This window comes from Cyrtonyx montezumae, unplaced genomic scaffold (assembly GCF_038088225.1).
Source record: "Cyrtonyx montezumae isolate F1298 unplaced genomic scaffold, pur_monq_1.0 scaffold_2, whole genome shotgun sequence".
Lineage (NCBI taxonomy): Eukaryota > Metazoa > Chordata > Aves > Galliformes > Odontophoridae > Cyrtonyx > Cyrtonyx montezumae.
Window position 1 is genome coordinate 5,161,438 of NW_027071936.1, and position 140,809 is coordinate 5,302,246.

At 39.0% G+C, this 140,809-nt stretch overlaps 4 protein-coding genes across 25 annotated transcripts in view; 3 read left to right on the forward strand and 1 right to left on the reverse strand.

Annotated features, from left to right (window-relative positions):
• MFAP3L (microfibril associated protein 3 like) overlaps positions 1 to 3,130 on the forward strand; it is a 4,352-nt gene extending 1,222 nt beyond the window's left edge. The window contains exons 2-3 of one of the 3 annotated variants that reach the window (XM_065736272.1): positions 1,659 to 1,724; positions 1,842 to 3,130. In XM_065736272.1, coding sequence (XP_065592344.1) covers positions 1,659 to 1,724; positions 1,842 to 2,518 — 743 coding nt within the window. In that variant the 3' untranslated portion in view covers positions 2,519 to 3,130. Of the gene's footprint in view, positions 1 to 1,658 lie in introns of all 3 variants that reach the window. The other 2 variants (XM_065736270.1, XM_065736271.1) reach the window with 2 other exon arrangements.
• A 10,815-nt stretch (positions 3,131 to 13,945) lies between these two features.
• On the forward strand, positions 13,946 to 19,481 carry LOC136048596 (histone PARylation factor 1). The gene is made up of 8 exons (XM_065736273.1): positions 13,946 to 14,042; positions 14,484 to 14,643; positions 15,200 to 15,386; positions 15,882 to 15,980; positions 16,947 to 17,097; positions 17,748 to 17,835; positions 18,396 to 18,568; positions 19,229 to 19,481. The coding sequence occupies exons 1-8, from the start codon at positions 13,989 to 13,991 to the stop codon at positions 19,358 to 19,360; spliced, it is 1,044 nt and encodes a 347-aa protein (XP_065592345.1). The 5' UTR covers positions 13,946 to 13,988; the 3' UTR covers positions 19,361 to 19,481.
• A 1,823-nt stretch (positions 19,482 to 21,304) lies between these two features.
• On the reverse strand, positions 21,305 to 74,156 carry CLCN3 (chloride voltage-gated channel 3). 9 transcript variants are annotated; one of them, XM_065736283.1, is made up of 14 exons: positions 74,056 to 74,156; positions 63,356 to 63,531; positions 40,713 to 40,870; positions 39,127 to 39,226; positions 37,283 to 37,470; positions 36,494 to 36,616; positions 34,795 to 35,001; positions 34,319 to 34,399; positions 33,198 to 33,743; positions 30,750 to 30,936; positions 29,420 to 29,518; positions 27,493 to 27,709; positions 25,678 to 25,753; positions 21,305 to 23,951 (listed from the first exon to the last, which is right to left on the reverse strand). In XM_065736283.1, exons 2-14 carry the CDS (start codon positions 63,513 to 63,515, stop codon positions 23,793 to 23,795), a joined length of 2,301 nt encoding a protein of 766 aa, XP_065592355.1. In that variant the 5' UTR covers positions 63,516 to 63,531; positions 74,056 to 74,156; the 3' UTR covers positions 21,305 to 23,792. The 9 variants fall into 9 exon arrangements, with proteins under 9 accessions (XP_065592355.1, XP_065592346.1, XP_065592347.1 ...); XM_065736274.1 differs by having other exon boundaries at positions 29,120 to 29,518; positions 74,056 to 74,154; XM_065736275.1 differs by lacking the exon at positions 74,056 to 74,156 and adding an exon at positions 73,368 to 73,816 and having other exon boundaries at positions 29,120 to 29,518.
• Positions 74,157 to 74,355: 199 nt separating this feature from the next.
• NEK1 (NIMA related kinase 1) lies at positions 74,356 to 119,014 on the forward strand. Of its 12 annotated transcripts, XM_065736291.1 has the most exons (33): positions 74,356 to 74,373; positions 75,537 to 75,685; positions 75,760 to 75,856; positions 77,593 to 77,690; positions 79,237 to 79,320; positions 79,795 to 79,862; positions 79,975 to 80,061; positions 81,073 to 81,127; positions 82,343 to 82,543; positions 85,116 to 85,176; positions 86,334 to 86,491; positions 88,692 to 88,751; positions 88,985 to 89,044; positions 89,329 to 89,403; positions 92,740 to 92,912; positions 92,995 to 93,126; positions 96,681 to 96,783; positions 99,914 to 99,997; positions 100,544 to 100,627; positions 101,498 to 101,575; positions 103,788 to 103,883; positions 104,374 to 104,535; positions 106,181 to 106,246; positions 106,333 to 106,564; positions 107,244 to 107,396; positions 111,366 to 111,480; positions 111,652 to 111,734; positions 112,616 to 112,833; positions 114,318 to 114,472; positions 116,796 to 117,007; positions 117,351 to 117,484; positions 117,803 to 117,935; positions 118,752 to 119,014. In XM_065736291.1, exons 2-33 carry the CDS (start codon positions 75,569 to 75,571, stop codon positions 118,763 to 118,765), a joined length of 3,648 nt encoding a protein of 1,215 aa, XP_065592363.1. In that variant the 5' UTR covers positions 74,356 to 74,373; positions 75,537 to 75,568; the 3' UTR covers positions 118,766 to 119,014. The 12 variants fall into 12 exon arrangements, 11 of the variants coding, with proteins under 11 accessions (XP_065592363.1, XP_065592362.1, XP_065592368.1 ...); XM_065736290.1 differs by lacking the exon at positions 74,356 to 74,373 and having other exon boundaries at positions 75,534 to 75,685; XM_065736296.1 differs by lacking the exon at positions 74,356 to 74,373 and having other exon boundaries at positions 75,534 to 75,685; positions 82,448 to 82,543.
• Positions 119,015 to 140,809: the final 21,795 nt, after the last annotated feature.

The following is a 140,809-nucleotide window of genomic DNA, read 5'->3' on the forward strand; positions in this document are numbered from 1 at the left end:
ATACACAACAGGTTATATTTTACATTTCAATATTTCACTATACTTGAGCTAGTTAAGCAGACTTTCAGATATGATTTTTGTGTGGTCATAGGAACATATAGAGAGTTTTAATAGTTTTCTCACCACCAGAAGTTTTCCTGTTTACCTAGGCATCTAACTTTTGGTCTTAGTGTAGTTGACAGAGAGGTAGCTGCTAACACAAACGTTCAGGAAGGTAAGCAAAAACTTTGACCAAATCAATGAAAATGCAAATGTGAATAAGAAAATGTAACTTTATCTTGGACTTTCAACTCTGCACTTCCTTCTTTAAGAAAATGGTTATTCTCCTGTAAGAAATGTTCCCTAGCACAAGATGTTTATATGTGGTTAGGCTGAAAAAGGTGTTCAGCTGTTATAGAAAAACCCAGCAATTATACCTTTTCTATTTATTGTTTTCACATGTGGCTTATACTGTCTGCCAGGATCCACTGGTACAAAACCAGTACAAAAGAATGCATCATCAAGGCATTTTGTCATTTTACAGTGAATAAGGACCTACTTTGCCAACACTGCAATTCAAAGAAATACAATATTGGCTGCTGAGTATATCTGATCCTAGAACTGGAGAAGGAAGTGTCATCTGTTACAGAAGTTGACATGTCCACTGTAAGACAGTTTTACTCAAAATTTCCCTATCTTTAACTGATTGGAATAATTATTTTATGTGAAGGCCTGGTTTAGACTGAATATTTTATTTTTTCAGTGCATATTTAATTAGGGGAAAAAAAAAAAAAGGACTCTTCTGTCTCAGAATGGCCCAGAGATTTTTCCTGGGAAGAAATAATGTAGAAGAATCTTTTGAACAACAGAAGAACTTCAGTGAATGTAGACAAAAGATATACACTGGACTGCAGCAGGACTGCAACCCTTGCAATGTGAATTTATATCCACTGCATTGGGGTTTTGTGTTAATTTAGTCATTTAATCACAGATTTGCCATCTTTGGTCAGCTACTTCAACAGACTTAAATTGCAGCAAGCTAGATTATATTTAAGGAAAAACAACTTTCTGATAGTAAGGATAGGTATGCACCTGAAATCCTTTGCTGTGGAAGATAATAGCAACTCCATCACTGACTTCAACAGATACCTATCAGGAATGGCTCAGGGTTGTGTTAAGGAGGTGGAGAACAGCTGAGTCCTTATTTCTGGAGTTCTTAGTTTTTAAAGTTTACATTAACAGAACACAATAAATACTGAAAATGCAATCAAATGCACTATCGGGGAACAAAACGAGGCTTTAGTATGTTTTTCTGTCTCTTGTTATAATTGTTCTTTGAGGATGTGTGGAATGTGTTTGTTTGGGAGGCTCTTTGCAATTAGCAGCCATCCCTTTATCTGTCTCTAAGATGTTCATAGTTGTCATACGTATTGACTAATTTTTATGAGACTCTTTTAAGGCACGGAATTATAATATATTTGAAGTCAGTGTCAATGATTTCATAACCTAGCTACCTTCCCAAGGGGAGAAAACACTTTGTGATGGCAAATTCTTTGTTTTCTCATCAACGTTATTTCCCTCTTCCAAAATCTGAAGCCAGTTTGGCAAAGCTGATGTTTAAACTTTGCTGATCATGTGAACGAGGTACTTCTAAGTAAGTCACTCTGTTCTCCTTCCAGCAGGAAAATGGTGGTTTCTTGACAGTGGGCTACTAAACATTACCAGCGTGTCTTTTGAAGACAGAGGTAAATACACATGTGTCGCAACTAATATGTATGGCAGTGTTAACAATACTGTGACTCTGAGGGTTGTCTTTACTTCCGGTGATATGGGAATCTATTACATGATTGTCTGCCTTGTAGCATTCACCATTGTTATGATATTGAACATTACACGATTATGTATGATGAGCAGTCACCTGAAGAAAACAGAGAAAGCAATCAATGAATTCTTCAGAACGGAAGGAGCCGAGAAACTGCAGAAGGCCTTTGAGATTGCAAAACGTATCCCAATTATCACTTCAGCCAAAACGCTTGAGCTTGCCAAAGTAACACAGTTCAAGACCATGGAATTTGCTCGCTATATCGAAGAGCTGGCTCGGAGTGTGCCTTTGCCACCTCTCATCATGAACTGCAGGACTATAATGGAAGAAATTATGGAGGTTGTTGGTTTGGAGGAGCAAGGACAGAATTTTGTACGGCAGACAGCAGAAGGCCAGGAAACCACGGAAACAGATGAGCTCTATACAATCCCCAATGCTCTGAAGCGCAGTGACTCTCCCACAGCTGACTCTGATGCGTCATCACTGCATGAACCACCTCAACAGATTGCAATAAAAGTGTCGGTTCACCCTCTGTCCAAAAAGGACTGCGTGGATGGTCAGTCACAAGAAAGTGTGCAGTTGGACACCAAGGAAGAATACCTTCCTCAAACACCAGCACTACCTGCGAAACCCTCTCCTGAGCCTTCTACCGAACTCAGTTCTGATGACACAGCATTGGCAAATGACACCTGTGTTATATATGAAAGCCATGTATGATAGTTACTCCTGAATCTATGCATAGCAGGAAAATCAGGTGGAGCTCTTTTAAAAATACATATTGTACTTGCCGCTAAGCCTTACCTGGAGACTATCATAGCAAAGCATATATGTGGATTATTGGCACTTTCTTCTGAGTTCGACTTTAAATTTATGATGATGTATGGCAGAGTAATTACTAATACATTAATACTGGTTGCTCTTTTGGATTAGGAGTATTTCCAAGAAACGTTTACCTCAGAGTTTTCTAGGCTGGAGTCACCTGTAGTGGCCACCTGGAAGCCAGTGGTAGTTTTTGATGGAGGACACTTGAACTTACAGAACACAAAGCTGGTTTTCATTTTCCTCTTTCATGTTCATTATTTTCCATTATTTTGAAAATATTGTCTTGTGAATTTGAATTATTGCCCAAGAGGCAGCACTCCAGTAGCCAAATAAAATCCTAATAGATTACTGTTACAAAGCCTGTTTGCTGAGCTGCATTGTGATTGAGAAGGCCATTTGAGAAAGTTAAAATATTTCCATTTCATTTGTGCCTGCTTAGGCACAAGGGAAATAATATTCCCTTTTCCACTGAGCGAAGATGCCAGTGAGTGGGTGTTGGTTTTTTTTTTCTTTATTCTTGTCAAGAAACAACTTTAAGGTGTATTTTCAAGATAGGAAAGCCCTTAAACGTCTTATAAAAATTTGCAGTCAGAGCCCTGCAGTTTTTTTCTTGCATTTCTTTCTCTGACTTTGCCTGAAGTTTGTAAGGAAAACAGTTGCAAATATGCAATATGTCTTTCTTTGTAGTAATTTGGTAGGAATATGTATGTGCAGTGCTACTAGACATGCAGGTACATTAGTAATCCTGCAAATTCCAGTAATCAGCTGATGACAAGCATGAAATGGCAGAAGACTCTTTTACTGAGGTTCTCAATTTTGTGCAGCTTTTTATTCTGAGGATAAGTTTAAATTCATCTGTGAGCGTAAATCGGAGAATGTTTTATCCAAATTAAAAACAAAAAAACCAAAAAACTGTGCTGTAAACTTACAATGATCATCACACAGAATGTTTACTGTGTTATAATTTCTTTAAGATCTTAATATTTTAAGAACTTCCCACATACATAGGATGTTTCCTACTTGAGAACATGTAACTCTACCCCAGTAAAAACTTTTAAGTATTACAGCAGCTGGGACACATTAAGAAAGGATTAACATTTATGCCAGGGGTGGAAGGAAAGTAGTCATTTCTATTGCAGACAGACAATAAAAATGACTATCTTTTGAGTTATTCTGGAAAGAAAACACTTAAAAGGAGGAATTTCTTTAGGGTTAAAAGCATATTACTTCATTATCTGACACATTAATTTGGAACTAAGGAATGTACTATCATCTAGTAGTTTTTAAGGAAGACTGTAGCATATGTATGGATATTCAAATCTGGAATCTGGTATATTGCAAAAAAAAGTAAGCCATTTCCGTCTACAGAGAGGTGATGCATGGATGGCCATCCAGATGTTTTACTGCAATAGTCACATCTACCTAAGGTATCCATTGGAGGTAATCAGCTATGTTAGCTGCACAGGTCATCGAGACTGAGAAAAGTCAACATGGCCACCATCTAAAAAGCCACACTGATAACAGATTGAGGTTATCTTCATATTCAAGTGCAGAGCTTCACTAGCAGTGTAATACAGAAACAGCATGTGAATCACTTTTCTGTGGTTATTTAAAAAAATACTTATTTAATAAATGACTTCAGATTATGCGATTAACTCCTGAAAATGACAGCATTTTGTTGCCTAACATTTGTGCTGTGATAAGCATCTCTATGAAATGCATTTGCACATATCCAAAAAAGAGACATACAAGGGCAAAATCCCTTCAGGATTGTGACTGGAAGCATTTTAAAGAGAAGAAATATAAATCTAGACAGTGGGGTAAGAACACCATAAGGAATCTCACACCTGGCCAGTGTGATTTCAGACACTTGTGATACAAGCTTAATTCCTTGTCTGAGTCCAAAATATGTTTCTGTTCACTGTTCACATCAGTTTTTCTTCAAGTCACTTTGGTTCTAGTTTGAGAAAGAGTGAGGGCAAAAACAAAAGAAGCGTGAACTTGCTCTGAATTATTTTCATTCAGCTTGATCAGCTTGAAAAAGGGCCATCTTGATTTTTCTGCCTGCCCAGTATTTACAAACAATGGTAACACATACGTTAGCTGCTTGGTGCCCATCTAAGATAGCTCAGATGATCAAGGATGTTGTTCAGTAATTTTAAAATTCACTTAAAAAGTTTCAAAATTAAACTACAGTATTTAATTTTAATTGCTTTCTAATTATGAACTTTTTCAGTGGAGACCAGACCCCTTCATGTATGCCTGTGGTGACTGGTACTAGGCTGTTCTGATGCTGACTGCCTGACCCTGTTTAGTGTCTCTCTGTAAATTTCCTTAAATAGACGGTTTACATTTTTTCCATAAATTTCCCACAAAGGTCATGTGTTTATATACAAACATACCTTTGGAACCATTTGTGAGCAACAGTTACTTGGAATTGATGCATGTAATAGGTAAGGTGCTGAATTTTTGCTGTTGTAAGGTCAAAAGAAACTTCTCAACTGACTTTGCTGAAGCTGAAGTGACTGATTGCCAAGTGTTCACAGCCATTCTGCTGTAAAGCCTTTGGACATTTAGCTTGGTGGTATTACTGGAACAAAAAACAGAAGTGCTATATCAAAAGAAAATACAGGTTGTCATGGTTCTGTTTTAGGTATTTGTTCTCTTTTATGTGTCTACTATGTAAAACTCAAAAGCATAAAGCTTTTTCAGTGCTTTCATGTACTTCCTTTGTGGGAGGTATGTGGGCTGCAAGATCCAAACCCATCTTTCCTCTTCCAAGTTTTCTGTCTTTTGTTTTCATAAAGTAAGAAATATATATATATTTTTCAGAATTTCATAGGGAATGGCTATTTTATGTTACAGGAATGCCATTAACAAATATAAAATTCTTCATGGTTCAAATGAAATATTAACATTTGCATTGCTGTGTATTTTTGTTCACATTAAGTACTTCGGGGACATTAAGTGATCTGTTGTTTATATTTGGACTCAGCATACCTTTTGTTACACTGTTTTATTTATTATATCATCAAGCAGCAGTTGTTGAAGTACTCAGCATCTGGAAAATCCTGTCCAAGAATATTTGCGTTTTAAGAATATAAGGAACACCAGTCCTACTCAGAAAGGATGAGATTTGCAGAATATATTTATGGTATTTAAAATGTTTTTGCTAAAACTTCATGAAACATGACTAGATTTTTGCAGCACAATAAATCAGCGTTGGATTTGATTTTTGACACTCGCTGTTCTTTTTGCACTAAATATAAGATTGTATTAATCAGACCACTTGAACACTGTGCTCACTGTTTACTGACTTAGCATTTTCTTTCTGATCAGCACTTCTTTACTATTGAGCCTCTTCTGTTATCTGAATGTGCATGCTTGTGATTAGATCTCTACCCTTCACTCATTTTTAAAGACTTATCATTCAAAAATTTTTAGAAAATGTAGATCAGCATTGTATGCAGGTTTGTTGGCATTAGGTAAGGCATAGCAGATTGCTCCTGTGCTTAAAAATTACTGTGTAAATCATCATCCATCTTGCTAAGTGGCATGTATGGGCAGATACAGTATCAGTTTATCAATTTGCAGTTACCTTTTGACTGAAGTACTGTATTGTGATCAGGGCTTTCAGACCTTCAGTCTGATTCAGATCATCTAATTCTGAAAAGTCTTAAGTGTTAAAATTTAAAAGTTCTCATGGAGTGTCTTGGCAGCATGCTGTTTTAAGATTATACCATACTTTGTGGGACAATTGAAAGCTTCTTAGATGGAAAGGAAATGTTTGCACTAAAGTATCCTGTTATATTTCAATTATTATTAAATCCTTTTTAATTTTATGAGAATTATAAGATGATAATGTTCTTTGGAGAATCAGCTACTGTATTTTGATTTAAATAACTGCTACAGTTTTATAGTTTACAGCTGTAAACCACAGAGATAAGTTCATGCTCCAGTGGCAAAAAGAATTGTGATCCAGCTTGTAAAGTGGTCGTTGTTTCAATAAAGAATTTGCACTGACTATGCTGAGTTTGTACGTACTCAAAAAGTACTCAAAAAGTATGTACTCAATTGCCTCATATGAGTATACCAAATGAAAGTAAACTATGGCTTTCATTGTACATGTCCTAATACATCAGAATTTTGATCAGGAGAAAGTTATTAGTCTAGCCATAAGTTTTAATGAAACTCTGAAAGTAAGCTGTTGTCATTATTCATAATATAGACCCAATTGTGGTATTAATAGCTTAGACTGTTCACATCTGTAGCATTTTTACTCATAGATTCATAGATACATTAGGTTGGAAAGGACCTACAAGATCATCTAGTCCAACCATCCTCCTATCACTATCCCTACCCAACCACTAAATCAAATCCCTTAGCACCTCATCTAAACGCTTCTTGAACAGCGCTAGGGACGGTGCCTCAACCATGAGGTCGAGGAAGCATGACAGCACTTCTGCGCGTTAATCCAAAGGAATTCATGTCAGCAGTCTCCTCTCTGAGCACTGTCATTGGGCCTTGCAAAAAGCCTTGCTGCTCTTTCAGAATTAAGGCTAACAAAGTGTCTCTTTTCCCAGAGGCACAGAGTACCAAAACAAAATAGAAGTATGGATTACCTTCCTCCATTCCTTCACCCACCCCAAAGGACAAGGTGAAATGCTTTTCCTTTCCCACAGCAGCAGACTCCTCCCATGTTCCTGCCTGTTCCTACGAAACCACTCCTAAGTGTCCACCTGTGGAGTGAATGTTCCTCTCTGTAGCTAATTCTGTGAATAGAGGCCCCCCTGTACATGTACCGGGAGAATTCATATCCTGCACCAGTGCCTGGAAAGCCTAGTTGAAAGATTTCAAAATCAATTCCTTAACAGTGTTTATTTCTTCCATGATTTCCTCTCTTCCTGCTCTTTTCTGTGTCCCCACCAGCCCTGTAGTGCTACTTCTTGAACAGTAGGTCTCAGAACTTAGCAAATGCAGTGTGTGGGGCAAGTGTTCCTGCCTTCCAGGAACCTTTGTTCCAAACTGGCTTTTTGTACATCCCAAGATCTGCATTTTTCCCCAGCTCTAATGCAATTGAATCAAGGAGACTTGTATAGAGTTGTTTAAACCAGGACTCACCGCTGGTGGAAACATAACTTTAGGAAGGAAGGTAAGTGAAGACAAGTAGAGCTGCTGTTAGCAACTCAGTCTTGGGGGAGAATGGGGGGGGGGGGGGGGGGAAGGTGATCCCATGAAGAGAAGGACAACACAATGATGGGTAGGGTTGCTGTTTACAACACAGTGGAGTGTTCAGAGAAGATGAGTGGAGTTGCTGTTTGCAACTCAGTGGGGGAGTCCCTGAAGACGAATTACTGTTGAGACACAATGCAACCCCCTAAAGGTTTCACAAGGATATCACCAGGTGGGCCCAGAGACCCTCTCCACATGCTGGGATGCATGCTCAGGAAGGGGAAACATTCAATGCATATGTAAGCGATTTATTGGAAATGTGATGAATATGTATACATCATGCCTATAAATGTGTAGTTGTGGCTTTCCTTGGTGTGCATGTTTGTTGAGCCATCCCCATCTACCCAGTGCTGTAATAAAAGGAATATCTGCTTGACATAACTCATCGGCATGTCAAGTTACTCTGCTGGATTTCTTGTCTTCACATATTTTGTTTCCTCCTAATCCAGTAAGTCAAAAGACCATTTTCCCTTTCTAAAATAAGCTCTGTTTAGTTCCTGTGGAACTAAAAAATACCTGTTTGCTAGATGAGGTATTAGGCCCTGTGCTTGACTGACTAATTAACAACAACTTCTATCTACAAGAGGCAAATATTTTCCCTTGCCCTTATTGATAAATTATTGCATGTTTCAGTTGAAAGCTGAACTATAGAGTCCACAATACATACTTGTAAATTTGTATTAAATATCTTTTGTATTGCTTATTACTAGCAACCACGCTAACAATGTCACCAATTTGGGCTAGCAATTGGTTTGGGATCATTAATCCTCATCTCCCTTCTTCAAACCATCCTGTAAGCTAACAGGCATGCTGTCTTGGGATACAGGAAGGCATTTTTCAGGAGGCTGGATTTAGATTTTGCTTCCCAAACTGCTACACTCTTGCTCGGCTTAATTCACATTGAAAATGGGTAAAGCTAAATATGAGAAAATTGTGCTAACTATGGAATAAAAAGATCTGCTCAGGAATAGCTTTTTGAATGATGTCATATACGCAAGCCTGCAAGATAGTTTTAAGGCTTTCTTTACAATCGTGACTGGTAATATCTTGGAATTATTATTTTAATTAAAACAAAAATTCTGTGGCACAAAGCTTGGCTCAGATAAACTGTTTTGAAAGATCATGAGTATTTGTATCTCTTAGTTCTACCCTAATTTTCTGGTAAAAGTCATCCACTTCAAGGCAGCTAGAAACCCAGAACAATTTTCCACATTTCTAAGAGCATAGGAAGCCATACATGTTAGTGGCAGCACAGGAAGTATCAAGTCAACACAAAACAGAAAAAAGATGCTGATGTGAGCTTGGTGACTCAGGTACCATGGCAGGATTTCCCTCCCTCTAAAAACTTTTTAATTGGAGTGGATGTTTCCTCCCAGTCCGACTCAGTACAACCCCCTATGGAAAGGTACAACTGTTTTTGAGAAACAGATAATCAAAAATCTTTCTGACAGTGTACAAGAGACCAAATCGATTGCTGACATCCCTGGCTAATTTCAGTGGCACTGTGGCCAAGAGTATAGCAGCCTGTACATGATATGCTCCATTGCAAACTAAAAGCATTGGAGTCATTTCACCAGCTTGATTCACAGAATCACTTTGGACATCTGCTTGAGGGTTAATATTTCACTCCTAGGAAAACGTTGCTAACTTCTTTCTTAGGAAGACATTGGTTCTTGAGCCTTCCTCCTCTTCTCTGTCCCTTCCAAAAATCCATGCAAATAGAGCACAGAATTAGATTGCTGCACAAACGACTTGTTGAGCTTATATTTTGCCCAGAGTTCAGAAGTGTTTTGAGGGGTGGCGAGACGTTGCCATTCTCTCAGATTCTGAAGAGACAAGAATTCACACATGCACTTTATGAGGCCACTCAACAGAGACAATGAAGTCATCTTCCTGAGCCGATCAGAGATACTTATATTAAAGACACCTAGTAACTTACTGAACTAAAATATGGAAATGATGATGTCAAATGTGGTCTTTGAAACTTGATGATAAAAAAATATGGGGAGAGTATTTTACAAGACATATTTACAGACTGATTCTAATCTCAAGGAGGAAAGGTTTAGATTGGATGTCAGGGGGAAGTTCTTTACAGAGAGTGGTGAGGTGCTGGAACAGGCTGCCCAGAGAGGCTGTGGATACTCTATCCCTGGAGGTGTTCAAGAGCAGGTTGGATGGAGCCCTGGGCAACCTGGTCTAGTACCAGATCTGGAGGATGGTGACCCTGCCAGTAGCAGGAATTTGGAAGTTGATGATCCTTGGGGTTCCTTCCAACCCAAGCCATTCTATGATTCTATGATTGATGCTCTCCATGTTAGCTTTGTTCTGAGGTTGGCAATACTGTCTGGGAACAGAATTAATAGTACTTTTATTTATATTCTGTAGGAAGTGGCATAATACTTCCCAACTTTAATTGAAGGCTGTTATAAGCACAGAGTGTAGCAGATACATGTGTTATTCTGGGTCCCTAAATCACAATCCTAAGGATAAAGCTTTCTGAAAATTAACAAAGAAGCCTAATTTTTGTCAGTTTTCCAATAAAGAAAGAGATGAAATAAAAGCAAAGTATTAGAAAAAGGAACAGAACCATGTATGTTTTACCACTATTATTACAATTACTTGGAGGTATGGGATTTCAAGCAGGAAAGGATCTTCATAATATTGTCCTCCTCAATATAAAACACGTGAATGTGATTCGAGTCAAAAGACACAAAGATACTGATACAACACCTTTAAATACAATCAGCAGATAAAACTGATTAAAGGAGTAAAATTTCCTTGTAAGGCATGGAAGGATAAACTAACAACAGAAGTCTATCTGCATCTCAAACACTAACCCTGCAAAACGGAGCCCAGAAGGTGCATTCCTCAAACCAAGGGGTGGCAGAGATAAGCATTTCAAAGACAGATCTTGCAAGACCGGCCTGGAGTGCACCGAGGGATGAATCAGAGGGCATTAAGGAAGACAAACAGCCTACATCCCAAAGACCACCTGAAGGAATGTGCGACCCCCTAGCGACTGGCCACACAAGCGTAGAAGGATAAAACGATTGACCATAAAGAGGAGGGGACTTCAGGGAATTTTAAATAAGACACTGTATAAAAGACAAGGGAACCATCTTCTCGGGGTGCGTCGTTGGTGGAGCGGAGACTCCCCGGCACACCCAACTGCTGGGTCGATCAGAAAGGAAAGAGAGTGTCTCGTGACACGCAGACAGTTTCTATCTTTCCCTCTGAGTGGAAAAACATAAAAATACAAGGCAACACAAAGTCCTCTGGGGTACATAGCTCTTCTCTTCTGAGACAGGTATACCCATAACTATGCGTATCTGGAGCATTAACTCTTTAATTCTCAATGCACTACATGATGTTGTGATGTGGAATGCCAATACCAAAAATCATAAAACCACGACACTACACTAAATGTAAATGTAAATGTGACTTCAAGCCCTTCACAACCATTTACTTCTATCTTCATCCAAGTTGTATTATTCTAAGCATTCCCAATACAAAGCAACATGAAGCCTCTAGGATTTCTCAGGAAATAGATGGCTTGCAACGTCCTTATGAGTTTTATTCCAGTGACAAGATTTTTTTTCTCCTCCTCCCACTGTGTTTTCTTCTCTCATTCATCCTGACGTATGCAGCCTACCTCACAGAACTACAAGGAGAGCTGGCAGCAACCTAGGACAACCTACCAGCACAGGCTGCAGTGAGGTGGTGACTCAGCACAGGCACTGTGTCTTTGCAGTCTGCTGCAGCACCGCTCACTCACAACTTTCTCGGAGGCAGATCCCTCATCGTTTACACTGACTGCGTACACCACAGTTCTTGTTCATCCTTATTTTTGATGGAAGGAAGGACATGTCCTTCTCTGAACTTGAAAACATGGAGCTGCCATGTGGAAACTAATAATGCTAGGACCAGTGGCTCTGTGTGATCTAGGTATTATTTAAGGTGTACATGTCCAACCCACTAGTTATATAGACTAGTTTTGTTGCCCTCTTGTTTTTATTAATAAAAATAAATTTTAATAAAAGTTTTGTTACTTACATATATTGGCTATGTTATTTATTTTATATACAACTCAGATAAGCCAAAATGTTAGACAACTATAATTTAACACTGGTAATTCTGTAAAATAAATCATTAAAAACCAGACCTTCACTAAAACTGTAATGTTAAAAACAAATTAAATGTATATAGTTTCACAGTATATCTATACAACCACACTAAACAGCTGACAAGCAAAAATCAAACACACTAAGTACATGTGCTAGGACTGCTTAAAGAAAGATTAAATTATGCAAAGCTAAGAAACAGGCTTTCTCCCGAAGGAGCTGAACACTGAATGGCATACAAGGACACCAGCTCGGCCAGTAATGGGCTTTTTTTTTTTTTTTAATGGCTCCCTCTTGTGGCAAGTGATGTGCAGTAGCATGTTCCTCTGCAAAAGTTTATATTGCATGGTTGAGTCATGAGCGCATTGTGGAGACAAATGAGAAGACCGCACACACCTACTCCTTACTACTAAGGTACCCTGTAAATTACCTTAAAATATAGCCTGAATATATGGCCCCATAAGTTGTATAAAGAGTACAGAAAAATAGATGAACTATATGTATCACGCAACGAAATAGGTAATGTGGAGCAGATTATATCATGCCTTGCAGGGAACTCCACTCTCGCAACTCTGGAGCACCCGAGCACAGACTGTCTGTGCAGAATAGCTTCATTTGCCTCTGTAGCTGAGCAGGGGAACTGAGGTTTTCGGGATTTTCCACTTGTGAAAAGGTTCTCCCTTCCTCCTGACTCAAAATGTAGCTTTCACAATGACTTCCTTCACTTGTTTTGTAGCAGAAGATTAACATGGCAGGAACACACGCCTAAAACTACAGGCTGTCACGAGGCACATTTGAGCCTCTTATGTCACACTCATCTTCAGCTTAGAAGTATTTTATTTGTGGAACTGAGAATGGTTGGAACTTTATTTTAGTAAAAACAGGTAAGAAGGCTTGCAAAGCATCTGTAGAGCTTAATGAGGTGACGTTAATTAAGAAATTAATTCCTTAAGGCTGTGTCCTGAAAAGCTACCCTGTATGGCACAGAACATCAACATGGCTAGTATTATGTAGCTTTGCCTTGGTTCTTCAAAGTTCCTTGCTTTTTTAATATCTGATGAATAACAACTAATTCCTTAATTAACTTCACCTGCAATCAGGAAAAGCCGACCCTGAAACGGCAATGGATGGCAGAACTTAATACTCATTAGATTTAACATTGAAGTGGGAAATACAAGCACCTTTGGTGTCATGCACCATTTCACTGCGTGAGGTTAGAATTTGGTTAAGCTACTACATAATGGATAATCGATAGAAAGCGAGGGGTGATAAACCTTTGTTCCCTTAAGTATTAAGACCCAAGACACCTCCACCAAGCTGCTGGGGAAAATCATTCCTTCAGGTGCCATTTCAGCTAGCTTCCACTACTGGTGAGGTCTGGTATGAGAGAAATTACAGTGACAGCAATTCTACAGTGACAGCAATTCCAGTAACAGAAGAGAAACCTCAGGGCAACATTCCCCATGCTTCTCAGAAGAAAGCTGGGTTCGTGGTTAGTCAGGGAGCTTTCGCATCTTTGTTCCACTTAGCCTCATATTACGAAACACAATCCATCCCTTAACTAAGGTTCTACATTTGGACTTCTACTATTTGGACTACTACTTGTGTGTAGGATTTAACGTGCAAGCATTAAATCAACAAACAACAGCCCTCACAACAGGGGGAGGAGGCCTTGCCCAGCAACTTCTGTGAGGCAGAGCAGCAGAAGCCTGTGTCTAACCGGCTGCTCCCACCTCCCGTGCCATGGCTTTTGCCGCCCAAACTTCCCACGCGAAGCGCGTCAGCAGTACACTCAAGAAAGCACAAAACGGACGGCGATCAACTTCTGAAGAGCGAGGCACGTGACCCGCCTGCAGCCTTCTCATTGGTTGCCCACCGCAGCTCCCCCGCACGGCCTCTCACGGCGGAGCCAGCCCGCGGTCACGGGGTCACGGCGTACGCACGCGCGGAGGCGCCGCGAGTGACCCCGGAAGGGGCGGGGCGAGGCGAGGCGCGATGCGGACGGCGGGAGCATGACAGGTGGCGGGAAGCGGCGGCCGGGCTCCGCGGAGCCGGCGGGAGAGCAGGTGAGCGCTGGGGAGCGCGCGGGCGTTCAGGGCCTGAGGGACGGGCAAGAGGGCGGGCGCGAGCCCCTGGGCCCGACTAGCGACCGTGCTGCAGCCGGCCCTCGGTAAACAGCAGCGCGGCTCCGGCTGGGAGGGCTGGCCGCGTGGCCGTCACACCTCTATGCTTGTCAGACGTGGGGTTTCTTGGAGGCGAGCTGCCGTGTAATTGGAAACGGGCGTTTTGTAATAGTGCGAGGTGAAACAGTAAGATTGCGTAGTCCTTGATCAACCCCTAAGGGCACATCACAACGGTGGTTTTGTGTGTGTGAGTACAGGTCTGAGGAAAGGCACTGGTGAGGAGCTCTGCAGAAGAGACGCTCCCATCCACGTGTATGCTTTGCAGATTTCTTCAGTGAAATCATCAGGACGCAGCTAGGTGTGCTTTTCTTTCCATGTCTGCAGTGCGACAAAAATGGGGACGTCAAGAAGAGACGGTCAGGCCAGGCAGAGGCACCCGGTGCTCTCCAGCAGGAAGCAGAGATGTGCTATCAGCTGAGGCTGCCTGAGGACTTCTACCAGTTTTGGAAGTTTTGTGAGGAGTTAGATCCTGAGAAACCAAGTGGTAGGCTGTGCAATTGTAAATGGTTTCTGCCTTTTACCTTTTCTGACAGCTGGAAGGGAGGTGGATGGGGCTATGGGGGCATCCTCATACTCCTCTGTTTTAGATATAGATGCAAGATAGTTCTGTAAGTATAAACAAGAACGCTGGGGCTGCTCACAAGGATGTCAGTCAGCTTCAAGCTTTCTGAAATAACATTATGTAATACAAAGGGACTAAACATTGCCTAATTCTGCCTTTCTTGCAAGCGCATCTAAAATGTGGGATTAAAGCTTCCTCATATCAACCCAAACTTCAACTTACCAAAATTGATCTTATTGTAAGAGGATATGGTGTCTTTAGGGGCTCCAGAAATGATACTTTGTTTTAGTATGAAAAAAAAAAATCTAGCTCTTGAATTAAATCTGTCCGAACAGGAGATCATCTCAGCTTTCCTCACCTGGTAAACAGCACATCTGACTGGATCTGTGGAGGCCTATGATACCCGAGTGACACAGGAATGTCTCAGTTTACCTCAGCACCTGCAAGATAGTAAAACAGTTCACACTCTGCTTTTCAGATGCACTTGCGTCAAGTGTTGGGCTTACACTGGTCGGACCATATGACATTCTTGCTGGCAAACACAAAAAAGCAAAATCAGCAGATGTGAACTTCAGCCTTCACTGGAGATTCTTCTATGATCCCCCTGAATTCCAAACTATACTTGTTGGGGATAGCAAAACACAGTATCACATGGGATATTTCAGGTATTTAATTGAATATATGCTAATATAATCGCATGTAACTTTTTTTCTCAACTTTGTTTTCCATTAGACAGGATTTGAGAACTGCATTATCATTTGTCTTCTGTAGTAGGGTGTTAACATGCGGGTTGATACTTTATTAAAAGAAGATTGAAGATGTTGAAAACAAGATCTAATATTTATTAAACTTCCCCCCTCCACCAAATCATCCAGAACATCTTCACTCATTGGTCTTTAGTTTTTACCGTAATACTTATTTCATAATGCTTGACTTTTTATTATTATTTTTTTTATAAGGGGAACCTGTATTCTCTGTGTGTAGTGATAAGAGTTCCTTTCAAAGCCATACTCTAAGGTTCTACAGCTATCTAATATTGCTAATGTTATTTTTGTTAGCTTTCTGAAGATGGCAGCAGGGCAAGGAGAGAAATTCATCTCACTTTCGAACAGGAGAAATGGACACAGCTTGAGCATTTGTATGTACTTTTTCATAAACAGGGATGTGCCAGATGAACTTCCAGTGTGGGTTGGTGCAAATGAAGCTAGGAAGAACTGTCTGATTTCTCAAGTTGGTGATAATGTATTCGCTGCAGTCAAGTAAGGTTCATAATTACTTTTTATTTATTAAAAGTTGTATAGCAAACTAACTACTAATAATGTAGCTATCTTACTATGTCTTTTTCTTAATAAAAAACCCCCTCCCTTACTCACTGTTCTGATAGCAAGCTTTAAACTGCTCTGAAAAACTTCCATAGGCATCTTGAAAATGTTTTCCAATGAAATAGAATGCAAAAGTTAGTTGTCTGAATGTTGAAATATATTGGAATGACTACAAGGGATAGTCTCTTAAGAAAAAACTGCCTACTTAATGTGTCAGAATACTTCATAGGTAAAGAATAAAGCATCTCAATGAGTAAGATCTAGCTTTTTTTCTTGCACACTTAAAAAAACACTTTATACTATAGAAAGAGTAACTACAGGAAGCCCTGTTTCTGAGCTGGGGCATGGACATATAATTCAGTATCATTCACAAAGCTTTACCTGGTCACGAACTTAATGCAAATGTGAGTACTCTTGTTTCATGACCTGTCAGTTAAAAGTGGAAAGCTCTCTAAGTACAGATGCATGTCAGTAAGTGAAAGCATACTAAGAAAAACTCCTGTAAAGAAGTTTTACGTAGTGCAGAGTTAATAATTGACATTTGTTTAAGTAGCACTGTGATGAAACTCATAAGTATGTATTTATGTGCATGAACTGGATGACAAAGAGTGTATGAGGCACTGAAGCAGTAAACTAAATTCTTCAGGTAACAGGATGAACAGTTAAGTTCATGAGAATCTTCAGCACCTGTAGACTGCATTAAGTGCATTATAATAGAGATACCAGAGTACGCTCTGTGCCAGACTCTTGCTTTTGTTCTAGCTTTTAAGAAGCCTGCATTGCTAAGTCTGTGTATAAATAAACCCATGACTGCTAACCTTCATTATAAGATTCAGAGGTGCAGTGATTAGAAGGGTATTAGTTTTCTGCTAAGCTCTTTTAAGACGTTTCTTCTGTTTACAGATTTTTTTTGTCAAAAAAACGTAAGGAAGTGACTGATAAAAATAAAAATGCTGTTTTGAAAGACATAGAAGAAAAACTAACAAGAACAGCAAAAGAATTGGGTTATTCTCTGGAACAAAAAACCATGAAGATGAAACAGAGAGATAAGAAAGTACGGTTTTCCTGATATTTTTCCTCCTGTTTACTTGCCTGATTTTCCCTTCTTTCCCTTTCCTTTCTTTGGTCTCCTTCTATTCAGTAAAGAAGCATCACTTACAAATTTTATAGAGATTAAATTTCAGGACAGGGAAGATTAATATAACTTCCACATAATAGGATTAAATTTAAATGCTTTATTCTTCTAAACAATAGCTTGGCAAGTGAGGCATTAAAGGGATAAAAAAAAAATAAAGTCAACCAACAGGGGAAATAATTTAAAAACTGAAACAAATGGGGAACGTAGAGATAACTGCCTCCTATAGAAGATGCTCTACGAACAGTAACGTGAAGGATGATATCTATTAATAACTGGATTTATCATCTATTTTCTGAATACCTATCAGAAATAATTTTGGCAGCGAGTGAATACAAGGATTCCTAGATTTCAAGAACTGCAATGAAGTTTGTTTCAGTGAGTTTCCAGTTACGTTCAACTTCAGTGCTTAGAAGTAGCTGCTGCATAGTTTAAGATGATGTCCTTGAGCCTAGGCTAGGCACTGCATTTGGCTTGACCACCAGAAGTCAGGTGCTAATGTTGCTTTAATGTAGTGAATGGTTTTATGTCCTAGTATTCACTTAAGAGTTTCTTGGCTCTTTATTTAGGTGGTTACCAAAACGTTTCATGGAGCAGGCCTGGTTGTTCCTGTAGACAAAAATGATGTTGGATACAGAGAGCTTCCTGAAACAAATGGTAAGTATCTTGCACTTTCATTAGGCAGCCTCCAGTCATATCTAGTCTGCAAAAAACAAACTGCAGTCGTATTTTCTACCTGAAGAATATGAGCAGCTGGGAGTAAATGGCTGAAGTTTTAATCACTGTAATATACCCTTTTTTGTTTTTAATAAATCCAGTAAGAATCAGTAAAATGTCTACATCTGAAGTAATAACTCCTGAAGTCATTGTCTAGACTGCCCTGCTATGATGACACAGCTGCACAGGAAATATTTCAAAAGAACTGATATGCATTCAGGGATTTTGGGTATTATTTCTCATTCTGCCTCTTCTGGTGTTGTTCTAACTTCAGTCAGTTCCATGGTGCAAGTTCAGTACATGAATACCCATCTCTGAAGGGGAAACAGATTAGATGGGTATGGAATAAGACGGAGCTGTGAAGGGGGAAACTTTTTTACCAGTAGCTCAGGCTGTGTCCAGTTAATCTTTGGTTGTGACCCATGGGGATTTTCACAGAAGCTAAATAGATAATACTGCGTCAAAGTAAACATGAAGTATTTCTGTTTTTATTTTTGTAGCTAATCTTAAAAAAATATGTAAGGCCATTGTTGATGCTCCTACTGATGATGAGAGACTGAAGGCCTTTGCACCCCTTCAAGAAATGCTCACCTATGTTCAGTTTGCTAATGATGAATGTGACTATGGAATGGGATATGAACTGGGTATGGACCTTTTCTGTTATGGGTCACATGTAAGTACTACAGCAGCCATGCTTTTTGCAATTATGCATTATTTTATGTGTAGATCAAGGGGTTACATATCATAGATTTTTATTCCAAACCATTACTACATTCTCAGTGCTAGGAGTTATGGAAGTCTACATGGGTAATCTGTGAGAACTGCCAAGAATTCATATTTGTGACACTATTTCATGTTAAATTTGCAACTGCTTATATGATCCTACAGGTCAAAAGAATTTAAATGGCACTTCTGTGATTTGATGTGCATATGACAATGAGTCATATTAAAAAAAATTGACTCTGGGTCATTTGCCTGTGTCCAAGAGTCTATTTCTGGCTCCCTGGTAATTGGCTTGCTTAGGCTGTTCTGTGTTGAACTCAACTGCACTTAATCACATGTAAAGATTACATGTAACACTTCTTATTATTAACCACTGCCTCCTCAATTAGAAGGGATTACAGCTGCAGGAAGTCTAAGGCTTGGCAGTGGCTACTTTGAATTGCAGGGACCCCACCTTTTGTTCTCTGTTTCTCACTGTGTGGCATCAGCCACTCATAAACTTGCTGTGAAACACTGCAGCCCAAGATAAAGCGACCTCAGCCCTGGGGGAGAGGGGTGTGGGGGGGTTGACGCTTGCCCCTTGGGCTTAGCCTGCTGTTCTCTCCCACAGTACTTCCACAAGACTGTGGCCCAGCTGCTGCCGCTCGCCTACAGCCTGCTGAAGAGGGACCTCTTTGCTGAGGTGATCGAGGCACACCTGGCAGACCGCAGGCAGGAGGGCCTGGACCGCCTGGCAGCCTGAGCCAGGGCAGCACTGGGGCTGCGCTCACACTGCGGGCCTGGGGCTGGTTTCTTTGTTCTGTGCTATTTTTCCATGTGGAAATGTGTTCTGTGCAGTTAATAAAGCTTTCCTAAGGACCAGCCATCTCTTGCCTGCCCTAGCAACTGCTGGTGGTGGCTGTGCACATTCCTCCCCCCCACACATCACGCTGAGACAGCACAGCTTTCCCTTCTGCCATGGGCACTTAGGCACCAGCCTCGCTCTCACTCCTGAGCTAGCTAACAATGCTACATTAGAAAATCCAACGGAATGACATTTTATACCTTATTACATCGATGCTGTTTTCCAATATTTTCTGTATTTTGCATTTATTAAAATAGAACCAAAGTGACTTAGGACAAGATGCACATTAATAAGAAATCATTGCCCTTCTGTGTTGTTGCAGTGGCCGTTGTCACTCTCAGGCTAACGCACTGAGCAGTACAGCCTTCCCTTACTCCTGGGCACAGCTCCTGCTGCAGCACTCTGTCCAGTAGTACACACACACCAAGGAATAGTGCCCTGCTTGTAAGAGCTGCACCAGTGGAGGTGACCCAGGCACTGTCATCACTGCTGAAGCACCACCCACTGCCTGTGTTCACATCTGTTTGTGCTCCATCACTAATGTTAATGGGTGCTGTTTTTTCCCTCATGGAGAAATTCAGCGACATCACTCTGCTCAACAGACACTTCTGTGTCAGATACCAATCTGTCACATAGGCCCTCTGGTGCCATGAGCCAATATCATACATAGAAGGCATTACTTTGCAGTTGAGAGCAGCTCTTGAAGCATACAACACAGTTTAACATACTGCAAAAGCATAGGCCAAGCTTTAAATCATAAAGCTATTCACAAGTTTTCAATCATGCTGCATCTACTTTTCTAAATCTGACAGCTCCGCCCCTTTTGATCAGCATACAGATGTTTTGTTTATTCAAACATAAACACAAGCACACACGAACCTTCTCCTGGGCACCAAATTCTGTTTTATAATTAAAAGAATAAAAGAACATTTGTAGAAATTTGATCCTCCTCCCTCCCCTTTTCAGGTCCCAAACAGAAGAATTCCATATCAGTGCACTATAAATCACACCAGCATTCACCTTGCCAATAATTATTTAAATATGAACGCCTCTGAAAAACTGGGGACCTTACAGTATCATCCTTCGCAATTTGAGGTTAATAACTGTAACACTAACTGAAAAAAAAACCCAAAAAACAAAGTGCTATACATCATTAACATGCATTGGGAACAGACACCTTAACAACCTTACAATACTGCTTTGAAGCAGAAGGATTTAACAAAAACTACCATTTTATACGTTCTGGACAATAAAAGCATCACCTATCTTTGAATCAGGAAGCCAACTACTCTACAATTACATGATGGAAGCAAATCTGAAAAAATCTACTTCAGAAATCCATGATTTTATTACTAGTTTTGTATGTAATAAAGTTTATGGCTGTTTATTTCAGGGAAATTAAATGCAAAAATCAGCATAAATAGTGTTTGAGAAAACATAACAGTCAAAGCAAGAAATGGTCATACAGAAGTTTTTAATGCTTGATTACATCATCACAGTAATCAGAATTTTTTACTGTAATGATACGCAGCTCTACCACACTATTATAAATAAAAACACTGAGATCAATCAATATTAACTACAGCTCTAGGCAACATCACAGATTAACAAAGAATGCATTCTTCATCAACCAGTAACTGAATGGATTTAAAAAACAAACAACAAAAAAGTAATGCTGACACTTTCACCCTCCCATCCACCACTTTATGGTTTTTTTTCCAAGTCAGTAACTTGAGTAAGGCGCTGGAAGCTTGACATTAGAAAAATTTTGTTGAACAGCACAGGCATACATACTTCAGTATATGAATTTCTAATGCGTATTTACGAGAGACATTTTACATGTCAATAGAGAAAGCTTAGCAGGTAAGAACAGTAACCAGAGGTGCACCATTTTATATGCAGCACTTGGGATCCATACTCAAATTATAAAACACAGCAGGGGTGCAAACTGCAGTGTCTTCCAGACAGTGCAGTCTGTAGGTAGGGTCAGAAGCGAATTAATACAGTAGGCATTACCTACACAGCAGTGTGTTAGGATGAGGAAACCATCAGAAATGGCAGAGGCTTCAAAGAAATTTAAAGGAATTTTTTTTTTAACTGTAGTGCATTTATATCCTTCCACTACAGAAAAAAACAAACAAAAAATAAATAGACAAGAGATCAGCCTCACAGTTTCCAGAGCTGTCTTCCGCAGATGGGCCAAACCATGCTCTTTTTAAGGTTTCTGCAAGCTCACGCAACGTAACAGAACAAATCTGGAACCTCTAGCACTGACTTGCTTGGCAGCTGTCACAGTTCCAAGCCTGCTTTCTGCACAGAGGCTGACTGCAACCAGCCCACCAACACATCAGGCTTTCCACTGGTTCCAGTTGGAGTGGTGAGAAAGAGGTGATGGCAGTTTAATATTCTGAAAACACAAAAATTCAGCAGAGCACTTGAAGCACTGGCACTGCTTTGGAGCTAGCCAATACTACCAGAATGTTGTTTGGAGCATGTTACCAGTCTTCAAAATAAAATCATGCTGAGCACTTGACTGAATTAAAGATGTTTGAGGTAACTTTGACGACAGCTTTAGAGATGTTCTCATGAAGATTTTAGCTGTTTAATCATTTAAACTTTTGCAGTCTTATGGGTGAAATTGTTAGTGACAAAAGTTTATTCAACCATATACAGTAGAATATTTTGTCAACCATATTTCTTAGCTTTTTTTTTTTTACTGTAGTCTTACAGCATGCTACCTTTGTCTCCACATGTGTTAGTGATGGTATGAAAAAATGAAGAAAAAGTAATGTGGTGGCTGAAAGAAGAAAGACATTAGGAATGTGTCAGCTCACTTTCTGGCACATGTGGTGCCACTCAGCTCTGAATTCCTGACAAGCTTTCAAGTACTGGCTTCTGTCTGCCCTGCTGCTCATCTTTTGTGGCTATGTATCACATATACCTCCATGTACTCAGAAAAAAAAGTCTAAAGCAACCTAACAACGATAGTTGCTTCCTATTCATTTTAAAACCCTGATTTTTTAAAATAAAATTTTTTACTATTACTGTTCCAGTTACCTGCTCATAAAGGAAAAAGGAAGTCTTAAGGTAACGGCAGTGAAAGTTACATCTGAAAGTCATCTTATATGCATGTTGGACCATAAAGAAACGATTTTGTTTAAACCCTTCATCTAGTTGTAAACATTTTCTAATCCTCCATTACTTGCAGAGGATTATGAATTATTATATAAAATCACATTAAAAAGGTGATTAGTTATGTGAGACATTAACTAATTAGTATTTAATAGATTTTTTTTTAATTCATAAAAATATAAATAATGGTAAAACTTCAAGAAAAATAATATACATTAGTGCAAGTTATGAGTTACGTTTCTTCCTACCATGTCAGCAGTGGAACGTCATTTGTGGAGAAGAAAAAACTAAAAATGAGCAATTTTAAATTTTACAGGGGGGAAATATCTCCAGTGTTATAGCATGCATTTTTCCAGATACATGTATACAGAATTGTTCCAGCTCTTAACTAGTAGAACAGCAGTACTTTTACTGCACAACATCGGTATATACCCTAGTGTCTGACAATACAAAAATTGCATAAGATCAGGTCACATTATTGATGTTTTCTGCAGCAAAACCAGTATTTTTCTCTGAAACTTATTTCCTTTGCTTACTTTTCCTCTTATCACAGCAGATGGTCTGAAAGATGTTTCGCATGGCTCTTGCAAGGTATTACCTGCTCAATCTGCAGTTACAGTGGATCTGTACTACCCCAAGCATTTCTTGATGTTCAACCTTACACATTTAATGGCACAAGAAAAACCTCCCTTCTTGTGATCTAACCTCATTAACTCACAGTACATCTCAATATGAGAAACAACTACTTCAAAAGGGCACACCAATTTAAAGAGGCTTTGTTACAGCTCAGGAGAGAGAGAAATAAAGCTCTTCTGGAATGTAGAAAGGTGATGTAATAATTATACATTTCATGAGTCAACACAACAGTTTTCTACAGTAAAAAGGGCAAGACCTTTCAGTCTCCATAAGATGGCTCAATTCAGAAGGATCCCTCACAAATAGGGACTAGTAACACATCTCTTCGATGCTGAAGTACCAGGCTGGGGCTGGAGAATTGTGCCACCTCGCACGGCTCTCCTACTGCACTATCATGGTAGATTGGACATCTCAGGACACACCCAGTGCAGGACAGCAGCTCCCATGCTCCCAACAGCCTTCCTCCTCTCCACATATTCCCCCAGACCAACTCCTGATTTCCAGCAGCGCTGTTACACTCAAACCCAGCTCTCATTTCTGACTTTTGTAAGTATCTTCCAGTCTAAAGTGTTGTGCTATTCAACAAACGAACCTCCTCTTCAGTTTCCTCTCTCTCCTCAGCTATGGGTTTCAGTTGAACATTATTGAGGCGGGGTCTTGGTTTGCCGTCTGGGCCATATGACGGAGGATATCTTTTTTTGTTATAATGCCAAGGAGGCGCCTGGAAAGGATAAACAAAGACCAGCATTAACCTGAGCAGTGGAAGTAGTCAAACAGACACATCTTCAGCAAAGTGCTTTTTGTTGACAGGAATTAAGCCTGATTTTCTTATTTAGACAAAAACATTTTATTAACCAAAATATTTAGTGGTTACCAGTTTGTTAAGAGACAGCAATGCTGAGACACCATACTGGATGGTCTCTGACAGCTGCAGTCCATTTTAATGAAATATAGGTAATACAAGTGGAGCTCATTACAAGTTTTAACTTTCCACAAAAATGAAATTTTGACTAGCATATGCCAACAAAAAAGTAAATAAATAAGTAAATAAATAAATAAGAAGGACAAAGAAAAAAAGAGGTATGAATAAGAAGTGATACTGATCCCATTTCATAAGGGAAGCGTGTTCCAGCCAAGCCACCAGAAGCGACATACTGCTTGATGGCACAACCATCCTAGCAGCAAATCAACCCCCCCCCCCTCCCTTTTTTCTTAAAATCACAAGGGTCTTTTTTCCCCATCTGACACACTGGCTCAGACTGAATATATTCATAGAAGCACACTGTACTGACAACAGAACTTTTGCAAAATAATGAATAGTTGGGCTAGATTTTAGAGTTCACAGCTTTAGAAAATTAATGATGAATAATAAAATAAGTTTTCATTTTCAAGTTTTGATACTGTGCTTTTACGACAGCAACTAAATTGGTCTGAAAAGCAAAACTTTGTGAAATATCTAAAAAGGTGAGACTGTCCAAAAGGGTAATATCACAGGAGAAGCAAAGAGCAGAATGAATGAGCTGCTGCCCTTGTTATTTTGGTTAGTACACTTTGTTGTTTTTTTTTTAATTTATTAAAGGATGCATGAAATACTTGTGAAATATTAGCATAAAATGAGAACATAATTAGAATGTTTTGCATACAAGCCACTAAACTTGGTAGCTAGGTTTATCAGAGATGCAGCTATTGCAGAACAATCAATGTCCAAATTAAGACCAAGTCTATCTTACAACTAAGGTTAGATCACAACATCACAGTTAGAATGTAGATTCTGAAGTCAACAGTAGATGTATTAGTGCTCCATTTAGTAATTTTGGATTCCACAGGATGTTATAAAAAAGGAATACAAAGAAGTGCACTGGTTGCTGTAGGTAACAGCAGCAGAATCAACGGATTTAATATAAAATTCAAGGATTTCACATGATTTTTTTTTTAATATTCTTTATTTCCCAGTTGATAAACGGGGATTACACACAAGACCTAATGCTGCAATACATTAAGAACATGCTTGGCTTTGCTCCTCAAAAGATATTTAATTAGCAATTTAAAAGCTATTTAAAGCTGTCAAAATTAGCATTAAAAAAAACAAACAACCCAAACAACTAAATTTACATTGTGAGGAAAAAGGTATTCCTAGCTGTGTGCTTTCCCACCAGGGGAAAAAAAAAGATCAACTAGGCAGATGTACACGATCCAAAGAACAAAATATCAAATTCTATTGTTTACCTTCCTTTAATGTTGTGACTAACAGTATGTCCATAGTAACTGCTTAATTTCTTTAAAAGGATTTTGCACATATTGTTTTCTGTTATAGTTTCTTAAATACAAATTTTTAATACAGGATTATTTTTGTTCAGCTGTTGTCACAGAAGTACTGAACAGTTCACAAGTTTCATGCTTCCTGTCTTCTAATGTGTCTAATTATTAGATCTGATATATCTAATCACCAAGGGTTCGACGTGCTGCTTTAGTTGCTCGAGATGCTCTAATATGTTCTTCTTTGTGATGATCCCCAAGACAATCCTGAAACAGATCATGTTATGCTAATAACTGTGTGAAATCAAATAAAAAAAAAGTTCTAGTCACGATGAAAAAGGTTTAGACTAGTGCAAAACTAAAAAAAAAGAAAATGGGTTGCAAGAAAGCTAATGAGATAGTTAAATGAAAAATGATTTAAAACTCAGCATCCTTTCCCAGACTACCTTTATTTTCCTCCAAATGCTTGATCTCCAACAACAGTACATTTCTCCTTTATGTACACACTGGGGTTCACACTTTATCCCTTCTCCCCAAATTATAACTTCTTGAGATTTTACAGGCAATGAAACTAAAATCTACTTTATTTGCTTTATAACAAGCTTTAGTATATGATCAAAGTAATATCTGTATAGTCACAGAAAAAGAGAGATACATGAAGTTGAAGATATATGAGAGATATAAGAAGCTGCTCTGAAGCTTCACAACAGAGCATGGTTACCTGGTCCCTAGGAACAGACAAATTCAAATCAATTTCTCATAATATAAAGAACAACTCCTTACAGTGGACATTCTGGTAAAATAATCAGGCTCAGTCTTTAGATATCTCTGTATCTATCAACAGCACCAATTTCTGCAGTTTCTAATTATAACGGGACTTATGTATATATGTATATTTTCAATGTGCATTACATTTGCCAAAATTTAGATAAAATTCTCTGGGTGGCATATGCCAAGTGGACCTCAGGGATTAACTATCTAACTTCATTGCAATGGACAGCATACACAAGTTCATAAACTGAAATGGGTCAACAAACACAAACATCAGAAAACAACAAATCAAAGTCATCCATATTTGCAGCTACTTAATCAAGTAATTAAAAATTTAAACTACAGTTTTACATATCTTTACAAGATTAATCTCTCTTTAGAGAGAACTTTGATGTCAATGATACTGTTTGAGCACTCAGCCACAACAAACTAAGAAAAAACCCCATCATAACAAATATTTATTATTTACCAATTCAAATTTCTCTGCATAAGATAGGAATAATTTTATGTCTGCACTGACTTTTAAGTGTCCGATCAGGGATGACCTTTCCTTGGCAGAAAAAGCTTTTTAGAGAGCTGTTATGCTTCTAAAAACATCTACTTGCCATTTCACACAAAGATCAATTTAAGAAAAAAACAAAGTCAGAAAACAGCAATGAAAAAAAACAGAAGCACATTTGAAATAACATTTTTTTAGAATAAATCTTAATAAACAAACTTGGAAATTTGTGCACTACTTTAATATTTGCCACTTACAGCAGTGGTCTTTTTGCCCACAGCAAAAATAAATAAATACCATCAATATGTAAGATTTCTTAGCTTTGTCCTATGGACACTGATACTAAATCATGTGGATTAGCAGACAATGCTTCATTTTTCATGTGATTTTAAAAGATGCTAGAGAGAAAGCAAGATATGTGGTAGAAGCTGCAATATCATGTGCCAAGTGCATAACACAAAAGATAAGAGGGAAGCAGAATGTTGAAACAGAACCATGGTCCAAAGAAGATCTTGTAAAAAAAAAAGTTCAAAAAATAGTTCAAATAAGATAATTATTATGAATACTTTTCTGTCCCGCACTGAGGGCTGATTTATTAAATTTAAGAGAGATGCACCTTCTTGACACTGACACAATGCATCAAGTGGATGGGTTCAAATACCACGAAAGCTTGGATCCCAGAAGTGAAAATTACTATACCTATCAAAAGGAACAGCATTGCTACCACATTACTCACCCATTGTGTGTTACAAGGCACTGCCTCAAACCCAACTTTCGGAATATATCCACCACTATTTCCATGGGTGTATGGTCTGTCACGGTGAAAGGGCTCATGTCAAGTATGCTTCTAAGTTTCAAAGGCCGAGGGCTTTCTGCTGGAAGTGATGGGGTATGCTGGGCAAAACAGACCCTGGAACTGCCAACAATCCCTTCCTGCTTCTTCCTAGCACTTTCTTTAAGAGGGAGGGAAAAAAAAAAAGGAAAAAAAAAGAGCAACAAAATTTACATTTTTGGAGTAAGATGATTTAGGATGATTTAGTGCAAAGTTCAATCAACATTAGCAGGCTCTGATGCTGATATCCTGACATTGTGTTTCTATAGTCACTGCTTTATTCCCGAGATGTGTTTGTGCAGAAATCACAAAAGCCATCTATCATTCAGCTTTAGGCATCCTTCAGCTACTGCCTTTCTCAATCCAACAACAAAAATAAAATTTATTTACTATGGAGAGGTGGAAATACTTAAAAGCTAACATTCAGTAAGCATGTAGCAGCTGAAGCAGCTATCAAAAAGAAAGCTAATCTGATAGCTCTCCTGAAACACTGTTCTAATAAAACACTACCACAGGTAAAACTTATTTCAGTTGCAAAGAGTGCATGGTGCAAATCAGAACAATATTCGGCTATTCCTCCATCTAGTCTCAAAAAAATACAAAGTTAAAATCATACAGCATCTGTAATTCTTCTCAAGTTTAGGACACTTACATACATCCTGCGTACTGCAGGTATGTAGTACACACACTAAGACCACAGGCAAAAGTCTGTGTTCCTAAGAACTACTTTTTCCAACTTTCTGAAAGATGGCACTGCTTTCTCAAGCGTCGTCCCTAAAGAGATACTTGTCAATATACAACCTCACAAACAACATGAAGATTTGAAGATATAACTACCCTCTCTGATTTTATGTATTTCTTAAGCACTTGTTTTTCCCTTTGCTGTATAGTAACTTCAAAATCCACTTTTCTTTTGCCAGTGTGCAAAGCACTGCCCCGTTATCAGACAGGTTCTAACAGACATTCAGAGAGAGGGCCAATCAGGGTGTGTGCACCCAGCACATTTCATAGCACACAAACTAAAAAAGGAAACGTAAAATATTTCACTCCTCTCCACAGTACAATTTTAGTTGTTATAAAAATAAACACAACAAAACAGCAACTAAAATATTCCCAAAAGAGAAGCCTGATATTCATTTGCATTTTAAAATGACTTTGACGATAACTATGACTGAATCCTGGTCTCTAAAATGGAATTACTAAATTTTGAAGATTGTTAATGTAACATCACCTTTGAGGAAAAGAACTGCTAGCAAACACTACAAAACAAACAAAAATATTGGACTAGAGGCCAGTTTGGCCTACTTCAGTTTGACAAGTCCTGTTTTTATGACAGGCACAAAGATACTAACATTTTATTTTACTGTCCGCTATTGAATATAATCAATATCCTCCAGTAAGGCAATAGACAATCTGTGCAAGGTATATGAACCTTAAGCCTGAAATAAGTAGAAACAGAGTAAGTTCTATTTTCAGCTTTAAAATAATTTCAATTAGAACACATAATCATAAAATATTGGGAGATAATTACCTATTGCGATAGTTAAATCTCTTCTTAAAGCAAAGCCCACTAGTCTCTGTGATTCTTTTGACATAATAACAGGAAAACCATTATAGCTGGTTTCGTTGATCAAGTTTTCTATGTCTTCAACTGTCATATTATCCTGTGTTAGAACAGCTAAAGGTGGATCACTTCTTCGAGGTCTCATAACATCAGCAGCCAGTGTCGTGTGAGTAAACTCCTCCTTTGCATCCAAAAAGGGATAGCCATTCAGTCGGATGTGTGCCTCATAGATGCCTTCCCTACCAAAGGCATCTCCTACCCACTTACTGGTCATGACTGCAGCCATTAAGGGCACAATATATTCCAGCCCTCCTGTTAGCTCAAAGACAATAACTACCAGGGACACAGTCATCCTTGTAACACCACCTGCAAGAAAAACGGAAGCCAGTAACACTCCAGTGTCAAATGCTGAATTTAGAGTTCCTGCTTTCCTGTTGAGAACTGCAAACATAACTTCACCAGTTATGTCATCTGACAAACATCATTCGGTATTATGAAAACACACTAGAAAAAATGAACAAACTTCAGGAGTAAAAGAGCTCTAAAGAGAAAATACCTGAAGGTCAGAAAGTAAAGGGATTTGAAAAATGTGCTTCTCTTTCATGTAACTTAAGAACATAACTGTACACTTTTCTAATCCATTCCTAAGATACAGATACTGAGAAATTAGGAAATAAACCCAGTAAGATAGTAATTTGGAAAAAGAAGGACACTAATGGAAGAAAGGAACAGTTAGCAAGTCAACAGCTATACTGTCCAAGATATTATGAATATAATGCTGCTGTTGAATTATAAAACCTAAAGAGAATTGTAAGCTGGTGAAAGCTTTCTTAAACAATGAGAGAACGCGGGGCTACGCTTCTCGTCAGTACGCAAAACGTTTGTACTGCAAACATTCCCAATACTGTATCTTCTTTCAAAGAAACCATATGATTCTTCTTTCAATGCATTGTAAGTGATTTTGGCTGAACCTTTTAAAAATAAAAAATCCCCACAAAAACAACAAAACCTCTTTAAGAACTAGATCCATTCCACTACTGCATATGATAGTGCTTAGAAGCTAAGACAAGACAAGACCTTCAAGAAATCTCTCCTAGTTTAGGTGCCTAGTGTTTCAGCAGATTTTCAGCAGTTTGTAAATCAGGCCTCATAAGAGACCTGTAACTAGACTCCCCAGAGCACTTCTGAAGGTTCTGTTTTGGTTAATAGACGTCAAGAACATTTGCTGCTATTTGTGTAGAAGTGGCAACAGATCATGTCACCTCCTTGCAGCAATTTCAACATTCTTAACTCTATTTTATACATTTCAATGTATATGACACCTATAACACGTTATGATACCTACTGATGTCAAAAGGAAAAAGCAAATGCTCCTATTTAAGTTGCTCTCTTTCTCATCATATAGTCAATTTCATATTATTCCTCAGATCATAAGGATCTAATAGTTCACATGAAGATATGTGAGTGTATTCATCTGAAGAAAGATGTTCACATTACAAGTGTTCCAGTGCAGCACATTTATACGTATCCCCACTTCTCATTGTTACTTTGTAACAGCAAAAAGAATAATATATCTGTTTTGTTACAGTTTAGTTACCTAAGCACGCAGCAGCACCAACCATGGCATAAAGACCAGGTGTAATGCAGTCAGCTCCAACTTCACACCACTCCTTGAAAATGAACCAGTCATGATGATAGTAAGCCAGCTGCTCCACTGCAATTCCTACAATCCTTCCTGCTATTGCTCCAATTGCCATACTAGGTATGAACAACCCAGAGGGAACCTACAACAGAAACACAATAACTGCTATCATGCTGATGGAAATGTTTGTCGCATATTTTAAAAAGAAATGCAAATACTCTATCACATTTAAAACATTGCCAGGTTAGTAAAAGTCAATGCAAATTCCTAACACAAAAAAGCAGATTAACACTTCACTGTTAAAAAGCAGCAACAACAAATATGTCTATTGTAATTTTAGTTATTTGTTTTTCTGTTATTAATGTAACCTAAACAGGCTACAGCAGTAAGATGTAACTAAACCATTCTGTTATGACAAGTCTTGTTTATCCCTGTAGCTGCAAAAGGAGTGAGGATTCAGAGACATTGCTGTTGTGCCTCTTCTCCTCCTTTCCAAAAAAAGCAGAAACAAAAAAAAATATAAAAAACCTATCAAAACCATTCTGTATCTAAATGCCTCAAACTGGAAATACCTGTTGCTTCTCATTATAGCAGATGTTACTATCAGAAATATATTCCACTGGGACTGAGGTATGAATCTCAACTACAAGTTATGATTTTTATATTTTTCTAAACAGCTTGTCAAAATAAATTCATTAAAAAAAAATTATACTGTTGGTATCAGAGGAAACGCCATTCAATTTTTGTTTTCCCCTCTGTAGAGTTGTGAAATGTATGCATTATGCAGCTTATCTAGATTTTGCCATGGAATCCAGTAGCTGATGCAGAACTATTTCACACTATTTACATTATTATTATACTGGTAATATTTATGGTTGCAAAGAATTTCTAACATGTAAACCAAGAATGAATCAATACTCCACAATTTACTTCAAAGCCATCTGCATTAATTTTATTGAAAAGGTTTAATAATCCTTCATTCCCATCCTGAATTACCTAATATTTCAGTGTTGACAGCAGTAACTGTTCAATGCCACATTCTGCTTAGAGTAGAACACCCAAACAGTAGTAGTGATGTCAGTGCACAATTTCCTACAATTGTGTGTTTAAAACCCTTTATAATCATTAATCGTTTTTTTTTTTTAACTGAGTGAAAAATCATTCTAGGAAAACACTACAGTAACACTGTGAAAAATGTATATTACAGACATAGAAGTAGTAGAACATGTATCTTTGAAACTGCTGAGTTTCTAGCCTGCTACACTGAGTATGCCACAGTAATTCAGTCTCCAAATATAGGCTACATTCAAATTGTTTCTGGTTCTTTGTTAACAAATGCTTTATGCATTTACCTCTTTCACTTTATCACGTGTTGATAATAGTTACAGGTCTATGAATACAATTTTACAGGTGATTTTTTTAGTATAAGCCTCTGACTCACATGTCACAAAGCAGAAAGGAACCTCAACAAAAAGAGCAATGAAAAGAACAGGTTTTATCTTGTCTCAACTTTCTTTTCCAATGCAAAAAAGCCTAACTTAAACTGCAGCTTAGAGAAAATGATTTGTACTATGGCATATGCATCATATTTAAGACAAACAAGGAACCAGAATATATATGCAAACTTCTTTAGCAATGCAGTTGCACAACAGTCAGGTTTGAGGCAAAGCTGTAATCTCATTCCAAAACATTCATCCTTGGCATTTACAAACAGTAACAAGTTTACTGGAAGTAAAATCCTACATACATACAACCTATTTACTTCTGCAGCATCGTTGTGTCAGGGCCTGAAAAAGAAAAACCTGCCTTATCAGGCTCCTGGCAATCTCTGCTTGTGGTGGTAAATGCAGCTGGAATCACTGTATCTCACAGGCAGCAGAGTTGCTTTGTCAATACCATTTTCAACAAATGGCAAGTGAAGATGCAAGAAAAGAAACCCAAAACAGATCAAGAAGCTCTACCTTCGTGTAACTATGAATTGTAATACACAATGCATGATCCTGGGATCTCACTTCATGAGAAAGCCAGATGCATGTGAAAAGATGAATGGTAGGTGATAGTACAGGTGTTATAACGCTTAAATGGTAAGAGGTATTTCTAATGCTTAGAAGAGCAGAATCCTAGATATAAGTGAAATACTATACAACAGAATTCAAGAGTAATAACTGAAATTATGAATCTTATGGAAGGCTAATTTTTAAAATATACCCAACTGATTTATCTTCCCATCAATCACATCAACCAGTAAAAAGCAGTAAAGTTTTTTCTTAAGACATTTAAAACTATATAGGAAGAAAGAAAGCTGTAAACAAAGGCGCTAGCTTTGAGAGATGGAAAAAGAGAAAGGCAGTAACAAGGAAAAATAGTCACAACAGATAATGAAGCCACTGTATTCACACTTACCTTAATACCAAAGGTGAAGACTGTCATGATTATTTTAAATATGAGTGCTAAACACAACTGCCATATAGCTGAATAGACTCCAGTGCCTGCAGGACGGTCAGGAATATCATCTACTATTTTGCTTGCATTCATATCATTTCTGTAGTCACAGAGGGAGGAGGATTCTAATGGCCCACAGTCTGTGAAGAGCTCTTTAATAAGCTCACTAGTGTTTAGCCTTGTGTATGGATTAGGAAATGCAATGACAGCTGTTATTGCTGCAACAATGATGACTTCCAGGACAGGGTACTTTCCAAATTTTGTAGATTTGCGCCGATGACACCATGCAATGTTTGCTCGGATGAAAAATGCTCCCCAGAGCCCACCAAACACTCCCAAAAGAATAAAAGGTAGCAGTTCAAAAAGGTACCAAGGAGTATGATATTCCACATAAAAAAGAACTAGGCGGCTATTACCAAAAGGATTAATGGACCTTAAAACAAACGCAGCTACTAAAGCAGCAAAAAATGATCTCCATAAAGTTTTCAGTGGGAAATAGTAACTGACCTGCAAAAAAAAAAAAAAAAGTAGATGAGAATTATTAGTAAGTCAATGAAAAAAAAATACTGGAAAGACTTAAAAAATGAAAGTAATAAGAAACATTTCTTGGTGAAAGTTTGATGGCCCTTGTGGTCAGTTTTAATTGACTTACTAATAACTAGTAATTAAAAAAAACTACTAATAACTGACTTACTAATAACTAACACATTCAATTACATTTGGCATCTGAAACACTAAAGAAAATGTTAAAAATTTGTCTCAGAGTCAAATAGATTTCTAAGGTCTCACAAAATGACAAAAGCAGCCCAACAGTTTTTCTTTTAAGAGTGCATTTCTACAGTGAAAAAATCGGTGCATCTCTCAATGTAAACTGTACTGACTCAGCTGAACTACAGCAAAGCTGACATTCATGTCAAGTAAAAATAATAAAAAAAATTCTTCAAGTTTGCTAGCAATAGAACTCAATTTTAAAATGTAAGAAATAAGTTCTCTTTAAGGTAGGAAAGAGCTTAAAGGAGTCTGAGATTTTTGATGCTAAAAGAGATTGAGTATCTTTCCTTTAGTGCCATCTCTTGACATACCTCCTCCAGACTGAAAAGGACTCCACCAATTGGGGCACCAAAAGCTACAGACACTCCTGCTGCTGAAGCAGCTGACAATACCTGGAAAAGAACCAAAGGGAGGGGATTTTTGCACTCCGTGGTGTGTTTTAAAATGAACAGAATCTCAGTACAGTTGTCAACTTTCCCAAGAGAGCTTTGCTCATGATGTCTAAGACGCTCTGCTGCCCTCACAATTGGAAACTATTGTCAAAATACAGTCAAGAAGGGAGAACATAAGGGAAAAAATCAAATGGTGTTGTATGAGGTGAGAGAAAGGCAGAAATGCTCCAACATGGAAACTATTTGCCCTGGAGAACACTAGGGATAATACATTGTTTTTAAAGCAATAAAGAACTGTAAAAACATCCAAATCTAAACGCAGGCTAAGAGAACAAATTTTTTACTAAGCACATGGATAATCAATACATTCTAAAAATAATTTTACAAGAACTTACCTCCCGTTTTTTAGCTTCATTTGTGCTGTACTTTGGAAAGAGGTAGGAAAAAATATTCCCACAGCAACAGGCAACGTGTACCAAGGGACCTTCTTTTCCTAAACTCAAACCTGATGCTACAGCCAAGACTAAAGTGATGGTTTTTATCATCAAAGTCCACTTCCCCAGGTAACCTCTGATGATGAAGCCACTCAAAATAGTTTTTATCTGGAAGAAAACAAAATCGGTACTATATTCTACTTCTTTTGATAATTACTTATTAGTAATTTTAGACGAGTAAGTCCAAAAAAAGCCTTTTCAAACTGATAGCTGTCACATGTTAAAATATCTATTGTCACATAGCCACCTGGCTGCCAGAGGCTTTCCATTTGCAAATAACTGTAACCTGTGCAACCTGGTCTAGGGAGCATGCTTCAGCAGGGTGGACCAGATCATCTCCAGAGATCCCTTCCAACCCCTACAATTTCGTGATACGATACAGCAACATCATCACTTACATTTAGTAAAATTATGAATGCAGTTTTAGAAGCTGATTTAGAAGCTGATGCAGATATTAGTTTATTATGTAAACCGTCAAGTAAAAGCCAGAAAAATCCTGAAAAAAAACCACATATCTGCTAACAATGTACCTCAAGGTTTTCTACTGTTGACTCATCAACCTTGTACCAATTTAATCCCTTGTACCAATTTAATCCCTTTCAATTCCCCCCACCCCCCAGATTTCCTGTTTTTTCTTGACAAACAAAAAATAAGCATTGGCTTAAAGGTAGAAAAATTAACTTTTTACACTAAAAGGTATACATCACTTTCTGAGAACATTACTTTGCCTAAAGCATTATGTCATAGCTTGCAAAATACACCTATATATGACCTGGAAAAGGTTGTCCAGTGAGGTCCCTCCCTAGGCCAGGCTGGATGAGGCTTTGAGCAGCCTGGTCCAAACAGTGTATACCCCTGCCTATAGCAGGAGGGTTGGAACTAAATGATCGTAAAGGCTCCTTCCAACCCAAACCATTCTATGATTCTATATTAAAAAAAAAAACACCAAAACAAAGAACAGTACATGTATAAACAGCATCTACAAAGAACACTGGCCAGCTGCTTCTTGAAACTGAAGGTTAGCTAAATTTGGAGACCAATTTAGGATGAAATCTTATCTAGAATAATTGCACAGAACTACTCCATGCTTATATAGAGGCAAGATTTGTCCCTCGAATTCCACAGTACAAATACATGAAGAAATATATACGGACTGATGGGAAAATCATGACTGTGCAAAATTTTCTTCTGTTCCCCCACCTCTCACTACATTCCACGTATAGCTGCAGAGAGCAAATGTAGAAAGAAAGATTTTCTAATTTTTCTTGTTAGCTGATGGTCTAATTGCGCGTGCTATTTTAAAAGTCTGAAAAGAGTGCAACAGAAGATCAGTTGCTATCTCTTCGGATGCGTACTCTTAAAGAATCACCATTCTCTTTAGTTCTTCAGGGCAAGGACTGGAAGTGGAGGAAAACTTATGACCTCAACACTTGAAGTTTCAGAGCTTCTTTTTCAGCAACAGTTAGCATCCATTTAAATTTTAATACTGGAAGTATTTCACAGGGGCTGCTCTTTTGCCTCCCCTTCTGGCCCTGTAAGGCAGGAGATATTTCCACATTTATAGAAAATGTCTATGAAGTAATTATTATTTAGAGCTCACCTCAGGTATTCCCGAGCCACAGGCGTATGGAGCAAACACCTTCACCAGACAAACTGCTAAGAAGGCAAAGCTCAAAGCCCAGAAAATGTACATTATGTAGTTCATTATGTATGAACCTGGACCCTAAAGACAAACAGACAGACCCAAAAATGTAAGAATACAAATCTGATATAGAAACAAAGTCACCACTTAAAACAACAGAGAAGTACTCTTCTTGTAAGCACACTTCTATGAATGCATTTCAAGGATCAGTAATTATTACCAAGGCACCAAGTTAGTTTTGTCTGGAAAGCACAGTCCTTCTGTCCAGAAAGCACAGCACAGACTAGATTATGAGTTAAAAAGTGTCTTAACACTTCATATTATGAACGGATATAAACATTTTAATGGCTATCAGGTGCTACGATCTACTGAACACCAAGAAAGTCTTCTGTATTAAGAAATGGCATATTTGTAGAGGAAAAAAAAAAGCAATATTCATTGTTATCTAAAGACAAGAAGCTGAATTTGTTTTTTGCTTTGTACAATTGTAATAAAAATTCTCACATTAGCAGCTCTATACTCTCCTTATAACAGCTAGATGCTCTTCCTCACACCCACAACACTCTTTGAGTGTATAAAATACACTTATTAGAGTATAACTAATCAATCAAATAAAACCCTGAAAACTGAGCAGATAGTAGAACTCAATCCACAATTTATTACCCCAGCTATTCTTTTTGTGTATTCAGTTTTGTGTATTCAGTAGAGCTGTTGAGCAATGCTTCCTTAGAACAAGTAAATACTTACTTCCGCTTGCCCAATTATTAGTTCTGCCCAAGTTTTCCACTGTGGACATTTGTCCCTCTCTTCAAACGTGGTCTCATTTGAACCCCAGCAACACTGTTCATGGTTAAACCACAAAGCACTAAGACAAATGCCTTCCTTTAAGTCAGTCATCCAATCAGCAGCAATGTCAATTAATCCTGCAAGAGCCCCTGTTGTAGAAACAGTTGACAATTAAGTCATGTAAACTAAACTACAAAAGACCTAAAGAAAAATATAAAAAATGTCGTTGCTTTCCATGACCACATTATATTAGCAATACAGTACTGTAATACAGATTAGTATTTTCTGAAGAGTCTAGTGTCTTGCATATTTCCCATGTTAATCAAAGAACTGCAGTTACAGGATGGCAGTGGGTCTCTCTGCTCCAACTCCAGCTCCAGCAGGGACATCCAAAGCAGGCTGGGCAGGCCCACATCCAGGCACCTTTTGGAGATCTCCACAGAGAAGATCTCACTGCCTCTATAGAGCAACCTATTATCACTACTCCAAAACTTGTGCAGTAAAAACGTACTTCCTCATTTTCCAATAGGTTATCTTCTGTTCCAGTTTGCACCCATCACCACTCATCCTGCTATCAAGCACAACTGAAAAGGGTAAGGGTCCACCTTTTTTGCACCCTCCCTTCAAGTGTTTATAGGCATTGATGAGATCCCCTATGAACCTCCTCTTCTCCAGGCTGAACAGGCCAGCTCTCTCAGTCTCTCTTCACAGGTGAGGCGTTCCAGTTCCTTCACCACCTCTGTGGCTCTCTGCTAGACTCCTTCCAGCAGAAAAGATACTTTGAACCAATAATTCTTACCATGCCAACAATAGCGCTAGATCATAAGTAAATAGGGTATAAATGTCTCACAGCAAACATGTAAAATTCCTACTGCACGTAACAAGTAGCATAGATACAAAGTAGTTCTCCAGCTCAACCCTTAAGAGGGATTCCATGTGTCAACTATGTGCTGAAAAACTACTAAGAGCTCTCAAATAAAGGTATTAGGTACAAAACTGCTTCTAAAAGTTCTTTAAAAAAGTATTTAAATAAACTTGTTTAAAAGAAAAAAAAAGGATCACTTCAGATGTGGTTTTTCAGTATACTGCTGCCACTTAAAAGTCATCTCTTTTCTGTGAATCTGTACAACTGTTAACTAGTTATAGTTTCCTATTTTAAGGTATTAATCACTACCAGAAACAGCTGTCAAACGTCAGCCCCTGAGGCTTCTCATCTAAAATAACAAGCAATTTCCACTAATTACACGCTCCCAGTTTGTATATTCAGAGGTATATAAACATGCTACACACTTTGCATAAACATTAATCTATATGTGATTTGTGAAAGTGATTATGTATATATGTAAGAAATAATTATACACTTACCATGCCTTCTTAATAGGCATATCCACATCCTGCAACTATAATCAATCAAATCTTCCTATGATTTAATCTAACAATTCTGTTTAAAACACTTGTTTGGAAAAACTGGACAAAAAATTTGCAGCCTCTTACTCCTGCATATTTTGGTCACTCTTAAATCACAATCACGGAAAGCAGCATAACAACACAGTGTGGCCACAAACTATCAAACAATTTTAGCTGTAAAAAACTTATCCCTAAAATAAGTTCGGTGGAAAAAGGTTTTGTTTCCCATTTGGGAATCCTTCCTAAAAAACGCTCATATCTATAAATCAAGTTAGCCACTGTTTTCCTTCCCTCATGAAAATAAAGTATTAGCTCTTGTCCAGGTTGGTAGATAGCACACAAGCGAAGAATAAAATAAATACTTTTATTACAAAAACAAACAAACAACAAAAACCTACCTGATGCCAAGCCAGTTAATGTGACTACGAGCCATCCTGACCACGCATCGTACAAACTTTTTGTCATCTCCCATGCTGATTCTTTCTTCTTGCTGTTAATCTGCAAAGAGAAACTGTTATGCATAACTGTGGTTTTTTTCCAATAATGTGAGAAAACACTACAAATGTTATGCACCTAGCTGAAATTTGTCCTTAGCTTGTTTTTATGATTATCTAACTGTCTCAGGATTTTTTCATACTGTTAAGGAAGAGAAACTATGTGCAGCAAACAAAGGGAGTGAGAAAGAAAAAAAATATATACTGTCCACCTTCATTATTTTGTGTGGGTACTATTCTTTCAGGGTATTCACCCTACACTTGACATGCCTGGGTTAGTACTATCATTCTATCCACTAGCATACCCTCTAGATACTAACATACGCATTTGTAGCATAAACACATTTAGAAATCAAATCATGAAACACAGAAAACACCTTACTTCTCAGAAAAAGCATTCAATCGTAGTACATATTTCACAGATCCACTGCCCAAGGATCTTTCACCAAAAAATATTATGCACAGTGAAACTGTGGATGCTTTGCTTTTTGGTCTGGTGTTAAGATTTCTTAAATCATGTCACAATAAAAACACATCTCTTACATTTGCTTCCAGAAAGTTAAAAATTGGTGTCTTCAAAGAAAGCAGAATAACTGCAGAGTGTTGAATGTGAAACGAATCTCTTTCCTGACTCCTCCATACAGTTATAACTCATTTTTAACTATTCATTTTGATCAGCTAAAAATATTTCAGGAGAAATTTTGTCTCCAAATTTGTATGTAAGCATGCCAAAAATTCTGCTGCCAGGCTCCAAATAGTGTACTTCCTCCCAAAAGATTATTAAACAAGTCTGTTAAGTGACTGATGCTATCTTGTCCAAGAGTAAAGCAACCACAGCCCAGTTCTTTTGAAAGTGCTTGTAGCAGAGAACATGGATGAAGAAGAATGGTCTCAGCTTTGAAGACCTGAATAAAGAAATAAGGTTTTGGGGTGGAAGAATGGAAAGGATACTCCCTATACATACTGGGTCCACCTTTTATTAGCACATATATGTTTCACAGAAAATGTTCTTCGATTTGAGAATTCTCACTTTCCACAGCCAAAACATCCACAGCACTACACAGCAGTAGTGTAGACACACTTATACAGTACAAGTACTGCCATAAGCACTCTACTATAAATTCATCCACAGTGGAAAACAGCCTTATGTATACAACCACTGCAAGCAAAACAGTACTGTAAAACTATAATGGAGAAGGAGACATGGTGACGAGGGAGGCAGAGCATGACCATTCACAGTTAAAATTCCTGCTTCAAGTTATAATGCTGTTGCAAAACTGCTGCTATCAATGAATCAGCGCTTTATTTATAGTATGAGAGTTGTTCTAGTGGATATAAATAATTTAACTAAAATTAACTTTAATTTAATTTAAATTTACTTAAATTTAATTTAAACTTAAAGTCGGCATGTATACCCTTTACTAACCCAGACCTGAACTCTATCACCCAAATAAACATGTCTTCCAAGTACTGTTACTGATCTCATATACCCGTCTATGCCTTTCTCTGTCTTTGCACTTCTCTCGAACCCAGTCGATGGTATGGAAGTCATCGTATGTTCCTACTCCAGGAATTGGTTCATCCAGAAGATCCAGTAAATGTGTTGAACTGTTGATGCTTCCTCCATTTGTCATTGTATAATGCGTTCCTGTGGCAAAGATAAAAATTCTATAATAAACTAGAGTACTCCAACATTCACGACACAGCATAAAAAATTTCTGTGCAAGTAAATTACGACACTTCCTATAATACAAGTGTTATTTCATTTATCTGTTTTTTTTTCCTCTCATTCAACTGTAGGTTAAATTTTCACATTAGCAACTTAATATTCCGTAGAAATTAATGTATCAGTCAAATTATTATTCCATTTTGTCTGCAGATTCCTGAGAAATTCCAGTAGAACCAGGTGAAAAAATGAGTGGCTCTGACATATTTAACTTGAAATTTATTTCTTTTTATGAAGGAAAAAGGAAAAAATGACTAAGAAAACAAAACATAATATATGATACCAGATAATATATGAAGTTCATAGCACCTCAAGTTTCTAGCTATTTCTAAATATTCGTACTGTTGTTCACCACCCTCCTACATGTCTGGATTAAACCTAAAGTGTTATCAAGAGGTCATATGAGTGCAGTTAGAAAATAGTTAGAAAATGAAAGTGAAGCAAGTAGTCTCGTGAGGGTTTTTTTTTCTTATTTCAGGCAACTCATAGAACAGAACTCAGTCATGAAAAGTTGGAAATTCAGTAAGTAGAAAACAGCAGTTTATCATCACTAGCTAATTCCTTTGAAGCCAGCTCACACAGCAAAGCCCCCAGTAATATTTCTTTCGGTGGACAGAATTAAAAAGAGCATGAGGACTCCAGAGAACTTTTCCCTCCTCCGAAGAGGAGTAAAAAGTTGTTGTCTCCTGTTGCATATGTCAGCAATTCTGCAATATCTTGGTATATTTTGTGTTCCTGTGGTATGCTTACAGACTCCAGGTATAATTTTCTTCTGGAAACCTGTCTGATAGCGTGACCATCACTCCCCCACCCTGAATGCATCTGCAGCAGTAAGGAGAACATTAATTCTGAGGTTAAAACAATGATTTAGGGCGGTTACTCCCACTTATTTGACCTCAAACAAAATAATTTGTCCAACACAAACTGTGTATCAGAACAACATCTATTCTTAAAGATGTAATCACAAGTTAGCCAGTGCCATTGTCAGCTAGGACAGGCTCAGCTTCTGGTAGCATTAGTATTTTTCAACCTACCAAAAAAATCTTCAAAGATCCAACCTGGAAACCTTTTCTAAAGGCGATGATTGCCAAGCCTACTAGCCCCCCAGCCCTAACCAACAACAGCCAATGAAGACTCATTTACAGATAAAGCATACATTTTTCCCTTTAAACTTGTGAAGTCTGAACTCTAGCAACAGCAGTGCAACACACAGCATTACCTAGCACACCTAAAGGTGTGCCTCCACCGAGAGCTCTTCCTTATGCCTGCTATATAATACAATGTTTATCTGGACATCTCCTTACTGGTAAAAGGCAAGAAAGTAATAATAAACCTTTTTAAGATCAAATGCAATTTAAAATTTTCAAGATACAAAAAATATGTTTGGTTTTGTATTGTCAGTCCTACGTCATTGTTTATATATAGACAAGCTTAAAGTTCTACAAAAATGTTAGTTTAAATGTAAGTTTAGTAAATGCGAAAGAATGCAAATGCAGAAGATGCCTCCTCAACAAAGCCAACATTTCTCATGCTCGCTCAGCTGACACTTCTCTCAGTTATTTTTCTTTCCTCCAGTCTAAGCCATACTAAATTTTTCATCTCTCCAACACAATCTCAAAGTCTCTTTCCAAAGCTACAGTCAGTGTCTCTTACAGCAGGTATGAGGAAGCATTAACTTTTTATTAACTGAAGCACAGATAACAAGAAAAATATCAGATTCGCAAATGGAGGTGAACATGAAAACCTTGCTCCAGGGTAAGCGATTCAATTCTCTTGCTATTTCTAATTTTGGTAACCAGGAAAGAAGTCTGATATACACACCTAACTCCTCAAAAGGGTAAAAGGATCTAATTGATGAGATCGTAACCAAAGTCACACTGCAACGATTAGTTAAGCCCTCAAACTTTGAAAAATAAATTAAAAAAATAAAAATAAAAACACAAAAAAAACCAAGGCATAATGAAAGCTTTATTTTTGCATTAAATTAACCCTACACAAAGCAAGGGGACATACTTACAATTCAGCCACAGCTTAATTATTAATCTGTAACAATATTTTACTGAAATCAAGCAGTGTCCAGAACCCAGGTGAGCACAGCAGAACAAAAGCTTGCCTTTGCCCCAGAGTGTGGTTCTATATTCTACTGAAACAGAATATAAAATGTGAAACAGTACCAGGCTGTAAGGAGCACAGCCTTGTGCATAAGGCAAAGTACAGCCAAGAGCTGGAAAAACATATCAAATCAGCCACTACTGTTCATGATATCACAAGGTGCTGAACCAGATTCCTTCCACGGAAAGCAGCACCATCTCACATTGCACAGATAGCACTCGAGCAGGAAAACAGTGAATGTTTTCCTGCGGCCTGGACAAATTAAAAATCCCACTGAAACTGTGCCAATTTTCACACTTTGCTAGCACTTGCTAAGTCACAGAATAGGATACACACAGCATGTCAAACACTGGAAGACAAATGATTACTGCATGATAATGAGAAGAAGCAGAATCACAGAATGAAGCAGCCTGGGTTGAAAGAGGACCTCAAAGATCACCTAGTTTCAACCTCCCTGCTGAGGGCAGGGTCACCAACCACTAGACCAGGCTGCCCAGAGCCACTTCTAACCTTGCCCTGAATGCCTCCAAGGTATCCACAACCTCTCTGGGCAACCTGTTCCAGTGCATCACCACCCTCTGAGTAAAAAAACTTTCTCCTAATATCTAACCTAAATCTTTCATCTCAGTTTAAAACCATTCCCCCTGTTCCTATCACTATCAACCCTTGAAAGCAGTTGTTCCCTCACCTGTTTATGTGCTCCCTTCAAGTATTGGAAGGCCATAACAAGATCTCCCCGGAGCCTTCTCTTCTCCAAGATAAACAAGCCCAGTTCCCTCAACCTTTCCTCATAGGAGAGGTGCTCCAACCCTCTGATCATTTTAGTGGCTCTCCTCTGGACACGTTCCAAAAGCTGTGTCTTTCTTGTGCTGGGGGTCCCAGGCCTGAATGCAGTACTCCAGATGGGGTCCCAGAAGTGTTGAGTAGAGGGGCACAACCATCTCCCTCTCCCTGCTGGCCACCCCTTTTTTAATGCAGCCCAGGATATAGTTGGCCCTCTGGGCTGCAAGTGCACACTGCTGACTCATGTCCAGTTTCTCATCCACCAGGAAACTGTGTGAAGCTGAAGAGGCAATTTCCTTCAATACAGAGTTTGAAGGCAGCCCATTAGCAATTCTACTGTGCCAAATGAGAAATGAGAAGCTGACTGCAGTGACACCCTGCACTGGAGTGTGGTAGAAAGGCCACTCTGTAGAAGAACATCAAGAGAACAAGTCTGTAAGGGCTGAAAATCAGTATGCAATATGCAGTCTGACAGTGGTAGGATGGGACATTCTCTAGCTAGTATCATCATATATTCCCTAGAACTATACCAAAGCAGGATTTAGAGAAATGTATCACCACAATATTCAGTACCTTTCAAATGTCTGCATTTGCTTCCTTCCTTCCTTCTCTCACACTCCACTCAATAAGTAGAGTTCCTTCTAGCTATGACTATAATGATTTTCATAAGCACAAACACATGCAAAGTTTCATCATGTCATGCCATCTTCATTGTTTTATTTCCAATTTAAATGTTGTGTTAAGTCCTTGCCATTCGTATGTATTTTTCAACACAACAGTCTAGCCTCCAAACAGGAAATTATTAATTACCACAGAGCGTAGTTAATATCTTGCACAGCCTCTAGCTATAACTACTCCATTTTCCAGATGCACATATGTAAGCTGCTCTTTGGCTATAAAGAAAGTAAAGCCTTTTTTTTTTTCCCTTTTTCTTTTTATGCAAGGCTTTATTATACTGGGAAGCTGATAACAAAAACAACAAGCAGAACTTTTATTATCTTTATTCCAAACTAACTCATGTTACTACAGAAAGGCAAATAACACGCTGTTTCTCTCAGAGCCTAAGTATAACTCCTCTCAGAGGCTCATATAAGAAAAGTTATAAAGCAAAGTTGGCACAATACTTCCACACTTCACAAAACTTTAAAAGTCAACATAGCTGGCTCTCCCTAGTTAAAGTTCTTGTCCGCCAGCACATTCACCAATCCTCTATTCTCAGCTCACAGCTAGTGAGCTTCTTCAATCACACACTGCAAGCTTGCAGACCTTAAAAGCTTCTAGATGATAAAAAGAATGTGCTTCTTCTGAGAAAAGGGATTGCCTTTTTGAGGTGATCCAACTCCTGTTGGTCTGGCCTGAGTTACTCCCAGGAAGGTAACTGACTTCTGTTATCCTTCCATGCAAACAGCTCCGAGCCTTCAGCACAATTCTTACACAGCAATCAGATCTGGCAGTGATCAAGTATTGCTTCAAGTAAAGTGGAGTAACAAAACAAAAGCAACCAATACATGTAAAACTGATTACACAACCATCGTTAGTCACAACTCTCAAACAAGAAATTCAGCTTATTAACTACTGGTATACTATCAATAGCCTGTCCATATTAACCATCAGAATCATGGCCCTAAGTAGTGTTTCACACAGGCTACTGAAGGAAACATTTCGTAGCATCTTCATTGCACCACAAAACACACGACGAACTACCTCCCCAAACCCTCCACAGATCTAACCATCAGCCCAACAAGAAAAAAACCCAACACATGAACATACGAATATGAAGAGGCAAATGTTGAGACTGTCTTTGTTGGATTCCAAGTTCCCATTTCTGGTAGTTTCAATTAAGTATCTTGCAACATATTAGAAGAAAAAATTGTAATAAGCACTATGAAGTTGGACTTGATGATCCACAAGTCCCCTCCAACTTAGGACTGTGATACTGTGAGTAATGTGAACCATAAGATACCACATCTTGATAGGCCTGATCAGAATGACATACTGCAAAACCATGGACAAAACTGGAAAAAGGGAAGTAGATTCCAACAGGATAAAAACACTTACCCATCAATAAACGTTTTGTTTGTAAATGACAATGAAAAAATACCATCCAAAATAGCTTGATCAGATGCTTGATGGAAAAAGCCAGAAAGGAACTGATGTATACCACACTGTTCCTCTTAATTTCCCTCTGAACGTGAATGGATACAGAATGGCTGCTGGATACAAACACCAATCCAACTTAGATTTGTTTGGCTAGTCTCTCCACATACAAGAATAAAGATACTACAAAACTTATATCTGCTAAACTCACACAAGTTGTTTTAGATGTTACAGCTTTCTCCTTGCCTTTTGTTACTTTGAAGCAAGGAATCTCCCTTTATGTACACTCAATATACATGCCTCATACAAGCTGCTCAACCTTGACTGACGTTCAAACTATGACAAAGCATATGACTAGAAGTTAATTTATGTAGATTACGAAGCATTTGTCACATGCTGTGTAAGGCTTGTTCACCTCCTATAGTAGCGATCCCTCATGCTTTGGCAACCCCACAGATTTCTTACTAGAGATTTGAAAGCAACACTTTGCAACATACAGCTGATGAAAATTTTTGTTTGGATTTTGTTTGTTTTTAAAGGAAGGTATCTGTATGCTTTGAGATAATTCGTTTAAGAAGAAAAAGGCAGAGAAATACCTGAAGAACAAGAACAAATAATTACCAACTCATTCACCATGACACAGATTAGAAGTTTTCCAGATAAAGTGTTTCAGAACACTGAATCAAAATGTAAGTGGCTGACAGTCATGTGAAGTTGCATTTCTCATTTCAAAGATCTCTCAAAACAAGTGCTTACTGGAAGAATTCATTAGATCATAAATATCTGTAAGGCGCTCCTATCCTTGTCCCTGATATAAAGAACTGAAGAGCCAATGGATCTAGGTTCTTAACTACTTCAGGTTGTCTCTTCTAGGAAGGCACTGCATTCCAGTTTCTATACTACAATTTAAAAATCCCAGGGAAAGTACGCTCAAAACTTCTAGGAAATAAGGGAACACAGACCGCATGCTTCAGTTATATTTATATACCGTTTCACACAAAAAAGGTGTTTTACAACATACTTGATGCTCCCAATTTCTGCACAGCTGTTCAAGAATCCTTCCTGACTCTTTCCTCATATGCACTATTTCTTGTATCATTAAAAAATGAATGAGATGCAGAAAATCAGTATTTAATAAAAAATACTGTTTCCTGGGTAATCAAACAGCGCATGATAGATTTTTAAGATACCACATGCTTATCTGAACAATTACTCAACATACAGAAGAAATCCATACAGATAGTTTCCGCAGAAAACAGAATTCGAACATGAACAGGCTCAAGAGGGTGGCCAGTAACCAAGAGACCAGAACTTCAGAAATTCTAAGACCCCTTCTATACGCATACAGCATTTCATCTACATCTTCTGAATACATATCACAAAATACTCAGCTTGCACCAGCTTAGTGCATTTTCTGAAATGAAACATCTTCCAGGTACAGCAATGCAGCAAGATGGAGCTAATCTTGCTCGTTCCTTTCTCCCCACCACTCTTGGGCATACACTTCCATTCTCACCCCCTGGATCAGCTCTGCCACATCACGAGTCTCCACAGGAAACTAAACTAACTAAATGCTAACCCAACTAAGCAGGCGAAAGCAGGCTCACTCCTTTCCATAGCAAGAAACCATCAGACTAGTTACACTGAAACACATAAACAGATCCCTGGGGTCTTGTTAAATTTTAATTATGCCTTTCTGCTGGAAACAATTCAGAGTTTCTACATCAATATTAATATCCAGCCAGTATACAGCAATATCTATTTCACAGAGGTCAAAATCCCCATGGGAGAAGACTGTTTAAAAAGGTTTCAGAACTATGAACATAATAAATAAACATTATGTCAGTAGATTTAGGTTAGATATAAGATCTTTTACAGTGAGGGTGGCGAGGCACTGGAAACAGGTTGCCCAGTGATGTGGTTTATGTCCCATCCCTGGGCAACCTGATCTAGCTGTAGTGTCCCTGTTCATCACAAGGGAGTGGGACTAGATGGCCTTCAGAGTCCTTTCAAACTCTAGGAATTCTACTGATTCTACGATCTCAGAATTGTACAGGTTAGAAGGGACCTCTAGAGATCACCCAGTCCAACCCCCCCCCACCAAAGCAGGCTCCCTAGACCAGGTTGCACAGGTAAAGACCAGAGACAGTGGAACCAATGCCAAAGAAAGTACAGGACCCAATTTGTCTATAATCTACTTAATGGTAACCCACACAAAAAGAATTCACTTGTTTGCTGCAGCTCATACATGCCTTTTTCTAGAATATGCACAACTACACGGTACTCAGCCCAGCTTCAGTCCTTCTGTCTGACAGCTGTGCGAAACATTCCATTTGCATTACTTTAAGCAGTGTGAAAGGAAAAAAAAATGCATTGCCCTGAATGAAAATGAAGCTAATCAGTTTACACCAGAGGCTGGAATAAGCCCTCCCTGACATGCCCATACAAACCTGCTGAGTGCTAAAATCAGCAGGGGCTGTATCTTTCCAGAGGCCAGATACTAATTCAAGGCTTTGCTTCACCCGTCTGTCCTTGGGCATTCGGTGGCAAGGAGAACAGAGGCAGGGAAGAATCCTGAGTGCAATGCACACCGTAAGGATCATCTACACTTATAACAAAGATTTGTATACACAAGGTACCTTAGTGCCTGAGTTGCTTTCTACATCCGTATTCAGACGTAAAAATAGAAGGCTTTCAGTGAAAGGAGAAAGAAAAAAAAAAGAAACAATTAAAAAGGAAACAATTGGCCATTTATTTACATTTGTAATCACTCAAGAAAAGGCATTAAGCATTATTGTCTTTTCCAGGCTAGAAATAATTTTTAAATTTCAGAATGAGAAGCTCAGCATGCCATACTGGAGTGTATCATCCACTACCATTGATAATCAATGACTGTTAAGTCTGTGTAATCAAGTAATACTTCTCCCCTTGCGTGCGCAGCCTCTTTAGGTTGATTTCCTAAACTGCAACAAATCAAAAGTTTCACCAGCTACAAAGTGCTCTCTACTTTACAACCAAAATCCAAACAAAATGACATAACAATAGCAGATGAAGAAAAAAATCAGACGGCAAATAAAATGTATGAGGAAAATATTGTTCGGTTGGTATTCCACGTCAAAAAATACCAATAGCTCTGGCTTTTACTTCAGGTGGAAGAATCAGTTCTCCATTTCTTTGATGCAGAAATAAAAAGGCTTTATTATTACAGGTTTCTTTTGTTTTGAATTGCATGGAAAATGGAATAAATTTAGCCACTTCAGGTGTGCAAGTGAAGCATTATAAGGATCCTTATCCTGTTAACTGTTTAAAAATCCTATGAATAATGCAGGGAAGAGGAAAAGAAAAAAGCACACAAGTTACATAAAGCAAACATTACAAAAGGGAAATAATATAGCATCTAAAGCAATAGAGTCAAAACAACTAAAATTTAGATAATCAGATTTCTAAATGCTGCTGCATGTATTAAAGAGCTATTTACGTGTTCTTTTGTAAGGCAAAGACAGGAAGCAATGAAAACAAGAATTCCGCTAATATGATCACTCCAAGACAGACCACGCTCAGGCCCAAGAAGAGCATAATACTGATTCGCTAATTAGCTTTCTAGACGCTAGTGTACATTAAAGATATCCTAGCTGCTAATAGCATATTGTAAGCAGTGGGATATTGTGACCACCATGTTCATGCAGTGGTAATTGGACCTTCAGCGCACAATAAATGAAGCATATTTTGAGTTCTGTCTGACAAAAAAATTACTAAAACTATGTAATTTGATATGCTGCTCTTCACATGCATGTTTTTAATACCTCCTGGCTAGAAACTCAATTGCAAAGTATTAATAGCATAGCATTTCATTCATTTGGATTAAGGACTTCAAAAATTAAAAACGTGGTTACAAGGCTAACAGACCCAGGCTGCTCAGCCTTTCCTCAAACGGGATGTGTTCCACATCCTTCATCATCTTTGCGGCCCTCCGCTGGATTCTTTTGAGGAGATTCCTGACTTCTTTTTGTACTGGGGAGCCCAGAACTAGATACAATACTCCAGGTGAGTTCTCACCAGGGCAGAGCAGAGGGGGAGGATCACCTCCCTTGACCTGCTCGCCACGCTCCTTTTAACGCACCTCAGGATCTCAATGGTCACCAGGGCACAGTGCTGGCTCATGGCCAGCCTGTCCTCCACCAGGATTCTCAGGTCCCTCTCGTCAGAGCTCCTCTTTGGCAGCTCTGGATTTATAAATAAAGAAATTTTAAGAATCCTTTAACAGCTTTTCTGGTTTTATTTGTTGGCATTTTAAGCCTTACTTTGACAGCTATACAACTGTAACAAGGATTACTGCGCTATTATAGATCAGCAGGAAATACGTGCAAATTTTACAGTTTGTGCAACAGATTTCATTAAGGTCTGGAGAATCAATTTTCTTATGAATCCTGTTAACTTGACAAATTAAGATTTGCAAGAAATTATGGCAACAATGACAATCATGGATTTCTGTATGGTTTTCCTCTAAGTTTACTATAGCATGCAGAAGAGCACGAGTAAAACTGGTTTTGAAATACTGTGTTATTTTAGAAGAATATTAGAAGAACAAGCCCTAAAAGAATTCAATTAAACTGCAAAAAGTGATATGCCAACAGGAAATTCTCTTGCTGGTACCTAGCTATGTCACCCAGATGTGAACACTCAGTCTAGCCCCCAGCTGTTTTCATTACAGGATTTGTAGGCTATTTAAAAGCTAGGCACTATTTAGATGCCAGATTGTGTTTCAAAAAATATCTAACTATAATATACAGAGGTTGAAAGTATAATAATGTAATAACACATTTTGCAGTTATCTAGATTCATTTACCTCAAGTGATCAACATAGATAGCCATCCTTTTCCCATCTACGTGAAAAACCAAAACAATCAAAAGAAATCTAATTAACACCTTGCAAACATTTTGGGAGAAGACCATCCTTGACGTCTCATGAGTGATTCTAAAATGAAACACTGAAAAATTATCCAGCATCTGCAAGACAATTATGGCCTGAGCAGAGAGCATTGAGTGATTTTACAAGGTCACTAGTCTCACTAGTCTGAAAATACTGTAAGCTTTCTCAGAACTTGTTGACATTTTGAGCATTTACCAGCAAGCAAGGTAAGAACAGTAACAAAGCAACAACTTTCCATCCAAAGTACTAAAACACAGAAATGCTAGATGGACACTGTCACAGTTCAAGTGTGACCTAATTTACATACAGAAATAAGAGTTTACAAGGAAAGATATAACAATAAACTAAAGTACAGGAAAAAATATTAATATATGTGAAACATGTCTTAGTTTTCAGCTGACCTCCTCTATAACACCACTACCAGCAGACATCAATGTTGATAACTTTCTTATTTTGGATTAGCCAATTTAAACAAAGCTAAAGCGAGAAACATTTTTCTTAAACAGAATGGCTTAGCTGTCAAGTCCAGCTAAAAAAGGAGACAAAAGAATTCAATAGAATTTGAAGACACTGCTGCCTCTCACCATAAGAAAACCAAGTATTTATGAAACGTATTCTGCTTGAAACGTGCTGTAAGAAACAAAAGGCAAGCTCACAAGAGGATTTCTCTCGACACTGCTAACACTGATTTGTTGTTAACCTGCTTCCTGGTTAACAAGCAACAAGAACCGCCACAAGCTCCGGTTCTGTAAGAGCTCAATACCACCACCTCAACTGACATCCTGCTACCCGTGCAAGCTTTCTTTTCACGTTGTCACAGACGCATCCAATGAGCCGAGCCTGAAAGCACGTAGAGCGATTTCAGAGCCAGACACAAGCACCCCATTTCGGTTACAGAGGGCCCGAGACAGATGACTGAATGCGCTCCCGCTGATGCGGGCAGTCGCAGCCACAGCTCCGCTAACCAGCGCGGAGAAGGGCCGGGCTGGGCCGAGCGGTGGACGCTGTGCCTACCGGACCCGACTGCCCCCCCTCGCAGCAGCCGCCGGCCGCGACCGGAACCCGCCGCAATCCCCCTCCCCCCCCCGCACCTCTTTTATGCAGCTCCCGGAGCGGAATGCCGTCTCCTCCGCCATCGTAGGGCAAGTACGGATCGGAAGAGGCATCCATAGAGACTAGGAGCGGCTCCCGCGCGCCGACGGAGGGGCGGCCTCAGCTCTCAGCGCAGCCCGGCTGCCATGTCGGCCGGGCCCAGCCTACTCACCGCCACCTCGGCGCAGCGGTCGGCCCTGTCCCGCCCGTCTGACGTCAGCGGGAGGCGCCGCAGCCGCCGCCGCCCGTTGCCTGGACCCGCAGGTGCCGTGGCCCGGCGGGACGCTTTCCCGCCGCTCGGAAGGAGCACCGAACGGGCAGCGCGCGCCCCGGTCCCTCGAGCCGCGCGGCGCCGAGCCCGGTGTGTCCGGGCCGGCAGCTGGGGGCACGCACGCAGGAGCCGGCACGCGGCTCCTCGGCTCATCCCGTCCGGCTTCCCGCAGCCGCTCCAGCGGGGTCTTCTTTGAACAGTTAAGCAGTTGTCATCATAGGTCATTCTGAAAGGACATAAAAGATCGAAGTCGATGCGTTACCGCTGGGGGAGGGGAAGCCTGTCCCCGTTATTTCTACTGACAGCCTTCATACTTGAGAACGAAGAACCCTGAGGAAACACAGCTTCAGGCTTTATCACAAGAGCAAAACATCAAAGCCAGATCACCCAGCAAGAACTGCCTGGCCTCTGTGAATGCTTTGACGACTGTTCAGGTATTACATCAGAGTAACATCCACGTTCATGTTAAAAAGTTCAAAGGCTAAAGAATCACACACAAAAACCACGAGCATTATAACTAACTAAAGTCCACGTTCAAGCTGTATTATGCTACGCAATGACAAAGTGCTCCAAGTCCCATAAAAATCCCAGGCACTAGACTGGTACCAACCCACGTGTGCTAACCCAGGCATCCATGTGACACCCACAAAACACCATCACTGTCACAGCCTGGCAGAACCCAAGCACTGCAAGCAAAAAAATACGTACCTTAAAGCACAGCATCTTTAATCAACTACACAATGGCTAAGCTATTTTTCATATCACAACAAACACCATTTAATTTTCTTTCATTGTTCATTAAATACATTGCTTCTGTTCCCCTGGTATTCAAAGCAAATATTTAAGGACTTGGTTTCAAAGAGTAACGTGACAAGATCTACAGTGAGGAAGTGATGATCAACTGATAACCACATAAGATGCCCAGATTTTTTCAGAGTAAAAGCACCTCTCAACCCTGAATTATCCACACAACTTTGACTTAAAAGAAGTACAAGCAATCTGCACATTCCCAGTTTCGTATCTCAACTGTAACTAGAAAGATTCAGCAATCCTATTATAAAGCTCTAAAGAAAAAGTTACAGCAGGAAAAATATGGCAACAGTTTTTGTAATCTGAATGAAGAATCCTTACAGATTGAATTGTTAGTGCATTTATGGTAAGTTGATTGCACTAGACAACACTAAAAATTCAACTTCAAATTGGATAAAATATGAAATAAGGGTTACAAAGAGCCTGGAAGATCACTGTTAGTTTAGGAGACTGCTTCTGAAGGCCTCTGAAACGACAACAAGAATGAACTCAGCAGAGCAGTGGCCAGCCTGTTAACCTAAACTTGTTCACTGCCCTGAGACACAGGCAGTATTTCTACAGAAGCCTAAAATCCAGACCGAATTGGAAAAGACAGAGGATGCAACCAGCTAGAAGTTGTGTCTGATAAACTTCAGATGTGAGGGAAAATAATGACAAAGTCTTCAACATAAAACTGATGCAACTTTGTGCTTCATAAATTTTTAGACCCTACTGATTAACTTGCAATAGCTCTTTCAAGGTCACTGCTTGTAGATAGGCTGCCAAACACAGTTCACTGTATAGTGCTAAAGCATAACAGTCATTTTCCCTTCTGTTACCAGAAGCCTGCATTTTCACTGTTTATAACCACTACCAGTGCAGGTGTTATTTCATTCCCTACAACACAGTAACAACGCTTTTCATTATTTTTTTTTTAAACAACAAAGCACAGAAAGAAAAAAGATATTATTCAAATTACCCTGATTTAAGTAAGAGAGTCTTTCCTCCCCCCCACTTCTGTTAAGACTATACCAACTGAATACTTCCAAAATATTCTTTCTCTACCCAGTTTGAAAAAGTGCATCAGTTATTTCTGTAAGTCCAACAAAATCCAGAATTGCAGGTAATTACAGACTCCATTTCAATAACTAAGTATTTTGGAGTACACAACATTAGGAGCACTTATTGCAAAGCTTACATTTAGTTTTACAATAGCCTTATTTTCAGTGTCTGAGACCCCTTCAAAGGGCATATCTGGTACCTAAAGCAGCAGGTTTATACGGTAGCTTTCTTCAAACAGATTTCATCACAATAATTATACACTAAGGTCTCCATCCCAGAAATCCTCCTTGTCCTAATAGCTTCATACATGAGTCATTCTACTGTTCTCAACTGGCACACATTGTTGAACATCACTTGGATGCATCAACCTTTGCAGATAAGAGCTTCAAGTATTCACTGTTCTGTAAATATCACAGCACATTTAGGATGACATGCCTTTAAAATACACCAAGAATAAAGAAAATTGCCTTAATATTCCTCCACACTTTATCTTCTTTCCTCTTAAGAAGACAGAGGAAAATACATATAAGATACAAGACCTGAATATATATATGAACAAGTTAGAGGTTAGCCAGATCAGATTGACCCAAGAAAAGGTATTTTCAGCTGATGGACCAAGACTGACAGAAAGAAGGGAATTATTACGGAGGTGCAAAGGTCTGCTTAGCTAAGGCCGGACAGAGAATCTTAATTGTGAAGTGCTACTCCACCCGATCATATTAAAAATTAAGCTGAGTCAGCCAAACACCTTGCTACATATAAACTAAACATTTTTGTTCCCTCTATTATGTGATTTATTCTGATCAGAGGACATAATTTCATTGCATCAGGTAACGAAAATTAAAATCAGGTCAGTGTAAGACTGATGATGTTGATCTTAAATAACAAGAGGTTCCAAAAATGTGTCAGATAATTACTAATGTCAGTGTGACAGATGAAAAAGATTTTGGTGACTCTGCTGTCATCTTCTTTCCTACTACCCAAAACAAAAGCTTCTCCTTCAGCAGCTAAAAGATAATGTTATCTTGAAAACACTACAAGAGCTATCTTGCAAAACAGCTATGCTTCCAACAATTTTGAAATTAATTTAATCCATATACACCCTCAGTTCATAGCCACGTATGAAAGCATCCACTTATAACCTAAAGACACCGAGTATCCCAAACTACTGTTCCCCATTTCTTTTCTTACCATTCCTTTTCCCCCCTACCTTATTCTCCTGCCTTATTTCTAATTTTCTCTTTCACCCTTTTCTCAATCCATGTGACCAAATCAGCCCAAATCAAATCACTCCACCATCTTGACATCTCCTTTTACTCAACTTGTCTCAGTGTAATGATCCTGGAGCCCCCTGAGTCTGTGTTTATTCTGTACAAAATCATTAAGCTTTCTTATCTGGGTCACACAAGGATAGCAAGAGAAAACCAGGAGGAAAACTAAAGACAATACAAGAAGGACAAGCAGAATTCTCTCAGCTCCCAGACGGGTCCAGGGTAAAATAACTTAAAGGTACAATCACAAGTAATAAAAAAAAAAGGTTCAGTCACATACTTTAAAATCAGACGCAGTATTTTTTGTGTTTTTCAGATTACTGAGACTAAAACTTACTTATATTATAAAACCAGTGCTCAATCACAACAGTATTAACAAAAGGCTCCCCAGCTCTGTATCCAGCCTTAACACACAAGACTGTTACTGTTTCCTTTGCCACCTCATCAAAAGACTCAACGAGACAGACAAAGCAGGACAGGAAATTCAAGACCAAAGGTAAGCCAAATGCAAACAAATTTATAACATATGCTGCTACATTCTTAAAGGCAGATTGGGGCTTCCACAAAACAGGAGTCATGGAAGCCCAGAGGAACATGGTTAATGTTAATACATTCCAGGTTTTATTCTATTTACATTTTAATATACAGAAAGAAAATAGCTCGTCTTAATTTGCCTTTCATTTTTTTATAATTATTTGTCCTACAAATTTGTTAGCTAGTTTTGCTTACAATCTTTTCATCCAGCAGGGAACACTTTATTCCAGGTCAAGTCTAACAAGCTTCTTCATTGGCCAATCACAGATTCCTGAATTATGCTTTTACAACATGGCATTACTTCCAGTGGTGCTTTTTGTCACTGTCCAGACACAAAAGATAATTGAAGTCAAACCCAACTAGCAAGGAATGCAGTAAAACAGGTCATTCAGCCACAAGAACATTGTGTAATGAATTCTGAGACTGACTCTCCTTTTAGGATAGCTGAACTTCACCGTGTGACAGGGAAACATGAGCAAAGGCTCCCTGTTGCCAGGCAAAACGTAAAGGTAGAAGAAAAACAGAATTTAAAAAGGGCAAATAATGAAGACATGGTACAGCATTAACACAGAAGACCAAAAATAAAACATACAAAAAATAAACCTTTGATCCCTGAAGACTACATCTTCACCCAAAATACAAGACTATTCTCTTCAGGTTTCTTCAACAATTCTTCCCAGGTTTGTCCATCACACTGTTCTTGGTCTATGCCACAGTGGCTGTGGAAGAAAAGCCTTCTGACAAGACTATATTGAGCTATCAGCCATGAGACTGTGCTTGTTTGTTGTTGTTTTTAGATTGATATTACATTACCAGTAAAAATTATCTAGTTTTACTGTACTAATCGTGCCAGAAGTATTTTGAAATAAAAGCATGCTGTTTTCTGCATATCTAAGATTAAGTTGCTTCCTTCATGTATTTTAAATGTTCTCCAAACATACATAAGCTGCATGAACACAGATGCAGTATCAACACCAGTTTTGTTTTTTAAAAAAAATACTATACTATGCCAGGCATATTTGAATTTCATGAAATTATGAACTCAACACCCAGCAGTAGTCAGAATAAAAGTGAAGATAATCTACTCTATTTCTACAACATCTCTATCTTCCAAATGCTCCTTGAAGTTCTGATCCCTTCCTTAAAGATATTGGAAAAGGTTCAGAAAAAGGCAATAAAATTGATTCGAAGTTTGAGAAAGCTGCAAGATTTAGCTAAGCAAACCAAAAATACTTAACTTATTAAGAGATAAGAGGGAAGAAAGTAGCATTGGAAAACATTTTCATTCTATTTTTAACCATCTGCTCTAATAAGAACTACAGCATTGGAGGATCATGTGCACTACAAAGAGAAAGCAAGGATGACAAATTTTTCATAACAAGTATACATTGTACATAGAGAGGAAAAACATAAGCTACAATTGGTTTGGATATTTCAGAGGTGATAAATGCACTGCTTTGCTTCAATTATATGACCGCTCTAATGTGGTTCTTTTTGGTGGGAAGCATTAAGGCTTTAATTCATGATTCTCTCCTCTCTTTCCTCTTAAAAGAGAGAGGAGGACAACCACCTATCACAGTGACAGCACTATGCCATCCATGTGCTAATCCCTGCAACAGGTAATAACCCTTAACACAGTGCAAGTATTTAGCAAGACGATCAAAGCATCCCGGTTTCAGGTCACCTTGTTCTAGTTTCATACCAAACTTTTCTTTATATCAACATCAGTTTCACTTCAGTAAGCTTCATAATATCCCTTAAAAACCCTACGTCTCAGTAGAAAGATTTTCCACAGCTGCAACTATCAACAAAAAGAATAGTTTCAGTATTTAGGCTGTCCAAGGGTGAGCAATGAAGTCTGCGTGCCAGCCCATGCTAATGCTTACTCCATTACAGCTGTTCTCAGCAGTAGATTTACATCTAGATTTACACTTACATCTAGATTTACACTCAAAATAAAGAAAAGGTGATGGTTTTCTATATGAGATGTTGGAACTCATCAAAGGATAGTGTGCATGCTGAAGAACTACTTTGCAAAAAAAAAAAAAAAGTCCAGAGGAAGAAAGATCCTAGAAACCACCACTAGGTATAGAAAGGCCTTCAAACAGGACAGCTGTAAAACGTACTCAGAGAGAGGGACAATCACTCACACACTCTGTTCTAGCTCCTCCTCAAGTACTTTGGACCACTGTCAGAGACATGATGCTAAGCTAGGTCAGCCTGTGGTTTGACCCAGTATAGCTGCTCCTGTATATCAGAGATACACAGATATTCCCTTCCAGGAGTGGCACATCTCTGCACTATCCATGCGTATGAAAACCTTTAAGTTATTAAAGGGCTAGTAAGCACAGATATTCTCCTATGTAGGACTGTCTGACACTGACTTGGTTAAAACCATATCTACATCCTTTAACTGATTTGAGAGAACAATGCAATAGTGAAATGAATCAATAAAAGATCATTAAACCAGTAGTAAAACAAAACACGTTCCTTACTTATTTAAGGACTCGTGCTTCTCACAGTGGAAGCACAGACTAACACAAAAACTACTACAGGTTGTTTTTACTAGAAAAGGATGAAGTGAATTCTCATTTTGTACAATAATCATGTTGAAAAAGTAACAGATCACAGTATACACCATATTCCATAATCAAAAACCTTATGGATAACTGCACAGCACAGCATTTGAATTGAGGATAGTCACCATGACAACAAACAGGTAAGATGAAAATATACTTCAAATACCTACAACTCACAGATCCAATAATTATTTCCCCCCTTCCCTTATCCCATTTTCTAATTAACCCAAGAATCTTCCCGTCAACTGTTTTGTTTGGTGACTGCCAAGTAGAAAAAAAGCATACACATTCATGCATTGTTGGAAAAGTAAATGATCTCTAAACGTTTCTTGAACATTTAACCTCTTATGTGACAATTTCTTTTTATACAGAACAAACTGCACTTGCTGAAAATTCTGTTCCTCAAATAATGACTAGGTTAGTTGACTATGCCATATTTTAGTGTGACTGGTTACTGCTCCTTCATGAGGCTAAAAACTGTGTGGCTTGGTCTTTCATCTTACTTTAGGAGAAGGACTCCAGTTCATACGTAAGGACAGTTTAGGGTATCTGCAGATTTTAGCATCATTATCTGCTGGCATATTCTTCTTCGCAGTGACGTTACTATTGCTGCAAGCAGATACCAGCAACCCTAGCAGCGGCTTTTGAATTAGCAGTTTACAGGTTGTCATATTAAGGTTAACTATTGCCAATTTCAAGTTAACACCATATGCTAGACTGTAAACTGTCTTCACACTGAAGTCACATTATAAGCAACTCAGTTCTTTCTTCAACAGAAGCAAGAAGCATCACAGTTACTGAAAAGAGCTCCAAGCTCACCCAGGACACAGACTCTCATGGACAGATTGAAGTACCTAGAGATGTAAATACCAGCAAGATCACTTGTTTGTTAATCATTTTAAGTGCACGTAATCATCTGATTTCAGTCTTGAAAAAACTGTAGTCTGACAACATTACAAAAATCCACCTTCCAGCAGAATTTGCCTTACACTTCAACAATAGTTAAAATTGACAGTCTTCTCTTACATCATATAAATAAATCTCAATTCTGAGTAAAACCATAGAAGCCGCTTAGCTTCACCTCACTGGTTGTTGAAACCAGAGTCATAAAAGGAAAACAAACAAACAAAAAAACCTAATAACAGCCCAGCCTGTGGCCAAGAGTTGAGTTTCTCCCAGATTTTAGAGAAAGGCAAGGGAAACCTATGCTATGAGAAAAAACATTTCATTTCCTAATCTATTGCCCAGTCAAAACTGGTAGAACATTTTTGTTCTGGAAATCTCACTTCTGCTTAGAAACAGTATTTTTCCCCCCACGTAAAAGGATGGAAAATACTGAACTACACCGGTGTAATGTTTTTTAACTAAACATTATATAAACATTCCACTATGCCTCCTTTTTTTTCCTCCATAACATGCTGCTAAATCTGAAATTTATGGAAATGTAACAGGCGTACAATAAACTATGCATATAATTATGATATGATCACTATACACATTGACATGTACAGTAATACTGCACAGAATGGCTTAGGTTCATAGGTTCATAAGGTTGGAAAGGATCATCTAGTCCAACCATCCTCCTATCACTATCCCTACCCAACTACTAAATCAAATCCTTTAGCACCTCATCTAAACGCTTCTTGAACAGCGCTAGGGATGGTGCCTCAACTACCTCCCTAGGCAGGCCATTCCAGTGCCTGACCACTCTTTCAGAAAAAAAATGTTTCCTCAGGTCTAATCTAAATCTTCCCCGGCGCAACTTGTGGCCATTCCCTCTCGTCCTGTCATTATTTATCAGGGAGAAGAGGCCCACCCCCTCCTCACCACAACCCCCCTTCAGGAAGTGGTAGAGTGCAATAAGGTCTCCTCTGAGCCTCCTCTTCTCCAGACTAAACAATCCCAGCTCCCTCAGCCGCTCCTCATAAGACTTGGTTGGCAGGGGCCTTTATGATCATTGAATTCCAAGCCTCCTGCCTTGCCAACTTCTGTATTCTTCTCGGGTGCCACAGCAAAGGACAGTTAACACGCATACCTTCAGATGGTGTGAAGCAAAACAAGATTGTTGTAAAACACCAGCAGTCAATCTCCCACACACAGCTACATAAAACCATTCAAACCGAAAATTAGAAGTGACACTAGTCAGAAAGGCAAATCTGGTCAACTAAATATTAATAAGGACACGTACAAGTTTAAGAGTAAAGCTTTTCTGAAGACTACTTCCAGCTCATGTTCACATGTTTAGGCCTATATAGCATATTAATTTCTCACATGAAACAAGTAGAATACTCATTAGTATTTTTTCCTGATATCATCTCATTTCCACACAAATAAGCCTTCAACAGAAAGCATATTCACCATTGACTAGATAGCCTCAGTGGCTTAGTCCAGTTAAGTGTGACTGTAAATATGAATGGCAGTACTGAGCAGGCTTTATTGAATCACCACCCTGATAGCTGAAGGACCTACCAAGCCTACTGGAGGAGCTCATTTCATTAACTTACTACCCTCTGAACAAGGAAGGAGAAGACTACAATTAATTTACAAAATCCTCATTGTTAGCTTCTCCTCTGTCAAAATGTACTAGGTGAAAAATGAAACTTAGTCCAGCATTTTCCTCTTGTTGCACAAACTTGCTTTTTAAAATCTGTACTTTTGTATTTTATTATATTAACTGTAAAATTATGATAAACACTTCATTGTCCATGATAACTTTTTCAGACGGGATAATTATAAGCCAGTACTCTAAGTTCATCAGCCACTAATTTATCTATATTAATACACAATCATTTTAAGTAGAGAAACATTAATGCCATGTTCTACAAGTTGCAAAGAAACCAGGCACACAAATTCTTTAAGACCTACAGACTTAATGAATAATCAAAATACACATCCAAACAGAGCTGAGGATTTTGGCAGGGTTCTTCAGCTAAAATACAGCACTAGACCCAAGGGCTGTACATGCACATAGCTCTGCGAGGTTTGCAGTGCTGAGAAGCATGGGATGTTCCAGTTACCATAACAAGCTAGTCCCTGCATGGTGAATTAATCTGTACTTAGAGTCAACAGAACAAACGTACATTAATAACAGGAAGATTAAAGGAACTTACAAATAAAAAAAAAAAAAACACAAAAAAACAGTTGCTGTTGAAGTCAGTAATGAAGAACCACAGGGAAAAAAAAAGGGCAGATGGTCCATCACAGAAGTGCTTGTTTGGTCTTGTCAATGTGATTTGCTGAACTAACAACACACAGAGGAAACATCTTACATGTTTAGAAACCTAAGGAATGAGAATCACAAGTATTCATTTCCTGCATTTACTTAATGCTCTTCTTGGAAGTATGTTCTTAAGCCCTCGAAAAGAAAATTTACAACAGATTCTGATATAATGCTACACTGTTTTACTATGTTTTACTCACTAGAAAATATTTTCCATGCACAAATAAAGATAAATCACCATTCATTTAGGTATAGTGCTTATTACTATTAAAACATCTTGTTGAGTGTCAAGCAGATATACCATTAGCAAAAAAAAAAAAATTTCCAGTCATGAAAATACATTAACATTTACATTCCAGTGCACATTTCAGTATCACAATAAGATAGGAACTGCTAGAATACATAACAATTAACATTGCTTTTTTTAATGCAAACGAAACTATTACCTCATCTACCTATCTCAATTTATGGACATAATTTCACAACAAGTAAGGGACAGAACATTGTCTCTGAAACTATTCATTCTACTGCAAACTGCATTTCTTGTTAAAATTTGAAATTATAAAGGATTCATATAAATAATAACCATAGTAGTTTCAGACTTCCTGTATAGAAATATTAAATAAGCAAGGCACTCACACTACTAAGGAAGACATATGCAGTGCACAACTATTCACTTGTAACTATCACTCGACTTCCTAATGCTTGTGTTTTCCAAGTAATTCAGTGGAAGAAATTTTTATGAATACAGAGGGTATCAGGCCTTTAGATACTGCATCAGTATACAAGTTAAATAATTGTACATTCAAGACATTCCTGATTACATATCATATAAAGAGGACAGGTGAGAAAGATGATTGCGACATTATAACAACTATCAAGTATAACGGCAACATCTAAGTGCTAAGTATAGCAAAGAGGGAAGTGCACGCAGAGCAGTGAAGTAACAGTATTTATGGGAGAAGAAAAGGTGATAAAACTCAAGAAGCTGAGCTAGATTTTACATTAAAAAAAAAGGGAATGACAAGAGCATATATTTAACTAAATTTATTTATCAAAGATTATCAGAAATTAACTTCCTTTCCCTCCTTCATATTCTTCCATCATTACTAGGAGAATGTTAAAGCTTTCCCTCCAGTAACTAATTCATTTGAAAGAAAAAAAAATAAAGCTTCCCAGTTCATTCCTCTTCATACAACTTCAATGCTTTTGTCAATACTCTTCTCTCTGGAACTTTTCACCAAGTCAAAGCCTCACTCAGTGTTTTGCACTGCTCCTAACACCTCTGCTTATAGTTTTTTGCTCTGTTTAGCAGATACGAAGGTGAATCAAGCAGAAACAGATTTATCTGTTGATTTCTATGCAAAAAGAAATACTGAAGACAGTAACACTTCAGAATCCTCATCGAGCTAAGTCACCTTTCCCCTACTTGACAAGGAGTTTCTCATTTGCCAGAATATCTGTATTATATGGAATTTCTGATGTAAGACAACTGTCGGGCAAGAACAGGACAATTCTGAACAACTTCCAACTTCAAAGCATCCTTTTGAAGGACAGATCAAAAAGAAATTTTAAGCAGTTATGAAAGAGTTGGTTTTGTTTATGTAAAAACAGAAGTCCACACACAACTAATAACTACCTTTAAGACGAAATTAAGATTAACTTACCAATTGATGCATCACCATCCAAGAGATTGTCATCTTCAGAGGTCTGAAAGTCCATAATTACACCCACTCCATCTAAAAGCTCCTCATCACTGCTTGCACTAGTTATACTGTTGTAACTGTTTCGATAGCAGCCTCTATGAAACAGTTGCTCAGACTCCATTTAGCTGCTTTATAACCTATGTAAAGAAAACACGTTATTTATGCTTGAAAATGCAAAATAAATAAATAAATAAAGGATTACATACTAAGATCACACTATTTAAAGTTACAGAAACATAGCATTATATGAGCATTTTATACAAACTTTTCTGACATTTAACTGGATGATGCTTCTTTATCCCTTTTCTTGGGCTCTCCTTTGTTTAACGATATCACATATTTCACTTTCAGTAAGTGTGGCTGAAACACGCATGCTCCACACAGATGTGCACTACATCACTCCATGGTGCTAGTACAAAATCTATTCAATGCTCAGGTTCAAAATAGATTTCTTTAATCTTTCTGCTATGTCTCCTCAGTCTGCCACCTGTTTCACTCCAAGTACTCCAAGCCCCACAAACAACTGTTCACTTTTTTTTTTCCCACAAGGAAAAGGAAAAATATTAAAAGGAACAGCGATTCATAATCTGCACATCCACATAAAGCTTCTACAACTGATAGGCACATACCTTCGTATACAATGAGATGCCAGCAACTCAATGATTTGCACATTTGGTAATAAGTAATACAGAGGATTAAATGCACTAGGCTTCCACAGGCAGGCTGTAATGCTATTATGGGATGGAAAGCACCGTGATAATAGAGGGGTGGCAAAGTCTTTGACTACGGCAAATGAGAACTTTAGAAGGCAGCAGGTAGGCAGGGATCTCCAGCAAAAGATGCCCTCACCTACACGCCAACCCTTAAATGAAGTCTGGGAAGGGTGGATCTTGGCTCCATCCCTTCTAATCACTAAAGTGCATTGCATACGTTTGAGCTCCACTGGGTTGGCCCTGCCTTACCTAAAGAAATATAAAATAAAAATATACTGTCCATCTTTGTTATATTGTGTGGGTACTGTTCATTCAGGGTATTCATCCTACAAATGCTTCCCTGGAGATCTACTATTGGGCAAGACAAAACCCTTCAGTTTGTCCATTCTAATTCCCTTACATAATAGAATACTTATAATTTAAAACACATTTTTCCTACAAAAACATCTTAATTACTATTCATGTGAAGACTCTTCTTAATATGCTGTTTTACAGACACTGAGAAAAGTTCCTATCTGACAGCCAAGAAAATTTCACACAATCATATGATGAAGCATATCCTATTTAAAAAAATGCAACTACTTAATACCTGGAAGAAATGGAAACATCTCATTTTTTCAATAAATGCATCAAGTCATGATTTATAATTTATTCAGAATCTATACTTGCAACAAAGCAATAGATACAGTTTGTCACACGCAGTAATTCCTACTCCCAGTAATACAGTACCTACAAAGAACATGCCAAAAACAAGTCTCATCACAAGTAGCCCAACTAATCTGCTATTATGCTCACAAAAAGTCCTGTTAACATCACTCTGACTTTTATTAGTTGGGCAGTGTCATGAACGGAAGACATACAGTACAGCTGAAGCAAGTAGATGTGCATCCGCTCACTGCACTGCTCACCGCATTGCTCCACACTGAAAGACCATTGCAAATCTCTCAGAGGAAACAAAAAATATTATGTAATCTTCACAGCTTCAGTTCCTCCTACCACAAACCTGTTACTCACAATAAGACACAACTTTTTAGTAACTTTGCAGAAACATCGAAGTAGCACATTACTGATATTAAATTGCCCAAAAATGGAGGAAACGCTTTCAATCTGATCTAAAGTAAAACAGAACACTTGATCAGCCAGAAAGTGAAAAACTAACCCAACAGGCTCTCACAGCCAGATTCAGCACACTGTTAAGAAGGAATCCCTGCATTACCTCCACACAAATGTCATCCCACATACCAGCACCTCCAGCACGCCCATGCCCTCAGATACATGACATGGCATGATACTAAGGCCTGTCCTTTTTTTGAAGTATTGTACCTGTTGCTGACAGACCTCTCCATCAAGCAAGCATGAACTCTAAAATCATAATTATTCAAGTTGAGTACCCTAAGGAAGATACTTAAGGACTGTTTTGTAGAATCATAGAATGGCCTGGGTAGAAAAGGACCACAATGATCATCTAGTTTCAACCCCCCTGCTATGTGCAGGGTCGCCAGCCACTAGACCAGGCTGCTCTGAGCCACACAGCCCTTAAATGGGGTCTAGGAGAGGTGGAGCCAGACTTCACCCCTTCCAGTCACACAGGTGAACTGCCTTCACCTGTGAACCTGCAGCTGACTTCAGTGCTTGCCTCAGGCGATCCATCAGTGGTTCAGGCCATGATTCAACAGTTCCATCTCTATAGTAGTCAAAGTAGATAAGGCTATTGCCACTTTCTACACCATCCAGCACCTCAGGCTTTTTCCTTTCCTCAAACATCCTGCTCATCTATCAGGACCTACAGATAAAAGGCCAAGCAGAGAATCAAGTCAGCTGAGGAAACCATTTCTGGGGTCATGAAGCATCTCTGGAGAAGATGGAGTTAGAGAAGTAAGAAGTCTGACTTGCAATGTGTACAAACTGTTAATCTTCACTACAGGCTGTGGCCCCAAAAATAAACATAAAAAAACACACTTTTCTGTAATTTAAAGGTCTGGAAACAAAAAGCATCTTAATCTTTTGGGAGGTCTCTTAACTCAGGCAAAGCTTCCCACAAAACCTACATGAGGACAGTATCTACTGAGAAAATTATGCAGACAAAAACAAAAACAGATGAAATAAAAATTCTGAATGTGATCTTCACAAATAAGAACGTGCTCTGAAGTTGAGAAAATGCAATAGCAGCTACAGTGGAGTCATTTGCTGCAATTTTTAGATGAAAAAAAATAGAGAACATTGAAGGGCTTACATGGTAAAAACCTTGAGATGTGATCTTTGATATAAACTGACCAGGATTTTCAAATACAACATTTATATAAATGTAACAGCAGCAGAACCAAAGCAGTGAGAAAGCATTACAAAAAGAAGAATGCTCAGCCATTTCCAAAAATCTAGGCTCTCAGAAAGACTCCACAAAGGAGGGATCTCTGAGCAAAGATCCTTCCCCAGGGGCAGTCAGCCTTTAAGTAAGGTTTAAGAGGTGAATCGCCTTCACTTGTGCTTCCAGGGCTGACTGGGTCTTTTTTCCAGGTGCTCAAATCAGTGGTTCAGGCCATGACACAGCAGTCCCCATACACCATATATACATATACACACAAATACATACACCTCAAGGAAAGAATAATATAATTAAAACCCATTATACAATAAGCCAAATTATTAAGAAATTAATAAATCTCAGGAACAGGACAGCTCCTGTTGCAGCCATGTAGTGAGAAAGGATCCTGGTCAAGTTAGAGGTCGTATTTAAGAAAATAAATCATAAAGTCAGTTGAATGAAATTAAAATTAAGTAAAAAAATATATTGATATAGGCCAGATATTAAAAACTAATTCAATTTATGCAGTAGGCACTCTTGAAGCAGAAATTTCCAAAAATATACATATATAAAAAGCTCACTGTGGTTCCAATCACTCCTACTTCCAATAAAATTCATCTTCATGGCATAAAGAGACACAGTCCCAAGTGTTCTGTACGCAAGAAAGCAAGCAGGAACAAGCGCAGAAACACATAGACAAAACTATTCTTTTATGATACATACCACTACAGAATATCACCACTACTTCTGACCTTCACAAAAGCAGAATCAATACCAAATACCCGTTCTGCAGCACTTTTTATCTTCCCAGCTTAAAAAAAAAAAAAAAGACAACATAGAACTGACAGCTTATATAGTAGATGAATACTGAACACATGCTCCCCATCACATGATTAAAAACATTAAGGGTACTGATTTCATTGCCTCATCTCCACTCCCAAGCATCTTAACCCCTAAGGCAATGGCTACCCAAAGTAGTTGAAGAATTTTTACCAACGGCACAAACACACAAGCCAGCCTGCTGGAAGGGACTGCTTCTTTCACCAAATTGCTGATATGAATACTCTTCAGTTGCTTTCAAACCAAAACGGTTGAACTGTCTGAAAAGTCAGATTTAAACCTCACCTCATTTACTGATCCATTAGAAAAAATCTCCACTTTTAGTATCAAAGATAAGTCTCCCGCATAAGCACAGTAATAAGCAGTGAAATAAGTGGTAAAGTCTTTTAGCATATTGGCTTTATTTAAAAAATAAATAGAATATAATCTCTTTATTCAAACCTAAACTAAATATAAAAAGCAAATGTAACTCAAAAGCTTAAACTTCACAAGCAACTGTTGATCCTTAGCTGAGTCATGATAAAAACAAAACAAAATAAAACATACAACATACTTCATTGTCACTTGAGATGCAAGCCTAAAATACATACAAGATTTAGTATCAGTTTTTAAACTAATGGCTCACTACTTAACAACTATAAATACTCTGTCCAGAAAAGAAAAGGACTCCTCGTGTTCCCCTTGTGATCACATTCAGATTAGAGTAAAACTGATATTTGTTAGGGGAACTGAAAGGCAAAACTCACTCTGTTTTTCAAGGACAGGAGCTATGACTGCAGGTACCATTGCAGACAACACAATTATATCTGTTTAGTCTTCAGCTACCACATCTGTTTGATGAAAAAAGACAGCAACAGCATGCAATTTCCTCTTGATTGTTTTTAGATTTGTTCCTTTTGAACATGAACTTGTGTTGCTGTAATTTGAGAGGCACAGAAAAAAATCAAGCAGAGCTTTTACGCAATAACAGGTCTCCCTGAAGTTCTGTCATTTATACCACCTTTACCTTTCCAGAGAAGTGACCAGACAGCCCTCAGCTATGTGCTCAGACTCACAAGTTCAGGGGCTCATCTGAGCTGTCTGCTTTCCACATAAATTTGCTCCAGTTTAATGCATTTATATCTGAACGACCTGCAAGTAGTGAAGGAAGTAAAAGAAAATTTAATAGAAAGCAATTAAGAGGCCATTGCAGAGAATAGGCTTTTGGAGCCATGACACAAAACAATCAGAGCACTGACCCCAGCAGAAAGATAATCACATGGTAAGTATTCAATATAGAGAGGCAATATTACAAATGAGGGTTATGAGACTGGAATCAGAAAAAGCGAGGTGAGGAAGGACTGAAGAGGTGCCACCAACAGCAGGACCAGCTGATGGCTACTCTTCCTGGCTCTAACTAGACAGAAGCCATCTGACTCCTGTCAACGTAGCATTTCTGCCCATCACTGATTATCACCGTGGTCTTTCTTCAAAGGATAAAAAATAAAATAGATCTGTTAAGTGACACGTGATATTAATCTCTGATATAAAACTATCATATATATAAAAAATCAGAGATTATTGGTGACTTGTTTCTTTTCCTTTTCAAAATAAAAATACACAAGCTAACCACAGGAGATATATCCATCTTAAAAAAAAAAAAAAAGGAAAAAAAAAAAGAAGCAGCAAAGGCACTGACATCACCAGAAGTGAAACATGCATTACATCAAGCAAATTAGCAGTTTCAAAAGCACACTGAGTTCATCTCATTGAATATTTTCTTTTCCAACCTTGGTGATTCTATGCTTCTACGAACTGGAAAAATGAGTGTGAAATGTATGGGAAGCTACACTTTTTCCAACATGTACACAGGAGACAAATTAATAGTGGAAACCTCACAGGAAATGCTGTAGTAGATCAAGAACTACAGACAAATCAGCAATAACAGCCAACAAATTTGGCAGAGAACACTAACTGGAGACAGGAGTAGAAGGAACAGTCATTCAGAAAAAGTTTTAAGTGAATTTCTGAGTTTCTACCTTTTTAAAGCAAAATGTGTTCCATCAAACAGCATTATTTTTACAACCTGTATTTATCTATTAATTGCATCAACTTAAACATGTTGTCTTTTTTTTTCTAATAATTCTCACAAATCACTTTATAAATGTTTCCAATGTTCAGAAACAAGTTGCAACTAAAACAGCTGTGAAAGTTTGAAATGATCAACTTTCTAATATTCTGAGCACCTTTAGTAGAAATTATTCAAACCTGGAATACAAACAAGCACAAAACACTGCATATCTCATATTCACAAACACAGGTGAAAAGCTGGCCTAGCACATAAACAGCTTTAGAAGCTGGCCAACAGAGAACCTGCACTTTCAGGTTGTAAAGAAAAGACTGACGCAGGGAGCTCAGCTAAAGGAAAGTACAGCACACAGGTGTACAGCTAAGGTGTGAGTTTGGGGAAAATAAGCAAGGAAGGTGCATAAGCAGACTTGTGTGTTGCTGCTGACCCCCTGCAGGTATCTACAGCTGCTGCTTAATGAACTAAGCAAGAAATTGAGGAACTTGCAGCCCAGAGTATGAGAGCTATGAAACTCTTCCAACAACTTGAACTGGCACACATTTCTTCGACAGTAGAACTTACATTATCCTTTTTTTCCTTTGAATTATGGCCAGGTCACAAATATTCCTACTGCTGAACAATTATAAGTCTCTACCCTGAAAACTTGATCTGCATAGGAGCACTGTATGGGAACTGCTGAGTCACAGCCTGAACCACTGAATGAGCATCTGAAGGAAAGATCTGGTCAGCCCTGGGAGCACACGTGAGGGCAATTTACCTGTGTGACCAGAAGGCATGGAGCCAGGCTGCACCCGCTTAAACATCATTTAAGGGCTGAATGCAACTGAGGAAGGATCTCTTTTTAGAGATCTCTACTTTTTAGAGTTCCTTCCCTGTGAGTCCAGATCTTTGGAGACAGGTGAGCATTCATTTTCCTTCCGTTTATAACATCTCCTTGTTCACAATGGTCTCTTTGCCTTTACAACCCTCATATTTAGTGAGCTAGCCAGGAGAGTTGCCCCATGGACACCCCAATCAGGCCCTACACAGGTGTCCCAGAAACAAATACTTAATGATCTCATATGCGTTGGGGTAGCCTTTACTGAAATTGATCATTATTCCAATCGTGTCCTCCACCAATTGTGGAAACAACTAAAGGATGATATTGAGAGACCACGCAAAGCATTACCCTATTTGCCTGTTGGAGCTGTGCTGTATTACTAGCACAAAGTGATACGGATTCCCGGGGGGGGGGGGGGGGGGGGGGTTTAGGACTGGGATCATAAGGCCTGCAAGCAGCCGGTATAATTCTCCCATATTGTCAGATGCACATGGAGAATGACAGCAGACTACAGAGAACTAAATACAGTTATGCTACCTACTCATGCAGCCATACCCAATATTGCCTCCCTAATAGACACATTGAGTAGGGAAATAAGAACCTACCATTGTGTCCTAGACTTGGCAAATGCATACTTCAGTATTCCAACGGCTGAAGAATCACAGGACCAGTTTGCATCTACAAGGGGAGGCAGGCAGTGGACCCTTCAGGTTCTGCCTGATAAATAACGACAGAACGAGAGGGAATGGCCACAAGTTGCGCCGGGGAAGATTTAGATTAGACCTGAGGAAACATTTTTTCTCTGAAAGAGTGGTCAGGCACTGGAATGGCCTGCCTAAGGAGGTGGTTGAGGCACCATCCCTAGTGCTGTTCAAGAAGCGTTTAGATGAGGTGCTAAAGGATTTGATTTAGTAGTTGGGTAGGGATAGTGATAGGAGGATGGTTGGACTAGATGATCTTGTAGGTCCTTTCCAACCTTATGAACTTATGCCACAGGAGTATGTGCATTCACCAGCATACTGTCACAACCCAGCAGCACATGACCTGGTAGACTGGAGAAGACCTAATGATATCAACTTGTATCACTATACTGATGGGCAGAAGAAAACAACATTGTGTGGTGATTCCACCTGCCATACAATCTGATAGGGGAAGGCCTTATTGAATGCTGTAATGGTATTTTTAAGGCTGCCCTGAGGACAGACTGTCAGTCCCTGCAGGAGTGGACAAAGAGACTCTACGTAACCCTGTGGGAACCTGAATGAAAGGCCTAGAGAGAGCAGACCCAGTACCCTCAAGATGCTACAGACAACATGGGCCTCCCCTCTTACCATCCAAATTGCTGGCACTGACAATCAAATAAGACCCCAAATTGGTAATGACAATAGCCTTCTGCTCCCTGCCCCTGACAATCTAGAACCCAGTACCCATAGACTAGAATGGCTCTGGAAGGTTCAAGTAGGACTGAAGTGGTGTGGCCTACTTGCACCTTGGGGGAAAATATTGGAGGTGGGAGACTCAGTAGTCCCTTCAGTAATAGGTATGTGGCCTACTGACATTATGGTCAACACTCCAGTCTTCACTGCTAAAGGAACCCTCATCATGTCATTATGGTAGATCAGAACCCCCTCCTGTGGTGCCTGATATAGTTATACAGTTACAGATATCTGGCTGAAGGGTGTGGTACAGACAGCCGTGACATGCCCCAGTACAAGCGAAGACCCAGGAGAGGAATACAGCCTGTATTTTGCCTTGGAGGGCACACCTCCCCCTCTTAGTACCTTTGAAATGTCTGTACTACACCCTGTGAGTTTCTGGAATCTCTAGGATCACCTCGTGAAATGTCATCGAAGTGCTCCAGTGTTACCGTGAGACTGAGAACAACACATGGTTATAGCCTGCGTGGACTGGTGGAATAGGAGATAGACATGCACCTAACAACTGTACGCCTCCAGTAACACTGTTGAACACTGGTTCGTGAGGGAACATGAATATCAACCATGGATCAATCATCTTACATTATGTCAACCTGTATCACAACTGGCAAACTGTACAAACACTGCGATGCGCTGGGTCTCTGTACTAGGCAAGGCTCACATTCTGGTTGGCTCAGTCATTGACACATGCTGTGAAGGAGTGGAGTGTATGGGAACTGCTGAGTCACAGCCTGAACCACTGAACAAGCACCTGAAGGAAAGATATGGTCAGCTGGGGACCACAGGTGAAGGTGATTCACCTGTGTGACTGGACTCTTAGACCTAATTTAAGAGTAGACTGTCACTGAGGAAGGATCTCTTGCTGGATATCCCTCCTTTTTGGAGTTCTTCCCCTGTTAACCTAGACCTTTGGAGATGGGTGAGCACTCATTTTCCTTTTCTAACATCTCCTTGTTTGCACTTGTCTCTTTGCTTTTACAACCTTTACATTAGAAATATTACAATGCACATTACATGCAACATCTACTATTGTTTGGCAAGGAATTCAACGGACCAACAGAAAATAGAAGGAAACAAAACCCAACCTTCATTTTCCTAACCATAATGTAATGCGTTTTCCAAAGCACTGCAAACAGATGGAAAGTCATTTTGTTTCAAGTTGTGAGATCCCGACTAGCCATAGTTTTCTCAAAGCTAGAAATACCCCCCTGACAGCCGAGAATATTTAGCTGCAAGTTTAGGTCTATCTGCTAACAAAGGAATCATCAGATTTAAAGCAGTTCACCAGTCTAAGACTTTTATCTTGGAAATAAATGATAGTGCCAGTTGTTCCATGGGCTTGTTTTACTTCACAGCAAAGTTTCCAATAACGTACAGATTTACACTTTACATTACAGTATACTGAAGTTTCTTAAAATAGAGAAATGGCACTGATAACTATATGCTCTCAAATCTGTCATGCCAACGTGTCTTGCCATTCAAATAACTGTTCTTGCAGTTCTTTGCATTTATGTTGCCAAGGGATACAGAACATAAAATCTATTACAGATCCACCAAGAAGAGAGGACTGAATGCAACAAGCATCAATGCATGTGGTACCTAAAATACACATGAACTTGATTCCTTTCACAAACTCTGCACCATAAACTTCAGAGGTAGCACAGTACAAACAGGAAAGAAATTCCAAACCCATTATATTTTTGGTTCATTTTCCCTACAGTATTTCTAAGGCCCTATCTTAACACAACTGAGCACCAGAGACGTTTTTACCAAGCAGTTATAGCCTTGATTTACCTAGTTTAGTACTTCAAAGTGTGACACAGCAAATTTATTCTTTAACACAGAACACATCCCACCATCAGCACGAGTTTGTCCAAGGACTTTCGCAGCGGTGCATGTTACGTGAGAATGGGAACACACTTCTTTTACCTTCAACTCCGCATATCCGGGTTACCCGGGCAGGGAAGCGAACAGTGAAGCACACAGCAGCCCCAAGCTGTACAGTCTCCCCTACAGCCCAGCTCCTCTCAGCTAACCGCGGGGCCCCCGCGGTGCGCCCGGGCCCTCCCCAGCCGGCCCGGCGCCATCACAGCGCGCAACTCAGGCGCAGCGCTCCTAACCCCGTTCCGTCGGGAGCAGACACTGGGGCGTTTCAAGTCGAACAGCCCTACGTAAACACCACAGTACACACAGCAAAGCCCAAACCGGCTGACAGGAGGCGTCACAGCGTGTAAGCAAGCAGGGGACCCCTCCCTTCCCGCTCCAGAGGTAAACGAGGGAGCCCGCGCCGTCGCCTCGCTCCTAGAGGCACCAACACTCAGCAAGGGCTGAGCCGATCCCTCACGCGGGAAGAGCCGCCATCTCGGCCTCGACGCCAGGGAGCAAGCGGCGGTCTCTCGCGTCGCGTCACGTCGCGCCGCCGAAAGGCGCCACCCCTCGCCGCAGCCCCGCACCGAGCTACTCGGGCCCAGCCCAACCCTACCTGCTGCTCCTCGGGGAGGCGCTGGCGCATCCTCCTGCGGCGGCGGGGCGGGGTGGCGGAAAGGCCACTCACAGCTCCTCGGCCCCCAGCCCAGCGCCCGCTCCGCAGCCAGCAGCCCCACCCCCAGGCTGCGGGGGCGGGGCTTCCTCCCACCCGCGCGCGCGCGCGCGCTGCCACCGTCCGGAGCTGGCTGGGGTCGCGGCCGCAACTTCCGGCTCCCGGCAGCAGCTGGGGGCGGGGTTTTCTGAAGCCGCTGTGGGGAGCAGACATTGGGCCCGGCGGTGGGCGGCCTCGCGCGGCGGCGGCAGCTTTGGGGAGGTGAGCGGGGCGGTCGGCATGGCTTTCCTTTGGCATCGGGTTGTATACTGTGCCGGCGGCCCACAGTAGCCTCCTCCTGCGTGGTGCCAGGACTCTTTGCCCAGCTATTGACCAGCCAACGCCCTGTCAGCGCGGACGGCCCTTCTCGAAGCTCCCAATTCTGCTGCAGGCCGCCTCGCTTCTTGCAGCATCGCTGCCTGTCCTCGAGCTGCAGCCTCCTGCTTGCAGCCCGTGGTGGTACACTGCAGCGTGCTTTAGGAATGCCAGCTCTGCTTCTTGCTGCTGGGTCTGCAGTAGTATGACGTAGCTTGTTTTGTAAACATGGCAGGGTAGGAAGAGAAATTGATGGAATTACTTGATATTAAAATGGTGTCCAATCTCGTATGCATTACAGTTGCCCGTAGGATAGTATTGATATTAATAGTGAGATTTTCTTTTCTTAAATGCCCAGGTTCATGCTGAAATATTTCTCCTGTGCTTAAAGAGAAGTGAAAAAATAACCCCAAAACTTTTCCAAGCCCTAAAGCCTGTCGTTTTACTTGTTTTTCTAGTAACTGTCCTAGTTCTATTTTTCCTCACTTCCAATTTTGCAGTAAAGGTTACTTAAGGTCTCTTGTTTTGTATTTGTGGTTGGCTGGTTTAATTTGTTTTTGTTTTTGCTGTACTAATCAAGCTTTTGCCTTTTAGTGTTTTTCCATGGTATGGGTCCTTCATCTTCCTGAGACTTTAGCGCTCTCTGTGTGTGAGTGGCTTCCAGAATACTGGGTTTAGTTCTTTTTATGAACTGATAAGCATTAATTTCCACCCCACCAAAGTTTTCTGAAGTAGAGGTTAGCTAGATGCTGTAGTGGTGTACAGTCTCCCCTTGCTAGCTCAATCAGATGTTACAGCACTCACTACTTACTTCATTTTAATGATGCTTTTTTAATACTGAGATTAAAGATTGAAGGAGTTCTAGCAATGCAACCCTCTTTCTACAACAGTTAAGCAAACCATATGAAAACAGAGTTGAGATTATGAGAGCATAGCATAAAGAAAAGTTACAAATTTTATAGTGTACAAGTGGACCGATGCCTGCAGGTACAAATAAAATCTAATGATCTGGTATGTTGAAAGACTGACTAATTACAGTAACTAAATCTGTTTTGTGTTTTTTTGCCTAGCACTTGAGTAAGGATGCCTTAAAAAGAGAACTATGGATAAATATATTAAAGTGCAAAAAATTGGAGAAGGATCCTTTGGGAAAGCAATTCTTGTTAAAGATAAAGAAAATAGCCAGCAGTATGTTATTAAAGAAATTAACATCTCTAAGGTGAGTTATATTATTAATTACTGATCTATGTTTTTATATTCCTATTTTCAAAACTCATTATATTCCTTTTGAAGATGTCAAATAAAGAGAGAGAAGAATCAAGGAGAGAAGTTGCAGTACTGGCCAACATGAAACATCCGAATATTGTCCTGTATAGGGAGTCATTTGAAGGTAAGAATAATAAAGTAGAACCAAGTTGATAGTGGCTGTCTGTGTACTGCATATGGTTTGAAAGTCAGTGTTTTCTCTGCAACCATTTTGCCAACCTTTTCATTTTTTTTCTGGTTCTAGTTTCTTGCAATTGCCAGGTTGTGACAATCAAATATTCCTGTCATTTCCTTACTTGATTCTCTTTTAGTTGATGCTTAAATTTGTGCTTCTTTGTTTTTCTTGAGTGTAAATCTTCTTGAATGTTTGTGTGTAGCATAGTCTACTGGATGCTTGTGTATGGTAAAAATGCACATGGTCTGAAGTTGGGTATTGACAAATGTTATCTCACTCTAGTTCTCAGTAGTTATGGTCATTGCATTGCTTTCATTAATAGGAAAATAGCAGTGATTGCTTCATAAGCTGTAAAGGAAGGGGAAATTTAATTCTGCGTTGTTTTCACAGTGACTGTCTTGGGGAATAAGCAGAACAGACAGATAAAAGATTGCAATAGCCTATCATCTAGATTGATAATACTGTTAAAACCAAACCCTGAATATTACTTGAAATGCTGCTGCTTAAGAGTACTGCTCTTCTATCCTCTTGCTCCTTCCAGCTAATTTTAAAAAGCCTTTTCTTTTTTCCCTCTGTTCAGTATGTGAGAATCATGTGTCATAAAGAGCAAAACCATAGTCTTCTGATTATAAATGTTTTTCTTTTTTTCTGTATATCAGAAGTCTACTTTCCAGGGGAAGACCTTTTTGCAAGGTAGATCGTGTAGTGTGCCATTCACTAGATTTCATATTGCTTTTTTCTTGCTGAAGCACTTGACTTGGAATGATATGTTACTTTGATTTATGAAACAGAACTATTCCAATACTAGGTCTGCAAGAAACCTAAGCTCCTAGGATCATCTATTAAAATAATTCTCATCTGATATCTTAAACAAGATATTTATATCTGTAAAAGTAAAAGAAAATTCCCACTTCAGTGTTTTCAAGTTGAGATTTTAGAGGCTTTTGGTGGAAGGGCGATTTATGTGAATCAGAGTTTAAAAGTTAACTTTTAATGAATTTTTTTGAGCAACAAAACCCTCTAATCTGTGAGGAATGTGTGTCTTGTTTTACTGATGTATTTGAGTTTATATTCATGAAATGTTAAGATTATCACTAATATGCTGGTAACTTGCAATTAGGCAGAAACACATCACTTATTCAGTAGTAGCTGGGGAAGATTGCTTTGGGGAACAAAACCTTAGCTTTTTATCAGATGTATTTATTAGTCTTATTGTGACAACTTGCATAGGATTTTTGGAAGTTTCTCCAAATTTCATGCAAAAATGAGGCTTAGATTATTTCCATCCATCATTGCCAGCTGAAGGTTTTATTACCAGTTGTCAGTCTCTGAAATCACACTCAAGTCTGGGATGAGAGCTGGTGATTGCCACATTGTATAAGTAATATCTTGTCCAGGTAAATCTGCAAGAAAGAATTAGAAAGATAGAAGCAATTAACTGAATTAAATTTGAACTTCTCTTTTTTAGGGTAGAGTTTCTTTGGTATGTTTGCATCAGGTTTGAGAATTATCTTTTTGTATTTAAGTTGACATCTGTAATTTCATAGTAAATCATAATGTATCATAAATATGAAAATGTACTTTTAAAAGAGTTGCAGAAAACAGTGAAGGCAAACCTTTAAAGTGTAAGTTGCATTAAAGAGAGGTAAGTTTCTTTTCCTTTTTTTGAAACATTTATTTTGCAGAAAATGGCTGTCTCTACATAGTGATGGATTACTGTGAAGGAGGAGATCTGTTCAGAAAAATAAATGCCCAGAAAGGAGTCTTATTCTCTGAGGATCAGGTAATCAGTAAATTGATGCCATAGTGTCTTGATGCATGGTCTCTTTTTTGCATTAGTTTCAAGTTATTTTGGTTCTGTTTGGTGGGTATCATTTCTTAATCTATTTAAGAAGTTTCCAGGCTGTGGTAGTTGTTGCTGTAAGCCATGACTTTTTTTTTTGTCTTTTAAGCCTACAAGATACTAACACATAAGGTTTATCAGAAGCATAAAGTAATAATATAATTGGGAAAGGGGAATAAAATGGGAAAACAGAATAATATGTCAGTACAAAGGTTGCATAATTCCAAAGTATTTTCTCAGTAGAAAAGAAAAATATTGTAATGAAAGAGCACAAACATCTTTCTTCATTGGACTTGCTAAGAAGTCACTTGTACAGTAACAGAAGGTAAAAAAAAAAAAAAAAGTATGGATTGGTTTCAATTAGGTGAAACTAGATCACGTGGGATTCAGGTTTTTGGTCATGTTTCAAGTTTCCTTGCTTACAGATTTCTGTATTCTTATTCCATATTTTATTGTCTCCAGCCAGTTTGAACACATCACAAACTCAGTTTACCTCTAGTTGAAATGGTTTATAAGTGTTAGATTTAGATCTAGATCTAAATTTAGATGAAATTTAGAACAGGGTAATCATGGAACTTATTAAGCATAAGTTGTAAAACTTCTTATTTGCCAATTTGGACTCAGTTATGAGAAGAATTTAAAATGGAAAAATAGAGAAAAAAGTGTCTTAGATTATACTGAAATTTTGATTGTTTATATACTTGCAAGTTGGTATGTGAAAGTACTATTCATATGATCTAATTTTATATTGGTTGTTGCTTTTCTCACTGAAATCTGACTTTTTTTTTCCTAAGTAAAATACATAAGATATACTTGGCTGCACTGATTAGTGCAAGATATCATCTTTAAGATTGTAGGGAGATGACCCAAATGAATACTACCAAATGGTATAATTAGTCAGGATAGATTTTCAGGTGAGTTATCTAGATGGTAAAGAGACACCCAGTAAATAGGAAGAGATCACCTGTCTCTGAAGATTGAGATTCACCAATGGAACACCATGACTCCATGAGGTCCTTTCCTGGTGGTGGTCAGCCCTTAAATGGTGTTTAGGAGAGGTGGAGCCAGACTCCGTTGAAGCTGAATTGCCTTCAGCTGTGCTCCTGTGGCTGACTCTGTGCTGTTCTCAGGTGATCAGTCAGTGGTTCAGGTTGTGATTCAACAGGTCCCATGCAAAGTTGCAAGTTCCTTGTTTGAAGTGTTTTTGCCAATCTGATTTGTACTGTGTGCATTTTTTTTGCTCTACTATGTAATGAAATAATAATTTGAGGTTTGACATCTAACTTGGGTACCATACTTTATTTAATAATATGTAATACAGTATCAGTACTGCTAAGGCCTTAGTGCTACTATGATATAAATTATGTAGAGGTTTGTGGAAAGAGTAAATATCTTATAGAACTGATTTGATATCTTCAATAATATAACTGCAGAAACTTCTAGATAAATTAAGTTGCTGATGTTATGTTTTCTCTTCCATATGTAGATACTGGATTGGTTTGTACAAATCTGTTTAGCACTAAAACATATACACGACAGAAAAATCTTACATCGTGACATAAAGTCACAGGTACGTAGGTAATTTTTCTTTACAACTGAATTTACTTCCAAAGTAAATCCAATGCCTTAATAGGGGAAGTTGGTGAGTTATTGAAAATAATCTTTTTACATAAATGCTTTCAGTACTGGGAATGTTTTTTTGTTCAGAATTGTACAGAAGTGGTTTAAATGCATTTATTATTTAATATAAATTATTTTAATGGTATTTATACAAACAGACAAGGGAAAAAAGCTATTTCAGTATTAATGCAGTACACTTACCTTCACAAGTAATTGTATTTTATAATGTTCAGCACTGTTTTCTATAATAATGGCAAAGCAAGATGAGGATAAGTCTGGTGTTTCATTGTTGGTAACATTAATGCTAGTGACTTAAGAGTAACTGAATGATAGAAAACATTATTTTTAAAACATGCTGAGAAGAAAAAGTGTGCAATTGTATGAATGTTTTGATTAACAGACTTCTTAAAATTTCTATACCAAGAATATATTTTTAACCAAAGATGGAACAATACAGCTGGGAGATTTTGGAATCGCAAGAGTTCTGAGCAGGTAATTCTTATCTAATGCTGATTTATCTGATATAATCTAAATTGCTTTGATTTAGGAAAACATAAATTATATGCTTCATTTGAGTTAATGTTTGTTCTTACTTTTCTATTAGTACTGTGGAATTGGCTCGCACTTGCATAGGAACACCATACTACTTATCACCTGAAATATGCCAGAACAGGCCTTACAACAATAAAAGGTACTAATAGCCATTTTATTTACTATTTTTGGTGAGGAGCAGGGAGTTCTTTAGAAATACAAGGCTGTTCTAATCGTATGATGGTGATAGTTCATGTCTTACCTAGGAAGGCAGAGCCTCATTGTACAGGCAGGCCCTTAATAGATTTGTGTAATACAAACCAGCATGATGCAGCAATGACTGAACTTAATGCTTTGACTTCTGAATCCAGCTATCATCTTAATTATGGCTCCACTTTTGCCTGTGTACAAATTACTGCCTTAATTTATGAATGTAAAACCACATTAAGGAAGAAATATGAATGCAGTAGTTGAATTACTTTTAAGCACATACATGGGTAGTCATACTTCAGGTAGTTTGCTTATATATTTATTACTCTGACAAGTAGGTTGGTGATAGTATCCTTAATGTAATTTAAGTGTTTGGTAGCTAGTTAGTCTTATTCTGCATGATGCTACTGCAATAGGTCCATTTTTGTGAGTGCATTACTGTTTTCTTAGAAGAAAAGAATGATTATATCACCTTGTCTCTTACTTTCTCTTACATGGGATTTCTTGTCCAGTTGTATTCAGACTAAATTCTGCATTCCTCTAATGAGTGTGGGTAATGTACGTCAATGTCAAACAGAGTAAATGACCTGCTCCATTGAATTTAAGAACTGCACTTGTACTTGTAGTGGACTGTTTTTTCCAAATTTCAAAGTTTTCAAGTAAATGTCTACATTTAGAGAAAATAAATCTTTATTCATTGTTTGCCTGGTTTCTCTGATGAGTGGTGCGAATGAAAAAGTTTAAAATCTGGAGGCTTGTCTTTGTTTTTTTGTTTCTTTCTTTCTTTGGTTGATGTGGTTTTGTGCTTTGCGGAGTAGAAGATGTACATTCAAGGGAGATTGTAATGTACTCAAAATATTACAATTTATTTTCCTTTTCCAAAGATCAAGTATTTGGTAAATAAATTTTTTGGCGATCTTAAACCCTCAACAAACCCTTTGTTGTGTTCTTTTTGTTTTAGTGATATCTGGGCCCTTGGTTGCGTTCTCTATGAAATGTGCACACTTAAACATGCAGTGAGTAGTAACATCTTGTTTCTTAGACTTCCTGCTGTTCTGCAGATTTATTTCTGTTGAGTCAGGGCTTTCATGGTGGCAATTTAAAATTACTTTCAGCTTCTTAATTTTCTTTTCCTATACTGACAAATACCGTGTCTTGATTCACGCCAATCTCTTTGGTTTGTTTGTTTTTCTGCTTTCAAGGTGGCTATTCAATGAGGTTGAGTTGGATAGAAAGTGTTGAGTGTGTTAACAAGAGTGTTCTTTTCCTTCCAAGAGCTTGACATTTTCATTGTAACTGAAAAAGCCTAAATTTAGACTGCCAGCTTTTGTGTAAATGGATTTGTACACTTCTGTTTAGAACAATCATAGTTTTTAGAAAAAAATCTAAAGTGAAGATTTTTTTTTGTTGTTTTTGTTTTTATTTGATTCTTTACCATTCTCTTTCCAGTTAGGACAGGGAAACATTATTTGTCAACTTGGTTTTTTAAAGAAATAACATTTTATTTAAAGAAATAAGATTATAACAACGTGTCAATTAAAAAAAAAAAGTTAGGGCGTAAAGATAATATGAAAACTTTTGCAATTTCTTATTAAATAGTCTTTTCTGAGACAACAGTATTGGCAAAGTTGTTTCTCTGAGGGGTGATGATAATTTGTTTTCTGTAAGCTGTATGACACACACACAGTTTTCTCTTAACTGTTCAAAGGAGTTGAACTGGTGTGTGCTGCCTCCTGAGCTCAAGCTAGTCTGAGCATTCCTTTGGATTTCACAATGAATGACTGTGAATGCTTTACATTCTTTCATTTGAAATGGACTGTTCTATAAAGAGCAGAAAGCATGTAGTGGGAAGTGTTTGGGAAAGCAGAGAAGATAAAGCAGATATTGTTACATAATTCTATTTATACTTAAATGTACATCACTATTCATCTTGCTCTTGGGAAAAATAAATATTTGCTTGCAAAATATAAACATGGCATGAAGTAGCTGTAGTGTAATCTATATGAAAGTAGAATACTTGGCAGCTAATTATTTTAAACAATTGGTGAAAATTGTTGATGACCTTGGAAATAGATTTTGGTATGCCCAGGCAGAAGAAAGTGTGGGCTTTATTTTTTTGTTTGACTATATATATATATATTTTTATTTTTTTCCTCCTCACCTTTTATTCAGTTTTATATGTAGGCAAGCAGTAATGTGTAATAACTGTCTGGTTTTCTTACATTATATAGTTTGAAGCTGGTAACATGAAGAACTTGGTACTGAAGATAATCTCTGGATCTTTTCCTCCTGTTTCTATGCATTATTCCTATGACCTACGTAGTCTCCTGTCACAGTTATTTAAAAGGAATCCTAGGGATAGACCATCAGTAAACTCCATATTGGAGAAAAACTTCATAGCCAAACGGGTTGAAAAATTTCTCACGCCACAGGTATGGAGTTAATTTTAATTTAATTTGGCTAAGACATCTTAGGACTATTCTTTATTCCATTATCAATGTACAGTACGGGAAGCTGGAGTAATGGTATTTGCTAAAGCTTTTATAAAAACCTTTTCAGCTGAGAGAAGGAGTTGTTACTATGAACTGCAAAAAAAAAAAACACAATCTCAACTTACTGAAGTATATGGTAGTTTCACAAATGAACCTAAATTGACATTATCTTAAAAGTATTGTTTTGTATGTCTCTATATACAGGTAGGAATTTCAAGTCAGGTGTTCATTTGCTTACATGCACAGTTATTTTATGAAACAGTATTGTCAATGATTTCAGCATCAAATCTTTACTGTGGTTTCTACTGTCCAGTTTTTGTTTGCAATTTAGAGTTATCTAAAAGCCTGTCATGAAATATTGCTAAGAAAGTGTCATGTCTGAATTTCTTACATAATCTAGAGGATATTATTCAATGTTCTGTTTAGGATCTGTTGATATAATTTGACATCTATTAAAGCTATTTTAATGTAAATCTAATCAAAAGAGATCAAGAACAACGAGCACTAATGTATGAGGTAAGTAAATACAGGAAGAGAAAGAACATGGAGAGAATTAATGCAAAAGATGACCTCAGTAAATATAAAGAGTTCTGATGGACTCTTAATTGTAACTGAAGGAAATTTTGGGAAAACATAAATAATTGAAATTTCATTTGTATGTGAAATAGACTTCCAACTATTGATGATTCATACTGAAGTTCCAGTGAAAGACCAGATTCAGGAGGCTCACAGCAAAATTGTTAAAATAGTAGAAAACCTGTCTTTTAAAAAAAAGTGTAAGTGTGATCCAATTTTACTTCTAGCAGGTACAGTGGAACTTCTGTCTGCCATTAGTCAGACACGGTATAACTGGGTGTAGGCTGCTGTCCAGTAATGTCACTATTTTCTCTTAGATTGAATATAAGTATTTGCACACAATTTTGACAACTAGTTCACTAATGTGTTCAAATTAGAAATCTTAAAAGACAGAGAAATAACCTGGAAACATCTCTTATTTAATCTGTTGGTAACTGGTGCATACATGTACTGTTGTCCTCTGCTTTTTCTGGTCTGAGCTGAAGAGATGCTCCGTGGTTCTGTCATCTTCAAAACATTACAAGTGTTGCTGAAGTGCTGTTATTAACTGACAGAAAATCAGTCTTCCATGTTTATATAAGTTCTTTTTTAATTGTCATAGTCACAAGTCTGTTACGTGTGACAGAACAAGTATGCCTATCACAGGCTGCTTTGGTGTCACTCATTCTAAACCTTCCTCCTCATCTTTTGTTGTATTCGGCACTTTTTGAATTGGAATTAATTTCTGCTTGTTTGTGTTTCTTTACAAAATCCCATCTAGCATCCTAGACCTCTGTTACATTGTATGTCATCTTTTTACAGGCTGAAGAGCTATCTTATTCTTTTTATTGAAGCTTTTGTATGCTGTTAATTATTCTTGCTACTCTTAGAACCTTTTCCATCTCTACTACAGGATTTTTGAGATAAAGGATTCAGAAGTATGTGCAGTATCCAAGATGATGTGTGAGGACAATCTATTAATGTTTTGTCTATAGACAAAACATATTATTTCAATATGACTGTCTTCTAAAGCTTTGTTATATTAACTTGATGTGTGTGACCAAACCACATGTATGTTATTCCTACATATCCAATGTATATATGTATCTCTTCTTGTTTTTGGAAAGCACAGAGAAGCAAAAATCTGCAGAAGTCTCTGAAGGACTGTGCTTCGACACAGGCTGTCTGAGAGACTGAAGTGAAATGTGAGAACTATATATCTAGAGCACAGTGTTCATAAAATACATGGCAGTGAACACTTCAACTTTACCCTAGCTACGACGTAAGAAATTAGAATAATGTGCAACCCAGAAACAGGCTAAGCAGTTAATTAAAATAGTTTGATTATTGTTTCTGTTTTCAATTAATGATTCATTTTGCTTGGAAATGAGAAGAAGACTCTGGGAGACCTGATGTCAGCCTTTCTATATTTAAAAGGATACTAGAAGAAGGAAGGGGACGTGCACTTTAGCAGGATCTGTTGTGATAGGTCAAGGGTAAATGGTTTCAAGCTAAAAGAGGGGAGATTTAGTCTGGATATAAGGAAGAGGCTTTTTTTTATGACATGAGTGGTGAGCCACTGGCACAGTTTGCCCAGAGAGGAGTTGGAAGCCCTATCCCTGGAGACATTCAGTATCAGGCTGGATCTGTTTCTGAGCACCTGATGTAGCTGTAGGCATCCTTGTTCATTGCAGGAGGGGTTGGATCGGATGATGTTTAAGGTTCTCTTCTATCTCAAATATTGAAAATGTTTGAAAACATTGAGTCCAACTTCATTACAATGCTGGTGATTCTGTATTGAATACGTAGTTTAGTACTAAACTTACTGTTCACTTAAGAGTTTTAGTAAATATTAGCAGCTAGAAATTTAACTGAAAGACTTATAGTTTGCTGAAAATGAGTTCTTTCTAGCATTGAACATAAATATTCTTGGTTAACAGTTGAACTCTTTTTCTAGCTTATTGCAGATGAATTCAGTCACAAAATGTTTCACAAATTTGGACCATATGCTGCACCAGGTAAGTGAATGTGTGAAATGCTTTAGCTTTTGAATCTGGCAAGATAATATGCCTTTGTTCTCATCCTGGTTTTGGTGTGTTCTTATAACTGATTCTAGACATTTTGGTGAGATTAAAGAGAAGGAAGCAGGATTTTTGTTCTTTTGTTTTTGTTTTTTGTTTTTTTGTTTTTGCTTTTTGCTTTTTGCTTTTTTGCTTTTTTGTTTTCAGTGGGGAGCTGGGTGTTTACGGAGAACAGATCATGGTGATGCAGTCCTTGGGCTTGTAACATTTTAGGTTTACTTTTTCCTCTTGCAGTATGTTATGCTTCCAAAATTTAAGATGATAGCTGAGACCACAAATAGGAACAAATTATGTTGTTGTCATTAATAAGGCAAAAAAAAAAGTACAAATGGGTAATGAGAAATTCCATTTCTTATTAAAAGTGGGAGGCTTTGAGGTTTTGTTGGAGACTCCAAAATTATACCCTGACTTCAGCACAGAGCCAGAGGATTTTTGCTCTTGGTGGCAAATTAGACTGTGGCTCACCTTCTCACGATAGGCTTATCATTGTTTTCCTGCAACAATTTATACTTTTTTTCTTAGATTTTTAATTTTACTTTTTTGAAATTATTTGCTAGTATATTTTATGTACTTCACTGCTGTTCTGCTATTCTGTAGTGTGAGAACACTACTAGCACGGAATGAAATTCATGAGATGTAATTGGCATATTGTCAGGAAATTCTCATGAGAAAAAAAACAACTGCAGTTTCAATAGCCTCCAGAGATATTAAAACACATCATGTGCTGACCTGAGTTTTGCAGGTTACAGTCCAGTGCCTCTTAATTGTATTGGGAAAACTTTTCCTTGTGTTATAACAACCGGGTAAAAAAAAATCTGTCAACTTGAGTAAGTTTCAGTTCTCTGGTGTAAAATGAGGTGGTGAAAGTGAAAAGCTCAGGGATTGTGTTCTTCTGTTTGTTATTAAACATGATAATTAGAAGAGCTGTTTTGGATACCTGGATAGATTACAGCCATACAACCAGCTTATGTGAATGAAGTGTTAGCAGCTCATCCGTTTTCCTCTGACTCTGCTGTTCTAGTACCTAGGGAAAGGGAAATAACAGTATACTGACTGGCCTGGATATAGGTGTAAAACAGTCTCTTCTTGTTAAGCTAAAAGACCAGCTCAAGGACAAATCTCGGCTTCAGTTGCACCAGCTCAGAAAATTACCAAACCTGCTGCAAAATACGGAGTGCCTTTAGCGATGAAGAAGTGTTATGATGCACCCAAAAAGCTTCATGAGAAAAAGTCATTGATTAAACTTAGGCAGGTAACTAAGTTACTTGAATTGATCTGTTTAATTAATGCTGTATTTAAATGATATGAAAATATTATATGTTCCTTTTCAAAATGTCATGTGAACAAAGTATCTTGAGAGCAAATAGTATTGTAAATGCTTGCCTTGCTCTGCTACTGATGTGTTTATTTTAAGTATAATTTTGAGGCTGCTACCTTAGGCTTGCTTTTTAATTCCACTGATGAATTAGGTGTGCTTTCCATATGTGGTCAGCTTCTCTGTTGATGTTGAGCACTCACAGAAATGTTGAAAGTCTGTCAGATATACCAAGATCATTGGCATGTTTATGGGGACTGCTGAGTCATGGTCTGAACCACTCATTGAGCACCTGAAGGAAAGATCTGGTCAGCCCTGGGAGAGCACAGGTGAAGGCAATACACCTGTGCAACCAGAAGGGGTTCACCTGGCACCACCCCTCTTAGGCCTTATTTAAAGGCTGACTGCTACTGAGAAAGGATCTCTTGTTGGAGATCCTTCCTCTTGGAGTTCTTTCCCTGCAAGTCTAGGTTCTCAGAGATGGGTGAGAGTTCCTTTTTCCTTCCTTCTGTAACATCTCATTTGTGCTGGTCCCTTTGCCTTTACAGCACAGCATAAGAATCATTGCACATCTATTAAGTGTCTCCAGTTTTCAAACTTCAGTAGACTTTTTAGTAACGTTTTAAAGTGCTCTCAGAGAGAGAGATTGTGTTATCAGAAAAAGTGTTTGGCAGACTTAATTCCGTGAGCTAATGAGAAACTGTTCTTCATATGGTATTACTGATATTTTTTCCAGTCATCTTTCTCCATGTTCCCTGTTACATAAAGCTGTCTACATGTATTCCTTAATTACTGAACAGCCAGGAGATATTTCATGGCACAACTAGTTATGCACGTTCTAATCTTCTAGTAACCAAGAAGCTCTGATGTCAGCATTTTCTCCTCTCAGTGTGAAAAATAATTCAGAGTGTCTTCTGAACAAGCACTTTGCTTGATTGTTTCATTTTCTTCATGGTGTTCTGGGAAATGTAACACTGAGATGACTGTCTATGAAGTGTGATGTCCTATTTGATAGGACAGAAAACAAGTCCTGAGATAGGATTAGGAGAACACTCCAGTAACCTCTGAATCTTTTGAACTTGTACCTGTAATGGGCTTCATTTGCTTATGTGCAGCTGGAAAAAGAGAGCAAGAGTAAGCAAACAAAATCCTGTGTGTCCTTACGCGATCGTGATGCTTTTTCCCATTTAAGACTTGGTTGTGTAATCATGTGCTGTTCTGCTGCTGTTTCTAATCACTTTCACCAACCAGTGCTGAAGCAACTTGCACAGAAACTGAAAGCACTTGTTAGGGCAGGGTGAAGGTTGAGGAAAAAATCTTCCACTTCAGCGCTGCAACTTTAAGATAATCTTTTGTACGGAATGTAAGTAGTAGTAAGGGGTAAGATGCGGGCTAGAAATAATGACTATAGTGTAATACAAGTTTTATCTTCCTCGCTGTTGTTTCAGGCCAGCTCTGCAAGTCACATGCAGATTTCTAATGGGACATGAAACATCATCACTTGTTGAGTGTTATTACAAGAATGCACTGCGGTTGAACTGTGTAGAAGCCTTTTAGAGACTTAAGTCTCAGTATTTCAAGATACTTGAAAAGTACTAATCTGACAGGATTTTAGATTGTAGAAAGTAGGTCTTACAAAGCAAACTCTGCTCTTCTTACATCAGGAAAAAAAGGCACCTGCTTTATGAGTAAACATCTCTTTTTGAGAAGATTAGGACAAGCAGCGTATCTTAATATGTGTAACTGCTTCTTTACCAGACATTCAATACTGCCTTCGTTCCTGTCTCCTGTAGGTAATAAGACAAAGCCTAAGAATAACTTAGTCTTATATTTGGAGAACAAATTTATTATCTTAATATCTAAGTACTATCAAAGACCATGAAAAGATGATAATGTGGAGTGATATGGCTAGAGAAGAAAAACTGAGATGCATCAGATCTTAAGTTCTGTTATTTTTAGCCTTCTAGATGGAGCTCTTAGCTGTGGATGAACAAGTACAGTAATATTTACAACCTCCCAACTAAGGAATTATTTTAAACCACATTTTTCACATACCAAGATGTGGGTTTAAGATTTTCTCATTTTTCTCTTGTTCTAGGATTGTGCTATCTAATTTTAAGTTTCACTTTTTATCTAGGCCTTTCCAACACCAAAGAAGAAAATTATTCCAGGAGAAGAAAGGAGGAAAATGTTTGAGGTATCATGAAATTTGATATTAATTTTCAATCTAAGCAAAAGTTAAATTCAAAGCAAGAATGACAAAATAAAGGCTTCAAACCTTTCCTCCTTATGTTTTTCCTAATTGTTATCTAGCAATGATTTTTATCTTCGCGGACATGACCCAGCAAGTGGAATACTAGCCTACCTTGACAGATGCTTCACAGAACAATGGTTAAGTAACAAATATCTAATTACATGCTTATTTTTCAGGAACCTTCAAAAAAGAAAAGGTTAGAATTACCTGAAAAAGAAAAACGTCAGAGAGACCAGGTAGACAAGATACTTTGGGATACCCATTTTCTTTTTTCTTTAAACACCAGTAGTAATTCCACTGAGATGTGTTGCCTAGGAGATGGCAGTAGTTCAGTTTCTCAGTTACTAAATATGTTCAATCCTTATGCATTGTAGGTCAGTTTACTGAAGGTGGAGGAAATAAGAAGATTGGAAAAAGAAAGGGTAAAATATATTTAAAATGTTAATAGTGAATCTTAGTTTTTACTCGAAACATAATTCAAGGAATCACTTTATTTTATTGGTTTTTTTTCTTCCTTCAGATGGAACGAATAAACAGAGCCAGGGAACAAGGATGGAGGAATGTACGTGGTTCAAGTGGAAGTGGAGAAGTTAAGGTTGGCAGCAGATACAGAAATGTGATATAGTGTGTTCCTCCCTCTTTTGGTTATCTTGCATGATCTTTTCAGAAATATCTTGGAACTTGAAGTCAACTCTTGAAGTTGTCTCTATTAAGTTAGTGATAATTTGAGGGTCTGTATAAGAGTTAATTCCCTGGCTTTTTGGAGATTGTGTGCAGTTTTCATTTGTAATATTTAATAATTTCTGAATCGCTTCTTTGTGCCAGTAATGATTTTCATGCATCACTTTCCTTTTTTTCCCACTTCTGCTTTAGCTAATTTTTCTAAATGTATGCATGAATAGCTTCTTTCGTATTCAAGTTCTTGAAATTTTTTGTTGAAATATTTTTCCAGGTTCTCACATTGTTTATTATAATGGATATCTTCCCCAGTATTGAGAACATGCTTTTAAGCTTTTGATTTTAGTTAGCAACTTAATTGACAGCTCCAGTATCTGTATTATGTTGTCTGTGGTAGGTGAGCAAATTTGAGTAAGCATATCTTTTTCTAAAAGCTGTTGACCCTGTAGTCGTTCAATCTGTGGAGTTGATTTAAATAATTTCATGTTATTTTTGTGTCAGTTTCTTTGTCTGTCTGGGAAGTAGTATGACAGTATTTTAAGGTAAAACTCCAGGTCTCTACTTTGATCAGACAAGAGCCAGTACAAAAATTTAAGTATTGCAGGGATGTAAATCTACTTGACAATATGAAGTGGGTTTAAACACAGCTATTTGTTATGGTACTAGTGAATCCTGCAAAAATATTTGGCCTGAAAATGTTTAGCAAAGTTTTCATAAACTGACCAAACACTAGAGTCAAAATGAGAAAGGCTTTTGTATGAGAAAATAGTAAGGAAGTGGAAGTACGTGATCAAGTTTTAGTAGCTGCTTATTGTAACTGTACTTAAAAATTGGCATCCCATTTTGCTGTGTGCCATGTAGTGTATAACTAAGCTTAAATACGAAAGCAAACGTGTCAGTTTCAAAACTACCAGGTTCTGGCTTAATGGGAAATTGGAAAAAGTCATTTGGTTTCCACACTGTCATTCTCTCTATCAGAATTCTCTGGCATCCATGCGATCCTCCATTACAGCAGGATGTATAAGCATCGTGATATTTGGATCAGAGCTTTATATGTTCCATATTCCAGAAAAAAACCTGTGCCTTTTATTAGAGTGAGATGCTTTTTATTAAAGAAGAGTTTTATTGCAAGGGCCTTAAACATTGAAAATATCATAGAATCATAGGGGTTGGAAGGGACCTCGAGATCACTGAGTCCAACCCCCCTGCCAAAGCAGTTCCCTACACCAGGTCGCACAGGTGGGCGTCCAGGCGGGTCTTGAATATCTCCACAGAAGGAGACTCCACCACCCCCCTGTGCAGCTGTGCCACTGCTCCGTCACCCTCGCCGTAAGGAAGTTCTTGTGCACATTCATGCAGAACCTCGTGTGCTGCAGTTTCTGTCCATTTCCCATTGTCCTGTCTCCACACACTGCTGAAAAGAGTCTGGCCTCACCACTTTGTCCCCCACACCTCAGCTGTTTGTGTTTGTAAACCTGGATCAGGTCCCCTCTCAGTCTTTTCTCAAGGCTAAAGAGGCCCAGTTCACTTAGCCACAACACATTCTGTTGTAGCTAAAGTGACATCACTGTCTTCCAGTGTTTTCAGTCACATAGAGAAATTGAGGTTCAGTGGCTGTGTATTCACAAAATGCCGCTCTGAAATATCAGAGCAAACAGGCTTTAAAATTGGTTTAAATGTGTTCTTTAGCTAGGTTAGTTTTACAGTAACAGATCTTACTGGAGGCCACTAAGTTATTGTTGCTCAAGGTTTTCATGTACTGTTAGAGTAGTTTTTGATTTAATTATCTTTTCTCACATACAAACAGTGCAGCCAGTGACTCTCTGATGACGGTAGTTTAAAAATATCATTCCAAGACTGCAACCCACAGAGTCTCTGATGAAGGCAGGACAAGGTCATGTGCTACATTAACTCCTTCTTCTATCTTTTTTGGAGTGATTGTTGGCACCTGTTTCTGAGGGAAAGCAGGGGAAAAGGAATGTCAAGGACTTGGTTTTAGGTTCTAGCAGGGACTGTAACTGTTCTGCAAATGGTTGAACACCTGCTTCTTAGTGTTTGCCCAAACACTGCTCGTAGTATTTCTTCAGATAGTCCTTTTGAAAGAGTATATAGTAATTATAGGTGAAACTTCTAACAGTGTCTAAGGCAAGGCTTTGTATTCTGTTTGTAGAATTGGTTGTCTTGTGTAACAAATTGTTTTTATCCAGAGGAACTGCATACCAGCATACGTACTTGAGTGTCTGGATAAATGTGTATTTTATCGTAAGGATTACAGGGAACTACTGATGTGCATTGAGCAACTGAAACTCAGTGTGAGCAAAATTCCATTATCAATTACAGGCAGTGCATGTCTTCTTGGTGGACAGTCCTAAACCTGTCACATCTGCACTGTTTTGAGATGTGAAATAATTTGGAACATTTATACTATTGCATGTGCCATGGGTTCACTACCATGGGCTGGCTAGTTGACCACTTATCCCAGGTGTAAAAGGAATGCTTTTATGCATGTGCTGACAACCTTAACCTTGTTGGGCTAATTTCACACCTGTATCCATCCTTGACTATTACTATATATGGCTGCTTGAAATATTTTCTTGATTATTTTCACTTAAAAGTTCTCCAGAAATTCCAAATCTTTGAGGATGACAGATACCATTTTCATAAAGCTGTAATCTGTGGTAGATGTTCCCCTGGTGTGAGCTTTACTAGAGAAGCATCTCAGTTCTGGTGATGCAACCAAGTTGCAGACTGGTGAAAATGATGAGTCTTGGATAAAACTGATTTTACTGTTATTCAGCAGCTTTAGAGGCATGCTTAACCATTTCTGGTGTTAGTAAGAAATGGATGTTTGAATAGTAATCATTCATTAGTACTCCAGCTGGTACTGTATCACTTCTGGCTTTTTGTGCTGAAACTTTTTTTTTTTTGCTGTGTAGAGCATCTGCAATTTCCAATTATGCTTCAGCAGATTCTTCACTGGTAACCTGTGAAATATGTAGTAAATGTCTCATGTATAATTAATAGTTTAAAGAGAGAGAAAATACCATGTTGTTTTGGAGTACTAGCTGAAAAGTAAGTTTTAAATTTTTCAATCTTTTAGTGTATTAAAATAAGTGAATGCCAAGATTAAACTAGGTCCAATTCAGAATGGTTGCAAAACACATTAATGCTTCTATTCTGTTGGAGAGGTGAAAATTGAAAGGGGTTGTTAAAAACAGTATTTGAGGTTTTCAGCCTACTTCTGATTTTTCAGGCACCATATTATGGCGGTGGAGGTGGTGTTGGTCCTTTTCCTGCCTCTTTTAGAGGACAGTATGAGCACTATCATGCTATTTTTGACCATATGCAAGAGGAAACCTTCAAAGTAACTAAAGAGAGGCAAGCTAAATGGATTGCAGAAGTACAAGGCCAAGAAGCTGTTGAGAGGTATGGATACCTTCCATGTGAAATTGCATGTAGTCTGCTTCGGATGAAAGTAATGAAAGTTACTGTACATATTTATCTACAGAGGAATTTCACCTGGAATACGTCCAGGAGTTCCTAAGGGGCCTGCAGGTCATCACCATTTACCTGATGCTGATACAATTAGGAAAAAAGTGAAAAGGTTGAAGGAGGTGTCTAAACAAGCCAGTGCAAACAGGTTGGACTAATCCATAAATCTGTCCCTACATGTTAGAGTTTTGTTCTCTTGTTCCATTTAGTAATAGAATATGTCTTAGAGTCATCTATATCCATTGTTAGTGTGCTGTTTGTGTGTTGGTCCCTCACAGACCACAGTACTTTCTTAAACAGTGGAAACCTTGGCTTTCCCAATTTGGGGGGGGGGGGGAAATGTGTGTGTGGAAGGATTACCAATTACTTCAGCTAGATGTAAGCTGAAAGTACTGGCTTAATGCAATTACAGTGTAGGTAGAACAGCCTTCTTTGCTTTTTCTAGTACTTATTTCTATGTTACGTGCCAAGACGCTTCCTTGTCCTGTCATCTCATTCTGACTGCCTTTTCTCCTACAAGCATTTTATTTTTTTTTAATGTGTGGAAGAGTATCTAGAAGACTCTCAGCACTTTTAGCTCCTGTGTATTGATCAGTGGAAAGCTCTTCAGAGCTTTCTTGTTCAAGAGATGTGAATGTTAGATGTTACAATGACATGCAATTTATGAATTCTGTGGTACTTAATCTTTGTGTGTATTTTATGTATTAAGAAAAAGACATTATCAATCGACCTGAAAGCTGTAACTGAAGGTGTAACTTTTAGATAGTGCTTTTTTTTAATTTTTGTTTTCCATAACTTGAAATAATTCTCCAAAGAATTGTCTCCACACTCTAGAGTGGAAAATGGAGAATATATACTGAAGTACTTCAGCGCTGCTTCATTGTTCTAATGTTCTCAGAGGAAACTTTTCTCTCATGAGTTATTTAAACTTCTGTGTATCAAAAGTAGTATCCTATGAGGGAGAAATAAATGGTGTTAGTGTGAGGAAAAGTGGACAAATAAAACTTTTCTTAATTTATTGTTAACTAATTGTTTTATATAGTACATATTTTGCCTTCTAGATTATGTAGTCTATAGTTAGTCTTCTACATTTTTCTGTTTTATAAATTGAAACAATATCACAGTGTTGACAGCTTTTAAAACTCTAACATCAGTGTTAAAGTGTATGCTATTTTTTACAGTAATTTCAGCAATTGAGCTAATTGAAACTCTTCCTGATATTAAAAAAAAGATATTTTTCTGGATGACAGATATGTCTTTTCAGCCTCCTCTGTTTATTCTCAATCCTTTGCATACAGTGCCTCAATCCCCAGATCTTGCCTAGGTGTTATAGTATTGTTTGTTTCACACATCTAATAAAATTATATGATACTCTACCTGATGTCTACAATATTTGTTTGGATTTGAGATGAATTATAGTATTAGTCTGTCAGTTACAAAGAACATGGAGACCCTGAGGACAAACTGATTCAGTATTTCTCAAATCCGTGAATTCTGAAGCACTCAATGAGCAGGAGTTTCAAAACAGGTGGTTTTTTTTCCTTTTCTATTTGTAATCTGGATTACTTTTAAATTGAGGTGCTGTATCTTAGCATTTAAAATATTCCAAGTTCTTGTACTTATTCTAAAATTAATGTTATTGTAGTCAGCCTAGCAGTATTTCTCTTAGAACTTTTACGTTTTACCTCTAGATATGAAAATAAGTATGTAAAAGAAAACCCCCCACAGCTTTAATAGTTACAGCCTGTAGCAGAAAGGTGAAGTCAGGGCTTAAAACAGTGCTAGAGCACCTGGTGGGATGGCAGGGCCAACCCTGGGGAGCTCAGGTTCATGCTGAGTGACTGGAAGGGTTGGTGCTAGGATCCACCCCTTCCCAGACCTCATTTAAGGGTTGGCAGTGGAGGTAAGGGTATCTCACTGGAGATCCCTCCCTACTGGTGGCCTTCTAAGGGTGATGAGATTTTCTTCCAATGTTTCTGTATCTGTAGCTGCTGCATTTGGGCTTGTCCTCATGTGCATGCAGCCTAAGATTGTGCTGTCCCTCTATTAGTGCTCTACTGTCCATCAAGTTCTAGCATTACAGTATTACATAACTTCATTGGAGATTGGCATTCTAAACTGTATATTTAAAAAGTTGAAATATCTTCAAGTTACAGTATTTCTGATTATGCTGCCCCAACTAAGGTGAAGTACTCTCAACTTCAGCAGTCTTTAAAAATTCAGTAGCAATGCTGACCATAAGAAATTTGTTTGAACCGTTTTAATAAGGTGAGTTACTCAACCTTAGAGTCGGGAAAAACATCATCTTAAATTTAATTGTTTTTTGGTATAAACTTGGTTTCAGATGGAGTTGTTGGGTTTTTTTGTTTTTTTGCTTAGGGTGTACTTCTCCAAAACTGTAGGCTAAGCTTCATGTATATGATCAATTTTGGTAGACTTCTTTATCTGCTAGTTGAATTTATATATAATGAACAGTTACAATGAAAATGAGCTAGTAAGTCAAACAGAGATATAAAAAGTTATCAAGTTTTTCTTTACCAGTAACACAGTGGACCCCTTTGCAATTCCAGAACTACAGCATTTGTTCTATCAAAGTAATTTTACCTGTCTTTCACATCTTGAATTATAGCATATGGAGGAATCATTTTGCTTTGTCATTCTCTGCTGGGTACTGTGGTGGGGAAAATAAGATGCAAGGGTGATTAATGAGTGTGCTTATTCATTTATGAATTGCTAACGGTAGTTTATATATAGCAAAATAATTATTTGTTTACCTGTTTTAGTCTGATGGGTTGTTGCTGTCAGCTTTTCCTGCTATCTTCCTGCCTTTTGTTGAACTGCTAATACTCTACAATCAAGTGAGGCTAGGGGAGCCTTAGAAAGGGGATTGCTCATCATTCTACAATTTGTTAGAATTTCTATAATTGTCCATGAACTTGTTTTTGTTTTTTGCTTGCTCTCCTTGGAGAGCTTCCTCATTAGTCTGCTTTTAACCAGTTCTTTCAGAAACTGTTTCTTCTACAAAGTGATCATATATATATGCACTAGGAGACTTGCCAGGTGCTCAGTTACAGTAACACAAATACAGCCTTCCTGTCTACCCAAACGGATCCCTGACCTGGGGTGGAATATGTGGAAAAAAAAATTCTATTCTAACTAACTTTATGATAGGAAAGCTTCTTTAGAGTCACTAAAAATAACTGAACAAAAATCCCACTAAACTCACCAGAATGCTCTTGGAATACCACCTTTGAGACAGTTCCCTCTATGGTAAAGTAGCTCTTGCTCCGAGCCTAGGTCAGACTTTCCAGGCCACTGGAGATCTTACTGGATGGCTTACAAAGTCTTCTTGCCCATCTCTGAAGGAAAACCTTGAAGGAATAAATCTTTTTTTTTTTTTTAAATACATGGTTATCAGTGCAGCAAGCTGAGAAATTTTCAGAAATAACTATGCTAAAGTTTTGGCTTGATATTCATTTTTGTTTTGATGTACAGGATATGGAAGAGAGCAGCACGGAGTTTTGGTAGGGAGTTTAATATTGTGCAATATTGTACTTCAGTGTTTTGGCTAATAAAAGGCACTTTTTCTGAAGGTATGTTACTTAAGGAAAGTTAACTGTTTTCTAGTTAGAATAAATATAGAGGTTGTATGAATACTTTGTTTCAGAAGCTTAGAGCTTGCTATGTGTTACAATTATTCAGGCAGAAAGGATGGTTGCCTGGAGAAAGAGCAAAGCAAGTTGAAGAATTCTGGCAACGAAAGAAGGAAGCCATGCAAAACAAAGCTCGTGCTGAGGGACACATGGTATGGAAAATGTGGTCTTTTGTTGTGTATTACTGTTTCGGAATACTTTGAGTCTTTAAATTAGTATCATAGCCATAGAATGCTGGTTAAATGTTTCTACATATTAAAATGTATCTCTTTTTTTATAAAACCAATAGAGGCACTAGAGTTGTGCCAACGTCTCTCACTTTTTGTAAATTCTTGAACAAAGGGGAAGCAATACCTTTTTTGTGCATGTCTAACTTGATATTGTGAACTTCAGAACAGTGTTCTGCATTTTCCATTGGTCATATCTGTGTAGTGTTAGTTGAAATAGAACTTTGTGTGTTAACTGAAGTCAACTGCAGTAATGTTTTCCTAAAGGCATGCTTTTCCTTAAAGTGTTACGAAGATACCCATCTTTGGGGTTGATATTTCTAAAATCATGAGACTGAGGGGTTAAGCTACTGGACAGTGTCACAAAATATTTTTTTTCTTTGTGCTTGCTGTACTAAATTCAATATTCCTCCAGGGAATTTGTTTTTCAGTAACAGTATCTTGGAAGTTATTCCTTTTTCTTAGAATGTTAAGTAATTGAACTACATATTTTCATAATATAGGGAGTTTATCTTCCATCTCCTCATAGACAACCAAGTCACAATATTTGTTGACTATGACTATGTTGTCATAGAAGGTGAGATCAAGTGTAGCTTCATAGCAGCATCTCATTAGTTATATTTGGTTGTCAGGTGATAGTTTACAGCCAGGTGTTTGTTTCAGAGGTTATTTCACTTATGGTAAGCAAGTCTTAGCTGTTTTGATTCACTGCTCTGATGCTAAAGTATCCTTAGGTTAGTATATTTATTTTAAAGCACGAGTCTGCTGTTTAAAAAGTGTATCTTCTGGTCACAGAGGTTTTAAAACCATTTTGATAGAAATGATGTTTGTTCAGTCTGTCTCTTTGTAGATGAGCCATTAATAGTACCTGCTTTTGTTTTTTTATAGCTTTGTTGGCATTAATATAATCGTATACAATTTAACAAATGCAAGATACCCAAGCATACACGTTAGTGTTTTTCTGTTGTATTCAGCTGAGCCTGAATTGTGTGTGCTTAACTGGCAGCTGTAAATAAAATGGGGCCATGGCTCCATATTAAGAAGCAGCTTTCTCCTATTTGTACCTGGGGGGAGGTGTAAAAAGAAACCAAAAACTTGCATAGCTGGCAGTAATTTTCATATAAAATGTTGCTCAGCCTAGAGAAGAGAAAGCTCATAGTGGCTTTTGAGTACCTAAAGGAAAACTACATGAAAGATGGGGAGGGACCCTTTCACAAGGGCACATATTAATAAGACAAGGGGTAAGCTTGATACTAAATGAGTATAGACCTAGATTAGACACAAGAAAGGAATATTTTACTCAGAAGGTACCAAGTCACTAGGCCAGGTTGCCCTTGCCTGGAGAAGTGGTGGATGTCCCACCCTTGGAAGAGTTCAGGGCCAGGCTGGATGGGTTTTCAGGCAATGTGATCTAGTTCAAGGTGTCCCAGCTCTCAGTGTGGGGTTGGAACAGAATGGTCTTTAAGGTTCATTCCAGACTGATCCATTCTCTGACTCTGTGATACAGGGATGATACTATATTCTAGACCACAATAATCTAAGAGAGAAAATCTATAGGAACTAAGTAAGATGATGCTTTTTGTACGAATCCTGACTCAAGTGAGTTGTACTAATTTATCCAACCGTAGTTCAGAATGGTTATCTTTGATTTTTCTAAGTGACCCTGCAGTTCAATGCAGTAGTTGAGTGGTATTTTCAGTGTTACAGTCTTTAAGACCTGACCTAATTTTGCACTTCTTTGTAGCGGTGGGGCATTAAAAGACATTGAGTTCTGGTCTTAGAAAATTTTAGCACGTTCACTTAAGTAGATGAGTATAAGTGATTAATGTTAACTGTCTGCAGAAAGAAAACCAGTTCTCTTCCTTCCAGCTCTTTTTTATTTAAGGTCTCCATTAGTTTGAGAAATCTTAAGATTTGTGCAAATGCCCCAAAGAAGTACATTGAGATTACTTGGTAGAGTGCCTGTTAGCTTTTGAAAAGCTCAGTAACATGCATAAAGTGAAACTTAATTTTAAAAAGTATTTGTTTTCTGGAAAATAAATAATGCAAAATACACTTCTCTTTTTTACTTAACACTCAAGCTGAAACTAGAATTCAGAGAATTCTCATGGTTGCATGCTACTTCTTATCTACGAGAAGAGTTCTTTCTTCTCTTAGTGAATAAAAAGGAGTTTATCAGTAATTCATGAAAATAAGATTTTTCTATATAGCTCAATCTGAAAGAGTATTTAGGCAGAATATTTGGTTTTGGTCCTTCTGCATGACAGTTTAACTGGAGTATTGATGTAGAGGTGTTTCTCTACACTCAAGCATGGGAAAACAAAATACCTAGTGTTTTAAAAGGCAGAAGGTCTATATAACAATCTTATGTAAGCTTATTGTTACGTGTTTAGTACATTTTTTTTTCTATTAAGTTTGACAGTGTGACTGTTGTGAACAAAAATATTTTATTTTAAATGAAGTAGGAATCCTTGGGTTAAATGATTCTTGCCTTGTCTTGATTTGGACTTTTTTGTAATTGTTTCCATGAAGGTTGAATCCTTTTGGTTACAGTTGGGATTCTGAATACCTCACACTATCCAAGGTTATACGCGTTAGATGCATGTGTTAAGGTTTTTGAATTCACTACTTTTAGTGTGTTAAAAATGTATATGTTATGATAGGAAAATGCCTAATGTACATGAGATGATTCCACTTTGATTTTAGGCTTTGCTCAGTGGTGGCAGAAATGCCAACTGTGTGATGCTGTTTGTCTATATTCTAGATATACCAAAACTGCTGCTTATCAGAACTTAACATTTTCTAACGCAGCGGGAAAAGACAAGCTGCATGGGAAAGACTTCTGTAATGTTTAAAACTAGCTCTCCAGCTACTCAGGATAATTAGCTACTACTGTCAGATATTTCTTATAAGTGAAATGAGGTTATCATTTAACTTCAAAGCAGCTGCAGATCATTGATGGATTTGGTTTCTTCTAAGTGAACAGTTACTGGATAAATCGGATAATTTTACTGCCCAAGCCATTTAAAATTTGATACCATTAAATGGCAAACAGGGTACTCTGCAAAACGTGGCAGATATCTATGGAAGCAGGCCCATGTCTGCAAGAGGAAAGAAATCCAGAAACAAGGAAGAAGAGGTATGCTTGCCGCATGTTTGCCACTTCCATCACAAAAATAGCTCTATTTTGAACTTCACTGTGCCTTGTTACCCTGCATGGTTCATCTGTGTAACACAATGAAAGGACTTGATAAATTGCTAGGAAATAATTTATTCCTGGAATGTGTGTATTTTCTCATTTTTTTTAAATAATCTTAAAAGAACTGTTGTCTAAAACAGTTATGAAAAAATGTCTTCCTGGGAAAGTTTCTTGAATGTACGTATATATAGTTAGTGTTGTTATATGTGTGTATATATATATATTTATATGTAAAACACCATTTCTGGTCCTTGATTATATTAAGTACAATGGTAGCTTAATACTGAGGAACATAAGATTCACTTTTATTTTTACTGAATGAGAGATTCTTCTGGAAATCGTTAAATGCTGTTATAGCCATAATAATAGTGTTGTTTTTCCCATCATTCCATTTGTCTTTTTGTGGCATCTGAAGTAGTATTGTAAGCTGACTGTACTACAAATGGTTTCAGTATAATTAAAAATCACTTCCTTTCTTTGCCTTAGGAATATTTGGCAAGATTAAGACAGATACGACTACAAAACTTCAATGAACGTCAGCAGATTAAAGCAAAACTTCGTGGAGAGAAGGTCAGTTTGGGGAAAAAAAATAATAGTTGGAGAAGTTGGCTATGGGATATTCTTTTATTCCTGCAGAAATATTTCTTTCAGGGGCAATTTTACATATATTTTTAATGCTTAATTCTGTTCCACAGTTAGTGTTCTTGTCTCTTCTTCCAGAACTTAAGAAATTTCTTTGTTAATTCAACACTTGAACCTAACAGTCTTTTAAATATAGGACAACATAAAGTTACATCAGAATTTGACACAGAAACCTCTCTTGAGCCCTTTTTTCACTGGAAAAAAAAAGATTCTTGCTTGAGTTTTGTCAAATCATTTCTACTAATAATCCTTATACTGGAAGTTGCCTACTAAGTAGGCCTTCTAAATAGCTTGTATTAAATAAGAGATCTGAACAAGTTGAGCTTTGACAGTTAAAGGCTCCTGGTGGAACTCTTTTTTTTTCACTCAACTGCCAGTCTGTTCTGTAAGTTGGAATGTGCAGAAGTTATGGATTACAAGTTAGTTGAAAATAGATGTCAGAAGTACACCTTATGTATTCTTGTTTCAATTCTCCACCAGCCACCAACCCATTCAATCTTCCCAATGTTGTTGGATCAGTTTTCACTGCCTGTGCAACTTTAGGTCAATTACATCCTTACTCATTTATAAATAATTATATCATATAATATATATATATATATATAGAATAAATATATCATAATTAATCCCTTATTTCAAAAAGTCTTGTTCAAGTTGGTATTTAAGTGAGGATTCAATATGTAAAATTCTGGCTTGTGTTAGTCAGGTGATCAGTCTGAATAATCCCATCAGTTACTTCTATTGCTCAGCTTTTAAAAACATGTTAATGATAATTCCTTGAGGACTCATACTTTGCAGAATGAAGCTCCCAGTTCTGATGGACAAGAGTCAAGTGAAGAAGCAGAAATGAAACACAAAAAGATAGAAGCACAGAAGGTAATTGTGGGGAGGGAGGAAGTGGTTTTTAAATTGTTTGAAAGTTGCCTTCTTAACTCAATAACAATATCTGTTTACACGTTCAGTAGCAGAGGTTTTCGTCTCTGGTAAGTAATACATACTATACTGAGGTAGCAACTCTATTCTACTGATTTATCTTAGTATAAAGTGTATAAAGGTTTAGTGTAGCAGGTAAAGACTTTCCCATCCATATCTTTGACGTTAGCCCTCTAGATAAGCTGTAGTCCTAAAGGTATAATAAGTAGGATAGCCTTTTGATAGTGAAAGAGGAAGGTAAATGTAGCTTAAAAAGTTGAAAGAGTAAATAACTCTTTGATTGTGCAGACGGGGCCCTGTATGTAGGTTGTAGGATGGGCTATTACGTACCTCTTTGATTAATTATGTTCAGTAGTTTAAAGCAAGTGTAATTCACAGGAGTCCAATTTTTACTTTGAGCTTTTCTCTGTATTCTGTTTATCAATAACCACCATGCTACATAGCAAGTATTACTCTATTCACTTTCTCCCTCATCTACAAAGAGCATTGTGCAAGCAAGCTGACCTTCTATCTAATCTTAAAACTAGAGCTGAAACAGCAACTGAAGCTTTATTAATTTGTTGAATAAATATGGAAAGTTTAAGCTGTATGTTTAATAGTTCACGGTTGGTGTTCTGGTGGATGAAAAGCTGGACGTGAGCCAGCCTTGTGGACTTGCAGCTTGAAAGGCCGACTGCATTCAAAGAAGCAGTGGAGCTGGTTGTTTCCTTTACTTTGCCCTTGTGAAGGCCCCTTGTGGAGTACTGTGTCCTGCAGCTCAGGAAAGACACAGAGCTGTTGGCCCAGAGAAGGCCACAAAGATGTTCAGAGAGCTGGAGCACCTCTCCTATGAACAGAGGCTGAAGCAGCTGGGCTTGGTTGGTCTGATGAAAAGAAGGCTTCTTCAGGGAGACTTCACTGAGGCATTCCAGTACTTAAAAAGTCGGTGTCCCTCCTGTTTGTAAATTCCCTTTATGTGGTCTGATATTGACAGACTCAGGGGGGGAGGGGGGACGGGACAACAGTTTTATTCTAAAAGGAGAGAGGTTTTAGGTTAGATGTGTCATGGTTTTATTAATTCTTTTTATTGGTATTCCACATCATAACATGTAGTGTGCTGGGAGTAAAGAATTAATGCTCCAGCTCTGTGGATCATTGATAGTTATGGGTATACCTGTCTCAGAAAAGAAGAACTGTGTACCCCAGGGGACTTCGTGTTGCTTTGTATTCTTACGTTTTTACACTCAGAGGGAAAGATAAAAACTGTTGACACTCTTCCTTTTGGGATCAACCCAGCAGTGGGTGCTTGCTGCTGTCTCACCTTCAGCCTTTAGTGTAAGGCCTTTGGTTTATTGGACGCTCTCTTGCTCATTTTATTTGATTTATTAGCTTCAATTTGTATTATATTGAGTTATTTTGCATTCCGATATCTTAATTAGTAAATAAGCTTTCCTCCTGAGATCATTGCCACTGTTCTGTTTTTAGGCCCATCTCTCTTTTCCCTTTTTCCCTTCCCCCCTTTCCTGGGGTGTAGGTCCCCCTCCCCATTGCCAAACCAGTCCGTAAGCCATTGACATTTTTGGTGCCCAATGTGGGGCAGTTTAGCTGCATTAGCTGGGTAGAGGTGTACTTTTAGGGCAGATCTCTCTCTTGTTAGGAAGCTTATCTGTACTGCAGGTGCTGTACTACAAAGCACTGCCAAAGGCACTGGAACAAGTTGCACAGAGAAGCTTTGGATGTTCTATGCCTGGAAGTGTTCATGTCAAGGTTGGGTGGGCCACTGGGCAGCTTCATCTGGTGTGTGGCAGCCCTGCCCACAGCAGGGAGTTGGAACTGAATCATCTTCAAAGTCCCTTCCAACCTAAGCCATTCTGTGATTCTCTGGTTATTGCATTTGGCTTCAAAATAAAGTTCCAGATTCTAATTTTAAGTTGCTTCTATTAAAAGTTGCTGTCTATTCTATAAATACAATCTTGCCAGTCAAGAGCTATTAGTAGATTTTGAGCTCAGTTATTGAGCATATTGATTCTGATTATCAGTTGAGTCTATGTGGTGTGTAAGGAATTAAGTTGGAGAAACCAAGATAAAGTGATTTATGAATGTTTGAAACATTCCACAGAATTGTCTACTAATGCTTTTTATGTTGATCTTTTTGTTTTTGACTTGCTTATTACAGGCCCAGGCAAATGCTAGAGCTGCAGTTCTGAAAGAACAGTTAGAGAGGAAGAGGAAGGAAGCATATGAAAGAGAGAAAAGAGCTTGGGAAGAACATGTAAGCACATGTATTATACACAAATTATGCAGTGCCACGTGCTTGTGTGCATAAAATCTTTCATTGTGAATCTCTAGCTTAGTTCATTTGTCTTCTGAAATAGGGGAGACCATGAGCCAGTCTGAATTAAAAGCCTAATCTTACACGTACACATACTTCAATTCAGCACTTGGTTCAAATACTTAACACCAAGCCTAAGAATCATTAGGATTAAGTATTTTATTAATTATCTGCAGCTTACCAAAATGTACATAATCTTCATTTAACTGTGTGCTGTGGAGTGACAAGTCCAACTAGTAATAACTACAAAAATACAGACTGTTGTGAAGCTGATAAATTGGAAATAGTTAACATGTGAAATTAACAGTTGCATTTAGAACAAAAATGTGGCATAAACCTTCAAAAAGGGCAATATGAGTGTAGCTGATCATACTGTGTTAAATGTGCAGTCTTGAATTTGATTTAATCTTTATTAATTGAACCTATACAGTTGATAGCAAGAGGAGTAAAGAGTCCTAATGTGCCTCTTCATATGGGAGCTGCAGGACACAGTCCTGTGCGTGGAATACAAGAGCCTGGAGTATCTTTTCCCAAGCAACAGCTTCCACTTAAGCCCATCTCCATGACTTCTGCTTTGAAAGAAGTGGGAGTGGTAGGTACTTCTTAAAAAAGGTAAAAAATAATGAGAAAGTAGACAAACATACCAAGTTGAAAAAGAATTTTTAGAAGAATGTGTACATTAGGGGGAAGAAATACTGATTGCTTCTTTAAAGAAAAAAGATGAAATACCAATTTATAAGCTGCTGAAACACATTTGTACTCTGAAACTTGAGTCTAGTCAACTTTGAACAAAACAGCTTGTTTCTGAATTTCTGATGAATCTTAACCTGCAACTTCATTTTTGATCAATGAAGTCATAGTTAGAGGAAGAATTCATTAACTAGACATGAAGCCTCTTGAAGGCAGGTTTGTAATATCTGCCCTAGTGTGGTGGAACTGACAAATGTTGAGCAAGTCCCATTTATATCCTTTTTCTTGTCCACTGACTTTGAAAGTATATACTGATTATAACAAGTTTGACACTCAAGTGTGGCAGTGTAGTCTGTTTTTGTCATTTTAAGGTAATGTTCCAGTTTTGTTTTCTGTGATCTTTAGTCCTGTTAATATCAACACTTACCTATTTCTTGATTATTTGATTTAAGCTGTGAAACAGCTAAGTTTTAAACAGTCTGTTAACTTGAATGCTAACCTTTGTTACCTTACTGAAGTCATTTATAGATTGCATTATAGTGCAGGGTTATGTCCTGTGTTTAAGCTTGGGTGTGGCTACAGTGAAACATAGTGGGAAATGATCTATAAACTATAATTCACTGAAAGGCCTTGATTGATAGCTGGAAAAAAACTGTTTTGATGCAGATATCTGAATCATTAGTACTGTGTTCATGTGGATAATTTGACTTACAGTTAAGTAAGGTAACATACTGAAGATCGGTCTGCTTAGTTGACTGAAGGGACAAGCCTTTTACATAAAGGTTATGATTTCTGCATTCCTGCTTTCAATTTTAAGTTGAATTATTATGCATATTTAATCTACTCTTTAAAAACGAGTAAAATATGCTTTCTAAAGGAAGCTCATTGTGATTGTTTTTAAAAGCCTGATAGGTCTTACCCAGTAGTTCAAACTGTATTGCTCCTGTGTTTGAGGTAGATCAAGAATAATACAAAACGTTTATCTGAGAAATGCTCTGCATAATGCAGTATTTGCCTTTCTTTGCTTTTCATCTGTTTGTTATCAGTCAACTTGATCTGGGCAGATTTTCCATCTGTTTTTGAATACCAAGGCAGTACTATTTTTTTTCTACGGAGTTGATTGTGTATGTGTTGACATTGGTATTGGTAAGGTTGTCTTTTCTTGACAAATGCTCCTAGATTGTCCTTGCAACATTTTTGTTCTCTCATAGAATTACTCTTCTCTAGTATTGGAATTGAGTGTCATTTTGCTATGTGTCATATCTAGCTTTATCTTTACCTGTGTTATGCTATGGATTTTCACTTGTCTGCTTAAATGGGTTCATCTGCTCACAACTTAAGACAGCCAGCAGGTCAGACTGACTCTGTCCTTGAAAGTGTTTGTGAAGTACCACAAAACCAAAAGTGTTGTATAGTCTGTCATTATCTATGGTTGTCAATGAAAGAGTCTTAGAGGTGGTATTACAGAATATTAATCAACATAATATTGAAGATTATTTTTTCTGATGAGCCTTCTACACTATATTCCATGCTTCTTGAATTTAAAGGATGGAAATGTAACTGCTGCCCAGGAAACTAAAGAGGAAATAAAAAAAGCAGATCTTGCAATGCAGGTATGTTAAGTTGTGTTCTGTTCAATTAAATTTCCTTTTTAAGGAAGGTGCTGTTTTAGGTAATTATGTGTTGGTTCTTATTTCAGAACAAGCAGCAAATACTGAAAAGATTGAATCAAAATCTTAAAGCTCAGGAAGATGAGAAAGGAAGGGACAATAAACATCTCTCTGAGTCAGATGGGTCTGAAGATGGTAAAGAAGAGCAAGAAGATAACCATCCACTTCTAGGAGATCGCAAAAGATGGGAACCAGGGGCATCGGATTTGGTAGTTCCTTTAGCTCAGTTATCAATGGAAGATTCCCTCTCTGGAACAGATCGTAAGTACTCTCGTGTCGTGATATCAATAAACTAGTTTTCAGTGTGTAATCCCTGTTTTTATTATGAAGTACTCTTTTATTGTTATCCTTTTGTTATCACTTGTCTCAAGTGCTTCTAAAAAAAAGTAGTGTGTATTCACTTGGATAAGGAATAAAGTACGGGCTTGGTAGTTAATCTAACAAAAAGAACAGATGTAATTAAAATATATGAACTTGATTTTGCTTTGTTTTTGTTGACACTTTCTATCCTGTTTTCCTTAGAAGGAGAAATAATAGGAAAAAAAATGTCAGAAGGTATCAGGACAAGGGATTTCCTATTTTTCCTTCCATATGAGCAAGCTGGTAGAAATAGAGGTGAAATTTTTAATCAGGTGGTATTAAGAGTCTCTAACAGTTCTAAACATCTCTCAAACTTTCTCTTCTGGAGTACCTGAACTGCTGAAAAGAATTCCTGCTTTTTGCTATTAAGTGAAAGATGTGAATTGTCATTTAATAACTTACTATTAAAAGGGATTAGCAGAAGAGGAACCTCCAGACTTTTCACTGCTTTCACTGACTTTGCTTTTAGGCTCTCTGACTTGAGGTGTGATAACATGATACTAGATTTGTAGTTTTTACTTTTGTGGAGGTTTTTTGTTATATATAAAGTAAACAAAAGTTTGTTTTTATATATTCACAGGGCAAACTATGGGGGAAGTAATTAAGCTAGATACTGGTGAACCCCGCAGAAAGGTCTGGGGCAAAAGCCCTACTGATTCGGTCCTGAAGATCCTTGGAGAAGCAGAGTTGCAGCTGCCAACTGAATTACTGGAGGAACTAGATACAATAAATGGTAAGCACAGTTGGTAATTGTTTGTAACACAGGCATGGAAGTGTCAGCTTGACAGTCTATTGAGAACAGTTTTGAAGTGATAGAAACATACTCTGTCCATATTCTTCTTCCATGTGTTGTCTCAGTTTTAGAAGTTCCTAAATGTTCTAAATGGCAGCATGAGTTGATACCAGAAGATGTTTGTATGGGGACTGCTGAGTCATGGCCTGAACCACTCATTGAGCACCTGAAAGATCTGGTCAGCCTGGGAGCACAGGTGAAGGCAGTTCACCTGTGTGACTGGAAGGGGTGGAGCCAGGCTGCATTCCTCTTACCCCTTAAGGGCTGACTGCTACTGGAGAAGGATCTCTTGTTGAAGATGCCTCCCCTTGGAGTTCTTTCCCTCAAGTCTAGATCCTCAGAGATGGATGAACATTCCTTTCTTTTTGTAACATCTTCTTGCTTTTTTTGTGCTGGTCCCTTTGCTTTTACAATATTAAATAATTAGAACACAGTCAGCTAGTTAGAAATTAAGATGGACGTGCTGCAAGGCAAAGATCTTCATTTTTGTCAAGAAGCCATTAAATTTACTAATATAAGCCTGTTTTTGAGCATGATGCTATCAACTGAATATTGTATTGTATGGTTCCTATAATCTTCTTGTTAGTGTGTTTAGCATATACTGGTAGAATTTCCTTTTGGACAAATACATTTTGTCCTTTATGAACACTCTTGTTTCTTCATCCTTCCTGTCTTTTTTTTTTTTAAACAACTTCCTTACTTGTTGTCACGGTTTTATGATTTTTGTTATTGGTATTCCACATTGTAACGTCATGTAGCCCATTGGAACATGGGGCATGGCAATTGCTGTAAGGACAACAGAGGTAACAAATAGAGGGGCCCTGCCCCTGGCCAGGGCATGGAAAGGGATAATAGAGTGTATTGGACTGTGTGGATTTGATGGCCTGGCACATCAGAACCACAAAAATATAAGGTACCGGTGGGCACTGGTGCACAGTGCACTCTAATGCCCTTGAGTCACCAAGAGACAAAATTAATTCATATTTCTGGGGTGACTGGGTGTTCCCAAGAGTTGGCTGTTAGAGACAGAAATAAGCCTCTCTTGATAAAGTCTGGCAAAAACATCCTATTGTGATTACCCAGTGGCTCTGAGTATATGTTGATTACCTCAGAAGGGGGCATTTCATAGATCCCAAGGGGTATCAGCGGGCTTTTAGAATAGCTGCTGTAGACACAGACAACATTAAGCAGCTGTCTGTTTTGTCTGGCCTGTAGGACAATCAGTCTGTTGTGGGGTGGTTGCTACAAGTGGAAGAGCAACAGGTACTGATAGCTACAAAAACGGTGCACAGGTGGCTGTACTGCACTAACAGGGATATCTTGCTCTCCATTTGCAAGTTGATTTGTCAACTAAAGAGTCAGAGAGTAATCAGCAAAGCTCACTCACCTTTTAACAGCTCCATATGACCAATGTGTAAAGCCAGTGGAGAATGGAGGCTGATGGCAGACTACTGTGGTCTAAATGAAGTCACACCCCCACTGAGTGCTGCTGTGCTGGATATGTTAGAACTCCAATATGAACTGGAGTCAAAAGCAGCCAAGTGGTATTGACATTGCCAATGCCTTCTTTTCAATTCCTCTGGCCACAGAATGCAGGCCACAGTTTGCCTTCACCTGGAGGGGCGTTCAGTACACCTGGAACCGTTTGCCCCAGGGGTGGAAGCACAGCCCAACCATTTGCCATGGGTTGATCCAAACTGCATTGGAACAGAGAGGTACTCCTGAGCACTTACAATACATTGATGATATAATTGTGTGGGGCAATATAGCAGGGGAACATTGCCCTGTACAATGATGTCATCAGTACAGCAACAGACGTTTTCAAGGAAGAAGAATAATCCAAATCCTCCTGGAAGCTGGTTTCATTATTAAGCAAAACAATGTGACAGGACCCGCACAAGAAATTCAGTTCCTAGGTATAAAGTGGCAAGATGGACGTCGTCACATCCCTACAGATGTGATTGACAAAATCACTGCCATGTATCCACCCACCAGTAAGACAGAGACCCAAGCTTTTCTGGGTGTAGTGGGCTTTTGGAGAATGCATGTTCCAAACTACAGTCTCATTGTGAGCCCTCTCTATCGGGTGACACGGAAGAAGAATGATTTTGTGTGGGGCCCTGAGCAGCAGCAGGCTTCTGAGCAAATTAAGCAGGAGATAGCCCGTGCCGTGGCCCTGGGGCCAGTGCGGACGGGACAGGATGTAAAGAACATCCTCTACACTGCTGCTGGAAAGGAAGGTCCCACTGGGAGTTTGTGGCAGAGAGCTCCTGGAGAGACCTGAAGATTCTCCTTGGATTCTGGAGTCAAGTGTACAGTGGGTCTAAAGAGTGCTACACCCCAACTGGAAAGGAGATCTTAGCCATGCATTGAGGGGGTTTGTGCTGCTTCCGAAGTAATCAGTACTGACACACAGCTCCTTCTGGCACCTCAACTGCCAGTGCTGAACTGGATGTTCAAAGGAAAGGTTCCCTCTACCCATTATCCTGCTGATGCTACTTGGAGTAAGTGGACTGTGCTGATTACACAGTGAACTCAGATGGGGAACCTCAGTCATTCAGGAATCCTAGAAGTGATCATGGACTGGCCTGAAGGTAAAAAGTTTGAAGCCTCAACAGGAGAAGAGGTATCACATGCTAAAGAGGCCCCACCATATAATGAACTACCAGAAAATGAAATATGCCCTGTTCACAGATGGGTTATGTTGTATTGTGGGAAGCATTGCAGATGGAAATCTGCCATGTGGAGCCCTGCACAAGCTGCAGAGGCTACTGAAGGAGAATCAAGTCAATTTGCAGAGGTAAAGGCTGTCCAGCTGGCCTTATGTACTGCTGGACGAGGGAGGTGGCCGATGCTGTTTCTTTACACAGACTCATGGATGATGGCACATGCTTTGTGGGGGTAGTTACAGCAATGGGAACAAAACTGGCAACAGAGGGGTAGACCTATTTGGGCTGCTGAACTGTGGGAAGACATTGCTGCCTGAATAAAGAATATGGTTGTAAAGGTGCGCCATGTAGATGCCCATGTGCCCAAGAGCCAGGCAACTGAAGAACAACAAAATAACCATCAGGTAAATCGAGCTGACAGAGTTAAGGTGGCTCAAGTAGACTTGGACTGGCAACAGAGGGGTGAAATATTTCTAGCTCGGTGGGCCCATGAGACCTCAGGCCATCAAGGAAGAGATGCAACATATAAATGGGCTAGAGACTGAGGGGTGGACTTAACTATGGATGCCATTGCACAGGTTATCCGTGACTATGATACATGTGCCATAATTAAACAAGCCAAGAGGATGAAACCTCTTTAGGGGGAAGGGCGATGGTGAAAGTGTAAGTATGGGGAGGTGTGGCAGGTTGATTATATCACCTTGCCACGAACTCACTGTTACATAAGTGTTATGTGCTTACCCTGGTGGAGGCCACCGCTGAGTGGCTTGAAACATATGCAGTACCCCGTGCTGCTGCCTGAAGCATCATCTTAGGTCTCAAGAAACAAGTCCTGTGGTGTCATGGCACTCCAGAGAGAATTGAGTCCAATAATGGAACTCACTTCAAAAATTCTCATGTAAATACTTGGGCCAAAGGTCATGGCATTGAATGGATTTATCATATCTCCTATCATGCACCAGCTGCTGGTGAAAGTGAAAGATACAGTGGTATAAATAAATAAATAATGGCTAAAATTTAAGTTAAGCATGATGTTGTATTGTTCTCTAGTATTTTTATTTTCCAGATATGTAGGTTGCTCTGAAAGTAATGCTCCCATTTATTTTTATGCAGATGACAACAGATAGATACATAGAACACAATAATACTGTTTGATAGAGGAAATTCTAGCTATAAAATGCTTTCCTGTCTTTTTGTTTGTTTGGGATTCATTTTTAATAAGGTGTATGACTTATTTTAGAGCCTGATGATTTGGAAGCAGAGTTGTTGAAAGAAACAGAAGAAAATAAAAAGCACCAGAGCAAGGCATCTCCTATTGCTGTTAATGAAGTATGGGTGAAAGAAAAACAAGATAAGTGAGTTTATTCCTTTATTGATCTCTCTCTCTCTGGTTCAAATAACTAGCTACAACAGTTACAATGCTAAGCTTAGCTAAAGCTTTATTGCATGTCTGTGCTTAGTGGTTGAAGGTATTTTTTCAGTTGGACTAATGGCTATTTTAAATTGTTTTCCTTATTTTCTAATAGAATACAGCATGATAGCAGAAATGAAACAGTTTCTGAAAAAGTAGTGCTTGATGAAGTGCAATCACAGAATGAAGCTTCTGAAGGTCAGTCAGTGTATCTTGCTTTGTATCTGGTAGGACAGAGTACTGGAGCTAGCTCTCCCTTATCACTTCTTCACTAACCCTAAAAGAACAGATTTTCTGTTTCCATTTAATTATTTAGTTTGGGTCAAATTTGTTATGGATTAGGAAGATGAATTGTGGGTATTATTTTTGCAACTTGGAAAGAAAACACATAGCAATGAAGTTACATTATACACAGGGGAAATAGCCTGTTCTTTGTTTACTTACAGTAAGTATCAAGTTTCTGAATGTTGTGACCTTCTATAATGACTATTTTAAGTGTTATAAAACAAAGCAACACTTTCACCACCAGATTTATTTACATAACTAATATTAATGTTAAAATGCATTTTGGATCAAAAAAATATTTTAAGCAACTGTTAATGATAATTCTTCTTGGCAGTAAAGTTAAAAGATTGCTTGCTCTTCAAGGTCCCTAAGCTAATTCTGGGAAATCTATTTTATACTAGAAAAGAGAATATACCTCCAGTGTCATTGGTGATACTCAGAAATTTATTTACAGGTTCATTAAGCAAACCATACACTTTTTCCAGTGTTGGAGCATGTATGCAGGGATAAGGTTGAAGAAATCTAGTATAAGGCAAGAAGAAATAGATAAATATGAATGGAAATGGAATAAACTGTAGCTGGAAGCTATGTATTCTCAAAAAAAATAAAATCACATTATAATGCTTTTACTTAAGTAATCCATACAGATTTTCATATTCTTATGGCGTGATCTGTTTTTCTTTTTTAATTGTACAAAGGAAATTTATTAGCTCTGCTTGTTTTAAGTTTCCTTTTTGCATGAGATCTTGATAAATCAGTTCAGGTTTGGAATTGACTTTCTTTTACTACCTCAGAAACTTGCTCCAGTGACTCTCTGCAACCTGAACCATTATTTCAGAGGGTAATACAGCCCCCAGCTGTACCTACAGCCTCACCAGTTCTATCATCTCAGTCTTCCCAGGAAGAGCCTTTTGTACCTCGTTCTCATTCCATATCACCAACAAAAAATAAAGGCAAAAGTTCCTTGTTTTTTGGACTTTCTACAGGTCTGTTTGATGCAAACAACCCAAAGGTAACTTCAAAAGAAATACTTTTTCTTTAGTAATGTTATTACCTTGAGTCTTCATCAGGCCAGAACAGTTGGTATTAATGGTTTAAACAGTTCATCTAATTGTACGCCGTACAGTGTGATCACACTGTGTTCCCTGTATAAGTAACACCTGCATTGTGTTTTGAGTTTCTGGTTTTACTATTGTGCCTCCAAATATTTATGGAGGAATGACATTACTCGAGGGATATCACTTAAATGAAACTGAGGAAATACATGAAGCAATTCTTACTCTTTCTCCATTTTGTACAGTTTTACAAACTTAATTTGTCATCATCAACGCCGGAAAAAGCAATGAAGCCATTTCATAATTTCTGTCAACAAGGTGACTGGGCTTAACACTCAGTGAAATGAGCATGGGATAGTGGAATACAGTTAGATGGAATTTAAACTGTTTTAACAACAGGTATGGAACCAGTTTGTGAAACAGGCCAGAGACTGTGCAATACTTGCATAGGTTCCAAACTGTGAAGTGCCTAGAAGAAAAGCTACTTTGTGGGGAAATATGGGTGACAAAGGTTCTCTGGAAATGTGCTCACCTGCATTGCATTTGATCAATATATGAAGTAAAGGATTTCCTAGTTGATGAAATGCCAGATAAGAAGAATGTTTCTTGTGACTCTGCCTTTTTTGTGAGTGCACAGATGTAAGTTACACTACTTGATTAAATGAGTATTGAAAAACATCTATTGGTTGATGAATTACAAGGAAGCTAATTACCAGAGATAGTGCTCTTGCTGTGTTCAGAAGAGTAACAGTTCTTGATGAGCTGCAGAGAGACAGAGTTAGGTATTTACAGAAAAAAATAAGTTGCTGCAAAGCACAGAATGAACATTGTTTGTACCCTTATCAGATTTAAAGCAATGGATATGCTTCATAATGAAGCTCTTCAGTGTATTACTCTGATCCATCTTAGCATGTCATGTTACTGCTTATTTGGCATGTGTTTTGGCCGTGTTTGTCCTAGTCATTAATGCAGTACAGGATGAGCTGTATATAGTAGCAGAGAATTGTGAGAAAAGCAAATGTTTTGTTGTTATTGCTGCAGTAGACTTTCTGAGAGACCAAAGAGAGCAATAAATTCCTCTGGCTGCATTCAAATAATGAAAGGGAAGTTCAGAACTTCTCAGAAAATAAAAAGAAGCAGAAGCTAATCTTATTAGGATGTGTATTGAGTAGTCTTCTGAGGTTTTTAAATATACGAAGGGAGCTGAGTGGATCACTGAGGCAAACAATTTCTTTGTTTCCTGTTGCTTTACTACTCTGTGCCAGTGAAAATATTTTAAACGTCTAATACTATGGAACTGCTTTGAAATATATTATCAAGAAATCTTTGTTTTCAGTACTCCGCTTTGAGAAATAATAACTGTCATTAAAAAAAAAACCTAAGCAACTAGTAATCACAGACTTGTATTATTTCTAAACACAAGACTTTGTTACCTTTGCAGATGTTGAGAACGTGTTCACTCCCAGATCTTCACAAACTGTACAGAACCTTAGTTGATGTTCCTAGCATAGCAGATGTACAGCATCAACATAATCTTCAAATAGATGATATGGAAGATGAGCAAGCCAAAGAAGGACCCTCTGATTCTGAGGATATGTGAGTGCAATAGGATTATCAAGTATTTCAAAAGGCATCTTACATCAAGAATATTTTTTCTTGTGAATTACTGTTTACCACATACCTCTATGATTTGTTTAGCTAGCCGAATATTAAGAACCCTATTTTTCACATTTGGTTTCAGACACCATTCACTCTTGAGTCTTGTTCAGAAAATGGCACAGGTGATGGGATGTCCTATTTGCAGTATGCCTGAATTGTTTCCACATTTCATGTCTTGCTCTGATTATTGGAGCGAGAGATCTGTTGATATATTTGGTGTGAGATTGAGGCACAAGTGAGGTCAAATGCGTGACCAGTTTATTATCAATTAAAGGGGAAGGGGCAGGCTGGCAATTATTACTCATTAGGGCAATGGGGAAGGGAAAGTGGGAGATAGGAGAGGTAGGAGAAGAGCAAGAGTTCTGTAAAATGTGGACAGTTACCACCAAGGATCCAGCAGTGTCCCATTATGCACTGTTGCAACAGTCCAAGGCTGCTGCAGGATTGAAGGCATGGCGAGGTGGTGGCACAAAGGCTGGGATTAGGCAGCAAGCAGGTAAGCAGTAGGCAGTTGACAGCAGGTCCAGGAGAAACAGGCAGGTCTTCATGTAGAAGGCCAAGGAGAATCAGGCACCAGTGTAGCAGCTGCTTATCTCTTGTTGCCTGTGGCTTGCAAGTCTTTGCACAAAAGATTTCTTGGACTTGTCTATCTGTTGAAATTATCCAACAGAAAGCTTCATGACAAAGGTGCAGAAATAGTCTCTTACACAATCCAGTATGTTTTCCTGTCTGTTTTCAGCTCTTTATATTTCCCTGAAACGGGTCTGAGTTGATGACTACTACTATTCTAAAAATGTTGAGTTCTTTAATTTCTCCTTTCTTTTATGTTCTGGGAATATCTGCTCATCTGTATTCCTTGCTGTGGTACTGGGATGCCCTTAGATTCCCCCAGATTCTTCCAGGGGCCTCAAAACCTGACTCTAGGCTGACTATTCCTTACAGTTTGAGTAGTCCATAGAGATGAAAAATCATCCAGACTGTCTATTCTGATGAGATCTAGATCTCTTTTGCTCCACATAATTCTGTGATTTCAGGTTTTCATTTCTGCTTACCTTTTACTGATGTGTACATTTTGGTACAAATCCCAGAACTCTAAAACCAAGCTGTTAAGTTGTCCTTTGTTTCCCTCATCCTAAATTTTCTTCATTTGTTCAATGTGACTTACAAAGATGATAATGCATTATCTTCCCTGTTGATATAAATTGAGCTTAGGTCCTTTTATCCAAACCATGCCTCGATGCATTGTTGTTGAGTTTGTGTTACTAAATGTAATGCTTGAGAGAATATTTGGGACCAAAATAATTTAATAAGTTTCATGCTGTCTTAGGACTTGCTACTTGAAACTTATTTTTATCAAGGCTAAGGGGTAAGATACTTAACTCATACCTGTGCTTTAGGAACATGAGTATAGATATTACCTGCTTGCTTGTATTCCTGTGCTATTTTTATTTATTGATTGAATATATGCAAAACACGTGTAATATATTTTTTCCACTTCATTCCTTATCCTCAGCCTGTCTTCCTTCTGCTTCATTTTTAAGATTCTTCTACTGTTGGTTCCTACTGTCAGTTCCTATTGTCAATGTACTAAAATTAGCTGATTGTCTTAGTAATGGAGTTTTTTAGCAGCTGTCCCACATGGATATAGGAATTGCTCTGAAATCCTACCTTTGAAAATGAAGCCAAGTCAGAATGGTCAGTCTCTGCCTGGTCTTTAGTTTTCTCATCTTCAGACTTTGAACCTCTGGAGCTGTGTGGAAGAGAACTCTACCCAGTTTTCTCCCAGCCTACAGTCTCTTAGAGGAAGAACACAGAGGGTTGTCTGAGTTGCATTAACTATTTCACCATATTTAATGTTGTGCCAGGGCTTTATAACAGTGCATGAGTACAAAGATTTTATTTAAAACTGTTCTTACTAATAAAGTTTAATAGATCTCATCGGTTCAATAGGTCTCCTCATCCTTCTAGATACCAGACTGTTTTGTAGATCTTATTCACTGTCTGGCATTGTATAGTGGTATTAGGACTGTCCTCACGTTGAACTGAGGACATAAAAGATCTACAGAAAGTGCTAAGCTTCTTGATTAATCTAGTGGCAATAGAAGAATGAGTCTTATGTATACAAGCGTTTATCTCTCATTTTCTTCTCAGAGCTATGCTGCCTTTTCAGTTTGTTGACTTAATAAAAGATACGAACACTTCCTACAGGGTTTGTCTTGAAAATCATTACTTATATATAGTCTTTGTCATTTTCTTTTAGCATGTTTGGGGAGGCAGATACAGATTTGCAGGAACTCCAGGCCTCAATGGAACAATTACTTAGGGAGCAGCCTAGTGAGGAATTAAGTGAAGAGGAGGAGTCTACTTTAAAGGCTAATGTCATCAGATGCATAACAAATGGTACAGAGATGGATGAAGCAGATGAAAATAACCCCAGCAGTGAAAGTGCACTTAATGAAGAATGGCAGTCAGGTACAATTTCTTATACCTGTTTCATAAGCTATTTATTAATGTTAAAAGTAAAGACACAAGGTTTTTGCATTTTACGGTTATAAGTGAATAAAGCTCTGAATAAGAGCTAGAGACTTAAATTTTTTCTCATGTTGTTTGAAATTTTGTGTCTGAAAGTCAACATCTGAGCAAATTAAATAGCAGCTATTCATTAGGCGTGGTCATAAATCTTTGTTTCTCTAGTTGCCTAAAACTTGCTTCTCAGGGAAGATCAAAGGCTTTCTATACTTCTTAAACAACTTAAGTTTTCTGGGTTGGTGGCTTTTTATTTCACTGTTTTTTTTACTGTTGTCTTTCTTTACAGATAATAGTGATGGAGATGTTGCCAGTGAGTGTGAAGAATCTGATAGTGTCTTCAGCCATTTGGAAGAGCTGAGATACAACCTGGAACAGGAAATAGGCTTTGAGAAATTAATTGAAGTTTATAATAAAATAAAGGTTTGTGGAATAAACTCAACTGGAAATTGTTTCAGGAAGCAAGATATATCTAGGGCTGCATACTGTGCTGGTAACAAATTGCACTGTGTGGCTAGAATCAGTGCTTATTTCCTGAGTCATAGAATCACTCAGGTTGGAAAAGACCTTAAAGATCGAGTCTGTTCCAGTGTACCTAAAATATTAGCACAAAGTTCCAGTGGATTAAAGAGGAAGGCTTTGGGGTTAACACTGGGACTACATTTAGTAATTTAGTAAATTTGAACTGTTGTATTCTAAACCTGTCTTGAACTTCACCACGTGGATTGTGCTTCCTCCCAGGCTATACATGAAGATGAAGATGAAAATATTGATATTTGCTCAAGCATAGTTCAGACTATTCTGGGAAATGAACACAAACACTTGTATGCTAAAGTACTTTACCTAGTCATGGCAGATGGAGCCTATCAGGAAGGTAATATCATTGTATCCTAGCAGTGATGGATGTCTTACTGTTTGCTCTTGCTTATATATAGAAAAATTGTATAATTCTTTAAAAACAGATGTGCTTTGTTATACGGATCACCTAAACTGATTAAAAAATGTTTTTTCCACAGATAGCATTTTTATTCCTGCGACGTGATGCAGCAAACTTTAATTAAGCATGCTGACAACTCTGATTGTACATTATGTACAAGAAACTGTAATAATAGATGCCTTATAAAATATGAAGTATAATAATTTGCTGTGAAACTGTTACACATGTTGGGAAGATATCTAGAATAACATCTTCAGAATGAAAAATGATTTTATTGTAGGAATTAAATTCTTAGCTACAATAGTAATTTTCTTTCCAAAACTACTTTTAATAGATTCCAGTGTTGAAAAGTAGTGATCCTGATTCAGAAAAGGAAACTTCACATGGTTCTTTATTCTGTAATTGCAGTTTCTTGAAAGAACTTGATGAGGAGAAACAGTCAATGACCAGTCAATCAAATTTTAACTGCAGTGTTACCCGTTTCTTTTCCTTGACACTTTGCCTTTTAAGGATTTTAAAATTTATCCTCAAAGGCTGAAATGCCAATTTGCTGAAAATGTTTGCATACAAATTGTAAGCTGTTTTCTGAGTGAATACTATTAAAGTGAGCTGACTTCCATCTTGTGAAATGGTGATTAACAACATTTTTAACAGCTTGTTCTGTAAAATCAGATTGTGTTTTGTTGGATTTTATGACTTGTTTTCTCCTTTGTGTCCTATTCACCCCACCTTTTCCTCTCATGGTTTTTACAGATAATGATGAATAAACCTGACTCAGGAAACTTCTTAGTGCTGCACTATATATCAGTGTTTGAAGTCTGCTCAGCAGAGTGACAGATTATAGCTGAAAATGTAACGTGGGGCAGAAGGAAGAATTGGAAAAAGAGTGCTGACTGTATGAAACAGGAAAACATGCCTTTTAAACTGAGATATGTATACATTTCTCTTGTGTGTCTTGCATACGTGTTCATTAAATATTAGATGCCCAAATTCACAAAAAAGCATAAACTATTCTCTCTCTCAAAAAAAAAAGAACAAATATATCTGTTCTGGTACAAAACTGGTATCTACAATGTAAACTATTATTGCCATACAAATAGCTAGCAGGTAGAGTTATGGAGCTAGGGTTACCATGATGTGAAAGTAGCCATCTCTACCTGTTTATTTACATACTTAAAGCAGTCATTCTTTACACCTACATAAACTACTCCTTTTTATTGACCTCTGTGTTTGTATTTTAATAGCATCTTGATCTAGTGGTCCAGTTTGATTATTTCACTTTTTTCTTAATAAAACATATTTTGAAGATGAAGACTGTGGTCGCTTCTTAAGAGTCATCTGGAAAATCTTAAAGGTATTGTTTCAAGGCAGACTGGTATTTCAGTGAAATGCTTGGGATATTTTTTTGGGGAGATTGACATTAATAAAGAGCTAGAAGGCTTTCCTTATATTCTTCCTCAAATACTTAAGTTTTGCCATCTGATCAGTGATAATTTATGTAATATTGTTGAAAGATTTTTCTCTCCTTTTTTTTTTTTTAATTCTTAGTGTTACTCCAGAGGGCATAGTATGAAATATTACAGGCACAAGTCACCCAAAAGATGACGAACATCATAGAATGTGTTTCACAGCTGCATGTCTTCCACCCCTGAAATTATTTTGACCCACATTTTTGTTTCTCCTGTCAAAGCAGTGCTATACAGAGATGACTTATTTAGGTACTTTGCTGTTTTCAAGTCATCTCTGGAGAAGTGCGATTGACTTATCCATACACTAAGTTTCCTGTTGTAAACCCAATGAACTGTCAGAATTCCAGCTGCCCTAATGAAGATAATAAAACGTGCGTTGTTTTTTGGGGTTTTTTTTTGGCTACTGTAAAATACAGCCATTCAGAATCTGAAATGGTCAACTGTTCCACAAGCTGCCTTCAAGTGAACGTATTATTTAGAACTGATAAAATACAGAATCATAGAATCACAAGGTTGGAAAGGACCTCCACCCATTACCACTGCTACCACAAGCTGCTTGACTGTACGTGGCCTCTTGAACGCTGCCAGGGGCGGTGACTCCCCCGCCTCCCTGTGCAGGCCATTCCAGGGCCTGAGCACTCTCCGAGAGAAGTTTCTCCTTTCCAATCTAAACTTCCTCTGGTACAACTTGTGGCCGTTTCCTCGTGTCCTGGTTGTTGCATGGGACAAGAGGCCCCCCTCCTCACCACAACCCCCCTTCAGGAAGTGGTAGAGTGCAATAAGGTCTCCTCTGAGCCTCCTCTTCTCCAGACTAAACAATCCCAGCTCCCTCAGCCGCTCCTCATAAGACTTGTGCTCCAGACCCCTCACCAGTTTTGTTGCCCTTCTCTGAACACGCTCCAGGGCCTCAATGTCCTTCTTGTAGTGAGGGGCCCAAAACTGAACACAGTACTCGAGGTGCGGCCGTACCAGAGCTGGGTACAGGGGGATGATCACCTCCCTGCTCCTGCTGGCTACACTATTTCTAATACAGGCCAGGATGCTGTTGGCCTTCTTGGCCACCTGGGCACACTGCCGGCTCATGTTGAGCCGAGCATCAACTAACACATGCAGGTCCCTTTCCTCTTCACAGTCATCCAGACACACATCCCCAAGCCTATAGCGCTGCATGGGGTTATTGTGGCCAAAGTGCAGGACCCGGCACTTGGCCTTATTGAACCTCAGCCCAGCGATCCAGCTTAACTAGATTTCTCTGGAGAGCCTCCCCACCCTCAGTTAGATTGGTGCCACCTCCCAACTTGGTGTCATCTGCAAACTTACTGAGGGTACACTCAGTGCCCTCATCCAGGCCATCAGTAAAGATATTAAACAAGATGGGCCCCAATACTGATCCCTGGGGGACACCACTTGTAACAGGACGCCAGCTGGACTTAACTCCATTAACCACTCCCACTGGGCATGGCCCTCTAGCCAGTTCCTTACTCAAAGAAGGGTATACCTGTCCAGGCCACAGGCAGACAGTTTCCCCAGGAGAATACTGTGAGAGACCGTGTCGAAGGCTTTGCTGAAATCAGGGTAAACTACATCATTTCCCTGCATTTCCCTCGTCTACCAGTCTGGTCACCCAGTTGCAGAAGGAGATAAGTTTTGTCAAGCACAACCTGCCTTTTGTGAGCCTATGCTATCTGGGCCTGATCCCCTGGATAGCACATATGATATTATATGAATAGCCATATGATCTCACCCAAGATGATTTGCTCTGTAACTTTTCCTGGTACCTAGATCAGTCTGACAGACCTGTAGTTCCCCGATCCTCTTTATGCCCCTTCTTGTAGACGGGAGTCACATCAGCAAGCCTCCAATCCTCTGGGGTCTCCCCAGTTAACCAGCAGTGCCAGTAGATGACTGAGACTGTCTAGGCAATCACCCCCACCAGCTCCCTCAGTACCCTAGGATGGAGCCTGTCCAGTCCCGTGGACTTGTGACAGTCCAGATGGAGGAGGAGCTCTGTCTCCACCTGAGTCACTGGGGTGTATTCTGCGTAGCATCCCAGACTTCCAGATCAGGGTGTAAAGTGCCCTGAGGATAACTGATCTGTCTGTTAAAGGCAGATGTAAAGAAGGCACTGAGGAATATAGTCAGCTTCTGACACCTCCGAGAATAGAGAATTGTACAATTCCATGGTCGCTCTGTCCAAGACAGTCCCCAACCTTCACATCTCCCACCGGTTCTTCACTGTTAGAGAAGAGCAAGTTTAGCAGGGCACCACTCCTGGTAGGCTCTTGTACCAGCTGATCTTCCACATGCTATAGAAACCCCTCGGACTGCTTCCTCTACGCTATATTATATTTCCAACATATTTCAGAGAAGTTGAAGTCTCCCATGAGAACGAGTGCTGGGAACTGTGCAGCCTCCACAAGCTGCTCACAGAATGCCTCATCCTTCTCCTCACTGTGATTAGGTGGTCTATAACAGACATCCACCAAGGTGTCACCCCTACAGGCCTTCCCTCTTCCTTACCCATAGACACACAACTTTATCATTCCCAACCCCAAGCTCTACAACATCAAAACAGTCTTTAATATAAAAAGCCAGACCAGCCACCACCCTTCCTTCCTTCCCTCCTTCTGAAGAGGAATGGCTACAGCCATTCATCACAGTACTCTGGTCATGGGAGTGGTCCCACCGTGTTTCAGTAATAGCAACTAGGTCACAGACTAGGTCATACGTATGTATTTTTTGTGTAATTATTTTATGGTGTTATGGTTGAAGTTTTTGCCCACTGAAAAGAGGCATTTTTAAATGTCTGATTTGTTCAGATATATTGTTTCAGCTGCATCATGGGAACCTACAATGGGAAATCTAAAAAAAGGAATTGCACATTTTAATTGCCCTTAATATACTGATTAAATTTTTGTATGCATATAAATGTCATGATGTCATGATGTGGAATATCAGCAACACAACAAAAAACATAAAACTATAACATTCCACCCCTTATTCAACATCACTACATCATACTTAATATATATATGCATAACAATGATTAACAAGCATTAAATACAAACACATACAACATACATATATACATACTAATAGAATTACTGAGGGCGCTCTCCCCACATCAAATTCCCTTGTGGTACACATTGAACATTCCCATTCTTCTGCATCACCCACCAGGTAGACCCAGGTCCATGAGCAAAAACAGTTCCATGGAGAGGTTTGCCCTCTCCAGAGGCTGGAAGAACCCGAACTGCTTTTCCCAACATGTTCTTCACATGTACTACAGGGACCTTATCTCCCCCTACAGTAGGTAGAGATCTGGATTGGGCAGGACCATCGCGATTGATGGATCCTCTGGTGTTGACCAACCAGGTGGCTTCTGACAAATGCTTCTCCCAGTGCTTAAATGTTCTGCCACCCATTGCTTTCAACATTGTTTTTAACAACCCATTGTACCTTTCAATTTTACCAGCAGCTGGTGTGTGATAGGCGATATGATAAATCCATTCAATACCATGATCTTTGGCCCAAGTATCTACAAGAGAATTTTTGAAATGAGTCTCATTATCTGACTCAATTCTCTCCGGAGTGCCATGTCGCCATAGGACTTGTCTCTCGAGCCCTAAGATGGTGTTTCGGGCGGTAGCATGGTGCACTGCGTATGTCTCAAGCCACCCAGTGGTTGCCTCCACCATGGTGAGCACGTAACGCTTACCATCGCGAGTTCGTGGCAAGGTGATATAATCAACCTGCCACGCCTCCCCATATTTATACTTTTCCCATCATCCTTCCTCCCAAAGAGGTTTCATCCTCTTGGCTTGTTTAATCTGTGGCGCATGTGTCACAGTCATGGATAACCTGTGCAATGGCATCCATAGTTAAGTCCACCCCTCGGTCTCTAGCCCACTTATATGTTGCATCTCTTCCTTGACGGCCAGAGGTTTCATAGGCCCACCGAGCTAGAAATAATTCACTCTTGTGTTGCCAGTCCAAGTCTACTTGAGCCACCTTAACTTTGGCAGCTCGATCTACCTGATGGTTATTTTGTTGTTCCTCAGTTGCCTGGCTCTTAGGAACGTGAGCATCTACATCGCGCACCTTAACAACCATATTCTTTATTCAGGCAGCAATGTCTCTCCACAGTTCAGCAGCCCAAATAGGTTTACCCCTCTGTTGCCAACTATTTTGTTCCCACTGCTGTAACCACCCCCATAAAGCATTTGCCACCATCCATGAGTCAGTGTAAAGATAAAGCACTGGCCACCTCTCTCGTTCAGCCACATCTAAGGCCAGCTGGACAGCCTTTACCTCTGCAAATTGACTTGATTCTCCTTTTCCTTCAGTGGTCTCTGCAACTCGTCGTGTGGGGCTCCACACAGCAGATTTCCATCTGCGGTGCTTACCCACAATGCGACACGATCCATCTGTGAACAGGGCATATCTCTTTTCATTGTCTGGTAGTTCATTATATGGTGGGGCCTCTTTGGCACGTGATACCTCCTCTGCTGACATTTTTCCAAACTTTTTACCTTCAGGCCAGTCCATGATCACCTCCAGGATTCCTGGACGGTTGAGGTTCCCCATCCGATCTCGCTGTGTAATCAGTGCAGTCCATTTACTCCAAGTGGCATCAACAGCATGATGGGTGGAGGGAGCTGTCCCTTTGAACATCCAATTCAGCACTGGCAGTCGAGGTGCCAGAAGGAGCTGCGTTTCAGTACCGATTACTTCGGAAGCAGCTCGAACCCCCTCGTATGCGGCTAAGATCTCCTTCTCAGTTGGAGTGTAGCGCTCCTCAGACCCCCTGTACGCCCGACTCCAGAATCCAAGGGGTCGGCCTCGGGTCTCTCCAGGAGCTCTTTGCCACAAACTCCAAGTGGGACCTTCCTTTCCAGCAGCAGTGTAGAGGATGTTCTTTACATCCTGTCCCGTCCGCACTGGCCCCAGGGCCACGGCACGGGCTATCTCCTGCTTAATTTGCTCAAAAGCCTGCTGCTGCTCAGGGCCCCACACAAAATCATTCTTCTTCCATGTCACCCAATAGAGAGGGCTCACAATGAGACTGTAGTTTGGAACATGCATTCTCCAAAAGCCCACTACACCCAGAAAAGCTTGGGTCTCTGTCTTACTAGTGGGTGGAGACATGGCAGTGATTTTGTTAATCACATCTGTTGGGATGTGACGACGTCCATCTTGCCACTTTATACCTAGGAACTGAATTTCTTGTGTGGGCCCTTTCACTTTGCTTCGTTTGATAGCAAAGCCAGCTTGTAGAAGAATTTGGATAATCTGCTCTCCTTTCTCAAAGACTTCCTCTGCTGTATTGCCCCATACAACAATGTCATCAATGTATTGCAGATGCTCAGGAGCCCCACCCTGTTCCAATGCAGTTTGGATCAACCCATGGCAAATGGTTGGGCTGTGCTTCCACCCCTGGGGCAAACGGTTCCAGGTGTACTGAACGCCCCTCCAGGTGAAGGCAAACTGTGGCCTGCATTCTGTGGCCAGAGGAATTGAGAAGAAGGCATTAGCAATGTCAATGGTGGCATACCACTTGGCTGCTTTTGACTCCAGTTCGTACTGGAGTTGTAGCATGTCCGGCACAGCAGCACTCAGTGGGGGTGTGACTTCATTCAGGCCACGGTAATCTACCATCAGCCTCCATTCTCCACTGGCTTTACGCACCGGCCATATGGGGCTGTTAAACGGTGAGTGAGTTTTGCTGATCACTCCCTGGCTCTCTAGCTGACAGATCAAGTTATGAATGGGGAGCAAGGAATCCCTGTTGGTGCAGTACTGCTGTCTGTGCACTGTTTTTGCAGCTATCAGTACCTGTTGCTCCTCCACTTGTAGCAACCCCACAACAGACGGATCTTCTGACAGGCCAGGTAAAACAGACAGCTGCTGAATGTTGTCTGTGTCCACAGCAGCTATTCCAAAAGCCCATCGGTATCCCTTGGGATCCTTAAAGTGTGCCCTTCTGAGATAGTCAATACCGAGTATGCATGGAGCCCCCTGTCCGGTCACTATGGGATGCTTCTGCCAGTCTTTACCAGTGAGGCTTATTTCTGCCTCCAACACAGACAATTCCTGAGAGCCCCCAGTCACTCCAGAGATATAGATCAGTTCTGTCCCTTTATAGCTCAAAGGCATTAGAGTACACTGTGCACCAGTGTCCACCAGTGCCTCATTTTTGTGGTTCTGATGTGCCAGGCCACTGAATCCACACAGTCCAATACACTCTATTATCCCTTTCCCACCTCTGGCTGAGGGCAGGGCCCCTCTATTGGTTACCTGTAGTGACAGGAACAACTTCACTGGTCGTTGGTCTGTGTTGTAATTCTCTCACCCGTGCTCGCAGTGCTGGGGTGGGTTTTTGATGCCATTCCTTCATATCTTCTCCATTTTCACGTAAGTAACATTATAGAGCCGCGCGTGACATGAAGTTAGTGAAGTGCGTGCTGTCATTTGCTCGAGCAGGACGGTGTTTGCTTCCGATAGCTGCAATCATTTCAACCCTATCAATCAGTCGGGATACTTTCTCTAACACATCTCCCATCTGTCCTTCTAACCTTGATATGGCTGAAATGGAAGCGTGTGATGGTGGAAATTTTTGTTCAAAGTTTTGAAGTGTAAGAATCAGTTCAAAAACTGGGGGTTTTCTGTCTTGGTCCTCATATCTGAGGAATGTTGTCACTAGTGTACTAGCGTACCCTTCTGGTGCTGTTTTTGAAAGCTTCTGACACATTTCAGGTGTACTCCTTACTTTCTCCAGATCATGGTCTCGATCTTCAGGATCAAACGTGGGATCATGCAGCATTTCCGCCACAGCCGTTTCTCTCAAATACTGGATGCCTTCCTCAATAGTTTTCCATCTTTTCACTTTAGGTGCCAGGTCACTCTTGTAGGGATATCTTTCCCTCACAGCTACTAACATTCATTGCCAGAGGCCGGCGATTCCATCCATATACCTGCTGATCCCTCTGTCGACAGCCAGATCTCGGGCAATGTTTCCTAGTTGGCGAGCTTCGTTACTATCGAGGGACACGCTGTTGGCCCCGTTGTCCCAACACCGAAGCAACCAAGTGACAATACTCTCATCCGGTCGAATAAACTCCTTTCTTGAGCCTTGGATCTCAGACATTTTCATGGGTTGACAAAACGTGGTAACTTTGACTCTCTCATCATCACTATGTCCATGCCTCTCACTTTTCTTTGTTGCCTTTCTTGGTGGTGGTGGTGTTGAGGACCCCCCCCTCGCCTGGATCTTCCTCTTCTTTCGCCACCTCTTCTTTGCGTTCTAGGCGTGAGGACACGCGTTTCCATTTCTGGCCTTCCACCGGGGCAACTGACTTGATACCGGTGCTTCCTTTGGCTGGTCAGATGTGCCTGGGAGGTTTTCCTCTTTGATCTGAGCCTCAGTTTGGACACTCTCTCTCTCCAGAACAGTACATATACCTCGGTAAGCATAAGCCAAGCCCCAGATAAGCTGTTCCACCTCAGATCTTTCTGAGCCGCAACACCCATTCCTCAGATACAGGCCTAGCTGCTCAGGATCCTGCAAGTGTTCAGGAGTAAAATCCCATGGCACCGGGGGACCCCATGCTTCTAATTTCTTTCCTAAAACTCTCCACTTTCCCTGCCATTCAACATTCTCTGTTTCTGGGAAAAGCTTCCTCCACATGGTGTAAAGTGCTATTATAAGGGATATATTCAAAAGGACTAATATCCCAAATGCTAACATAGTCCCTAAGCTGCAATCTTGAAAATTCATAAGGAACTGAGAGGAAAACCTGGACACCCATTCAAATATTGTTTGCTTTGTTAACATGGTATGGTTTGTTACATTAGCCGGGGTGCCCAGGTATCTGGCAGGTGCCTCCATCACAGCTTTTAGTTTATCATATAGGGACCAGACTCCATGAATCAGAATGGCAAGCTTAACCAAGTTCCAGTACGTTTTGAGCACTAAAAGGGAAAAAGCAGTGCAATACAATCCCTGTAAGGGCAGTTTTAACAGAAACAGTAAAAACTTTTTTTTTCTTTTACTCAAACCAGCTGGCAGCATCCGAAAAGTTTACAAATATCCCAGAAGAACTGGCACTACACTTGGACTTCAAGGTCGTGTTTTGCCGTACAGGACCTGCAGTACAGATAAGCTTCCTAACAAAAGACAGAGATTCACTCTAAAAGTATGTCTCTGCCCGGCTAAGGCAGCTAGTTGGGCCCCACACTGGGCACCAAAAATGTCACCGGTTTGTGGGACAGTTCGACCCGGTACCGTGACAATTGAGGCAGGGGACCCACAGGCCCACACCCCGGGGAAGGGGAAAAGGGAAAAAGAAGAAGGGAGATGGGCCTAAGAACAAAACAGCGGCAACGATCTGAGTAGGAAAGCTAATTTACTAAATAAGATAACAGAAAGGAAAAAAATAACACAATATAATATAATTGGAACTGAGGCAAATGAATCAAATAAAATGAGCAAGAGAGAGAGAGTGTCCAATAAACCGAAGGCCCTAAGCTAATGCTGAAGGCGGACGGCTGCAACAAACACCCACTGCCGAGCTCGGTCCCGAAGGGAAGAGAGAGTCCCGTGACCGCAGACAGTTTTTATCATTCCCTCTGGGCGGAAATATGTAAAAATGCAAAGCATCACAAAGTCCTCTGGGGAATGTGGTTCTTCTCTTCTGAGACAGGTACAGCCAGAACTATTGATGATCCACGGAGCTGGAGCATTAACTCCTTAACTCCCAATACACCACACGATGTCATGATGTGGAATATCAGCAACACAACAAAAATCATAAAACCATAACAACTGAGCTTTCTGACCCTCCACAAATAGGAGTAAAGTGCCAGGTAGCTGTGGGGTAAATAACTCCCAAGGATGGTACTCTGCAAAGAAATAGTACAGATGATGGTATATTTTGAGCAGTTCTATATAGATGGGATACAAATAATACAAAAGAGAAGATGGCTCACCTTCAGGATGTCAAGGCTCGCAGGGGACTCCACATGGGAGGGATCTCCAAGAAGAGATCCTTCCCTGGTGGTGGTCAGCCCTTAAATGGGGTTTGGGAGAGGTGGAGCCAGGCTCCACCCCTTCCAATCACACAGGTATATCACCTTCACCTGTGCCCCCATGGCTGACTCGGTGCTCACCTCAGGTGACCAATCAGCGGTTCAGGCCATGATTCAGCAGATCCCATACAGTAGCAAAGCAGAACCAGAATGAATCTGTCCTCATAGCCTGTGACAGGAAGATGAATCGTGCACTCTCGCAGCTGCCTTTGTTTTGGGTGGAACAGGTAGACAGTAATCTTACCTAAAGACTCAAATCTTTTTTGAAGAAGAGAGACCAAAGTGGCTTTTGTTCTTTGATTTCCTTTACTTTGAGAGTGTGTTTTTGAAATTACTACTAGAAGGTACTTCAGAAAAACACATTACCTGGTCAGGCAATGCAAATCAGAACCAAAGCACATCACTGTTTCTGTGGTCTGGAAAGTGAATGGCTGATGAAGTCTAGCTTCCCATATTCTGTCTGCTTGTGTAGCTTTCTGCAACACTCTTTTTTTTTTTTTTTTAAAGCTTCTGTTACTTCTGTCTTGCTCCTGTTTGTATAGCAACTATGTATGTTTATTTAGATATGCCTTCTCCATTTTTTTTATTTTTTGTTTGAAGCATTACAACCTTGCATAAATCTGCTAAAACCTCAAAACTTCTCCAATATTTTTTTTCTGTGTTTGTTTGTAGGATAATTACACACTCTGAAAACGGATGGTCCTCAATTACACATTGAACTGTGAGTCCTTAGCAAAATGTTAGGGTAGGCATTCTAATGTTCCACACATCTGCCTTTTGTTTTTAACAGGAAATATTTATGCATAGTTATTTTAAATTATGTTATAGAGTATACTCTAAAATGAACTACATAATAAGTGGATAAGCATTATGTGTGTCCAGATAAAAGAAATTATACAATTTAAGTGAGTTTTGAGTAGTGATGGTGAAATCGAGGTTCTCAATCCCCTAGCTGGATACAGCTTTGTTTACTTGTATGCAGATGTTTTGCCATAATCTGAAGAAGCCAGAGAGTTGTGGTTGATGGGACAGAGTCTAGTGGGAGGCTTATATCCAGTGGAGTCCCTCAGGGGTTGGTACTGGGACCTGTACTATTCAATATGTTCATTAATGACTTGGGTGAGGGAATAGAGTGCACTGTCAGCAAGTTTGCTGATAGTGGATAACTAACTTTAGAAGTCAAGGTTAAAATGCTTGTTGTGTACTCTAAAGTTATATTTTCAAAGGAAAATACATGCAATATGGTATCTCAGATCAGCAAATATCCAAATTCAGTATTAGTATTTCTTGAATACTTGTAAATAATGTTAAATAATGTGCTTCTAAGTCTTATATCAGTTTAGCCGTTCAAATTTCATATTTTAGTGTTCCCTGATGGAAGGATAGGCTAATCATTGGCCAAATTATGCTTATTTTTACATCATTCTTGTGTGTGGCATAGTTAATTTTAAACAAAATCTTAAAAGATTTCTTTTAAACAAACATCACAGAAAACAAGGTTCTGTCGTCAACGGTGCTGTCTACGGTGTTCCACCTACTAACACAAAGTGCTCTCCACACTCATTTCGCACCTTCGTTACAGAAGTATAACAAGAAGTATTAATTCACGTGGCACGTCTGTTTTATAGACCCGAAGCCTGGAAGAACAGGAGCGATCTGCGTGTGCCTCCTGCAGTCCCCAGCCCGGCAGCGGCCCACGTGCAACCCTGCCGTGGCCGCAGTTCCCCCGCGCGGCCGCCAGGCGGCAGTATAACCCGCGTGGGGCGGGCTGAGGTGCGGGGAGAGCTGTGGATGAACTCCGGCGTTACCAGGATTTATGCTACAGCTCTCTCCCCTAGCACAGGCTCTGAAAACCCGACACGATTTGCTTTCTCAAATTCCAACTTGAGTCGTTTGTTCCTGAGCCATACCGACTAAAACTGAGGGTAAAACACAACCCCACTGTTACCATTTCTAGAACTCTTGTTTCTGCCGTTCATAGCTGAGCGGGGATGCACGTACTGGTTTTCAAACCCATAAAGAGCTTCTTCCTTTAAATCAAATGTGTGTGTTAATGCAATATAAACTTCATTCCCTATTTTTTGCTGTATTTTGCAGACAGTCCTGACAGTCCAGTCTCCTAATACAATCACTTCTCAAGCCAGTCCCCTTCTTACAAACTGCTCTAGCTGTCGTACTTTCTCACCTCTGCATTTTCCTCTGCATTAATCTGTAGCAACTGCTAATAAAGATGTTTAAAAGACAGTGTGCATCTCATTTGCCATTACTGTAGAACACCCAACACTGTCTGTCTTAGTGGTGTCTGAAAAATGTGCTGCTTGCTACTTACACCGCTGTTCATGGGAACTGCAGGTACCTTGTTTTTGGAAATCAACCCCTGATGCTTTTTGAACCTTAGGGAAGTGTTTCCTTGTCATAGGATAACAAAGAGGTCAGAAGATTCTGCAATCTCTGTACAGAATAGTACAGAGAATAATAAAACAAACTGAAAAAATATATGCTGAAAGCATCTGGGAAATTTTTGTGCATATTGGGCAATGTATTCCCTACTCCATTTTTAAACTAGAAGTTTACTGTTACTGAGGCCTAGAATTAGTCAAGTAAAACAACAGGGAAGCCATGTCTGCATGTCTTGCATCCATTTCTTCCTAACATCTTTATAATCATCCCCTCACTCCCTTTTCTGAAGGAAGCTGGGAGAAAAGGACTGAGTACAGCCCTAATGACATGAAGAAAAACACAGGAGGAAGCAGCGGGGAGGCCAAACTTTCAACCACTCTTCCTCCCTTACCCAGGAAAATTTTTGTGACCTCCTGACACCTCCCATGGGAACCTTTAAATTGACAACAGTATTTGCCAAGTAAATAGAGAAGATTGCATTAGAACAGTATTGTTTCTGATTTAATGCTCCTGAAGTCAATGAAAGCAAGTTCAAGCTCCCACAGCAGCTGTAATGCACCAACCTCATTCTAGGTATGTGTGGATACATTTCAGAATTGATTAGTAAGCACTTCCATGCATTTGGATGCAGAATTCACTCGGGAAAATAAAAATGGCAAAAAAATAAGTTTGTCCACAAATCATAGTCTGAGAACCTGGTATTTTGATGATAATTGCTTCGTGTCACATTATGCAGCACTTAACACTGTTAAGCTGTCCTCTGAAAACTGAATGGTAAGGTCTTTCCAGTTCCTTACACTCCCTGTATTCAGCCTTTTTTTCAAGTAAAGTACCTGTGAAAGACTGTTAGGTTGCTTGGAGAATATTCTGGTTTTAATATCTGTCAATTTTTCTTCTGAAACCTGACAATGGGGAATGAAGGGATATTAGAATACTCATGAAGCTCCTCCAAACCATTTCCACTCACACCTACAGAGTGCCTCTGCTATCCAGCAACAGCTGGCTCCTGCTCCTGAAAGTTTCAGCTGTGGAAATTGTGCCCTTGCTTCCGCCCTGGCAAACCATTTAATTTATCCTGCAGAAATAACAATATCTATGCCATTTGCTATGGTTTGCCATTTCTCTGCCCGCTCTTCTCATTCCAGTCAGCTGAAGCCTTCAGTGTATGAGGTAACTGCCATCATGCTCTGCATCACTGTCATATAAGAAAGGAGCAGCACAATAAAGATCATAAATAAGAATGCTTCCAGCATACATACATTACCAGAAGAATGCTCACAGTCTAATGGGAAACTTGCTCATAGGAAAACACCTAGTACAGCCCATTTGCTGACAGCTATTTTGACCACAGCTGCCTTGCCTACACTTAAGGACTGTAATGTCTATTGTTTAGTGTAGGTGTGTCCATAGAGAAGAATGGTGGTAGAACTGCATTAGCAATTTGGAGTGATGCTTGCTAACAGGTTTTTGGCATTTGTTGGTGTCCCAGTCACATCCATATTTGTGTTTTCTATGATGTGTGAGAAAATAACGCTTGAAAATTAGTTTTACTGTAGACTGTGTAATGTATATATTCAAGCAGTATTTAAGAGCTGATTCCTAGCTACAATGATGGAATCCAGCTGCCTGTTTTCTTTGGCCCTGAGAGTCAGATTCATATTATTTACATTTTCAGAGCTGTCCTCACAAAGAAAGAGCTAGAGGGTGGGTTTTGAGGGATTTTCTTCTTCTTTTTTGCTTGTTTTAGTGAGTAAATATTTTACAGACCAAATTCCCAGTTCCACAAAATCAGCGACTCCAGGCTGTGGGACAGTATAAGTAAGCACAAAGGCTGGAATTTATTGCTAGTAATAATCTATGAGATAAAATTTTCAACTAGTGCAGAGAGCATTATTGCCAGATGTGTGAGAGTGAAAGTGACACAAAATCACACACACACACAAATCTTTGGCAATCCCAGAGTGGTTATATAGGCATGGAGTGCCAGAAGCCTCCAAGGATTCATTTTGTACCTCACTGTCTTCATCAACCTAAAAGCCAAGTCCCAAGCTTTCTAAAAGATATTCAAAGTATTGCCATGAATACCTCATACATTTATCTCGTTTTCTAAATCTTATTATAAACAAAGAAAGGGTTTTTTTGGTCTGTATTTGCCTCCTTTGTAAAAAACTATGGTACCAGAAGCACAGTGACTCTGCAAAAAAAATCACTGGCGGATTTGTCCTTGAATTCATCTACTTTCATTCTCCGTGTAATTCAAACTTTTGCAGTGCTCCGTTTAAGCAGTTTTTCCTTCAAAGTAATTTTTCCATTGAAAATCCTTGCTTTGCGCTTGTTGGATATATATGGGAACTGTTGAATCATGGCCTGAACCACTGATTGAACACCAGAGGCAAGCACTGGGTCATCTGCAGGAACACAGGTGAAGGCAATGCACCTGTGTGATTGGAAGGGGTGGAGTCTGGCTCCACCTTTCCCAGACCCCATTTAAGGGCTGACCACCACTGGGGAAGGGTCTCTTCTTGGAGATCCCTCCCCTGTGGAGGGCCAGGTGAGCCTTGACTATCAGTGACAGGTGAGGCTTTCCTAATTTTACCTGTTGTCTTTATATCATCTGGATAAGCCATACAAAAATATACTGCCCACCTTCATTATTTTGTGTGCATACTATTCTTTCTGGGTATTCACCTGACAATCATATCACCAATGGCAATGATTGTTCGTGGGTGCTATGCTGTTCACAGCCTGTTCTCTGCCTTAAATTTTTTCTTAGATATCCTAACACTATAAGAGCTTCTGTGTCCTTTAGACAACACAAGCAGTATAACCTGTGCTAATGAGAATACAACTTTTCTTCTGGCTGTATGTGCCAAGAAAGGATGCTGCAAAGAAAATGCTATATCATGGGATAAGACTGCTGCTTTCACTAGTCCCAGATTAAAGTAATCAAGCATTTTATATGCTGTAACGTACCATCATTTTTTTAATACTTTAGTAAACAAATTCTTACAAAACTCACTGCATCACTCATTTTGATATCACAGCAGAACTTTGTGTGGCAGAGATGTCTGAAAAGTAAACACACTGATAATTTTTGCTTGTCAGGTAGTTCTGCCCAGCAGGCAGTTTTAGGAGAAAAAAATGCTATTTTAAGGAGGTTAATCTTTTTGAAGAAACTAGCTGAGCCTCTGAGCATGCTTTTAAGAACTAGCATTACAGCTCTATCAGATTTTTTTTTGCAAGCCATCACACTATTGCAGCTCTCAAAATACTAAGATGGCTTAGTTTAGAATTTAAACAAGCCATATGAGTTTTGTGTGGAAAGATGTCACGTATTTGTCTTGGAGCATCTACTAAGTCTGCTACAGAGAAGATGTAGATGGAGTGTGGAGTTTTTCAACAGATTTCCTGATTTGAACAGTAGGAGGAACTGCAGGAGTCACCATAAAACACAAACAACATTACCCATATATCCTTGCTGTAGCTACACATTTCTTAATGACAGGTGTCATTAAATGTGCTTTAATGAGAAAAGCACAACTGGTTTTTAAGAGCTGCTCCTCTGTAACTGCACAGAAGCCTTGCAGTAACTGAATTAGGCACCTACATTAGGTGCTTGTTGAAACCCAAAGAAATGTCTGAGTTTTCCAATGGTGTCATGCAGTTGCTCAGATACCATATTGGGCATGTGAGTTGAAGTAACATCCTTAAATCACCTGTCACAGAGCATGTGCTCAGAATAGGTCAGAAAACTTTGCATTGAAAGAGACTGACAGTCATGCTTAACAGCATGTTCTGGAGCTATATCTGGTGTGGAAGTGTAAAGACGGTCAGAGGCTCCAGCCTGCTTCTTTTTCAAGGACACCTCCTTGTGGGTAGGCCGCCGAGGCTCTGGCTGGGAATGTTTGCTCTACAGTGGTTAATTCTACCCCACTATTTAAAATAGTGTTGTGCTGTGTATTCTTTCCAATTCATAAAACTTATTAACTTCGTCCATCTCTCAGGATTTTAGAAAGAGAGTGAAACTGTAATGCTTTTCCAGAAATATAAAGTGTGATTAAAATAATGTATTTAGGATCGGTAGACCTGATGTAGCAAACACAGCCTTCTCCCAGTGCCCACAACAAACCTCTCTTTGCAGAGTCCCATGCTTACAAGAGTGCCTGATGCTCTTCAGCAGTTCCAGCTCCTTCTGTATGATATCCTATCTTCTGCTTTACACATGCCCAGTATCCAGTCTCCAGACATTTAGCTTCTTTCACATGCTACAGTAAGGATAGCCGCCATTACCACATCTGATTATAAGTAAACTCCTTCATTATCTTTTTGCTTATTTAAAATTAAAAAATAACGTTGGGCTCTATAACTCATCTTTTTCCATTTTTAGAGCTCTGCACATTTGTCATAATGTTCCTCAAAAGGTAAAACTGGAGTTTACTCGAACTCACAGTGGTTGATTATAGCTCTGCCTGATCTCAGCCTAGAGTCAGTAACATGATAATTCTACTTAAACATTTGTGATTGTGAATTTACTTGTCCATATGAAACACAGGTGTCAGTTCCTCAGGAATTCTTACTCTATGACTTAAATATAGCTGTTTAAGTGGGGAAAATATTAATGTCTAAAAATTTGCTAACAATGTAGCAAACTATGAAAATAGCATGTGAGTGTCACAAAAAGTCTAGTCTCTCAAATAATTCTAAAACTGCATCCTGATACACTTGTGTATGGGAACTGTTGAATCAGGGCCTGAACCACTGATGGATCACCTGAGGTGAGCACTGAGTCAGCTGCAGGAGCACAGGTGAAGGCAATGCAGCTGTGTGACCAGAAGGGGTGGAGTCTGGCTCCACCTCTCCCAGACTCCATTTAAGGGCTGACCACCACCCACTGGGGAAGGATCTCTTGTTGGAGATCCCTCCTCTGTAGAGTTTTCCCTGTGAGCCTCAATCTTCAGAGATGGGTAGATGTTTCCCTTATTGTCTCTCTGCCATCTTGATAATCTTCCTGACTTATGCCATCTATTGAATATCTTGATGGACAATACCATTTGGTATTATTCATTTTGTTTTCCATTCTACAGCTTGCAAATATTTAGGAGAGCAGACCTGAATCAGATTGGGGGATAGTTAGGAAAAGGTCTGAACAGAGCATCTGGTTCATCTCACAAGAATCTCCCCTGTGGACAGAGCACTAATTCTAGAGAAGTAAAGAACTGTTAGGGCTAACTCTGTGGCCTCACCAAGTAGCTATGCAGTTTATCAATGGATCCCAGGAGGAAAGAAGACTATTTAAGAATAAGCTCATCAAATATCAAGTTCTAACATTTATGTTTGCTTTATCTTTTCTAAAATCTTCACAGCTGTGTTGTCTAGTGTGATTTCTTTAAATAAACATTTGTGTCTTCTGTAACCTTATTTATAGTAAGGGCAATTTCAAACTTACAGGTCAATGAGATGTAGGTGCTACATTCCCATTAGTGTAAGGATCACCTACACAAAAAAGTGCTGCAAGATATGGCAGTGGATGCTGCAGCTCACCTAAAACACCAAGAATTTGTTATACGTTTACTCTACATTGTCACATCTACTTTTTCTTTTATATTTTCATTCATTGTGACTCAAAAGTTATTACAAGAGCATCAAATACAGTATGTGCACAGCTTCACATGATCTGAACTTCATGTTGACACAGAGAGCTAGTTTACAGTGTTTGTAAACAAAAGACACTCCTCAAGAAAATAAATAGAAAACTAAGAAGTAATCTAGATTCAAATGATGTCTGTGTCTAGTCAGGTCTGAGATACAGCCAGGTAATTTTTTGTCAGCTAAATGCCCAGTTGGACACAGAATGAAGCTGTAAAACTAGAAGGCAAAATGTACTGGGAGCACATCAACCCATCTCTCCTGCCTCCTCACAAACACAAGGTCCTTCTGGAAGGATGCAGAAGCCTTGCAAGTACTTTTGTGTTACAGTCACTGATCTATTTTGATCTATTTAGGACTAGCTCGCATGCAGATAGTGCAGCAGAAGCAGCACAACCTCCATTTGCAGGCTAACTGGATCACCATGCTGAGCCCCCTGCTATCAGTCACATAACACTAACCAAAGCAGTTTAAAAGCTACTACTAACTGCTGTGCGGACATCTCCTTGTTAAAGCAAAACCAAATCAAACAAAAATCTGTAAAGCAGATGAAAAGATAACCAAAGAACAGCCCTGTTCATTCCCACCAGAGACTGGAGAAATTTGTCCATGCTCTGCTATGTGTTGTGCTTTCTGCTACAGAGCCAGCAGAGTCAGCACATGTATCAGTTGTAAATTCTCTTGACATCACTGACTCTCACCTGGCCTTTGAAATCTCCAGAGGTCATTTTACAAGAAAATCAGATTAACCCTTTTGGTCTTTGTTTGAGATCAATGTGGTATGGGAAAAATAGGCTAATGTGGAAGACAGAAATAGTGAATTGACCTTTCTGAATAAATTGGCTACAGAAGCAGTATAAGTATGAAGTATAAGTATGTATCTTAAAATGAAAGCAGTTCTCAGTAGAAATAACATTGCTACAATTAATTCCTGCAACCACAAGCAAAAAAAGAAATTCAGCCCATTACTTCCTCAAAACACGATCTTCTCATGCATTCCTTTTAGTAGGATGTAACACCTCTTGTTCCATGATTCTTACTACCTTCGTGCTAAGTCCGTTGCAGTCATCTGAAGATACAGATGTAATTCATAAATACATTAAAATAGGTATCTACACGTTGATTCTCTCAGTCCAGAGTTTCTCCTATTCAGCCTCCACTTAGTCAGCTTTGTTTTGTGAATCTAAATACATTGACTGCTGTGGGGTAAATAACTCCCAAGGATGGTTACTTCACAACAAAATAGTATAGATGATGGTATATTTTGAGCAGTTCTATATAGATAGGATACAAACAATACAAAAGAGAAGATGGCTCACCTTCAGGATGACAAGGCTTGCAGGGGACTCCGCGTAGGAGGGACCTCCAAGAAGAGATCCTTCCCTGGTGGTGGTCAGCCCTTAAATGGGGTTTGGGAGAGGTGGAGCCAGACTCCACCCCTTCCAATCACACAGGTATATCACCTTCACCTGTGCCCCCATGGCTGACTTGGTGCTCACCTCAGGTGACCAATCAGTGGTTCAGGTTGTGATTCAACAGTTCCCATACAACTGCTAATACAGCGTTTCCAGGCACATGGGTTATTGTATTGTTTTAGTAAGATTTTGTAATATTCAAACAGAGACTGGATCTGGTTTTGCTTTGCAACCCATTACTGTACTTTAGTGCATTCACTACTTTTGCTCAATGTCTGTGCATTTCAGAGGATTTTCATGCTAGCAGAATTCTCTTCTGAAATATCTCTTAGTCAAATGTCCTGAGATGCTAGACATAAATATAAGATTATATATAGAGTGCATGTCAGCCTTGCTTCCCAATTATTTATAATTCATTGACAAAATCTGATGGAAGATTTGTAAAGGTTCTAAGAATCTACAGGTTTTCATGAAAAAACTGGTTATAGCCAGAAAAGGGGGCAACGCTTGTGCAGCAAAGGTCAAACTGTCTTCTTGTTGGCCTACCAGCTTACCAGTTAGTGTTGCTCAGAGAAAAATAAGTTTGTACCTGAAGACCAACCTCCGAAGTACACAACAAATCAGTAAAATATGAATTCACAAATGTGAAAGAAAAATAGAAAATAAAATTGTAGAAATCTAGCAATTTGGGTAATGGGAGGGCCTCTAAACTCAGATAGCAGTTTTTCCTCACTGCACAACATCAACCAGCTTCTTGCACAACATTTGCTAAGTAATGAACAGAATGGAAACAGGATGGCTTCACGAATGAGGAGAAGAGTTGTCTCCCGATGAGAAATATGTGCAAGTGTACAAAGCAGTTCCCTGCTTGTGGCTGCCAGCAAGAATGAATAAATGCTGAACAGTAGTGGGAATTCTGTGGGCCTGTTCTGGCCAGGTAGAATCTAACACTTCATCCATAAGAGGGCAGTGCTGTACATCAGCACGCATACCCACTATATTTCACACAGATTATATTTGTTCAAAAATTAACTACTGCTGCTGCTCTGCTCGGGAAGTAACATGTTCATACGACGCTCTTCAGAGTGTTTATTGCTCTGGCCCATATACTCAAACACATTTAATATTTTACAGACTTTACAGAAGACATTACCAAAGACCAACCCTTGATAAATAGCTAATCTTTTTATCCCACTTCCCTGAACTTTCATCTTCCTTCTCTGGCGCACCACCTGCAATCTGAATGCTTTCATTGTTTTAATACACTTTACATTCCTTAGGCAGCAAACTGAGCTCAGAGAACAATAACTGGGTTGCTTACAGAACTACACTGTGCTGGAAAGGCGAGTGGCAAACTGATAGCATGCAGCCTTCATGAGGTCTTTTGGAAACACCATGGCAGAAAGTGGCATCTCATTGTGAGATGTGCTTCTGTTTAGATTCAACAAGTCAGCATTTTGAACTGATAACTTTTCCTGTAGTGGTTGTGAATGACGGAGGAATGCTGTAAGACGTGGCAATACTACTAAGTATCAGCCGTTTGTACCCTTCTATTTACATTACAGTGCCCCCTGCAAAGCACAGACACAGGCCAGAGCCCCATCTGTATCAGTTTCTCTAAACTCCAGAATGTGTGGGGGAGGAGGCCTTATTTCTTAATGAACTGAACATATTTACAATCTATTAAAGTCACAGAATGCGATTTCTATAGGAAACAACCCTGGAGCACCACACGCAGTCCCACAGCTCAGCCAGCTTACGTGAACCACGCAACCTGTGAGAAAAGGTGTTCACTTGCACAGAGAATTCAGCAGAAGTGGCAGCAGGTGCCATGTGTTGAACCTCAATAGCTCAGAGCTGTGTGCAGGGAAGCTTCCATATAATTTCCTTTCCAAGCTACAGCAGAAGAGATGCTTCATTTGACACAGGGTTTGACTGGTCACCACTGTGGATACAGTGCTGCACCTGGCTCTTTCTGATACCTTCTTCTGTTCTGTATGTACTTTAGACTTTCTTTGCGCTAGCAGTGTGGGGAAGCATTTCACAAAGGCCACCTAGAGTGCAAGCACTCCTATCACAGAGTCACAGAGTTGTAGGGGTTGGAAGGGACCTCAAGAGATCATCGAGTCCAACCCCCCTGCCAAAGCAGTTCCCTACACCAGGTCACACAGGTAGGTGTCCAGGTGGGTCTTGAATATCTCCACAGAAGGAGACTCCACCGCCCCCCTGTGCAGCTGTGCCACTGCTCCGTCACCCTCACCATAAAGAAGTTCTTGCACACATTCATGAGGAACCTCCTGTGCTGCAGTTTCTGTCTATTCCCCCTTGTCCTGTCTCCACACACTGCTGACAAGAGTCTGCTGAAAAGGTCTCGCCACTTTGTCCCCCACACCTCAGCTATTTATAAACCTGGATCAGGTCCCCGCTCAGTCTTCTTTTCTCAAGGCTAAAGAGACCAAGTTCACTCAGCCTTTCTTCCTCCATGGACTCTTTCCAAGAGATCCCTGTCTTCTTCATACTGGGGAGCCCAGAACTGGACACAGTACTCCAGATGAGGCCTCACCAGGGCAGAGTAGAGGGGGAGGATCACCTCCCTTGGCCTGCTGACCATGCTCTTTTTAATGAATCCCCGAATGCCCTTGGCCCTCCTGGCCACGACAGCACACTGCTGGCTCACGGTCAACCTGTGGTCCACCAGAACACACAGATCCCTCTCTGCAGAGCTCCTTGACGCAGGTGTGTGTCAGGAGAGCCATCTCTCCAAAACAACTCCCGCCCTTCGCTAGCAGTTCTC

What these genes read in the sequence shown, in the direction of transcription:
- LOC136048596 (XM_065736273.1), top strand. Translation starts at nt 13,989, where the DNA reads ATGACAGGTGGCGGGAAGCGGCGGCCGGGCTCCGCGGAGCCGGCGGGA. An exon ending in AGATCCTGAGAAACCAAGTG is followed by an intron (nt 14,644 to 15,199) that starts GTAGGCTGTGCA and finishes TCTGCTTTTCAG; the next exon opens with ATGCACTTGCGTCAAGTGTT. An exon ending in TGAAACAGAGAGATAAGAAA is followed by an intron (nt 17,098 to 17,747) that starts GTACGGTTTTCC and finishes CTCTTTATTTAG; the next exon opens with GTGGTTACCAAAACGTTTCA.
- CLCN3 (XM_065736274.1), bottom strand. Translation starts at nt 63,515, where the DNA reads ATGGAGTCTGAGCAACTGTTTCATAGAGGCTGCTATCGAAACAGTTAC. An exon ending in ATTAACTGGCTTGGCATCAG is followed by an intron (nt 37,471 to 39,126) that starts GTAGGTTTTTGT and finishes TTTCTACAACAG; the next exon opens with GGGCTCTTGCAGGATTAATT. An exon ending in AGCAGCACGTCGAACCCTTG is followed by an intron (nt 23,952 to 25,677) that starts GTGATTAGATAT and finishes TATCCTTTCCAG; the next exon opens with GCGCCTCCTTGGCATTATAA.
- NEK1 (XM_065736291.1), top strand. Translation starts at nt 75,569, where the DNA reads ATGGATAAATATATTAAAGTGCAAAAAATTGGAGAAGGATCCTTTGGG. An exon ending in CATTGATTAAACTTAGGCAG is followed by an intron (nt 86,492 to 88,691) that starts GTAACTAAGTTA and finishes CTTTTTATCTAG; the next exon opens with GCCTTTCCAACACCAAAGAA. An exon ending in GGAACTAGATACAATAAATG is followed by an intron (nt 107,397 to 111,365) that starts GTAAGCACAGTT and finishes GACTTATTTTAG; the next exon opens with AGCCTGATGATTTGGAAGCA.